Source organism: Salmo trutta, chromosome 28 (assembly GCF_901001165.1).
Source record: "Salmo trutta chromosome 28, fSalTru1.1, whole genome shotgun sequence".
Lineage (NCBI taxonomy): Eukaryota > Metazoa > Chordata > Actinopteri > Salmoniformes > Salmonidae > Salmo > Salmo trutta.
Window position 1 is genome coordinate 1,087 of NC_042984.1, and position 110,994 is coordinate 112,080.

At 43.6% G+C, this 110,994-nt stretch overlaps 1 protein-coding gene across 1 annotated transcript; it reads left to right on the plus strand.

Moving 5' to 3' along the window:
- Window positions 1-9,073: 9,073 nt before the first annotated feature.
- On the plus strand, window positions 9,074-88,340 carry lad1 (ladinin). Its single transcript, XM_029718218.1, has 12 exons — window positions 9,074-9,227; window positions 12,280-12,456; window positions 12,593-12,887; window positions 18,700-18,758; window positions 18,991-19,123; window positions 19,309-19,395; window positions 25,293-25,336; window positions 40,668-40,713; window positions 67,506-67,549; window positions 71,109-71,175; window positions 86,031-86,255; window positions 87,872-88,340. Exons 1-12 carry the CDS (start codon window positions 9,190-9,192, stop codon window positions 87,971-87,973), a joined length of 1,317 nt encoding a protein of 438 aa, XP_029574078.1. The 5' UTR covers window positions 9,074-9,189; the 3' UTR covers window positions 87,974-88,340.
- Window positions 88,341-110,994: the final 22,654 nt, after the last annotated feature.

Genomic DNA, 110,994 nt, shown 5'->3' on the forward strand with positions numbered 1-110,994 from the left:
GCAACCCATAGAAACTCATAGCAACCCATAGCAACCCATAGCAACCCATAGAAACTCATAGCAACTCATAGCAACCCATGGCAACCCATAGAAACTCATAGCAACCCATATAAACCCATAGAAACTCATAGCAACCCATAGAAACTCATAGCAACCCATAGAAACGAATATCAACCCATAGAAACTCATAGCAACCCATAGCAACCCATAGAAACTCATAGCAACCCATATAAACCCATAGAAACTCATAGCAACCCATAGAAACTCATAGCAACCCATAGAAACTCATAGCAACCCATAGAAACTCATAGCAACACACCCATAGAAATTCATAGAAACTCCTAAAAAGTCATAACACCTCTCTTTTTTCTCTCTCTGTATATTTCCTCTATGAAATCGAATTAGCATAATTAAAAACATCCCCATAAAAATGTCAGTTTAAGCTAGAGATCTCTCTCTCTCTGTGTGTATGTGTGTGCATGTCTGTATGTATGTGTGCAAGCAGGTCTTCTATCAAATCTAATCCAAGTAAATAGTCAAATGACAATCAAACAATGACGTCATGCACACAGTTCATATCTGTCTATTGATAGTCAAGTTGTATGCTGTAAGGCAGTTAAATGCCTGTCATGATCTCTGTGTGTTTTACATGACTATAAAGCACTTCTCTAGAGAACACTAAAACATTAGAACACTAACCCATAAATATCCAGCAGTTTAAGCTAGAGATATCTACTTACGAACAGGTCTCACAAGACTCGTCTGAGAGACTGTTTTGTGCCAAAATAAGGGCTTGAAAACATGTACAAAAAAATAATAATTACCTGTGTTTCTGTCTGTCTGTTGCCAGTTCGTCTTGTTTGTTCAAGCCTACCAGCATTTTGTGTCTCAGCTCCTGCTTTTCCAGTTTCTCTTTTTTTTTATCCTCCTGGTTTTTGACCCTTGCCTGTCCTGACCCTGTACCTGCCCACCTGACCACTCTGCCTGAGCCTGCCTGCTGTCCTGTACCTTTGCTCCACCTCTGGATTACTGACCTCTGCCTGACCTGAGCCTGCCTGCCGTCCTCCAACAAATACCAACCCATGGAAACTCATAGAAACTAATATCAACCCATAGCAACCCATAGAAACTCATAGCAACCCATAGAAACTCATAGCAACTCATAGAAACTCATATCAACCCATAGAAACTCATAGCAACCCATAGAAACTCATAGCAACCCATAGAACCTCATAGAACCTCTTAGCTACCACAGACTCAGACTAAATTGCGCAGAATCATACAAACACTTTATGATAAACGGCACATCACGAAAAAACAAAGAGATTTTCTATTTGGACCAGACACTCCACGACCCAGACTGTTTTATCTGCTTTGCAAGATTCATAAAGAGCCAGAAACCTGGACAATTCCCTATGAAGTTCCTCCCGGTAGGCCAATCGTATCAGACTGTAGTAGTGAATCATACAACATAGCTCAATACATTGACCATCATATCAACCCTCTCTCCACCAGACACCCCAGCTACCTCAGAGACACGTATCACTTTCTCGAGAAGATCAAACCCATAGTTGTTCCCTCCCAAACATATATATTCACTATAGATATTGATAGCTTATACACTAACATAAATACAGCAACAGGAGTACAGACGGTTAGAAACCTTTTCCATGCACACCCGGACAGGAATAGACCAGATAATGAAATACTACAATTATTAGAAATCAGCCTCACACACAATGACTTTATATTCAATGATAGGCACTATTTACAGGTGGAGGGAACAGCTATGGGTAAGAAATTTGCCCCGGCATATGCAAACATCTACATGGCTGAGTGGGAGAGAGGGGCATTGGCAAGGTGCCCACATCAACCTACATTCTACTACAGATTTCTAGACGACATTATAGGAGCCTGGCCTCATGATATCCAACTATTCACTGAATTCATTAGCATCCTCAACAGTCATCACCCGTCCATTAAGGTTAAATACATAATAGATCCATGTGAAGTACACTTCTTGGATACTACAGTCTTCTTTAATCACATAAATCAGTCTCAAAAAACAATACGCACTAAAGTTTATTTCAAACCAACAGATACACATGCACTACTCCACAAACACAGTTACCACCCCAAACATACATTCAGAGGCATCGTTAAATCACAAATTATACGGTTTTATAGGATATCCTCCTGCAAACAGGATCTGGAAAAAGCAATCCAAACACTATTTCATGCACTTAGACAGAGAGGTTACTCCAAACGATACCTCAGAACAATAAAAAACAGCACCTTGGGGGCCCTCTCTCCCATTCAGCCTACACACTCACACAACACAAGTCTGTCTATCACTCTTCCTGACCTCAACCCTCATGATAGAGGTTCCGGAGACAGTTCCAAATCCCCCCATTCCCCTGACCTCAACCCTAACCCTAACCCTAACCCTAACCCTAACCCTAACCTTAACCCCACCCCTAACCCCATCACTAACCCTAACCCTAATCCTAACCCTAACCCTAACCCTAACCCTAACCCTAACCCTAACCTTAACCCCACCCCTAACCCCATCACTAACCCTAACCCTAATCCTAACCCTAACCATAACCCTACCCCTAACCTTAACCTTCCTAGAACAACAAACTTGGACATTGACCCCCTCCGGAACCACAATCCTCTTTCCTCCTCTTGTTCCCCTTCCAAGCAGCAGACAATTCTCATCCCCCTAGTTACTACATTCTCACATAGGATCAGACCGTTACATCAGGCGTTCAAACACCATTTTTCCATCACTCAACAGGCACACACCCCCCTCCAGCCGTATAGAATAATCTCAGCATTTAGAAGGAACAAGAGTCTCCAAGACATCCTCATCCAAGCTAAATACAGTACCAAGCCCCCACAACCACCCAAACCCTACACGGCCCACTTCAGACAAAGAAAATTCATTTCAAACTCATACAGCAAGACCTCCACTCCAGTTTTAGACTCCATTTCACTCTACACTCCAAATGTCATATATATAATCACGTGCACATTTTGCAAAAAACACTACATTGGGGAAACTCAGTATACAATAGAAAATAGACTTAAACAACATCTATACAATATCAAACGGGCCCATCTACACACAGAACTAGTCACTCATTTCCAGGAGCACCCCGTCACCTACCTCAATATATCAGGATTACAGTCGTGTTCTGGGTGGACCAGTGGGCGGCGAAAGGCAGTGGAACGTAGGTGGATAAGAGACCTACAAACAATTACACCCAGCGGTCTGAATGAGCGGTTTTAACAGATCAGATAGGATCCATGGAAAGGGACAGCACTTGTTTACAGGGTTCTCAAGGAGCGGGAAGAAGGATGCACCATAAAACAAAAAACACAATAAATAAAGTTTGTGTGGTTTTTCTTATATTCAACAGGTGCATGCTTATTTATAATAGTTTTATTCCTTTTGTTTGTATGTATTTGAATTTGTTTTTACAACTCAGCACTTGACCTGATAGCACTTTTATAGATAAATGGGCTTATAACTGTGCATATGTACTAATAAAGCATCTATCCCCTGATCCCTTGTATATTTTAACATCTTAGCCCCTTCATGGTCCTAGATAACCACTCAGACTATCATTTTTAGAAGCAATATTAACCTACTTACGTTTAGAAAAGGTTTTTAGGAGTCAATCTAGCATATTTTAACAGCTTAGTTCCTTCATGGTCCTAGATGACCATTCAGACTATCATTTTTAGAAACAATATTAACCTACTTACGTTTTGAATAGGTTTTTAGGAGTCAATCTAGTGGATTTTAACAGTAGAATTTATTCAGATTGGAGGGGTACACAGCAATAGGCCTGCGCACCACAAGACAAATCAGTCTCTTTTTAACCCTACTTCAATTCAAAACCTAACCCTAACCCTAACCTAACCCTAACCTAACCTAACCTAACCTAACCCTAACCCTAACCCTTAACCCCTAACCCCTAACCCTAACCCCTAACCCTAACCCTAACCCTAACCCTAACCCTAACCCTAACCCTAACCCTAACCCTAACCCTAACCTAACCCTAACCCTAACCCTAACCCTAACCCTAACCCTCTAACCCTAACCCTAACCTGGAGGAGAGGAGCTGGGTTCTCGCTAAAGAAATCCTGGACACAGCCCTCATCGCCGACTTTCACCACCGGCACCCCAGTCAACCAGGTATCCGCCCAGGTGGAACGCCAGGTGACGTCCCTAAAAGGGGGGGGTACTGTCATGCCCTGATCTGTTTCACCTGTCTTTGTGATTGTCTCCACCGCCCCCCAGGTGTCGCCCATCTTCCCCATTATCACCTGTGTTTTCTGTCTGTCTGTTGCCAGTTCGTCTTGTTTGTTCAAGCCTACCAGCATTTTGTGTCTCAGTTCCTGCTTTTCCAGTTTCTCTTTTTTTTATCCTCCTGGTTTTTGACCCTTGCCTGTCCTGACCCTGTACCCGCCCACCTGACCACTTTGCCTGAGCCTGCCTGCTGTCCTGTACCTTTGCTCCACCTCTGGATTACTGACCTCTGCCTGACCTAAGCCTGCCTGCCGTCCTCCCCAACTAATACCAACCCATGGAAACTCATAGAAACTAATATCAACCCATAGCAACCCATAGCAACCCATAGCAACCCATAGCAACCCATAGAAACTCATAGCAACCCATAGCAACCCATAGAAACTCATAGAAACTCATAGCAACCCATAGAAACTCATAGCAACCCATAGAAACTCATAGCAACCCATAGAAACTCATATCAACCCATAGAAACTCATAACAACCCATAGAAACTCATAACAACCCATAGAAACTCATAGCAACCCATAGAAACTCATAGCAACCCATAGAAACTCATAGCAACCCATAGAAACTCATAGCAACCCATAGAAACTCATAGCAACCCATAGCAACCCATAGCAACCCATAGAAACTCATAGCAACTCATAGCAACCCATGGCAACCCATAGAAACTCATAGCAACCCATATAAACCCATAGAAACTCATAGCAACCCATAGAAACTCATAGCAACCCATAGAAACGAATATCAACCCATAGAAACTCATAGCAACCCATAGCAACCCATAGAAACTCATAGCAACCCATATAAACCCATAGAAACTCATAGCAACCCATAGAAACTCATAGCAACCCATAGAAACTCATAGCAACCCATAGAAACTCATAGCAACACACCCATAGAAATTCATAGAAACTCCTAAAAAGTCATAACACCTCTCTTTTTTCTCTCTCTGTATATTTCCTCTATGAAATCGAATTAGCATAATTAAAAACATCCCCATAAAAATGTCAGTTTAAGCTAGAGATCTCTCTCTCTCTGTGTGTATGTGTGTGCATGTCTGTATGTATGTGTGCAAGCAGGTCTTCTATCAAATCTAATCCAAGTAAATAGTCAAATGACAATCAAACAATGACGTCATGCACACAGTTCATATCTGTCTATTGATAGTCAAGTTGTATGCTGTAAGGCAGTTAAATGCCTGTCATGATCTCTGTGTGTTTTACATGACTATAAAGCACTTCTCTAGAGAACACTAAAACATTAGAACACTAACCCATAAATATCCAGCAGTTTAAGCTAGAGATATCTACTTACGAACAGGTCTCACAAGACTCGTCTGAGAGACTGTTTTGTGCCAAAATAAGGGCTTGAAAACATGTACAAAAAAATAATAATTACCTGTGTTTTCTGTCTGTCTGTTGCCAGTTCGTCTTGTTTGTTCAAGCCTACCAGCATTTTGTGTCTCAGCTCCTGCTTTTCCAGTTTCTCTTTTTTTTTATCCTCCTGGTTTTTGACCCTTGCCTGTCCTGACCCTGTACCTGCCCACCTGACCACTCTGCCTGAGCCTGCCTGCTGTCCTGTACCTTTGCTCCACCTCTGGATTACTGACCTCTGCCTGACCTGAGCCTGCCTGCCGTCCTCCAACAAATACCAACCCATGGAAACTCATAGAAACTAATATCAACCCATAGCAACCCATAGAAACTCATAGCAACCCATAGAAACTCATAGCAACTCATAGAAACTCATATCAACCCATAGAAACTCATAGCAACCCATAGAAACTCATAGCAACCCATAGAACCTCATAGAACCTCTTAGCTACCCATAGAACCTCGTAGCAACCCATAGAAACTAATAGCAACCCATCGTAACCCAGAGCAACCCATAGAACCTCATAGCTACCCATAGAACCTCATAGCAACCCATAGAAACTAATAGCAACCCATAGAAACTAATAGAAACCCATAGAAACTCATAGCAACCCATAGAAACCCATAGAACCTCATAGCAACCCATAGAACCTCATAGCAACCCATAGAAACTCATAGCAACCCATAGAAACTCATAGAAATGCATAGCAACCCATAGAAACCCATAGAAACACATAACAACCCATAGAAACTCATAGCAATCCATAGAAACTCATAGCAACACACCCATAGAAACTCATAGAAACTAATAGAAACCCATAGAAACTCATAACAACCCATAGAAACTCATAGCAACCCATAGAAACTCATAGCAACCCATAGCAACACATAGTTTCTATGGGTTGCTATTAGTTTCTATGGGTTGCTATGAGTTTCTAATAGCAACCCATAGAAACTAATAGAAACCCATACAAACTCATAGCAACCCATAGAAACCCATACAAACTCATAGCAACCCATAGAACCTCATAGCAACCCATAGAAACGAATAGAAAGTAATAGAAACCCATAGAAACCCATAGAAACTCATAGCAACCCATAGAAACTCATAGCAACACACCCATAGAAACTCATAGCAACCCATAGAAACTCATAGCAACCCATAGAAACTCATAGCAACACACCCATAGAAACCCATAGAAACTCATAGAAACTCCTAAAAAGTCATAGCACCTCTCTTTTTCTCTCTCTGTATGTTTCCTCTATGAAATCGAATTAGCATAATTAAAAACATCCCCATAAAAATTTCAGTTTAAGCTAGAGATCTCTCTCTCTCTGTGTGTATGTGTGTGCATGTCTGTATGTATGTGTGCAAGCAGGTCTTCTATCAAATCTAATCCAAGTAAATAGTCAAATGACAATCAAACAATGACGTCATGCACACAGTTCATATCTGTCTATTGATAGTCAAGTTGTATGCTGTAAGGCAGTTAAATGCCTGTCATGATCTCTGTGTGTTTTACATGACTATAAAGCACTTCTCTAGAGAACACTAAAACATTAGAACACTAACCCCTGAGGAAATCCAGGGCTGGCTGGCTGGCTGGCTAACAGCAGTAAGGCCAAACATCTTTATTAAAATCTTTTTTCTATATATTTATTGATACTTCAAGGGGTAAATTATCCTGGGTATGACCTTCTTAAAACAATTCCATATAGCTTAGTAGTACCCCCATCTGAGACAGAGCTTAGTAGGACCCCCCCATCTGAGACAGAGCTTAGTAGGACCCCCATCTTAGACAGAGCTTAGTAGGACCCCCCCATCTGAGACAGAGCTTAGTAGGACCCCCCCATCTTAGACAGAGCTTAGTAGGACCCCCATCTGAGACAGAGCTTAGTAGGACCCCCCATCTGAGACAGAGCTTAGTAGGAAGCCCCATCTGAGACAGAGCTTAGTAGGAAGCCCCATCTGAGACAGAGCTTAGTAGGACCCCCCATCTGAGACAGAGCTTAGTAGGACCCCCCATCTGAGACAGAGCTTAGTAGGACCCCCATCTGAGACAGAGCTTAGTAGGACCCCCCATCTGAGACAGAGCTTAGTAGGACCCCCATCTTAGACAGAGCTTAGTAGGACGCCCCATCTTAGACAGAGCTTAGTAATACCCCCATCTTAGACAGAGCTTAGTAGGACCCCCCCATCTGAGACAGAGCTTAGTAGGACCCCCATCTGAGACAGAGCTTAGTAGGACCCCCCATCTGAGACAGAGCTTAGTAGGAAGCCCCATCTGAGACAGAGCTTAGTAGGACCCCCCATCTGAGACAGAGCTTAGTAGGACCCCCCATCTGAGACAGAGCTTAGTAGGACCCCCCATCTTAGACAGAGCTTAGACTCTTATAAGTTAAAGGACTCTGACTCACTTCATGTTGCTTTCCCACTCTCTCATCTTTTCGGATGCAAATAGCCTTTGGTGTGTGTGTGTGTGTGTGTGTGTGTGTGTGTGTGTGTGTGTGTGTGTGTGTCTTGCTCTCTGTAGGCTTAAGGTGTGTGTTTGTGTCTGTGTGGTCCTTTGTTAGAAAAAGGAGGAAGAGTGCTGACGAGTTACATAATCACACTAAAGACACACACACACACACACACACACACACACACACACACAAGGTTGTAAGTAAGATTGCTATGGGTAAAGTCCAGTACACTTGTCAGTCTTTAAGTGAAGGTGTGGTTTTATACAGATCTGTAGAACACACACACACACACACACACACAAGGTTGTAAGTAAGATTGCTATGGGTAAAGTCCAGTACACTTGTCAGTCTTTAGGTGAAGGTGTGGTCTTATACAGATCTGTAGCACACAAACAAACACACACACACACACACACACACACACACACACACACACACACACACACACACACACACACACAGAGGCCTTTAGAACAAACAGTGACTCAGTCACACTGAAAGACTCTGTACTGTTCAGTATTATTAGATACATCAAAGATGTTCAACAGATATATCCTGACTGTACGTGGTCTTTGCCTTTTTCAGCTCACTAACAATAGTATAGGTAACCCTATCCCTAACAGTAGGACAGGTTTCCATGCAGGGCACAACTGGAGAAGTAGAAAGATTAAGTATATTAGACAAACTGAATGCCCTTATATCTCTGTTGGGTGTTCCTGTCTATATTCACCTGACCTTGTTTATCAAACTACAGCTATTAGAACTGAACTGCATTCATAACTATACATGGACAAGATCCCAAACATTACCACCCTCTCTCCCTCAGTCTCCCTCTCTCTCCCTCTGTCTCGCTCTCTCCCAGGTAGTGAGTTAGGTCATGTGATCTAGCAGGGTAAAGGTGGACTGTAATTCTGTCCCGCTGACTGATTCCACTCTGACAGCCACTCAGCGAGGTGCCTCAGACGCTTTACCTGACTAAACTTCCTCCCAGCCGGCCTCAACTCCACTGGGACCCCAGCTGCCATGTCCATCAGCCGGAAGAACTGGTCGGCTCTGTCCCGGTAAGAGCTGGTTTACGCCTGATGTTCACCAGATGTATATGCGTGTTGTTTTGCCGGTTGTCTAGCCCACATTTTCCGTACTTGAAACATATGTGCTTCACTTTTTAACTAGCTGAAAGATAGCTAGTAGGAGTCAATGTGTGCCCTTCCATTTGTACCATCGCATGGTAAAGAAATGCACAACTTGAAAATATTGAACGCAGGCAGTACGCAGAACGCACCGCAGCCTAGTGCGGCACCTCCAATGTAGCGTTTTGGACTGCTCTATCGACAATGAATGACTTCCACCAGAACGCAAAAAGTTTGATGTGTCTGGTGGACATGAGGCTTTAGTTTGTGGTGTCTTTCTGTCAGGATTGTAACGATAACGGATAGCCTACAGTTCATTTATAGTAGAGCTGCGCTGCGCACTAATAGACACCTGTTTTCACTGTGAACATAAATCAATGATGATTTAGATGGTTAGAACAGAATGTTGTTTAGTTTTTGTAAATAGTGAATGGTCTTCCGAGGTTTGTGACTGCTGTCGTTGATCATGATATTGATAAGGAAAGTGAAAGCTGATCAGATGACGGATCGGATTGAGGTGGATGATGTGGTCCTGTAATGTTGATGTTGTTAACCCCCTAAAGTCAGTTGAAGCTAAAGATATCTGGATGAGATCCGTCTCAATCCACTGCATCCACCTATGTCGTGCTTCTGCATCTGCGATGAAAGGTGACAGATCTAGAGCAGTGTTTGTCAGACCATGAGACATCCTGAAAATTGGTCTTCTGAACGGTTTTGCCTTCAAATTACTATGACCCTCATAGGCTTCTTGGGACTCGTCTGAAGTCAGTACAGCCGATCTCCCAACTTCTGTCTGTAGCGTCCCAACAGTTTGGGCTACATACTAATAACCCTAAACCTCTATGGAAAGGTGAGATTCTCACCAACACAGTGCATGTTGGTTATTTGCTCTAAGACGCCCACAGGCCTCACAAGACTCGTCTGAAGGTCCGTCAGTACCAGTTTGAAAAATGAATGGAAGTACTGTATATATGGTGACTCGACATGTGTAACCGATGTGAAATGGCTAGTTAGTTAGCGGTGGTGCGCGCTAATAGCGTTTCAATCGGTGACGTCACTCGCTCTGAGACTTGAAGTAGGGTTTCCCCTTGCTTTGCAAGGGCCGTGGCTCTTGTGGCGCGATGGGTAACGATGCTTCCGTGGTTGTCAGTTGTTGATGGGTCCCTGGTTCGAGCCCGGGTCGGGGCGAAGAGAGGGACGGAACCTACACATGTAAAAACAATTATATTCTTGGTATGTGTTATATCTCTCAGATATAGGACACACACTTCAGAACAAACTTCCTTGAGATTTTTTTGCTATCTAATGTTCCATGTAGTGAATCTGTTATTCAATGCGTTTTGTATGGGCTAATAGCAATAAGTCCAAATCATCAAATTGTTTTTCTTTGATACTTCAAGGGGTCTTAAAATTGTAAATCAAATAGCAAAATGATTCTTGGTATGACCTTCTTAAAACAATTCCATATAGTTTGGTTAGAATCCCCCCGCTTAGACTCTTATGGGTGAACGTGATTTTGAGCATGGAAGCACAGCACACGTCCACGCCAATGTAACCGATGTGAAATGGCTAGTTAGTTAGCGGTGGTGTAACCGATGTGAAATGGCTAGTTAGTTAGTGGTGGTGTAACCGATGGGAAATGGCTAGTTAGTTAGCGGGTGCGCGCTAATAGCGTTTCAATCAGTGACGTCACTCGCTCTGAGACTTGAAGTAGGGTTTCCCCTTGCGTTGCAAGGGCCGCAGCTTTTGTGGCGCGATGGGTAACGATGCTTCGTGGGTGTCAGTTGTTGATGTGTGCAAGGGTCCCTGGTTCGAGCCCAGGTTGGGGTGAAGAGAGGGACGGAACCTACACTGTTACACCAACACAACTACCAAGAGTCAGAGTCTGAGGTTGAGTCAGGAGATGCCCCGAGTCTGAGGTTGAGTCAGGAGATGCCCCGGGTCTGAGGTTGAGTCAGGAGATGCCCCGAGTCTGAGCTTGAGTCAGGAGATGCCCCGGGTCTGAGGTTGAGTCAGGAGATGCCCCGGGTCTGAGGTTGAGTCAGGAGATGCCCCGAGTCTGAGGTTGAGTCAGGAGATGCCCCGAGTCTGAGGTTGAGTCAGGAGATGCCCGAGTCTGAGTTTGATATGATGTTGACGGGAGTTGGAAGAAATCTCTTATCGTTTGGTCCTATCCCGTTTCTGTCCCTGTTCTGTCTGTGGTCGCTGTCCATTAGAACATTGGGTTAGTTCAGTCTAGTCAGAGACATTAGTGGTCTTCCCTGTGGCTCAGTTGGTAGAGCATGGTGTTTGCAACGCCATCATGGTGTGTGCAACGCCAGGGTTGTGGGTTCAATTCCCACGGGGGTGCAGTGCTAAATGACTGCTAAATGATTTTAGTCATTTAGCAGTGTCTGCTAAATGACTAAAATGTGGGAAAATGTTAAATGAAGCTGGTGTGCCTTTATCGGGTTGATAGGAATTAGAACTGGGTCTTAGACCATCTGAGACAGCATGTCACACAGAGTACCATCTGAGACAGCATGTCACACAGAGTACCATCTGAGACAGCATGTCACACAGAGGACCATCTGAGACAGCATGTCACACAGAGGACCATCTGAGACAGCATGTCACACAGAGGACCATCTGAGACAGCATGTCACACAGAGGACCATCTGAGACAGCATGTCACACAGAGGACCATCTGAGACAGCATGTCACACAGAGGACCATCTGAGACAGCATGTCACACAGAGGACCATCTGAGACAGCATGTCACACAGAGAGCACCCTACAAAGAGATTTGTTATCCCTAACCCTAACCCCTAACCCTGTCATCAGCTGTTCATACTACTGCATCTTCATACAAATGATTTGTGAAGCATGGTGTGGTTATGAAGACTTTATGTCTGCTTTATAAAGCCTTTGAAATCTAATGAGAACCTGAAAAGTCCCTGTTGTAGCCTAGGTCACTAGTGTTAACCTGTGTGGGTCTGTGTAGTCTGGCCCGCCAGTGGACAGTGGAGGATGAAGAGGAAGTGGAAAGGGAGAGGAGGAGGAAGGAGAGGAGCTATAGCAGCACTGACCCCGACAATGACCTTTCACCTGAAAACGACCTTTCTCCCCGACACACCCCCGGAAACCAACCCACCAATGACAACGCTCCAAGCATCACCAGGTCAGAGGTCAAACACCTGTTATCACACACACAGACACACACACACACAGACACACACACACACACACTTCAAAGTGCGTTTTTCTCTGTAGAGATGCTAGGGAGAACAGCAGTTCATTATGTGTGTGTATTACAGTGCGGAGCTGCTCCAGCTGGACTTTGAGGAGATGCTCAGTGTTCGAGACGAGAGGAGGAGGAACAGACACATAGAGACTCTCAGACGACAGAAAGGAGAGGAGGAGGGGAGAGATGGAGGCGAGGAGGGGAGAGAGGGAGGGGAGGAGGGGAGAGTGGAGCTATTGGGGGATGTGGAAGAAGGGGGGAGACAGACACCTCCAATAGACACCACCATCCAACCTTCACCCTCAACCCCACCCTCATCCATATCTTCACCCATACCCTCAACCCCTACCAACCCTTTAGACAGACAGGTGAGAGGGAAGGAGGGCTCTATATTGATGTGTGTGTTTGTGTGTGTGTGTGTGTGTGTGTGTGTGTGTGTGTGTGTGTGTGTGTGTGTGTGTGTGTGTGTGTGTGTGTGTGTGTGTGTGTGTGTGTGAGTGTCAGTAAGGATAGAGTTTGTGTGTGTGTGAGTGTGTGTGCGCACGCTCGTGTGTTTGTGTGTGTCCGTAAGGACAGAGTGTGTGAGTGTGTATGTGTGTGATTGAGTGTGTCAGTAAGGACAGAGTGTGTGTGTTTGTGATGGTAAAGACGGTGGTAGTAGTACTGTATGTAATGTATAACCTAGTGTTAACTCTAACCCCTACCATACAGGATGTGTACCTAGTGTTAACTCTAACCCCTACCATACAGGATGTGTACCTAGTGTTAACTCTAACCCCTACCATACAGGATGTGTACCTAGTGTTAACTCTAACCCCTACCATACAGGATGTGTACCTAGTGTTAACTATAACCCCTACCATACAGGATGTGTACCTAGTGTTAACTATAACCCCTACCATACAGGATGTGTACCTAGTGTTAACCCTAACCCCTACCATACAGGATGTGTACCTAGTGTTAACTCTAACCCCTACCATACAGGGTGTGTACCTAGTGTTAACTCTAACCCCTACCATACAGGATGTGTACCTAGTGTTAACTATAACCCCTACCATACAGGATGTGTACCTAGTGTTAACTCTAACCCTAACCCCTACCATACAGGGTGTGTACCTAGTGTTAACTCTAACCCCTACCATACAGGATGTGTACCTAGTGTTAACTCTAACCCTAACCCCTACCATACAGGATGTGTACCTAGTGTTAACTATAACCCCTACCATACAGGATGTGTACCTAGTGTTAACCCTAACCCCTACCATACAGGGTGTGTACCTAGTGTTAACTCTAACCCTAACCCCTAACCCCTACCATACAGGATGTGTACCTAGTGTTAACTCTAACCCTAACCCCTACCATACAGGATGTGTACCTAGTGTTAACTCTAACCCCTACCATACAGGATGTGTACCTAGTGTTAACTATAACCCCTACCATACAGGATGTGTACCTAGTGTTAACTCGAACCCCTACCATACAGGATGTGTACCTAGTGTTAAGTATAACCCCTACCATACAGGATGTGTACCTAGTGTTAAGTATAACCCCTACCATACAGGATGTGTACCTAGTGTTAACTCTAACCCCTACCATACAGGATGTGTACCTAGTGTTAAGTATAACCCCTACCATACAGGATGTGTACCTAGTGTTAACTCTAACCCTAACCCCTACCATACAGGATGTGTACCTAGTGTTAACTCTAACCCCTACCATACAGGATGTGTACCTAGTGTTAACTCTAACCCCTACCATACAGGATGTGTACCTAGTGTTAACTCTAACCCCTACCATACAGGATGTGTACCTAGTGTTAACTCTAACCCTAACCCCTACCATACAGGATGTGTACCTAGTGTTAACTCTAACCCCTACCATACAGGGTGTGTACCTAGTGTTAACTCTAACCCCTACCATACAGGATGTGTACCTAGTGTTAACTCTAACCCCTACCATACAGGATGTGTACCTAGTGTTAACTCTAACCCCTACCATACAGGATGTGTACCTAGTGTTAACTCTAACCCTAACCCCTACCATACAGGATGTGTACCTAGTGTTAACTCTAACCCCTACCATACAGGGTGTGTACCTAGTGTTAACTCTAACCCCTACCATACAGGATGTGTACCTAGTGTTAACTCTAACCCCTACCATACAGGATGTGTACCTAGTGTTAACTCTAACCCTAACCCCTACCATACAGGGTGTGTACCTAGTGTTAACCCTAACCCCTACCATACAGGATGTGTACCTAGTGTTAACTCTAACCCTAACCCCTACCATACAGGGTGTGTACCTAGTGTTAACTCTAACCCCTACCATACAGGGTGTGTACCTAGTGTTAACCCTAACCCCTACCATACAGGATGTGTACCTAGTGTTAACTCTAACCCTAACCCCTACCATACAGGGTGTGTACCTAGTGTTAACTCTAACCCTAACCCCTACCATACAGGATGTGTACCTAGTGTTAACTCTAACCCCTACCATACAGGGTGTGTACCTAGTGTTAACTCTAACCCTAACCCCTACCATACAGGGTGTGTACCTAGTGTTAACCCTAACCCCTACCATACAGGATGTGTACCTAGTGTTAACTCTAACCCCTACCATACAGGGTGTGTACCTAGTGTTAACTCTTACCCCTACCATTTGTTAATAATCTACTCCATTAACAGACGGGACCTTTCCCCTTACCCCCTGGGGAACACTTTCAGCCTCGCACACGCATACAGACTAACCCATGTCCACACACACACACTCACACAGCATGAGTCCTGAGAGGTTAGACAGTGTAGAACACTGCGAGGTCTCATTGTGCCAGACTAACTGGGTGTGGTTTGATTTGATATGATCCTGTTGGTTGAGAACTCAGAGGCTCTCTTCTTTAACCTCACCCGAACCCTCTGTTCAGCAAAATGAACTTATCCTCAGAGCTTTTACTTTGTTTGTATTGTGTTGCTTGATAATGCCTTCATAACGGCTGTTCTGTAGGAATACAGTTACTGTAAGAGACTAAGTGGATCAGTTAATGTAAGTTACTAACTAAAACAGGCCTGGGCAATTATTTTCCATGGAGGGCCATATTAGATTATATTTTTTCCATCGCGGGCCAGAATCATATTACAGGATTATACATCATGTGTATGACTGTGTTGACAGATATATCTACTGTAAATCACATCCAGATATGCTACTTATTTTACTGTTTTAACATGTAGAGAAATAAACCACATCCATGTTCTCCTTTTGTTGGTCTTTTCATTATGAAGATCTAGGTAAAAATACACTGTGCATTCAGCACCACGGACAGAACTCTTGTTAACTGGTATGCACAAAAACACAAGAAAAAGAGAGCTCAACATTACATTTAAACTACTCAATCAATGTGAGGAGTGAAGTCTCTGATGGGCATTGACTAGAGCAGTAATGTCAGGTATAGTTTCTGACGTCGCTATGCGCAGGATTGCTGAGAGGTGAGAGTCAGTAAGAGATGATCTGTGCCTTGACTTGTTATATTTCATCACTGAAAATGTCTGTTCACATACATAGGTTGACCCAAACAGTACAAACATCTTCTGAGCATGATTCCTAATCTTTGGAAAGTTTTGTTCATCGAGAGATGCATAGAACCTCGTCAGTGACATTGTTTTGAATAGTTCTCTAATCACTGCATCAGATTGAAGATCGATAAGCTCAAATTGCAGGTCAGTGGGAACGTTATCCACATTGAAGGTGAAAGGAGAGGAAACCAACAGCATGTCATTTTCCAACACTTTGAAATCCTCAAAACGACGAGTAGGCCTACTAGCTAGTGGAGGTGCCGGTGGTGATGCTGAACTGCTGGGATTAGCTTCGCTGCTAGCTAAGGCGTCGCCATCAGGAACAGTTTGCCCCTCACTCTTCTCCTCCGTCACTGATAGTGCTCTCGCTCGTTCAAGGTTTGATTCACCGTCTTTCTCTGGATCTTTTACTTGAACAAACTCGATTGACTTTATTTTTTATTTCACCTTTATTTAACCAGGTAGGCCAGTTGAGAACAAGTTCTCATTTACAACTGCGACCTGGCCAACATAAAGCAAAGCAGTGCGACAAAAACAACAGAGTTAGACATAAACAAACGTACAGTCAATACCACAATAGAAAAATCTGTGTACAGTGTGTGCAAATGTAGACGAGTAGGGAGGTAAGGCAATAAATAGGCCCTAGAGGTGAAATAATTACAATTAAGCATTAACACTGGAGTGATAGATGTGCAGATGACGATGTGCAAGTAGAGATACTGGGGTACAAAAGAGCAAGAGAATAAGTAACAATATGGGGATGAGGTAGTTGGGTGGGCTATTTACAGATTGGCTGTGTACAGGTACTGTGATCGGTAAGCTACTCTGACGGTGTCACGTCCTGACCCTTGTAAGATGACATTTTCTATAGTAGAGTAGGTCAGGGCGTGACGGGGGGGGGGGTGTTTTTGGGTGGTTTTCTTGTTATCTGTTTCTGTGGTTTTTCTAGGTTTCTATTTCTATGTTGGGGTTGTTGAGATGATCTCCAATTAGAGGCAGCCGGTTCTCATTGTCTCTAATTGGATATCATATTTAAGTAGGGGGTTTTTCCACTTGTGTTTGTGGGTTGTTCATTTTTGAGTAGTGTGTATTTCTCTCTGCGTCACGATTTGAAGTTTTGTTGTTTCAAGTATTTGGTGTATTGCAACGTTTCACGGAAATAATAAATATGTGGAACTACAACCATTCTGCGCTTTGGTCCGATCCTTTAAACAGCCTTGACAGACAGCTGATGCTTAAAGTTAGAGAGGGAGATATAAGACTCCAGCTTTAGAGATTTTTGCAATTTGTTCCAGTCATTGGCAGCAGAGAAATGTAAGGAAAGGCGGCCAAAGGAAGTGTTGGCTTTGGAGGTGACCAATGATACATACCTGCTGGAGCGCATGCTACAGGTGGGTGTTGCTATGGTGACCAGTGAGCTGAGATAAGGCGGGGCTTTACCTAGCATAGACTTATAGATGACCTGGAGCCAGTGGGTTTGGCGACGAGAGCATGCAAGTCGCAGTGGTGGGTAGTATATGGGGCTTTGGTGACAAAACAGATGGCACTGTGAAAGACTACATCCAGTTTGCTGAGTAGAGTGTTGGAGGCTATTTTGTAATTTTGGATTGGAGATGCTTAATGTGAGTCTGGAAGGAGAGTTTACAGTCTAAACAGATACCTAGGTATTTGTAGTTGTCCACATATTCTAAATCAGAACCGTCCAGAGTAGTGATGCTGGACGGGCGGGCAGCAATCGGTTGAAGAGCATGCACTTAGTTTTACTTGCATTTAAGAGCAATTGGAGGTCTCGGAAGGAGTGTTGTATGGCATTGAAGCTCATTTGGAGGTTTGTTAGCACAGTGTCCAAAGAAGGGCCAGATGTATACAGAATGGTGTCGTCTGCGTAGAAGTTGATCAGAGAATCACCAGCAGCAGGAGCAACATCATTGATATATACAGAAAAAAGAGTTGGCCTGAGAATTGATCCCTGTGGCACCCCCATAGAGACTGCCAGAGGTCCGGACAACAGGCCCTCCGATTTGACTCACTGAACTCTATCAGATAAGTAGTTGGTGAACCAGGCGAGGCAGTCATTTGAGAAGCCAAGGCTATTGAGTCTGCCGATAAGAATGCGGTGATTGACAGAGTCGAAAGCCTAGGCCAGGTCGATGAAGACGGCTGCACAGTACTGTCTTTTATCGATGGTGGTTATGATATCGTTTAGGACCTTGAGCGTGGCTGAGGTGCACCCATGACCAGCTCAGAAACCAGATTGCATAGTGGAGAAGGTACGGTGGGATTCGAAATGGCCGGTGATCTGTTTGTTAGCTTGGCTTTCAGAAAGGCAGGGCAGGATGGATATAGGTCTATAACAGTTTGGGTCTAAAGTGTCTCCCCCTTTGAAGAGGGGGATGACCGCGGCAGTTTTCCAATCTTTGGGGATCTCAGACAACACGAGAGGTTGAATAGGCTAGTATTAGGGGTTGCTATTGTTCCTATGTTAACTGTCTATATGTTGTGTTGTAACAGCATCAGAATGGTTCCCATGGTAACTGTCTACATGGTATGTCTTGTAATAGCAGCAGAATGGTTCCTATGGTAAATGTCTATATGTTGTGTGTTGTAACAGCAGCAGAATGGTTCTCAGGACCCAGGCCCAGACTCCAAACCTCCCTTCAAGTTTGTCAGGTAAGAAAACGGCCCCTAGATAAATTAGTTCTCTAACTTCCTGTTATCTCTTCCTGTGGTTCTATAACATCCTGTTATCTCTTCCTGTGGTTCTATAACATCCTGTTATCACTTCCTGTAGTTCTCAAATTTCCTTCTCTCTCTTCCTGTAGTTCTCAAACTTCCTGTTATCTCTTCCAGTAGTTCTCTAACTTCCTCTAGTTCTCTAACTTCCTGTTATCCCTTCCTTTAGTTCTCTGTCCATCTCCTTTGATAAGAGTCCCTCCCCCAGCGGGCATACAAGTCCCATGAGCCCCCTTTCTCCCACAACGCCGCTGTCCCCCACTAGAGGAGCTCAGAGCCCCACCCACTACGGACACACAGAGGTAATACACACAGTTGGACTTTTGCCACTACTCACAGACATACAGTCTCTGTAACTGTGCAAGAGCACCCTCTAGTGTTAAAACCAATAAGACTTTAGACTGTACTCTAAAAGACAGCTTTATACACTGTGTTGATGGTATAACCTTTCCATTGTCTGTGTGTGTCTGTGTGTGTCTGTGTTTAGGGCAGTGTGGATGGATCCTCAGTTAGTTTGGAGCAGACCGCCAGACCAGCCTTCGCCAGACAGAGCTCTAGGACCGTCTCCTTCAGGGTAACTAACACATGCTCTAAACACCTGTGGCTCGAAAATAGGGTTTTAAACACTGGTATGTTGTTCTATTGGTCAGAATTTGACTTTAAACTGTAGAGTTGGAGTGAATAAAGAACTGTAGAGTTGGAGTGAATTAAGAACTGTAGAGTTGGAGTGAATTAAGAACTGTAGAGTTGGAGTGAATTAAGAACTGTAGAGCTAGTGGGGGTTTAGAACTGTAGAGTTGTTATACGGGGCGGAGCAGGTGAACCCAAGTGCAGACTCAGACGAGGAGGCAGGGATAAGGTGACTAAGGTATTTATTGAACAACGGTGGGAAGATGGGGTGCAGGGGAGGCTCGGGCAGGTAGCAGGGAACCAGGGACTGAGGCTGAGGCAAGGGGAGCGAGGGCAGGGTAAGCAGGTCTGGAGCGGATTCCAAGGAAGCCGTAGAGCGGGGGTCCAGGGCACGGAAGCAGGACTGATGAGACCAGGGACTGGGGACAGGGACCAGAGGCAGAGCGGGCGGAACTGTAGGGGAGGGAAAAGCAGCGTCAGGCTAGCGAAAACAGGCACAACAGGATAACAAGTTCTATGCAGGAACAAACAGCTTGAAACGTAGACTGACTGAGCAGAGATTACGATCTGGCAGCGTGGAAGTGGCAGGGCTGAGTATTTGTAGAGGTCTTGATTATGGAACAGGTTGCAGCTGGTGGGGATCTGCTCTGCCTCAGCACACCCAATCAAAAGCACCCACACAGAGAGGGAGAGAGCACCGGGGGAGTGGCGGCAGGTTAGGGAGACACAGGATGAGAAGTAGGGTGTGGCAGGGGCAGATGTAACACGAGTAGAGTTAGAGAGAGTTTAGAACTGTAGAAGGAGTTTAGAACTGTAGAGGGAGTTTAGAACTGTAGAGGGAGTTTAGAACTGTAGAGGGAGTTTAGAACTGTAGAGGGAGTTTAGAACTGTAGAGGGAGTTTAGAACTGTCGAGGGAGTTTAGAACTGTCGAGGGAGTTTAGAACTGTCGAGGGAGTTTAGAACTGTCGAGGGAGTTTAGAACTGTCGAGGTAGAGGGAGTTTAGAACTGTCGAGGTAGAGGGAGTTTAGAACTGTCGAGGTAGAGGGAGTTTAAAATGAAATAAATAAATGTGCCGAATACAAAAGGTGTAGACCTTACCGTGAAATGTTGACTTACAAGCCCTTAACCAACAATGCAGTTCATAAATAGTCCGGGTAGCCATTTGATTCATTGTTAGGTAGTCTTATGGCTTGGGGGTAGAAGCTGTTAAGGAGCCTTTTGGTCATGGACTAGGCGCTCTGGTACCGCTTGTCATGCGGTAGCAGAGAGAACAGTCTATGACTTGGGTGACTGGAGTCTTTGACAATTTTTTGGTCTTTCCTCTGACACCGCCTAGTATATACAGTTGAAGTCGGAAGTTTACATGCACTTAGGTTGGAGTCATTAAAACTTGTTTTTCCACCACTCCACAAATTTCTTGTTAACAAACTATAGTTTTGGCAAGTCTGTTACGACATCTACTTTGGGCATGACAAGTCATTTTTCCAACAGTTGTTTACAGACAGATTATTTCACTTATAATTCACTGTATCACAATTCCAGTTGGTCAGAAGTTTACATACACTAAGTTGACTGTGCCTTTAAACAGCTTGGAAAATTCCTGAAAATTATGTCATGGCTTTAGAAACTTCTGATAGGCTAATGGACATCATTTGAGTCAATTGGAGGTGTACCTGTGGATGTATTTCAAGGCCTACCTTCAAACTCAGTGCCTCTTTGCTTGACATCATGGGAAAATCAAAAGAAATCAGCCAAGACCTCAGAAAAAGAATTGTAGACCTCCACAAGTCTGGTTCATCCTTGGGAGCAATTTCCAAATGCCTGAAGGTACCACGTTCATCTGTACAAACAATAGAACGTAAGTATAAACCCCAAGGGACCATGCAGCCATCATACCGCTCAGGAAGGAGACTCTTTCTGTCTTCTAGAGATGAACGTACTTTGGTGCGAAAAGTGCAAATCAATCCCAGAACAACAGCAAAGGACCTTGTGAAGATGCTGGAGGAAACAGGTACAAAAGTATCTATATCCACAGTAAAACGAGTCCTATATCGACATAACCTGAAAGGCCGCTCAGCAAGTAAGAAGTCACTGTTCCAAAACCGCCATTAAAAAGCCAGACTACGGTTTGCAACTGCACATGGAGACAAAGATTGTACTTTTTGGAGAAATGTCCTCTGGTCTGATGAAACAAAAATAGAACTGTTTGGCCATAATGACCATATTTATGTTTGGAGGAAAAAGGGGGAGGCTTGCAAGCCGAAGAACACCATCCCAACCGTGAAGCACAGGGCTGGCAGCATCATGTGTTGGGGGTGCTTTGCTGCAGGAGGGACTGGTGCACTTCACAAAACAGATGGGATCATGAGGGAGGAAAATTATGTGGATATATTGAAGCAACATCTCAGGACATCAGTCAGGAAGTTAAAGCTTGGTCACAAATGGGTCTTCCAAATGGACAATGACCCCAATCATACTTCCAAAGTTGTGGCAAAATGGCTTAAGGACAACAAAGTCAATGTATTGGAGTGGCCATCACAAAGCCCTGACCTCACGCCTATAGAAAATGTGTGGGCAGAACTGAAAAAGTGTGTGCAAGCAAGGAGGCCTACAAACCTGACTCAAATCAAATCAAAGTTTATTTGTCACGTGCGCCGAATACAACAGGTGTAGACCTTACAGTGAAATGCTTACTTACAGGCTCAAACCAATAGTGCAAGAAAGGTATTAGGTGAACAATAGGTAAGTAAAGAAATAAAACAACAGTAAAAAAGACAGGCTATATACAGTAGCGAGGCTATAAGGCTACATACAGACACCGGTTAGTCAGGCTGATTGAGGTAGTATGTACATGTAGATATGGTTAAAGTGACTATGCATATATGATGAACAGAGTAGCAGTAGCGTAAGAGAGGGGTTGGCGGGTGGTGGGTGGTACCCAATGCAGATAGCCCGGTTAGCCAATGTGCGGGAGCACTGGTTGGTCGGCCCAATTGGAGGTAGTATGTACATGAATGTATAGTTAAAGTGACTATGCATATATGATAAACAGAGAGTAGCAGCAGCGTAAAAAGAGGGGTTGGGGGCACACAATGCAAATAGTCCGGGTAGCCATTTGATTACCTGTTCAGGAGTCTTATGGCTTGGGGGTAAAAACTGTTGAGAAGCCTTTTTGGCCTAGACTTGGCACTCCGGTACCGCTTGCCATGCGGTAGTAGAGAGAACAGTCTATGACTGGGGTGGCTGGGGTCTTTGCCAATTTTTAGGGCCTTCCTCTGACACCGCCTGGTGTAGAGATCCTGGATGGCAGGCAGCTTAGCCCCAGTGATGTACTGGGCTGTACGCACTACCCTCTGTAGTGCCTTGCGGTCAGAGGCCGAGCAATTGCCGTACCAGGCAGTGATACACCCAGTCAGGATGCTCTCGAATGTTGCAGCTGTAGAACCTTTTGAGGATCTCAGGACCCATGCCAAATCTTTTTAGTTTCCTGAGGGGGAATAGGCTTTGTCGTGCCCTCTTCACGACTGTCTTGGTGTGTTTGGACCATTCTAGTTTGTTGTTGATGTGGACACCAAGGAATTTGAAGCTCTCAACCTGCTCTGCTACAGCCCCGTCGATGAGAATGGGGGCGTGCTCGGTCCTCCTTTTCCTGTAGTCCACAATCATTTCCTTAGTCTTGGTTACGTTGAGGGACAGGTTGTTATTCTGGCACCACCCGGCCAGGTCTCTGACTTCCTCCCCATAGGCTGTCTTGTCATTGTCGTTGATCAGGCCTACCACTGTTGTGTCGACTGCAAACTTAATGATGGTGTTGGAATCGTGCCTGTACAGGAGGGGACTGAGCACGCACCCCTGGGGAGCTCCAGTGTTGAGGATCAACGTGGCAGATGTATTGCTACCTACCCTCACCACCTGGGGGCGGCCTGTCAAGGAGTCCAGGATCCAGTTGCAGAGGGAGGTGTTTAGTCACAGGATCCTTAGCTTAGTGATGAGCTTTGAGGGTACTATGGTGTTGAATGCTGAGCTGTAGTCAATGAATAGCATTCTCACATAAGTGTTCCTTTTGTCCAGGTGGGAAAGGGCAGTGTGGAGTGCAATAGAGATTGCATCATCTGTGGATCTGTTTGGGCGGTATGCAAATAAAAGTGGGTCTAGGGTTTCTGGGATAATGGTGTTGATGTGAGCCATTACCAACCTTTCAAAGCACTTCATGGCTACGGACGTGAGTGCTACGTGGTGGTAAGCAGGTTACCTTCGCTTCCTTGGGCACAGGGACTATGGTGGTCTACTTGAAACATGTAGGTATTACAAAGTCAGTCAGGGAGAGGTTGAAAATGTCAGTGAAGACACTTGCCAGTTGGTGCGCGCATGCCTTGAGGACACATCCTGGTAATCCGTCTGGCCCCGCTGCTTTGTGAATGTTGATATTTTAAAGGTCTTACTCACATCGGCTATGAAGAGTGTGATTACACAGTCATCTGGAATCACTAGTGCTCTCATGCATGCTTCAGTTTTGCTTGCCTCGAAGCGAGCATAAAAGGCATTTTTCTCGTCTGGTTGGCTCGTGTCACTGGGCACCTCGCGGCTGGGTTTCCGTTTGTAGTCCGTAATATTTTTCAAGCCCTGCCTCATCCGACAAGCGTCAGAGCCAGTGCAGTAGGATTCAATCTTAGTCCTGTATTGAGGCTTTGCCTGTTTGATTGTTCGTCTGAGGGCATAGCGGGATTTCTTATAAGCGTCCGGATTAGTGTCATATAACACACTGTTACAAACAGACATAAAACACTGACATATTGACCAGATAAATACTCTAACAGTCTAAAAAGATAGATACACTGCGTTCACGCCTTGTAATGTAGTGGATATGGTTAACACTGCGTTCACGCCTTGTAATGTAGTGGATATGGTTGACACTAGGTACACATCCTGTATGGTAGGGGTTAGAGTTAACACTAGGTACACACCCTGTATGGTAGGGGTTAGAGTTAACACTAGGTACACACCCTGTATGGTAGGGGTTAGAGTTAACACTAGGTACACACCCTGTATGGTAGGGGTTAGAGTTAACACTAGGTACACACCCTGTATGGTAGGGGTTAGAGTTAACACTAGGTACACACCCTGTATGGTAGGGGTTAGAGTTAACACTAGGTACACATCCTGTATGGTAGGGGTTAGAGTTAACACTAGGTACACATCCTGTATGGTAGGGGTTAGAGTTAACACTAGGTACACATCCTGTATGGTAGGGGTTAGAGTTAACACTAGGTACACATCCTGTATGGTAGGGGTTATAGTTAACACTAGGTACACACCCTGTATGGTAGGGGTTATAGTTAACACTAGGTACACATCCTGTATGGTAGGGGTTATAGTTAACACTAGGTACACATCCTGTATGGTAGGGGTTAGAGTTAACACTAGGTACACATCCTGTATGGTAGGGGTTATAGTTAACACTAGGTACACACCCTGTATGGTAGGGGTTAGAGTTAACACTGGATATGGTTAACCTAATCATTGGTAAAGATGGTGTTGTTCTAATGTTTACTCTTATCAGTGTAAGTTATACATGACATACAGTACTACTATCTTTACCATCACAAACACACACTCTCTGTCCTTACTCACATACATACATACATACATACATACATACATACATACATACATACATACATACATACATACATACATACATACATACATACATACATACATACATACACTCTCTGTCCTTACTGACACACACACACTCTGTCCTCACTGACACACACACACACACACACACACACACACACTGTCCTCACTGACACACACATGCTCTCTCTGTCCACAGATGCTGAGGAAGAAAGAGGAGGAAAGCGTGCCTTTACAGAGGAGGTAACAGACACACACACACACACACATTAGATAAGCCCAAGCCCTACCCATGCCCATGACATTCACCATTGCCCGGTTGCTTCTGCCAAATGTAAGGCCATGTTTGAGATATTCTGAAAGACTGAATGACTGGCCATCAAGTGCATGTCGTCACTTCCTGTTGAACGCGGAACGAGAGAGAGCTCGCTTTGTTGTTTTGAAAGTCTCTGTGTGTTCTAAAGAAGTGTTCTATTGAAAAAGTTTGGTTACTAGCTAGCTACCTTTTGAGTTTGGATCCCGCAACGCGATTGGCATCAGTTGCTGGGACCGCTACTATCTGTCCTGCCGACCAAAGCTGGGTTTGAGGAGCTGCTTGGCGTAGTAGCTAGCCTAGCTGCCACTGTTAGCTGTTTATCAAGCTAGAGGGGTTTCCTTGAGGGCTTGAATGCAGCCCGGGCTTGTGGCTGTTCGGATTCCTGCTGTTTGTTGCCGTTTCCATTTTCCCTGTGACCTTCCCTGTCTGGAACTGCAAGGAATAACAGCATAGCCTACGTTGCTACCATGAAAAATACCAATGCCAGTGGGAACAGGAGTTTCTCTCTATCACAGGTGAAGGATTTTTTTTAACAAACAAAAAGAGTTGAACAAGAAGTTGTTACAACAACAAGAAAATAGCTTCAAGTGTTTTGTCCAACTAATAAAATGATGGACGTCCTGACCAGAGAGGTCCAGGACCTGAAGAACAGTTTGCAGTTCTCCCAGGGTCAACTCAATGAGTTTAAACAGGAAAACGGCAAGATGACAGCAATCTGTAAGTCAGTGATATAGGACATCAGTTCTGTATGTGAGTATATGATAGGAATGACGGAGAAATCAGATTATCTCAAGGGACAATCAAGGTGGAACAGCAGAATTGCAGAATCTTCACATGAGACCTGGATGGAGTCTGAGGTCAGAGTGAGGGAACTGATCTCTGAGAAACTGAAGATGGACCACAGGAAGATTGAGGTGGAACACACCCACAGGACTGGAAAACCCATCACTGGCCCAGGTGACAGGCACAGGCCAATAGTGGTCAAGTTCCTGAGGTTCAAGGACAAGGTAGCTGTTCTGGAAAGAGCCAAGAACTTGAGAGGAACATAAATCTTCCTCAACGAGGACTATCCTGAAGCTGTGCACCAGAAGAGGAAAGAACTGATCCCAGCCATGAAAGCTGCCAGAGCGTGTGGGTACATTGCTTACATCCGCTATGACAGGCTCATTGTGTGTCCACCCTCCCAGAAGCCTGGAAGGGATGAGCAAGCCAAGCCTATAGGTTCCTAGCTTCAACCCCCACAGCACACACACACACCAACTGATTAATGGACTGCTGAATGTATATATTTGTTTATCTTGCTTTGTTTGCTCTTTTCCCTATTATGTCTATTTCTGATAAGCTACCCAGGAAAAGGCTGAAAATAGCTCATATTAATACATGTAGCCTTAGAAATAAGGTTCATGAAATCAATAATTAGCTTACATCAGATAACATTCATATATTAGCCATTTCTGAGACTATACAGCAGTAGCAATACAAGGATACAACATCTATAGGATAGACTGGAGTGCTTATAGGTGTTGCTATATTTATATATATATTGTGGTAAACCATGGGGTGTTGGGTTGAGTGTGCAGAGATTAACACAGAGACAGGGTGGTTTTAGTGTGCAAACACAACTTTACTAGGCCATAAAATAAACATAACAAAGAAAATCACTGAGGTTTGGCTCGGTCCTTCTTCTCTCCTCTCGCTTGGTGTCTCTCTCCCCGTTCTCTCCCGTGGTGTGCCACCGTGCTCCTTTTATTTGGCCTCCACGGCTGGTTGGCACTTTCCTCTAATTACCTCCACTTAGAGCTGTCTGTGTCGGGGTGCCCAGCTCCCGTATTCCCAGCAGAGGGAGCCAACGTTGCATCACGTACCTCCCCTCTATTACTATCCCCCGGGGTAGACCTCCTGGGATACCACTACATACATATCACATATATATATATATATATATCCCTGTAATGCTTAGAGAAGGTCTCATGTCAAGTGTTATTGAAGTTCTGTGGTTGCAGGTTCACATGCCTCATCTAAAGCCTACTCATTTGGGGTGTTGCTATAGTCCACCAAGTGCTGACAGTCAGTATTGAAATAATATGTGTCAAATTCTTGATAGTGTATGTGATGTAAACAGAGAGGTCTACTTTCTTGGGGACCTGAATATTGACAGGTTTTTATGATCTGTCCGCTCAACAGGAAGCTTCTCACTGTAACCAGTGCCTGTAATCTGGTTCAGGTTATTAATCAACCTACCAGGGTGTTTAGAAACACTATAGGAACAAGATCATCCACATGTATTGATCACATTTTACTAATACTGTAGAACTTTGTTCTAAATCTGTATCTGTAACCATTGGATGCAGTGATCACAATATAGTGTCTATATCCAGGAAAGCCAATGTTCCAAAAGGTTTAAAATAGTGTATAAAGATCATACAACATATTTTGCTGTGACTCTTATGTGGATGATGTTACAAATATTTGTTGGTCTGATGTGATTAATGAGGAGCATCCAGACGCTGCACTTGATGAATTTATTAAATTGCTTCTTCTAATTATTGCTAAACATCTACTTGTTAAGAAACTGACTGTTAGAACTGCTAAGGCTCCATGGATTGATGAGGAACTGACCGTTAGAACTATTAAGGCTCCATGGATTGATGAGGAACTGACCGTTAGAACTGTTAAGGCTCCATGGATTGATGAGGAACTGACCGTTAGAACTGTTAAGGCTCCATGGATTGATGAGGAACTGACCGTTAGAACTATTAAGGCTCCATGGATTGATGAGGAACTGACCGTTAGAACTGTTAAGGCTCCATGGATTGATGAGGAACTGACTGTTAGAACTGTTAACCTCTAGGGGCTATGTGGGACGCAAGCGTGCCACCCCTGGTACACCCTATCAACAACAGGTGAAATATCAAGAGCGCCAAATTTGAAAACAATTAAATGTCATAATTCAAATTTCTCAAACATACAACTATCTTACACCCTTTGAAAGATAAACATCTCCTTAATCTAACCACGTTGTCCGATTTCAAAAAGGCTTTACGGCGAAAGCATAAAGTTAGATTATGTTAGGAGAGTACATTGACAATAGCTGTGTGTAATGTTTTGTCATTTCAAAGACAGGCGTCACCAAAAGCAGAAAACCAGCTAAAATGATGCACTAACCTTTGACAATCTCCATCAGATGACACTCCTAGGACATTATGTTAGACAATACATGCATTTTTAGTTCTATCAAGTTCATATTTATATCCAAAAACAGCGTTTTACTATGGCGTTGATGTTCAGGAAATCGTTTCCCTCCAATTACCGCCAGTCAAATCAGCACAACAAATTAAATGATTACTATTCGAAAACATTGGTAAAATATTATATTGTCATTCAAAGAATTATAGATTTACATCTCTTGAACGCAACCGGCTTGCCAGATTTAAAAATAACCTTACTGGGAAATCACACTTTGCAATAATCTGAGCACTGCGCCCAGAAAAATACGCTTTGCGATACAGACTAACCGCCATGTTGGAGAGATCTAAAATCGAAAATACTATGTAAATAATCCATTACCTTTGACTCTCTTCATCAGATGTCACTTCCAGGAATCCCAGGTCCATAACGAATGTAGTTTTGTTCGAAAAAGCTCATAATTTATGTCCAAAAAGCTCCGTGTTGTTAGCACATGATCTATGCCCGCCGGACTTCACTTCATGAACGAGGGGAAAAAAAATATTTACGTTCGTTCAAACATGTCAAACGTTGTATAGCATAAATCATTAGTGCCTTTTTTAACCAGAACATGAATAATATTCAAGGCGGACGAATGCATTCTCTTTTAAAACATATTGGAACAAGAGTACCCAACATGAACTCGCGCGCCAGAGTCTAATCGGCCACCACCGTTCCATGGCTCTTGTTCGGTCAGATCTCACAGTATAAGACTCAAAACACTTTGTAAAGACTGGTGACATCTAGTGGAAGCCATAGGAAGTGCTCAAAGATTAATAAGCCCCTGTGTGTTTCAATGGCATAGGCTTAAAGGTAATTCAACACATCAGGTATCCACTTCCTGTCAGAATTTGTCTCAGGGTTTTGACTGCCATATGAGTTCTGTTAAACTTACAGACACCATTCAAACAGTTTTAGAAAATTCAGAGTGTTTTCTATCCAAACCTGAACAATAATATGCATATTCTAGCTTCTGAGTTGGTGTAGGAGGCAGTTAAAAATGGGCACATATTTTTTTCAAAATTCTCAATACTGCCCCCTAGCCCTGCTCCATGGATTGATGAGGAACTGACTGTTAGAACTGTTAAGGCTCCGTGGATTGATGAGGAACTGACTGTTAGAACTGTTAACCTCTTATGGCTAGGGGGCAGTATTTTCACGGCTGGATAAAAAACGTACCCGATTTAATCTGATTATTAGTCCTGCCCAGAAACTAGAATATGCATAGCATATAATTATTAGCTTTGGAGAGAAAACACTCCAAAGTTTCTAAAACTGTTTGAATGGTGTCTGTGAGTATAACAGAACTCCTATGGCAGGCAAAAACCTGAGAAGGTTCTGTTCAGGAAGTACCCTGTCTGACCATTTATTTGCTTTCTTTGACATCTCTTCCAAAAACTAAGGATCTCTGCTGTTACGTGACACTTTCCACGTCTCCAATGGGCTCTCAGAGCCCGGGAAAAACAGGAATGACGTAATTCAAAGCCCTGGCTGAAACAAAGGAGAGCAAAAGCTAAGTGGTCTCTCAGTGGGGAAATGCTTACGCTCGCAACCTGCCCCGCCCCCGGCTTTCGGTTTTTCCCTCAGTTTACAGACATGCAGATTCCCGGTCGGAATATTATCGCTTTTCTACGAGATAAATTGCATAAAAATTGGTTTTAAACAGCGGTTGACATGCTTCGAAGTACGGTAATGGAATATTTAGAATTTTTTTGTCACGTTCTGCGCCATGCTCGTGACCGTGATTTACCATTAGGATAGTGTCTAGAACGCACGAACAAAATGTTGTTGATGGAACATAACGATGGATTATTTGGGACCAAACCTACATTTGTTATTGAAGTAGAAGTCCTGGGAGTGCATTCTGACAAAGAACAGGAACGGTAAGAACATTTTTCTTATAGGAAATGTGATTTTGGTGAAGGCTAAACTGGTTGGGTGTCTAAATAGCTAGCCCTGTGATGCCGGGCTATGTACTTAGAATATTGCAAAATGTGCTTAATCCGAAAAGCTATTTTAAAATCGGACATATCGAGTGCATAGAGGAGTTCTGTATCTATAATTATTAAAATAATTGTTATGCTTTTTGTGAACGTTTATCGTGAGTAATTTTGTAAATTCACCGGAAGTGTTCGATGGGAATGCTAGTTCTGAACGTCACATGCTAATGTAAAAAGCTGGTTTTTGATATAAATATGAACTTGATTGAACAGACATGCATGTATTGTATAACATAATGTCCTAGGTGTGTCATCTGATGAAGATCATCAAAGGTTAGTGCTGCATTTAGCTGTGGTTTTGTTTTTTGTGACATTATATGCTAGCTTGAAAAATGGGTGTCTGATTATTTCTGGCTGGGTACTCTGCTGACATAATCTAATGTTTTGCTTTCGCTGTAAAGCCTTTTTGAAATCGGACAGTGTGGTTAGATTAACGAGAGTCTTGTCTTTAAATAGCTGTAAAATAGTCATATGTTTGAAAAGTGGAAGTTTTCGGATTTTAGAGGAGTTTGTATTTCGCGCCCCGCCCGTCATTGGATATTGGAGCAGACGTTCCGCTAGCGGAACATCTAGATGTATTAAGGCTCCATGGATTAATGAGGAACTGACTGTTAGAACTGATAAGGCTCCATGGATTGATGAGGAACTGACCGTTAGAACTGTTAAGGCTCCATGGATTGATAAGGAACTGACTGTTAGAACTGTTAAGGCAAATTGTTAGAACTGTTAAGGCAGAAAGACAAATTCAACATCCTTCATCGAATCAGATGGTTTATTCATCACAAAACCATTTGATTTTGCCAATTATTTGAATTATTACTTCATTGGCAAGGTGGGCAAATTTAGGCAGGAAATGACAACAGCGAACAGTGAGCCATCGTACTCATGCACAAAAAAATGTATAAGAAGAGCATTGCAAGTTTCAATTTTGTAACGGTAGTGTGGGAGAGATGGAAAAATTATTGTTAACGATCAATGATGACAAACCTCCTGGCATTGACAACTTAGATGGAAAGCTACTGAGGATGGTAGCTGACTCTATAGCCTATCATATGTGTCATATCTTTAATCTGAGTCTAGAGAAAGGTGTTTGTCCTCAGGCCTGGAGAGAAGCCAAAGTCATTCCACTACCCAAAAGTGGTAAAGTGGCCTTTACTGGTTCTAACAGCAGACCTATCGGCTTGCTGCCAGCTCTTAGCAAACTGTTGGAAAAAATGGTGTTTAACCAAATTCAATGTCATTTTTCAGGCTTACAGCATGCTTATAGAGAAGGGCACTCAACATGTACTGCACTGACACAAATGAATGATGATTGGTTGAAAGAAATTAATAAGAAAAAGTTTGTGGGAGCTGTACTGTTAGATTGCAATGCAAACTTTGATATTATTGACCATAACCTGTTGTTGAGAAAATGTACACTACCGTTCGAAGGTTTGGGGTCACTTAGAAATGTCCTTGTTTTTGAAAGAAAAGCAATTTTTTTGTCCATTAAAATAACATAAAATTGATCAGAAATACAGTGTAGACATTGTTGATGACTGTTGTAGCTGGAAATGGCAGATTTTTAATGGAATGTGTACATCGGCGTACAGAGGCCCATTATCAGCAACTATCACTCCTGTGTTCCAATGGGACATTGTGTTAGCTAATCTAAGTTTATCATTTTAAAAGACTAATTGATCATTAGAAAACCCTTTTTCAATTATGTTAGCACAGCTGAAAACAGTTGTGCTAATTAAAGAAGCAATAAAACTGGCAATAAAGCAATAAAAACTTATTTAACCTGTCTGGGCTAGGGGGCAGTATTTTCACGGCCGGATGAAAAACGTACCCAATTTAAACAGGTTACTACTCTGGCCCAGAAACTAGAATATGCATATTATTAGTAGATTTGGATAGAAAACACTCTAAAGTTTCTAAAACTGTTTGAATGTTGTCTGTGAGTATAACAGAACTCATATGGCAGGCAAAAACCTGAGAAAAAGTCAACCAGGAAGTGGAGGATCTGAGAATTGTAGTTCTTCTTTCTAGTCCCTTTCGAAACTACAGTATCTGTGGGGTTACATTGCACTTCCTAAGGCTTCCATTGGCTGTCAAAAGCCTTCAGAAAGTGGTTTTAGCATTCTCCTGTCACTGGGCAGATAATAGGAGCTCAGTTACCGAGTGGACTGCCTGGCAACAAAGGGATTGGATATGCTCGATCCCGCGAGCGCACCGTTCCTTCTTTTTCTCCTTGAATGAATACGCTATTGTCCGGTTGGAATATTATCGCAATTTTACGTTAAAAATACCATAAAGATTGATTTTAAAGAGCGTTTGACATGCTTCTAAGTATGGTAATGGAACATTTTGACTTTTCGTCTCTGGTACCGCGCTCGCGCGTTATGCCTTTGGATAGTGCTCTGAACGCATGAACAAAACAGAGGTATTTGGACATAAATATGGATTATTTCGAACTAAAACAACATTTCTTGTGGAAGTAGCAGTCCTGGGAGTGCATTCTGACTAAGATCAGCAAAGGTAAGAGAATATTTCTAATACTAATTCTGAATTTAGGTGGCTCCGAACCTGGCGGGTGTCTGTATAGCTTGCTGTGATGGCTGAGCTATGTACTCAGAATATTGAAAAATGTGCTTTCTCCGTAAAGCTATTTTAAAATCTGACACAGCGGTTGCATCCAGGAGTACTGTATCTATAATTCTTAAAATAATTGTTATATATTTTGTCAACGTTTATGATGAGTATTTTTGTAAATTGATGTGCACATTCACTGGAAGTTTTGGTGGGAATACATTTTCTGAACATCACGTGCCAATGTAAAATGCTGTTTTTGCATATAAATATGAACTTTATCGAACAAAACATACATGTATTGTGTAACATAATGTCCTAGGAGTGTCATCTGATGAAGACCGTCAAAGGTTAGTGCTTCATTTAGCTGTGTTTTGGGTTTTATTGACACGTTGTCACGGCCCCTCCTCTGCAGTGGGCGGTTCCTCCTCTGCAGTGGGCGGTTCCTCCTGCAGGCAGAGGAGGGTTGTTAGTGATTGGAGCTGGTGTGACTGGAGCCACCTGGGCTCAGGGTATTTAACAAACTGCTCCACTAACCTCTCTCTCGCTTCGCTTGCTCTCTCTCTCCCTGCTCCTCCGGGTATGATCCTGTTTTGTTTGTTCCTTTGTTGGTTTATTTAGTTTCCACTCAGTCATATTTACACACACATATTCACGCATCCATGCACCCTACATACACCCTACATTATGACATTTCCACACCTCATTCCTTTTTCTTTGTTTAGAATTAATAGTTTTGTTTTATAATAAATAACTTTTTGAATTGGCCTTTACCGGTTGTTGATGTCCTCTCATTTTTGCCACAGGCTATGAGCCGGCCTGTGACAACGTCCTTGCTTGGAAAATGGCTGTGATTATTTTTGTCTATGTACTCTCCTAACATAATCTAATGTTTTGCTTTTGCTGTAAAGCCTTTTTGAAATCGGACAATGTGGTTACATCAAGGTGAAGTGTATGTTTGAGAAAGTTGAATTATGACATTTTGTTGTTTTTGAATTTGCCGCCCTGATATTTCACTGGCTGTGTCCCGCAGGTGGTCACACTAGTGTCCCACGTAGCCCATAGAAGTTAAACTAGTTGATTATCTGGAGCATCAGCATTTGTGGGTTTGATTACAGGCTCAAAATGGCCAGAAACAAAGCACTTTCTTCTGAAACTCATCAATCTATTCTTGTTCTGAGAAATGAAGGCTATTCCATGCAAGAAATTGCCAAGAAACTGAAGATCTCGTACAATGCTGTGTACTACTCCCTTCACAGAACAGCGCAAACTGGCTCTAACCAGAATAGAAAGAGAAGTGGGAGGCCCCGGTGCACAACTGAGCAAGAGGGCAGTCTAGTTTGAGAAACAGACACCTCACAAGTCCTCAACTGGCAGCTTCATGAAATAGAACCCGCAAAACACCCGTCTCAACGTCAACAGTGAAGAGGCGACTCCGGGATGCTGGCATTCTAGGCAGAGTTCCTCTGTCCAGTGTCTGTGTTATTTTGCCCATCTTAATATTTTATTTTTATTGGCCAGTCTGAGATACGGCTTTTCTTTGCAGAGCCAGTTTGCGTTGTTCTGTGCTGTCTAGAAGGCCAGCATTCTGGAGTCGCCTCTTCACTGTTGACATTGAGACTGGTATTTTTTCTTTATTGTCCAGTGAAGTGCTGCAAAGAAAGACCTAGTCGACCTAATGGCGCCGAAGGAGATGGCGGCCGTTTTACGATCCTGTAACCAATTGTGCTATTGTGTATGTTTTTTCGCGTTATTTGTAACTTATTTTGTACATAATATTTCTGCCACCATGTCTTATGACCGAAAAGAGCTTCTAAATATCAGGTCAGCGATTACTCACCCCGTACTGGAGGAATACTTTTTCTTTAACGAGTCGTAGAAGGAAGGGAAGGATTTACTTCAGACACCCGACAAGGCCTTCATCCCCATCATTTGCAGCAGAAATAGACGGGGATGAAGGTCCTGGTGCCTTGTAAGGATCCGACGCTGGTAATTTACCTTTACCATCGGTCGTATTAGCCAACGTACAATCAGTCGATAATAAAATAGACAAACTACGATCACGTATATCCTACCAACAGGACATTAAAAACTGTAATATCTGTTTCACCGAGTCGTGGCTGAACGATGACATGAATAACATACAGCTGGCGGGTGTTAAGCTTTTTCGGCAGAATAGATCAGTGGCCTCTGGTAAGACAAGGGGTGGCGGTCTATGTATATTTGTAAACAACAGCTGGAGCACAAAATCTTAGGAAGTCTCAAGGTTTTGCTCGCCTGAGGTGGAGTATCTCATGATAATCTGTAGACAACACTATTTACCAAGAGTTTATCTGTATTTTTCGTAGCTGTCTATATACCACCACAAACCGATGCTAGCACTAAGACTGCACTCAATGAGCTGTATACGGCCATAAGCAAACAGGAAAACGCTCACCCAGAGGCGGTGCTCCAAGTGGCACCCCAATGGTGGAACAAGCTCCCTCACGACGCCATGACAGCGGAGTCAATCACCACCTTCCGGAGACACCTGAAACCCCACCTCTTTAAGGAATACCTGGGATAGGATAAAGTAATCCTTCTACCCCCCCCCCCCCAAAAAAAGAGATGTACTATTGTAAAGTGGTTGTTCCACTGGATATCATAAGGTGAATGCACCAATTGTAAGTCGCTCTGGATAAGAGCGTCTGCTAAATGACGTAAATGTAAATGTAGTGGCCGGGGACTTTAATGTAGGGAAACTCATCCGTTTTACCTCATTTCTACCAGCATGTTAAATGTGCAACCAGAGAGAAAAAAACTCTAGACCACTTTTATTCCACATACAGAGATGCGTACAAATCTGACCATAATTTTTTTCTTCTGATTCCTGCTTACGAACAAAAACTAAAGCCGGAAACACCAGTTCCTCGGTCGACCAGAAAGTGGTCAGATGAAGCAGATGCTAAGCTACAGAACTGTTTTGCTAGCACAGACTAGAATATGTTCCAGGATTCTTCCGATGGCATTGAGGAGTACAACACATTAGTCACTGGCTTCATCAATAAGTGCATCGATGACATCGTCCCCACAGTGACCACATGTACATACCCCAACCAGAAGCCATGGATTACAGGCAACATCTGCACTGAGCTAAAGGGTAGAGCTGCTGCTTTCAACCCGGAAGCTTACAAGAAATCTCGCTATGCCCTTCAACGAACCATCAAAAATACAAAGCATCAATACAGGACTAAGATTGAATCATACTACACCGGTTCCTATGCTCGTCGGATGAGACCGGGCTTGCAAACTATTACAGACTACAAAGGGAAGCACAGCCATGAGCTGCCCAGTGACACGAGCCTACCAGACGAGCTGAATTACTTCTATGCTCGCATCGAGGCAAGTAGCACTGAAGCATGCATGAGAGCATCAGCTGTTCCGGACGACTGTGTGATCACGCTCTCCATAGCCAATGGGAGTAAGACCTTTAAACAGGTCAACATTCACAAGGCTGCAGGCAGTCTTCACTGATATTTTCAACCAGTCCCTGTCTGAGTCTGTAATACCAAGATGGTTCAAGCAGACCACCATAGTCCCTGTGCCCAAAAACACCAAGGTAATCTGCCTAAATGACTACCGACTCGTAGCTCTCACGTCTGTAGCCATGGAATGCTTTGAAAGGCTGGTCATGGTTCACATCAATACCATTATCCCAGAAACGCTAGACCCACTTCTATTTGTATACCGCCCCAACAGATCCACAGATGATGCAATCTCTATTGCACTCAATACTGCCCTTTCCCACCAGGACAAAAGGAACACCTATGTGAGAATGCTATTCATTGACTACAGCTCAGCGTTCAACACCATGCAATCCGGTTTCCGAGCTGGTCATGGGTGCACCTCAACCACGCTCAAGGTCCTAAACGATATCATAACCGCCATCGATAAAAGACAGTACTGTGCAGCCGTCTTCATCGACCTGGCCAAGGCTTTCGACTCTGTCAATCACCGTATTCTTATCGGCAGACTCACAGCCTTGGTTTCTCAAATGACTGCCTCGCCTGGTTCACCAACTACTTCTCAGATAGAGTTCAGTGTGTCAAATCGGAGGGCCTGTTGTCTGGACCTCTGGCAGTGTCTATGGGGGTGCCACAGGGTTCAATTCTCAGGCCAACTCTTTTCTCTGTATGTATCAACGATGTCGCTCTTGCTGCGGGTGATTCTCTGATCCACCTTTACGCAGACGACAGCATTCTGTATACATCTGGCCCTTCTTTGGACACTGTGTTAACTAACCTCCAAACGAGCTTCAATGCCATACAACACTCCTTCCGTGGCCTCCAACTGCTCTTAAACACTAGTAAAACTAAATGCATGCTTTTCAACCGATCACTGCCCGCACCCTCCCGCCCGACTAGCATCACTACTCTGGATGGTTCTGACTTAGAATATGTGGACAACTACAAATACCTAGTTGTCTGGCTAGACTGTAAACTCTCCTTCCAGACTCATAATAAACATCTCCAATCCAAAATTAAATCTAGAATCGGCTTCCTATTTCGCAACAAAGCCTCCTTCACTCATGCTGCCAAACATACCCTCATAAAACTGACTATTCTACCGATCCTCGACTTCGGCGATGTCATTTACAAAATAGCCTCCAACACTCTACTCAGCAAATTGGATGCAGTCTATCACAGTGCCGTCCGTTTTGTCACCAAAGCCCCATATACCACCCTCCACTGCGACCTGTATGCTCTCGTCGGCTGGCCCTCGCTACATATTCGTCGCCAGACCCACTGGCTCCAGGTCATCTATAAGTCTTTGCTATAAGTCTTTCCTTATCTCAGCTCACTGGTCACCATAACAACACCCACCCGTTGCACACGCTCCAGCAGGTATATCTCACTGGTCATCCCCAAAGCCAATACCTCTTTGGCTGCCTTTCCTTCCAGTTCTCTGCTGCCAATGACTGGAACAAATTGAAAAAATAAATAAATAAATAAATAAATAAAAAAATCGCTGAAGTTGGAGATTTATCTCCCTCGCTAACTTTAAGCATCAGGTATCTGAGCAGCTTACCGATCGCTGCACCTGTTCGCTGCACCTGTACACAGCCCATCTGTAAATAGCCCATCCAACTACCTACTTCATCCCCATATTGTTTTTATTTACTTTTTTGCTCTTTTGCACACCAGTATTTCTTCTTGCACATCATCATCTGCACATCTATCACTCCAGTGTTCATTTGCTCAATTGTAATTACTTCGCTACTATGGCCTGTTTATTGCCTTACCTCCTTACTCTATTTTGTTAATGACTGTACGTTTGTTTATCACGTGTAACTCTGTTGTTTGTGTCGCACTGCTTTGCTTTATCTTGACCAGGTCGCAGTTGTAAATGAGAACTTGTTCTCAACTGGCCTACCTGGTTAAATAAAGGGGAAATAAAATGAAAAAGAAAAAGGTCCTTTGCTGTTGTTCTGGGATTGATTTTCACTTTTCGCACCAAAGTACGTTTATCTCTAGGAGACAGAACGCATCTCCTTCCTGAGCGGTATGACGGCTGCGTGGTCCCATGGTGTTTATACTTGCGTACTATTGTTTGTACAGATGAACATGGTATCTTCAGGCATTTGGAAATTGCTCCCAATGATGAACCAGACTTGTGGAGGTCTACAATTGTTTTTCTGAGGTCTTGGCTGATTTCTTTTGATTTTCCCATGATGTCAAGCAAAGAGGCACTGATTTTGAAGGTAGGCCTTGAAATACATCCACAGGTACACCTCCAATTGACTCAAATGATGTCCATTAGCCTATCAGAAGCTTCTAAAGCCATGACATCATTTTCTGGAATTTTCCAAGCTGTTTAAAGGCAGTCAACTTAGTGTATGTAAACTTTTCTCCCACTGGAATTGTGATACGGTGAATTATAAGTGAAATAATCTGTCTGTAAACAATTGTTGGAAAAATGACTTGTGTCATGCATAAAGTAGATATCCTAACCGACTTGCCAAAACTATAGTTTGTTAACAAGAAATTTGTGGAGTGGTTGAAAAACAAGTTTTAATGACTCCAACCTAAGTGCATGTAAACATCCGACTTCAACTGCAGCCTCGCTATTGTTATTTTACTGCTGCTGTTTAATTATTTGTAACTTTTATTTTCAATGTTTACTTAACACTTTTTTTTCTCAAAACTTCTAAAAACTTTGTTGGTTAAGGGCTTTTAAGTAAGCATTTCACTGTAAGGTCTACACCTGTTGTATTCGGCGCATGTGACAAATAACATTTGATTTGATTTAGTTAAACTGCAGCTGGCCCAAAACAGAGCAGCACATCTTACTCTTCATTGTAATCAGTGGCCTGATATAAATACTATGCCTGCCAGTCTCTCTTGGCAAAGAGTTGAGGGAAGACTGACTGCGTCACTTCTTTTTATAAGAAACATCCATGTGTTGAAAATCCCAAATTGTTTGCATAGTCAACTTACACACAGCTCTGACACACATACACACTTAACCCACCAGACATGCCACCAGGGGTCTTTTCACAGTCCCCAAATCCAGAACATATTCAAAAAAGTGTACAGTATTATATAGAGCCATTATTGCATGAAACTCTCTTCCATCTCATATTGCTCAAATGAACAGAACCTGGTTTTAAAAAACAGATTAAGCAACACCACACGGCAAAATGCATCTCCCCTATTTGACCTAGATACTGTAGTTTGTGTGTATTGATATGTAGGCTATGTGTGCCGTTTTTACATTGATGTAGTTCTGTCCTTGAGCTGTTCTTGTCTATTAGTGTTCTATATTATCTCATGTTCCATGTTAGGGATGACCAGATCAGGACTTGATAATATGTGCAGGAGTAATGCTGGAAAAGGTACTTTCTTACGATGCAACTGCAATGATGAGATAAATGTTCTTCATTGTTTTTATGTTTTATTATGTCGCTGTGTTGGATCTTGCCTAGCTATTTTGTCTCAAGAGGACCACAATGGAAATAAGTCCCAGACTTTGTGTGTTATCCTCAATGATTGTACTCATGTGCATGCATGTCTTTTTCAAGTTCTATGTGTGCTTGTTTTTAAAATGGTTGAATTAATAAACCAAACCTGATATTGATGAAAAAACAGGCCCTGCCCTAAGCCGATGTATAATGTCGGGTTCTGGTCGGGTAGCAGAGCTCTAACATACACACCTCTGACTGTGATCCTTGCTACATCATGGCTGTTATGTTTGATGATAAATTATATTTTGTTTTCTCCAACTTTGTCTCTCTCTCTCTCCTCTCAATCGCTCTCTCTCTCTCCTCTCAATCGCTCTCTCCTCTCAATCTCTCTCTCTCTCCTCTCTCTCCTCTCAATCTCTCTCTCTCTCCTCTCTATCCTCTCAATCTCTCTCTCTCTCCTCTCTATCCTCTCAATCTCTCTCTCTCTCCTCTGAATCTCTCTCTGTGTCTCTCTCTCAGTGCCAGCGTCCGGATGGCCTCCAAGACATTTGAACCCAGTAGCTCGGTGAGTTAAAGTTTTGGTTAAAGGTCAAGGGTTTATGATATAAAAAATAAGATTTTTCTATCGCTTTGGTGTATGTGGTGATTTTGTTTTAACTATTCGTACAAAACGCCTACCTGGTAACACCTGAAACGTTTCATATTGTGCATTAATTTTGTTTGAATTAAAAAATATATATATTTAACCTTTTAAGTAGGCCGGGTTTTTTTGGCCTTAAACATATTTCACCACATAACCTTTGATCCAAAATATACATTTACTGTGAAATACCATTAGAACATTGATTTAATCACCAAAACGTAATTATATCTTCTCAATTTAGTTATTTTAACCAGTTAATCCAATTGCAAAAAAATCTAACATTTCAAAATTGTCCTTTGAATGTAGTATGGTACGCTGTTTTCACATTAGGCTATACACTTGCACTGCTCATTAAAATGGACTGAACATACAAAACGTACACTCGGCCATAACAGACTTCATATGGGCAAAAAAAACTCTGAATAAAAAGGAACGTTTTATATGTACCTGTCACGCCCTGACCTGAGAGAGCCGTTTTATATCTCTATTTAGGTTTGGTCAGGGTGTGATTTGGGTGGGCATTCTATGTCTGTGGTTCTATGTTTGGGATTGCTTTGTTTCGGCCAGGTATGGCTCCCAATCAGGAAGAGCTGTACATCGTTGTTGCTGATTGGGAGTCATTCTTTGGCAGCCTGTTTTTCCTTTGGGTTTTGTGGGTAGATGTTTTCTGTTTAGTATTTTGTGACCTGACAGAACTGTTGGCTGTCGTTCATTTTCTTGTTTGTTTTGAAGTGTTTCTTGTTATTAAAACATTAATATGAACACTCACCACGCTGCGCTTTGGTCCCCTTCTCTCATCAACGACAGCCGTTACACTGCCTAAGTATGACTCCCAATCAGCAACAACAATGTACAGCTGTTCCTGATTGGGAGCCATACCCGGCTGAAACAAAGCAATCCCAAACATAGAACCACAGACATAGAATGCCCACCCAAATCACACCCTGACCAAACCTAAATAGAGACATAAAACGGCTCTCTCAGGTCAGGGCGTGACAGTACCTAAATCTGAGAGTGGTTTTAATCTTCCAGATTTGGAATTGTATTAGCTCGCCACCAAAGGCTTTTATTTACTCTTTTGTGCATTTAGCATTATGTTGTAAGAATGGGTAAATATTGAAGCATGCTCATCCCCAGAATCTTTTCACGTGTTTGTTTTCAAAGGATGGAGCTAAGAACTTTAACTTCATGAAATGGATTCTACACTAACCAATATCACTCCCTAAAAACACATCCCTATAGAACAATCCATTGGTCTACATGGAAAATTAAAGGCATAGAAACGGGAAAGGACTTGGTAAAAGGAAATACAATTATTTCAATGACAGAATTAAAAATACATTTTGGACTGGCCAATGTAGACATTTTCAAATATATGCAACTTATATATTTTATATCATAACATTTCATCCAGAAAGCTTTTGGACATCAGAGCAATGTTGAAAGAATCCTATTTGACTCAGAAAAATACACTCATATGATTGGTAAGACATACGAAACCTTGCAGAAAGCCTATCCAACCGACAATCTCTTAGAAAAAAATATGAAGTACTGGAAGCAAGACTTAAAAATAACTGATATAGGCACAAGATGGAGTTTTGGAAAATAATTAATGAAATTACAGTTAACAAAACTGTAAGCTTAATCCAGTATAAACTAATTATACAAGAGACAAAATTCGACAGCACAACAGAAGAGTCATGTCTTAAGTGTAAAAAAGGACTCAATAGTTCATGCCTTCTGGGAGTGCTATAAAGTCCAAAAGTATGACATTTTCTGTCAGAAGTTTTACAATGTACTGTAATTTCCGGACTATTGAGCGCACCTGAATATAAGCAGTACCCACGGAATTTAAAAAATATATATTATTTTGAACATAAATAAGCCGCACATGTCTATAAGCCGCAGGTGCCTACCGGTTCATTGAAACAAATTAACTTTACACAGGCTTTAACGAAACACGGCTTGTAACAAAAATAAATAGGCTTTAACGAAACACGGCTTGTAACAAAAAAATCAAAATTTGCCGTAAACAGTAGCTTACCAAGAAAGTAATTGGTCACTATCTTCCTCCTCCTGTGCACTGAAACCACTGAAGTCATCTCCTTCGGTGTCGGAGTTGAATAAATCAAATCAAATGTATTTATATAGCCCTTCTTACATCAGCTGATATCTCAAAGTGCTGTACAGAAACCCAGCCTAAAACCCCAAACAGCAAGCAATGCAGGTGTAGAAGCATGGTGGCTAGGAAAAACTCCCTAGAAAGGCCAAAACCTAGGAAGAAACCTAGAGAGGAACCAGGCTATGAGGGGTGGCCAGTCCTCTTCTGGCTGTGCCGGGTGGAGATTATAACGGCACATGGCCAAGATGTTCAAATGTTCATAAATGACCAGCATTGTCAAATAATAATAATCATAGTAGTTGTCGAGGGTGCAACAAGTCAGCAACACAAGAGTAAGTGTCAGTTGGCTTTTTCATAGCCGATCTTTGAGAGTATCTCTACCGCTCCTGCTGTCTCTAGAGAGTTGAAAACAGCAGGTCTGGGACAGGTAGCACGTCCGGTGAATAGGTCAGGGTTCCAGCAGGTCTGGGACAACAGGTCTGGGACAGGTAGCACGTCCGGTGAACAGGTCAGGGTTCCATAGCTGCAGGCAGAACAGTTGGAACTGGAGCAGCAGCACGGCCAGGTGAACTGGGGACAGCAAGGAGTCATCAAGCCAGGTAGTCCTGAGGCATGGTCCTAGGGCTCAGGTCCTCCGAGAGAGAGAAAGAAAGAAAGAGAAAGAAAGAAATAATTAGAGAGAACATATTTAAATTCACACAGGACACCGGAAAAGACAAGAGAAATACTCCAGATGTGACAGACTGACCCTAGCCCCCCGACACATAAACTACTGCAGCATAAATGCTGGAGGCTGAGACAGGAGGGGTCAGGGGACACTGTGGCCCCATCCCATGAAACCCCCGGACAGAGCCAAACAGGTAGGATATAACCCCACCCACTTTGCCAAAGCACAGCCTCCACACCACTGGAGGGATATCTCCAACCACCAACATACTATCCCGGACAAGGCCGAGTATAACCCACAAAGTTCTCCGCCACGGCACAGCCCAAGGGGGGGCACCAACCCAGACAGGAAGACCGCGTCAGTGACTCAACCCACTCAAGTGACGCACCCCTCCCAGGGACGGCATGGAAGAACACCAGTAAGCCAGTGACTCAGCCCCCGTAATAGGGGTAGAGGCAGAGAATCCCAGTGGAAAGAGGGGAAACCGGCCAGGCAGAGACAGCAAGGGCGGTTCGTTGCTCCAGCCTTGCCGTTCACCTTCACACCCCTGGGCCAGACTACACTTAATCACAGGACCAACTGAAGAGATGTCTTCAGTAAAGACTTAAAGGTTGAGACTGAGTCTGCGTCTCTCACATGGGTAGGCAGACTATTCCATAAAAATGGAGCTCTATAGGAGAAAGCCCTGCCTCCAGCTGTTTGCTTAGAAATTCTAGGAACAGTTAGGAGGCCCGCGTCTTGTGACCGTAGCGTACGTGTAGGTATGTACGGCAGGACCAAATCGGAAAGATAGGTAGGAGCAAGCCCATGTAATGCTTTGTAGGTTAGCAGTAAAACCTTGAAATCAGCCCTTGCCTTAACAGGAAGCCAGTGTAGGTAGGCTAGCACTGGAGTAATATGATCAAATTTTTTGGTTCTAGTCAGGATTCTAGCAGCCGTATTTAGCACTAACTGAAGTTTATTTAGTGCTTTATCCGGGTAGCCGGAAAGTAGAGCATTGCAGTAGTCCAACCTAGAAGTAACAAAGGCATGGATTAATTTTTCTGCGTCATTTTTGGACAGAAAGTTTCTTATTTTTGCAATGTTACGTAGATGGAAAAAAGCTGTCCTTGAAACAGTCTTGAGATGTTCTTCAAAAGAGAGATCAGGGTCCAGAGTAACGCCGAGGTCCTTCACAGTTTTATTTGAGACGACTGTACAACCATCCAGATTAATTGTCAGATTCAACAGAAGATCTCTTTGTTTCTTGGGACCTAGAACAAGCATCTCTGTTTTGTCCAATTTTAAGAGTAGAACGTTTGCAGCCATCCACTTCCTTATGTCTGAGACACAGGCTTCTAGCGAGGGCAATTTTGGGGCTTCACCATGTTTCATTGAAATGTACAGCTGTGTGTCATCCGCATAGCAGTGAAATGTAACATTATGTTTTCGAATGACATCCCTAAGATGTAAAATATATAGTGAAAACAATAGTGGTCCTAAAACGGAACCTTGAGGAACACCGAAATTTACAGTTGATTTGTCAGAGGACAAACCATTCACAGAGACAAACTGATATCTTTCCGACAGATAAGACCTAAACCAAGCCAGAACTTGTCCATGTAGACCAATTTGGGTTTCCAATCTCTCCAAAAGAATGTGGTGATCGATGGTATCAAAAGCAGCACTAAGATCTAGGAGCACGAGGACAGACGCAGAACCTCGGTCTGACGTCATTAAAAGGTCATTTACCACCTTCACAAGTGCAGTCTCAGTGCTATGATGGGGTCTAAAACCAGACTGAAGCGTTTCGTGGACATTGTTTGTCTTCAGGAAGGCAGTGAGTTGCTGCGCAACAGCTTTTTCTAACATATTTGAGAGGAATGGAAGATTCGATATAGGCCGATAGTTTTTATAATTTCTGGGTCAAGATTTGGCTTTTTCAAGAGAGGCTTTATTACTGCCACTTTTAGTGAGTTTGGTACACATCCGGTGGATAGAGAGCCGTTTATTATGTTCAACATAGGAGGGCAAAGCACAGAAAGCAGTTCTTTCAGTAGTTTAGTTGGAATAGGGTCCAGTATGCAGCTTGAAGGTTTAGAGGCCATGATTATTTTCATCATTGTGTCAAGAGATATAGTACTAAAGCACTTTAGTGTCTCCCTTGATCCTAGGTCCTGGCAGGGTTGTGCAGACTCAGGACAACGGAGCTTTGGAGGAATACGCAGATTTAAAGAGGAGTCCGTAATTTGCTTTCTAATGATCATGATCTTTTCCTCAAAGAAGTTCATGAATTCATCACTGCTGAAGTGAGAGCCATCCTCTCTTGGGGAATGCTGCTTTTTAGTTAACTTTGCGACAGTATCAAAAAGAAATTTCGGATTGTTCTTATTTTCCTCAATTAAGTTGGAAAAATAGGATGATCGAGCAGCAGTGAGGGCTCTTCGATACTGCACGGTACTGTCTTTCCAAGCTAGTCGGAAGACTTCCAGTTTGGTGTGTCGCCATTTACATTTACATTTAAGTCATTTAGCAGACGCTCTTATCCAGAGCGACTTACAAATTGGTGCATTCACCTTATGATATCCAGTGGAACAACCACTTTACAATAGTGCATCTAAATCTTTTGGGGGGGGGGTTAGAAGGATTACTTTATCCTATCCCAGGTATTCCTTAAAGAGGTGGGGTTTCAGGTGTCTCCGGAAGGTGGTGATTGACTCCACTGTCCTGGCGTCGTGAGGGAGCTTGTTCCACCATTGGGGTGCCAGAGCAGCGAACAGTTTTGACTGGGCTGAGCGGGAACTGTGCTTCCTCAGAGGTAGGGAGGCGAGCAGGCCAGAGGTGGATGAACGCAGTGCCCTTGTTTGGGTGTAGGGCCTGATCAGAGCCTGAAGGTACGGAGGTGCCGTTCCCCTCACAGCTCCGTAGGCAAGCACCATGGACTTGTAGCGGATGCGAGCTTCAACTGGAAGCCAGTGGAGAGAGCGGAGGAGCGGGGTGACGTGAGAGAACTTGGGAAGGTTGAACACCAGACGGGCTGCGGCGTTCTGGATGAGTTGTAGGGGTTTAATGGCACAGGCAGGGAGCCCAGCCAACAGCGAGTTGCAGTAATCCAGACGGGAGATGACAAGTGCCTGGACTAGGACCTGCGCCGCTTCCTGTGTGAGGCAGGGTCGTACTCTGCGAATGTTGTAGAGCATGAACCTACAGGATCGGGTCACCGCCTTGATGTTAGTGGAGAACGACAGGGTGTTGTCCAGGGTCACGCCAAGGTTCTTAGCACTCTGGGAGGAGGACACAAGGGAGTTGTCAACCGTGATGGTGAGATCATGGAATTGGCAGTCCTTCCCCGGGAGGAAGAGCAGCTCCGTCTTGCCGAGGTTCAGCTTGAGGTGGTGAGCCGTCATCCACACTGATATGTCTGCCATTTCCGTTCCAATTTTCTGGAAGCTTGCTTCAGAGCTCATGTATTTTCTGTTTACCAGGGAGCTAGTTTCTTATGACAAATGTTTTTAGTTTTTAGGGGTGCAACTGCATCTAGGGTATTGCGAAAGGTTAAATTGAGTTCCTCGGTTAGGTGGTTAACTGATTTTTGTCCTCTGACGTCCTTGGGTAGGCAGAGGGAGTCTGGAAGGGCATCAAGGAATCTTTGGGTTGTCTGAGAATTTATAGCACGACTTTTAATCTTCCTTGGTTGGGGTCTGAGCAGATTATTTGTTGCGATTGAGAACGTAATAAAATGGTGGTCCGATAGTCCAGGATTATGAGGAAAAACATTAAGATCCACAACATTTATTCCACGCGACAAAACTAGGTCCAGAGTATGACTGTGGCAGTGAGTAGGTCCAGAGACATGTTGGACAAAACCCACTGAGTCGATGATGGCTCCGAAAGCCTTTTGGAGTGGGTCTGTGGACTTTTCCATGTGAATGTTAAAGTCACCAAAAATTTGAATATTATCTGCGATGACTACAAGGTCCGATAGGAATTCAGGGAACTCAGTGAGGAACGCTGCATATGGCCCAGGAGGCCTGTAAACAGTAGCTATAAAAAGTGATTGAGTAGGCTGCATAGATTTCATGACTAGAAGCTCAAAAGACGAAAACGTTGTTGTTTTTTGGGGGGTAAATTTAAATTTGCTATCATAAATGTTAGCAACACCTCCGCCTTTGCAGGATGCGCGGGGGATATGGTCACTAGTGTAACCAGGGGGTGAGGCCTCATTTAACACAGTAAATTCATCAGGCTTAAGCCATGTTTCAGTCAGGCCAATTACATCAAGATTATGATCAGTGATTAGTTCATTGACTATAACTGCCTTTGAAGTGAGGCATCTAACATTAAGTAGCCCTATTTTGAGATGTGAGGTATCACAATCTCTTTCAATAATGGCAGGGATGGAGGAGGTCTTTATACTAGTGAGATTGCTAAAGCAAATACCGCCATCTTTAATTTTGCCCAACCTAGATCGAGGCACAGACATGGTCTCAATGGGGATAGCTGAGCTGACTACACTGACTGTGATAGTGGCAGACTCCACTAAGCTGGCAGGCTAGCTAACAGCCTGCTGCCTGGCCTGCACCCTATTTCATTGTGGAGCTAGTGGAGTTAGAGCCCTGTCTATGTTCGTAGATAAGATGAGAGCACCCCTCCAGCTAGGATGGAGTCCGTCACTCCTCAACAGGCCAGGCTTGGTCATGTTTGTGGGTGAGTCCCAGAAAGAGGGCCAATTTTCTACAAATTCTATCTTTTGGGAGGGGCAGAAAACAGTTTTCAACCAGCAATTGAGTTGTGAGACTGCTGTAGAGCTCATCACTCCCCCTAACTGGGAGGGGGCCAGAGACAATTAATCAATGCCGACACATCTTTCTAGCTGATTTACACGCTGAAGCTATGTTGCGCTTGGTGACCTCTGACTGTTTCATCCTAACATCGTTGGTGCCGACGTGGATATTAATATCCCTATACTCTCTACACTCGCCAGTTTTAGCCTTAGCCAGCACCGTCTTTAGATTAGCCTTAACGTCGTAGCCCTGCCCCCTGGTAAACAGTGTATGATCGCTGGATGATTCGTTTTTAGTCTAATACTGCGGGTAATGGAGTCGCCAATGACTAGGGTTTTCAATTTGTCAGAGCTAATGGTGAGAGGCTTCGGCGTCTCAGACCCCACAACGGGAGGAGCAGAGACCAGAGAAGTTTCGGCCTCCGACTCCGACTCGCTTAATGGAGAGTACCGGTTGAAAGTTTCTGTCGGCTGAATAAGCGACACCGGTTGAGCATTCCTACAGCGTTTCCCTCCAGAAGCCATGAGAAAGTTGTCCGGCTGCGGGGACCATGCGAGGGGGTTTATACTAACGTTACTATCTGTACTTACTGGTGCCACAGATGCTGTTTCATCCTTTCCTACACTGAAATTGCCCTTGCCTAATGATTGCGTCTGAAGCTGGGCTTGCAGCACAGCTATCCTCGCCGTAAGGCGATCGTTCTCCTGTATATTATAAGTACAACGACTGCAATTAGAAGGCATCATGTTAATGTTACTTAGCTTCGGCTGTTTGAAGTCCTGACGAACCATGTCCAGATAAAACCTCCGGGGTGAAAAAGTTGAGTGAGGGAAAAACAAAAAATATACGGTAATGAAAAAGTAAAAACCGTGAAGTAGTCAGGTAGCAAAGTAAGATCAGCAACAAAACGCACAGCAGCACGTAAACAAGTCCGCAAGTTGTGACCGGAAACAAATCTGCCTATGGGATTTCTGAATAGCCTCAGAATTGCTTCATCCGATATTGGATCGTTTTCATTGTCGCTCTCGTCACTTTAATCCGGAGGCAAATCCCCGGCTGAGTCCTCTTCAACACGCAGCAGTCCAGCCTTTCGAAACCCGTTGATGATAGTGGATTTTTTGACAATGCTCCACGCTGTCAGGACCCACTGGCAGACTTGACCATAAGTTGCTCTTCGCATGCGGCCCGTTTTAGTGAAGGATTTCTCCCCACTTGTCATCCAAGCCTCCCACTGAACACGGAGCGCCACCTTAAATGCACGATTTACACTGATGTCGAGTGGCTGCAAATACTTTGTTGTGCCCCCAGGAATCACAGCTGGAATTGAGTTTGTCCTCTTGATGGCTTCTTTCACCGAATTTGTTATGTGGGCCCTCATGCTGTCCAAAACGAGCAATGCCTTGTTCCTGTGAAAGAATCCTCCCGGTCGCTTGCCGTAACACTCCGTATGCCATTCATGCATTAGGCTTTCCGTCATCCATCCTTTCTTGTTGACTTTCACAACAATTCCTCTCGGGAATTTTTCTTTTGGCATCATCGTGCGTTTAAAAATCACCATCGGTGGAAGCTTTTCACCCGATGCAGTGCAGCTCAGAACACAGGTGAAGTGCGTTTTTTCATGCCCAGTTGTTTTCAGCATGACGGATGATTCGCCTTTCCTGTTGACAGTCCGAGTGAGAGGCAGGTCAAACGTCAGAGGAACCTCATCCATATTTATGATGTTGTGTGGGCCAATGGAATGCTCCGCTATCTTTGCATCAGTGAATTTACAGAAGTTTGAAACTTTTTCCTCGTAGTCGGGAGGGAGCTGCTGACACAGACTCGTCTGTACCCTGATGGACAGGCCTTTATGTCTCAGAAATCTGAGACACCACGATGGTCCACCTCTAAAATCCTCAAACTTCAATGCGGTGGCGATTGTTTTGGCTTTCAGTCGGATCTGCACAGTTGAAACACCTCGGCCGTCTGCTCTCTGTGTGTTGACCCAGTCTTCGAGCTCATTTTCTAGTTCGGGCCATCTGCTTTTCTTCCCTCTGAAAGCTTTAGTTGTCTTTTTGCACTGAGTCAATTCCTCACGCTGCTGTTTCCAATGTCTTATCATCGACTCATTAAGACCGTGCAGCAGCTCTATTTCCTTTTCCAACAGCCAGATCAATCGCCTTCAACTTGAAACCTGCATCATATGCATTTCTCCGTGTCTTTGCAATGATGAGAGTGACAAAATGACTACCGTAATCAGAATGATGGGAAGTTTGAGAGCGCTCGATTTAATCTAAACAGTAAACAAAAAAGTTGTTTGACCTTAACCCGTTCGGCAATTTCATTGGTGTATTGAAAGCTTCAAGCCGCCAAAAAACTGAGCACATCACAGAATGTGTTTTTTTGGAGAAAAAAAAATTGAAAGCGGGAAAAATCCATATATTAGCCGCGTTATTGTTTAAGCCGCGAGGTTCAAAGCGTGGGAAAAAAGTTGCGGCTTATAGTCCGGAAATTACGGTAAATGTACTTTTAATCCGTGCGGTGAGATACCCAATGAGGAGGACTAGGGCTGTTACAGTGACCGTATTACTGCCAGTCATGATGGCATTCAAATCCCATGTGACTGTTTAGTCACTGTAATTAGTCTTCTCCAAGCTCTGATGCTGCTGATGGTCATTAGTAGCCTACCAAACTTGTTAACTGCCTGGTACTCAGCACTCTATTGTCCCTCTAATCACTCTGACATCAATCCAAACTTCATGGAAAATCTAATCAAACAATTAATGAGAGCCCATGTGCTCATGATGCGCAACATTTCTATATATTTAAAAATATATTTCACCTTTATTTAACCAGGTAGGCAAGTTGAGAACAAGTTCTCATTTGCAACTGCGACCTGGCCAAGATAAAGCAAAGCAGTTCCACACATGAAACAACGCAGAGTTACACATGGAATAAACAAACATACAATCAATAATACAGTAGAAAAAGTCTATACACAGCATGTGCAAATGAGGTAGGATAAGGGAGGTAAGGCAATAAATAGGCCATGGTGGCGAAGTAATTACAATATAGCAATTAAACACTGGAATGTTAGATGTGCAGAAGATGAATGTGCAAATATGCTATGCAATTGCGTGAGAAAACTGAGCGGGGCCAGACGGATTACCGGGACGTGTACTCAGAGCATTGACCAACTGGCAAGTGTCTTCACTGATATTTTCAACCTCTCCCTGACCCGAGTCTGTAATACCAACATGTTTCAAGCAGACCACAATAGTCCATGTGCCCAAGAAAGCGAAGGTAACCTTCTTAAATGATTAGCACTTATGTCGGTAGCCATGAAGTGTTTTGAAAGGCTTGTCATGGCTCGCATCAATACCGTCATCCTGGAAAGCCTAGACCCATCCAATTCGCATACCGCCCCAACAGATCAACAGATGACGCAATCCCAATTGCACTCCACACTGCCCTTTCCCACCTGGACAAAAGGAACACCTATGTGAGAATGCTGTTCATTGACTACAGCTCAGCGTTCAACACCATTGTGCCCTCAAAGCACATCACCAAGCTAAGGACCCTGGAACTAAACACCTCCCTCTGCAACTGGATCCTGCACTTCCTGATGCCCCCAGGTAGTAAGGGTAGAAAAACAATATCTGCCACGCTGATCCTCCCGAGTGGCACAGCGGTCTAAGGCACAGCATCTCCGTGCTAGAGGCGTCTACAGACCCTGGTTCAATTCCAGGCTGTATCACAACCGGACGTGATTGGGAGTCCCATAGGGCGGCGCACAATTGGCCAAGCATCATCCGGGTTAGGGTTTAGCTGGGGTAGGCCATCATTGTAAATAAGAATTTGTTCTTAACTGACTTGCCTAGTTAAATAAAGGTTTACTTTTTTTTTAAATACACTGGGGCCCCTCAGGGGTAATGCTTAGTCCCCTCCTGTATTCCCTGTTTTTTTATATATATTTTATTTATTCCACCTTTATTTAACCAGGTAGGCTAGTTGAGAACAAGTTCTCATTTACAACTGCGACCTGGCCAAGATAAAGCAAAGCAGTTCGACACATACAACAACACAGAGTTACACATGGACTAAATAAACATACAGTCAATAATACAGTAAAAAAAAGTCTATATACAGTGTGGGCAAATGAGGTAAGTTAAGGGAGGTAAGGCAATAAATAGACCATGGTGGCGAAGTAATTACAATATAGCAATTAAACACTGGAATGGTAGATGTGCAGAACAGGAATATGCAAATATACAATGTTGTCCATGTATATATCTTTTTATATATTTTTTCTTCGCATATCTTTTAAATATTTTTCTAAACCTCAACTTCAGAATACTCTCCTGCAACTCGCCTCACTCAATGTGGTGTGGATCTGCTTTTTTCTAAAGTATTTTTCTTTACTTTTGAACCGGAACCCCAACAGAAGCTAGCCAGCTAACTAGCTACTAGCTAGTAGTCAGCTAACCACTGCTAGCGGTCATCAGCTAACCTTTAGCTCGGAAAACTCTCGCCAGTTTGCACAACGCGATTAAAACCAGAGTATAGCGGACTTATTTTCTGTCCATATCCCCGGATTCCTACCGCAAGCTCTGAACTTTTTCACCTGGATTATCGCAGCTAGCTAGCAGCAATCCGAATGGCTACTCCTGGCTACAGTCTCTGTCCCGAAGCAAGCACCAATTAGTCTGGAGCTATCCCATGCTAGGCCCATCTCCCGGTTAGCTGAAGAGGTCCATCAGCCACTCCTGGGCTACAATACCTATTTTGCCAATTGGCCTGGACTCCTTTTACTGCTGGTTCGGAGCCCCACCGATCCTTCATGACTGGACTTCCAATGTAATCTGCCCGAGGGGGTTCTTCAACTGGCTACAATGTCGCGACGTCCCCTGAATGCCCATCTGCTAGCCTGCTAGCCGTGGCCTGCTAGCTGTCTAGAGCATATCGAACTGTTAGCTGAATAGGTCCATCGGCCAATTTCTTGGGCCACTATACCTATTTTGCCAATTGGCTTGGACCCCTTTTACTACACAGAGACCTGCTTATCCACCACGACTGGACTACCGACGTAATCTGCCCGAGGGTTTTTTTTTTTCAACAGGCCCCTCCGTCGCGACGTCCCCTGAATGCCCGCCTGCTAGCCGCAGCCCGCTAGCTGTCTAGAGCATATTGGGCTGTTAGCTGAAGAGATCCATCGGCCAATTTCTTGGGCCATTATACCTATTTTGCCAATTGGACTGGACCCGTTTCTACATGGAACCCTACTAATCCATCACGACTGGTCTACCTGGTCTGCCGACATAACTGCACAAGGAGGCTCCGCACGAGGAGGCTCCGCACGAGGAGGCAAAAACAGGCTTCTTCCGTTGTGACGTCCCTCTAAGGCCCTTCTGCTAGCTTGCTAGCCCCGGCCCGCTAGCTGTCTGAATCGCTGTGTCTCTAGCCAGCCTACTCACTGGACTCGACCCCTATGATCATTCGGCTACGCATGCCTCTCCCTAATGTCAATATGCCTTGTCCATTGCTGTTCTGGTTAGTGATTATTGTCTTATTTCACTGTAGAGCCTCTAGCCCTGCTCAAAATGGCTTAGCTAACCCTTTAGTTCCACTTCCCACACATGCGGTGACATCACCTGGTTTAAATGATGTTTCTAGAGACAATATTGCTCTCATCATCACTCAATGCCTAGGTTTACCTCCACTGTACTCACATCCTACCATACCTTTGTCTGTACATTATACCTTGAATCTATTCTATCACGCCCAGAAATCTGCTCCTTTTACTCTCTGTTTCCGAACATACTAGACGACCAGTTCTTATAGCCTTTAGCCGTACCCTTATCCTACTCCTCCTCTGTTCCTCTGGTGATGTAGAGGTTAATCCAGGCCCTGCAGTGCCTAGCTCCACTCCTATTTCACAGGTGCTCTCATTTGTTGACTTCTGTAACCATAATAGCCTTGGTTTCATGCATGTTAACATTAGAAGCCTCCTCCATAAGTTTGTTTTATTCACTGCTTTAGCACACTCTGCCAATCCGGATGTCCTAGCCGTGTCTGAATCCTGGCTTAGGAAGACCACCAGAAACCCTGAAATTTCCATCCCTAACTATAACATTTTCCGACAAGATAGAACTGCCAAAGGGGGTGGAGTTGCAATCTACTGCAGAGATAGCCTGCAAAGTTCTGTCTTACTATCCAGGTCTGTGCCCAAACAATTCGAGCTTCTACTTTTAAAAATCCACCTTTCCAGAAACAATTTTCTCACCGTTGCTGCTAGCTATAGACCACCCTCTGCCCCCAGCTGTGCCCTGGACACCATATGTGAATTGATTGCCCCCCATCTATCTTCAGAGCTTGTGCTGTTAGGTGACCTAAACTGGGACATGCTTAACACCCCGGCCATCCTACAATCTAAGCTTGATGCCCTCAGTCTCACACAAATTATCAATGAACCTACCAGGTACAACCCCAAATCCGTAAACACGGTGTCGTGTCTTTGGCTGTGCCGGATTAAGTGATATGACATGCTAATTTATAAAATGATTTCTCTGTAATTAATATTACCTGATTAAGCTAATCATGTAAATGTAATTAACTAGAAAGTCGGGGCACCACGGAAGAACGTTTATAGAGCTGTTATCTTCCGATTAAACTCTTAAAATACTTAGTAATATTTTACATCGATAGCAGTCAATATTAACCCATATCTTATTTTCAGTCTCATAATGAAAGTTGTAAATTCTTGGTTATCTTCACGAACCCTGGCTAACAAGTTGAATCAGCAATACAAAATTGGGTTTAATTATTTATTTACTAAATACCTAACTAATCACACAGAATTACAAATACACAGAATACATATGATGTCATACAGAATTCACCCCTGGTGGACGGAACCTGTATGAAAGCTGGTTACACAAAGGAAAGGGGGTTGGGCTTGAATGAAAGAGCGGGAAGATTTAGGAACAGAGAAACGGCAGCTATGCTATCGTAAATACATTATCTTATGCATTCTAAATTACCGCCCATTTGGAAAAGGAAAATGCAATATATATTTACTCTGAGCTGCGCTTCGGTAGATTGGTCGTAGATGCTGGCCGGGTTGGTAAATTGGATATGTGGGGGTATCTTCGTCTGGTTGTTAGACTGCATCCGTCGTCCGTCCTTTCCTAGCCCACGTTAGCAGCGGCTAACTCAACGGCTAGGAAGTATCACTTCTGTAGTGAATAAGCTCAAAGTTCATACCAGTTCATACCATAGCTCACGCCGAGGTTGGCTTAGTTCTGTCCTTGATATGTGTCCTTCTAACGTAGAGGCTTCAGACCTCCCGTACTGGAACTGGTGGTTATCTTTTCGTCAAAGGCTTATATAGTGGAGAGGGGGGAAGGAGGTGTTTCATCGTTTATAACCCCTGTCTCTTCACAGGGTTGGCCACTGATCGAGCAGGGCACTTTCCTTATGAAAACCCAATTCTCTCATTTGGAAGCTAAGATTACATTTAATCTCCTAACAAACAATTTCAATATCAAACATTTCAATTGCATAACAATTCCATGTGACTCTGATAACTAGAGGGTGTATACTTTCTCAGGTACAGTTTATGTCGTCCTGTCATCAATCATAATGTCTCAGATAACAATGAACTGACATACATACTCATTACGTTATCAAGCATATTTCCAACTGGTTTTATTATCAAAATATGGTTCCTTTCCCCATTTGTTTGATGTTCCCAGACTCTCTATATTTAACAGGACTACAGTCCTTCAGTACGGTTAGTAAGAGAGGGGAAGGGAGAAAGGTATTTATGGGGGGGTCATAAACCTTACCCACAGGCCAACGTCATGACAACGGGCACCCTCATAGATATCATCCTAATCAACTTGCCCTCCAAATACACCTCTGCTGTCTTCAACCAAGATCTCAGCGATCACTGCCTCATTGCCTGCATCCGTAATGGGTCTGCAGTCAAAAAAACACCCCTCATCACTGTCAAACGCTCCCTAAAACACTTCAGCGAGCAGGCCTTTCTAATCAACCTGCCCGGGTATCCTGGAAGGATATTGACCTCATCCCGTCAGTAGAGGATGCCTGGTTATTCTTTAAAAGTGCCTTCCTCACCATCTTAAATAAGAATGCCCCATTCAAAAAAAATTGAACCATGAACAGATATACCCTGTGGTTCACTCCAGACCTGACTGCTCTTGACCAGCACAAAAACATCCTGTGGCGTACTGCATTAGCATTGAATAGCCCCCGTGATATGCAACTTTTCAGGGAAATTAGGAACCAATATATACAGGCAGTTAGGAATGCTAAGGCTAGCTTTTTCAAACAAAAATTTGCATGCTGTAGCACAAACTCAAAAAAAGTTCTGGGACACTGTAAAGTCCATGGAGAATAAGAGCACCTCCTCCCAGCTGTCCACTGTACTGAGGCTAGGAAACACTGTCACTACCGATAAATCCACAATAATTGAGAATTTCAATAAGCATTTTTCTACGGCTAGCTATGTTTCAATAAACATTTTTCTACGGCTGGCCATGCTTTCCACCTGGCTACCCCAAACCCCGGTCAACAGCCCTGCACCCCCCACAGCAACTCGCCCAAGCCTCCCCCATTTCTCCTTCACCCAAATCCAGATAGCTGATGTTCTGAAAGAGCTGCAAAATCTGGACCCCTACAAATCAGCCGGGCTAGACAATCTGGACCATCTCTTTCTAAAATTATCTCCCGAAATTTTTGCAACCCCTATTACCTGCCTGTTCAACCTCTCTTTCGTATCATCTGAGATTCCCAAAGATTGGAAAGCTGCCGCGGTCATCCCCCTCTTCAAAGGGGGAGACACTTTAGACCCAAACTGCTACAGACCTATTTCTATCCTAACCTGCCTTTCTAAGGTCTTCGAAAGCCAAGTTAACAAACAGATTACCGACCATTTCGAATCCCACCGTACCTTCTCCGCTATGCAATCTGGTTTCAGAGCTGGTCATGGGTGCACCTCAACCACGCTCAAGGTCCTAAACGAAATCATAACCGCCATCGAAAAGAAACAATACTGTGCAGCCGTATTCATCGACCTGGCCAAGGCTTTTGACTCTGTCAATCACCACATTCTTATCGGCAGACTCAACAGCCTTGGTTTCTCAATTGACTGCCTCGCCTGGTTCACCAACTACTACTCTGATAGAGTTCGGTGTATGAAATCGGAGGGCCTGTTGTCCGGACCTCTGGCAGTCTCTATGGGGGTGCCACAGGGTTCAATTCTCGGGCTGACTCTCTTCTCTGTATACATCAATGATGTCACTCTTGCTGCTGGTGATTCTCTGATCCATCTCTACGCAGACGACACCATTCTGTATACTTCTGGCCCTTCTTTGGACACTGTGTTAACTAACCTCCAAACGAGCTTCAATGCCATACAACTCCTTCCGTGGCCTCCAACTGCTCTTAAATGCAAGTAAAACCGATCGCTGCCCGAACTTGCCCGCTCATCCAGAATCACTACTCTGGACAGTTCTGACTTAGAATATGTGGACAACTACAAATACCTAGGGGTCTGGCTAGACTGTAAACTCTCCTTCCAGACTCACATTAAGCATCTCCAATCCTAAATTAAATCTATAATCGGCTTCCTATTTTGCAACGAAGCATCCTTCACTCATACTTCCAAACATACCCTCATAAAACTGACCATCCTACCGATCCTCGATTTCGGCGATGTCATTTACAAAATAGTCTCCAACACTCTACTCAGCAAACTGGATGCAGTCTATCACAGTGCCATCCGTTTGTCACCAAAGCCCCATATACCACCCACCACTGCGACCTGTACGCTCTCATTGGCTGGCCCTTGCTTCATACTCGTCGCCAAACCCACTAGCTCCAGGTCATCTACAAGTCTTTGCTAGGTAAAGCCCCGCCTTATCTCAGCTCACTGGTCACCATAGCAGCACCCACCCGTAGCACGTGCTCCAGCAGATATATTTCACTGGTCACCCCCACAGCCAATTCCACCTTTGGCCGCCTTTCCTTACATTTACATTACATTTACGTCATTTAGCAGACGCTCTTATCCAGAGCGACTTACAAATTGGTGCATTCACTTTATGATATCCAGTGGAACAACCACTTTACTATAGTACATCTATATCTTTTTTGGGGGGGAGGGTTAGAAGGATTACTTAATCCTATCCCAGGTATTCCTTAAATAGGTGGGGTTTCAGGTGTCTCCGGAAGGTGGTGATTGACTCCGCTGTCCTTGCGTCGTGAGGGAGCTTGTTCCACAGCGAACAGCAGTGAACAGTTTTGACTGGGCTGAGCGGGAACTGTGCTTCCACAGAGGTAGGGAGGCGAGCAGGCCAGAGGTGGATGAACGCAGTGCCCTTCTTTGGGTGTAGGGACTGATCAGAGCCTGAAGGTACGGAGGTGCCGTTCCCCTCACAGCTCCGTAGGCAAGCACCATGGTCTTGTAGCAGATGCGAGCTTCAACTGGAAGCCAGTGGAGTGTGCGGAGGAGCGGGGTGACGTGCGAGAACTTGGAAAAGTTGAACACCAGACGGGCTGCGGCGTTCTGGATGAGTTGTAGGGGTTTAATGGCACAGGCAGGGAGCCCCGCCAACAGCGAGTTGCAGTAATCCAGACGGGAGATGACAAGTGCCTGGATTAGGACCTGCGCCGCTTCCTGTGTGAGGCAGGGTCGTACTCTGTGAATGTTGTAGAGCATGAACTTACAGGATCGGGTCACCGCCTTGATGTTAGCGGAGAACGACAGGGTGTTGTCCAGGGTCACGCCAAGGTTCTTAGCACTCTGGGAGGAGGACACAATGGAGTTGTCAACCGTGATGGCAAGATCATGGAACCAGCAGTCCTTCCCCGGGAGGAAGAGCAGCTCCGTCTTGCCGAGGTTCAGCTTGAGGTGGTGATCCGTCATCCACACTGATATGTCTGCCAGACATGCAGAGATGCAATTCGCCACCTGGTTATCAGAAGGGGGAAAGGAGAAGATTAACTGTGTGTCGTCTGCGTAGCAGTTATAGGAGAGACCATGTGAGGATATGACAAAGCCAAGTGACTTGGTGTATAGCGAGAATAGGAGAGGGCCTAGAACTGAGCCCTGGGGGACACCAGTGGTGAGAGCACATGGTGCGGAGACGGATTCTCGCCACGCCACCTGGTAGGAGCGACCTGTCAGGTAGGACGCAATCCAAGAGTGAGCTGCGCCGGAGATGCCCAACTCGGAGAGGGTGGAGAGGAGGATCTGATGGTTCACAGTATCAAAGGCAGCAGATAGGTCTAGAAGGATGAGAGCAGAGGAGAGAGAGTTAGCTTTAGCAGTGCGGAGAGCCTCCGTGACACAGAGAAGAGCAGTCTCAGTTGAATGACCAGTCTTGAAACCTGACTGATTTGGATCAAGAAGGTAACTCTGAGAGAGATAGCAAGAGAGCTGGCCAAGGACGGCACGCTCAAGAGTTTTGGAGGAAAAGAAAGAAGGGATACTGGTCTGTAGTTGTTGACATCGGAGGGATCGAGTGTAGGTTTTCTGAGAAGGGGTGCAACTCTCGCTCTCTTGAAGACGGAAGGGACGTAGCCAGCGGTCAAGGTTGAGTTGATGAGCGAGGTGAGGTAAGGGAGAAGGTCTCCGGAAATGGTCTGGAGAAGAGAGGAGGGGATAGGGTCAAGCGGGCAGGTTGTTGGGCGGCCAGCCGTCACAAGTCGCAAGATTTCATCTGGAGAGAGAGGGAAGAAAGAGGTCAAAGCATATGGTAGGGCAGTGTGAGCAGGACCAGCGATGTCGTTTGACTTAACAAACGAGGATCGGATGTCGTCAACCTTCTTTTCAAAATGGTTGACAAAGTCATCCGCAGAGAGGGGGGGGAGGAGGATTCAGGAGGGAGGAGAAGGTGGCAAAGAGCTTCCTAGGGTTAGAGGCAGATGCTTGGAATTTAGAGTGGTAGAAAGTGGCTTTAGCAGCAGAAACAGAGGAAGAAAATGTGGAGAGGAGGGAGTGAAAAGATGCCAGGTCCGGAGGGAGGATAGTTTTCCTCCATTTCTGCTCGGCTGCCAGGAGCCCTGTTCTGTGAGCTCGCAATGAGTCGTCAAGCCACGGAGCAGGAGGGGAGGACCGAGCCGGCCGGGAGGATAGGGGACATAGAGAGTCAAAGGATGCAGAAAGAGAGGAGGGTTGAGGAGGCAGAATCAGGAGATTGGTTGGAGAAGGGTTGAGCAGAGGGAAGAGATGATAGGATGGAAGAGGAGAGAGTCGCAGGAGAGAGAGAGCGCGAAGGTTGCGACGGCGCAATACCATCTGAGTAGGAGCAGAGTGAGTAGTGTTGGAGGAGAGCGAGAGGGAAAAGGATACAAGGTAGTGGTCGGAGACTTGGAGGGGAGTTGCAGTGCGATTAGTAGAAGAACAGCATCTAGTAAAGATGAGGTCAAGCGTATTGCCTGCCTTGTGAGTAGGGGGGGACGGTGAGAGGGTGAGGTCAAAAGAGGAGAGGAGTGGAAAGAAGGAGGCAGAGAGAAATGAGTCAAAGGTAGACGTAGGGAGGTTAAAGTCACCCAGAATTGTGAGGGGTGAGCCATCCTCAGGAAAGGAACTTATCAAGGCATCAAGCTCATTGATGAACTCTCCAAGGGAACTTGGAGGGCGATAAATGATAAGGATGTTAAGCTTGAATGGGCTAGTGACTGTGACAGCATGGAATTCAAAGGAGGAGATAGACCGATGGGTCAGGGGAGAAAGAGAGAATGTCCACTTGGGAGAGATGAGGATTCCAGTGCCACCACCCCGCTGACCAGATGCTCTCGGGGTATGCGAGAACACGTGGTCAGACGAGGAGAGAGCAGTAGGAGTAGCAGTGTTTTCTGTGGTAATCCATGTTTCCGTCAGCGCCAAGAAGTCGAGGGACTGGAGGGTAGCATAGGCTGAGATGAACTCTGCCTTGTTGGCCGCAGACCGGCAGTTCCAGAGGCTGCCGGAGACCTGGAATTCCACGTGGGTCGTGCGCGCTGGGAGCACCAGGTTAGAGTGGCAGCGGCCATGCGGTGTGAAGCGTTTGTGTGGCCTGTGCAGAGAGGAGAGAACAGGGATAGACAGACACATAGTTGACAGGCTACAGGAGAGGCTACGCTAATGCAAAGGAGTGTCGTGTCTTTGGCTATGCCGGATTAAGTGATATGACATGCTAACTTATAAAATGATTTCTCTGTAATTAATATTACCTGATTAAGCTAATCATGTAAATGTAATTAACTAGAAAGTCGGGGCACCACGGAAGAACGTTTATAGAGCTGTTATCTTCCGAATAAACTCTTAAAATACTTAGTAATATTTTACATCGATAGCAGTCAATATTAACCCATATCTTATTTTCAGTATCATAATGAAAGTTGTAAATTCTTGGTTATCTTTACGAACCCTGGCTAACAAGTTGAATCAGCAATACAAAATTGGGTTTAATTATTTATTTACTAAATACCTAACTAATCACACAGAATTACAAATACACAGAATACATATGATGTCATACAGAAAACGTCCTGGTGGACAGAACCTGTATCATGGCTGGTTACACAAAGGAAAGGGGGTTGGGCTTGAATGAAAGGGCGGGAAGACTTAGGAACAAAGAAACAGCAGCTATGCTATCGTAAATACATTATCTTATGCATTCTAAATTACCACCCATTTGGAAAAGGAAAATGCAATAAATATTTACTCTGAGCTGCGCTTCGGTAGATTGGTCGTAGATGCTGGCCGGGTTGGCCAACAGATCTTCCTGTAGTGGAAGAATGTCTCTGGTGGTAAATTGGATACGTGGGGGTATCTTCGTCTGGTTGTTAGACTGGATCCGTCGTCCGTCCTTTCCTAGCCCACGTTAGCAGCGGCTAACTCAACGGCTAGGAAGTATCACTTCTGTAGTGAATAAGCTCAAAGTTCATACCAGTTCATATCATAGCTCACGCCGAGGTTGGCTTAGTTCTGTCCTTGATATGTGTGTGTCCTTCTAACGTAGAGGCTGCAGACCTCCCGTACTGGAACTGGTGAATGTCTTTTCATCAAAGGCTTATATAGTGGAGAGTGGGGAAGGAGGTGTTTCATCGTTTATAACCCCTGTCTCTTCACAGGGTTGGCCACTGATCGAGCAGGGCACTTTCCTTATGAAAACCCAATTCTCTCATTTGGAAGCTAAAATTACATTTAATCTCCTAACAAACAATTTCAATATCAAACATTTCAATTGCATAACAATTCCATGTGACTCTGATAACTAGAGGGTGTATACTTTCTCAGGTACAGTTTATGTCATCCTGTCATCAATCATAATGTCTCAGATAACAATGAACCTGACATACATACTCATTACGTTATCAAGCATATTTCCAACTGGTTTTATTATGTAAATATGTTTTTTTTCCCCATTTGTTTGATGTTCCCAGACTCTCTATATTTAACAGGACAGCAGTCCTTCAGTAGGGTCAGTAAGAGAGGGGAAGGGAGAAAGGCATTTATGGGGGGGGGTCATAAACCTTACCCACAGGCCAACGTCATGACAGGAGATTGGAATGAAAATTAACTAAACAACTGGGAAAGCAAGAGAGCAGTGCCTCCCTCACTAACCATTCACTGAAACACTCAAATATAACTTTTCCAACTTCCACTTTAGAAATTATAATTGATGTAAACTACAGTGGTTCAATGTTTCCAGGAATACAGTGAGGGAAAAAAGTATTTGATCCCCTGCTGATTTTGTACGTTTGCCCACTGACAAAGAAATGATCAGTCTATAATTTTAATGGTAGGTTTATTTGAACAGTGAGAGACAGAATAACAACAAAAAATCCAGAAAAACACATGTCAAAAATGTTGTAAATTGATTTGCATTTTAATGAGGGAAATAAGTATTTGACCCCTCTGCAAAATATGACTTAGTACTTGGTGGCAAAACCCTTGTTGGCAATCACAGAGGTCAGACGTTTCTTGTAGTTGGTCACCAGGTTTGCACACATCTCAGGAGGGATTTTGTCCCACTCCTCTTTGCAGATCTTCTCCAAGTCATTAAGGTTTCGAGGCTGACGTTTGGCAACTTGAACCTTCAGCTCCCTCCACAGATTTTCTAAGGGATTAAGGTCTGGAGACTGGCTAGGCCACTCCAGGACCTTAATGTGCTTCTTCTTGAGCCACTCCTTTGTTGCCTTGGCCGTGTGTTTTGGGTCATTGTCATGTTGGAATACCCATCCACGACCCATTTTCAATGCCCTGGCTGAGGGAAGGAGGTTCTCACCCAAGATTTGACGGCACATGACCCCGTCCATCGTCCCTTTGATGCGGTGAAGTTGTCCTGTCCCCTTAGCAGAAAAACACCCCCAAAGCATAATGTTTCCACCTCCATGTTTGACGGTGGGGATGGTGTTCTTGAGGTCAGGCAGAATTCCTCCTCCTCCAAACACGGCGAGTTGAGTTGATGCCAAAGAGCTCCCTTTTGGTCTCATCTGACCACAACACTTTCACCCAGTTGTCCTCTGAATCATTCACCGTTCTCATGATCCCAGTTGTCCTCTGAATTCCTCACCGTTCTCATGATCATTGCAACTCCACGAGATGAGATCTTGCATGGAGCCCCAGGCCGAAGGAGATTGACAGTTCTTTTGTGTTTCTTCCATTTGCGAATAATCGCACCAACTGTTGTCACCTTCTCACCAAGCTGCTTGGCGATGGTCTTGTAACCCATTCCAGCCTTGTGTAGGTCTACAATCTTGTCCCTGACATCCTTGGAGAGCTCTTTGGTGGAGAGTTTGGAATCTGATTGATTGATTGCTTCTGTGGACAGGTGTTTTTTATACAGGTAACAAGCTGAGATTAGGAGCACTCCCTTTAAGAGTGTGCTCCTAATCTCAGCTCGTTACCTGTATAAAAGACACCTGGGAGCCAGAAATCTTTCTGATTGAGAGGGGGTCAAATATTTATTTCCCTCATTAAAATGCAAATCAATTTATAACATTTTTGACATGCGTTTTTCTGGATTTTTTGTTGTTATTCTGTCTCTCACGTTTCAAATAAACCTACCATTAAAATTATAGACTGATCATTTCTTTGTCAGTGGGCAAACAAACAAAATCAGCAGGGGATCAAATACTTTTTTCCCTCACTGTAGGCTCAAACTTATTTTATTCAGCTAGATAACTTGGTACAGTATTCTTCCGTGAAACCCACCCAGTGCACCGTGTCCTATGACGCCGTAGCTAACTAGCATGCTAGCATCCAATAATACACGGTTAGCACCAATACTTGGTTACAACAAACTACCAATGGATCATTCGTGTCCGTGTCTAGTTCCTTTCATAACGCAGAAGTAATTAAACGTTGGCTAGCTAACACAAAGTCAGTCCTGCTAGCTACACAAGGGGACTACACAACTCGAAAGTTCAGAAAGTTAAGCTTACGTTGCAAAAATCTTATTGACTAAAAATGATACACTACTGCTAGCTGGTAGAGTTGGTAGAGTTGGCTAGCTAGCAGTGGCTGCGTTTACCTTTATCTTTTATCTTTGATACAGAGACAACTATGTAGCTATGTAGCTAGCTAACATTACAGCTAGCTAACATTACTCTAATCAAAACGTTCCATTGTAATGTATTTAGTTTCTACAGTACTGCTAGTTGGTAAAGTTTGGCTAGCTAGCAGTGGCTGTGGTGCTCTGGTGTTGACGCCGTTTGGAAAACGGAGCGAATGAACGAACGAATACAGCTGGCTAGCTAACCTTGTTAGTGTCTCAAAGTTAGTTTCTCAAAGCTACACCTACACCTTTAGCTACACCTTTATCCTTGATGCAAAGACAGCTATGTAGCTAGCTAGCTAGCTAACATTACACATTCCTTCCTTCTCTGCTGCCAATGACTGGAACGAACTGCAAAAATCACTGAAGCTGAAGACTCATATCTCCCTCACTAACTTTAAGCACCAGCTATCAGAGCAGATCACTGTACCTGTACATAGCCCATCTGTAAATAGCCCATCCAACTACATCATTAACCCACGACTGCGTGGCCAAGCACGACTCCAACACTCTCATTAAGTTTGCGGACGACACAACAGTGGTACGTTTGATCACCAACAACAATGAGACAGCCTATAGGGAGGAGGTCAGAGACAACAACCTCTCCCTCAATGTGAGCAAGACAAAGGAACTGACCATGGACTACAGGAAAAGGAGGGTCGAACAGGCCCCCATTAACATCAACGGGGCTGTAGTGGAGCAGATCGAAAGTTCAAAGTTCCTTGGTGTCCACATCACCAACAAACTATCATGGAGCAAACATATCAAGACAGTTATCTATAGTCACTTTACCCCTACCTACATGTAACAAATGTAGGTAGGGGTAAAGTAACAAATAAAATATATCAGTCTCAGAAAACTGAAAAGATTTTGTAAGAGTCCCCAGATCCTCAAAAGGTTCTACAGCTGCACCATCAAGAGCATCCTGACCTGTCGCATCACCGCCTGGCATTGCAACTGCTCGGCATCCGACTGTAAGTTGCTACAGAGGGTAGTGCGTACGGCCCAGTACATCATGGGGCCAAGCTTCCTGCCATCCAGGAACTCTATAATCTACCTCTATAGGAAGGCTCCAAAAATTGTCAAAGACTCCCAAGTCATAAACTGTTCTTTCTACAGTACCGAGTGCCAAGTCTAGGTCCAAAAGGCTCCTTAACAGCTTCTACCTCCAAGCCTTAAGACTGCTGAACAAATGGCCACCCGGACAATTTGCATTACCCCCCCCCCCCCCCTTTGTTTTTACACTGCTGCTACTCGCTGTTTATTATCTATGCATAGTCACTTTACCCCTACCTACAAGTACAAATTACCTCGACTAACCTGTACATTGACTCGGTACCATACCCCCTGTATATAGCCTCGATATTGTTCTTTTAGTGTGTTAATTATTTTTACTTTAATTTATTTAGTAAATATTTTCTTAACTCTATTTTCTTAAAACTGCATTGTTGGTTAAGGGCTTGTAAGTAAGCATTTCACTGTAAGCATTTCACTGTTTTATTCGGCGCATGTGACAAATAAAATTGTATTTGTTGCGGCATTCACTTCTCGGTTCATCGCGCATGTAAAAAATGAGGATATGACTTGCCCGCTCCATAGCAAGCTGCTTTATCCACACTGATTGGTGAAGGAATTTAATGTTGAGCTAAATGTAAAAAAAAACATAATATTCAGAGGATTAAAAAGGATCAGAAAGGAACGATATAAACCGGTACTTTATCGGGGATCAATCCGATTCAGAACTTTATTTTGCTGGTCGGAACATTGGAACGGAATGAAATAAATTTTGTTCAGAACTAAATGATTGGAAAATAATTTAGGCTTCAACCTCTGCTTTGAAAATGTCTGCTAAATAGCCCTTTCCTGCAGTCAATGATCAAAGCGCTCTACTTTGCCTCATGGGTGGAATGTTAATATTTTTCATAATTAATAAAGATTTTTAAAAAAATTTAAACTCACAAAAGCCGGTGTTTCTATGTCAAACGGTTTTGTTATATTTCAGTCATCTGTGATGTACATAAAGTGTTATATTGTGATGTAAACTCAAAATGGAATACCTTTTAACTTTATGTACACCATCAAAAAGATCCCAACAACTTAGTTTTGGACACATGTTTACTGTATAGAGGATGCATTTGTTACGTACAGTACATCTCTGATCAATCAGCTTTTTGTTTTACTTACTGTGAAGGAAAATCTGAATAGGCATCATAATAGTACATTACAGTTTAAATCATATTTTATGTTTCTTCTTCACAGACATTTTCATTATGTCGTTTGTTAAGTAATAGTAAAATATATTTTAACAAATGAGAAGAGAATCATACCAAAAGTAATGTGAGCATTGTATTGTGAAAGGGAATTACTTTATATAAACATGTATTGCAATGTGAAACTTATTTCTAGATGAAACACTGATTAAGTTTAGTGAAAAAGTGACTATGAATTTGTGTTGTCCGTAGTCAATTGAAAATGTGCTTGAGTTTTGAAACGATTGCCTTTTTGATGATCTGTTTTGAGTTTTGTGATAATGTATCACATGCTTTATCCCCAAAGCTTTATCCCCAAACTGTACATTCTAGTTATATATCCGGATCTGTGTTTTCCAGGACCAAACTGAGGAGCAGGACAAAGCATCACCTTTCCAAAGGAAGTGAGTCTGGTGAACATTTAACATGTTTTATACTGACACTATAAGAATAATGCCTGTCCATAACCCCTTACACTAAAATGTAACCTTTATCTCTAACCCTAACCCCTAACCCTAACCCTAAATGTAACCTTTATCTCTAACCCTAACCCCTAACCCTAAATGTAACCTTTATCTCTAACCCTAACCCCTAACCCCTAACCCTAACCCTAAATGTAACCTTTATCTCTAACCCTAACCCCTAACCCTAAATGTAACCTTTATCTCTAACCCTAACCCTAAATGTAACCTTTATCTCTAACCCCTAACCCTAAATGTAACCTTTATCTCTAACCCTAACCCCTAACCCCTAACCCTAACCCTAAATGTAACCTTTATCTCTAACCCTAACCCCTAACCCTAACCCTAACCCCTAACCCTAAATGTAACCTTTATCTCTAACCCCTAACCCCTAACCCTAAATGTAACCTTTATCTCTAACCCTAACCCTAACCCCTAACCCTAAATGTAACCTTTATCTCTAACCCCTAACCCTAAATGTAACCTTTATCTCTAACCCTAACCCCTAACCCTAAATGTAACCTTTATCTCTAACCCTAACCCCTAACCCTAACCCCTAACCCTAACCCCTAACCCTAAATGTAACCTTTATCTCTAACCCCTAACCCCTAACCCTAAATGTAACCTTTATCTCTAACCCCTAACCCTAAATGTAACCTTTATCTCTAACCCTAACCCCTAACCCTAAATGTAACCTTTATCTCTAACCCTAACCCTAACCCCTAACCCTAACCCCTAACCCTAACCCCTAACCCTAAATGTAACCTTTATCTCTAACCCTAACCCCTAACCCTAAATGTAACCTTTATCTCTAACCCTAACCCCTAACCCTAACCCCTAACCCTAAATGTAACCTTTATCTCTAACCCTAACCCCTAACCCTAAATGTAACCTTTATCTCTAACCCTAACCCTAAATGTAACCTTTATCTCTAACCCTAACCCCTAACCCTAACCCTAAATGTAACCTTTATCTCTAACCCCTAACCCTAAATGTAACCTTTATCTCTAACCCTAACCCTAAATGTAACCTTTATCTCTAACCCCTAACCCTAAATGTAACCTTTATCTCTAACCCTAACCCCTAACCCCTAACCCTAACCCTAAATGTGACCTTTATCTCTAACCCCTAACCCTAAATGTAACCTTTATCTCTAACCCTAACCCCTAACCCTAAATGTAACCTTTATCTCTAACCCTAACCCCTAACCCCTAACCCTAACCCTAAATGTAACCTTTATCTCTAACCCTAACCCCTAACCCTAACCCTAACCCCTAACCCTAAATGTAACCTTTATCTCTAACCCCTAACCCCTAACCCTAAATGTAACCTTTATCTCTAACCCTAACCCTAACCCCTAACCCTAAATGTAACCTTTATCTCTAACCCCTAACCCTAAATGTAACCTTTATCTCTAACCCTAACCCCTAACCCTAAATGTAACCTTTATCTCTAACCCTAACCCCTAACCCTAACCCCTAACCCTAACCCCTAACCCTAAATGTAACCTTTATCTCTAACCCCTAACCCCTAACCCTAAATGTAACCTTTATCTCTAACCCCTAACCCTAAATGTAACCTTTATCTCTAACCCTAACCCCTAACCCTAAATGTAACCTTTATCTCTAACCCTAACCCTAACCCCTAACCCTAACCCCTAACCCTAACCCCTAACCCTAAATGTAACCTTTATCTCTAACCCTAACCCCTAACCCTAAATGTAACCTTTATCTCTAACCCTAACCCCTAACCCTAACCCCTAACCCTAAATGTAACCTTTATCTCTAACCCTAACCCCTAACCCTAAATGTAACCTTTATCTCTAACCCTAACCCTAAATGTAACCTTTATCTCTAACCCTAACCCCTAACCCTAACCCTAAATGTAACCTTTATCTCTAACCCTAACCCCTAACCCTAAATGTAACCTTTATCTCTAACCCTAACCCTAAATGTAACCTTTATCTCTAACCCCTAACCCTAAATGTAACCTTTATCTCTAACCCTAACCCCTAACCCCTAACCCTAACCCTAAATGTGACCTTTATCTCTAACCCCTAACCCTAAATGTAACCTTTATCTCTAACCCTAACCCCTAACCCTAAATGTAACCTTTATCTCTAACCCTAACCCCTAACCCTAACCCCTAACCCTAAATGTAACCTTTATCTCTAACCCCTAACCCTAAATGTAACCTTTATCTCTAACCCTAACCCCTAACCCTAAATGTAACCTTTATCTCTAACCCTAACCCCTAACCCTAACCCCTAACCCTAACCCCTAACCCTAAATGTAACCTTTATCTCTAACCCCTAACCCTAAATGTAACCTTTATCTCTAACCCCTAACCCTAAATGTAACCTTTATCTCTAACCCTAACCCCTAACCCTAAATGTAACCTTTATCTCTAACCCTAACCCCTAACCCTAACCCCTAACCCTAACCCCTAACCCTAAATGTAACCTTTATCTCTAACCCCTAACCCTAAATGTAACCTTTATCTCTAACCCCTAACCCTAAATGTAACCTTTATCTCTAACCCTAACCCCTAACCCTAACCCCTAACCCTAAATGTAACCTTTATCTCTAACCCTAACCCTAAATGTAACCTTTATCTCTAACCCTAACCCCTAACCCTAAATGTAACCTTTATCTCTAACCCTAACCCCTAACCCTAAATGTAACCTTTATCTCTAACCCTAACCCCTAACCCTAACCCCTAACCCTAAATGTAACCTTTATCTCTAACCCCTAACCCTAAATGTAACCTTTATCTCTAACCCTAACCCCTAACCCTAAATGTAACCTTTATCTCTAACCCTAACCCCTAACCCTAACCCCTAACCCTAACCCCTAACCCTAAATGTAACCTTTATCTCTAACCCCTAACCCCTAACCCTAAATGTAACCTTTATCTCTAACCCCTAACCCTAAATGTAACCTTTATCTCTAACCCCTAACCCTAAATGTAACCTTTATCTCTAACCCCTAACCCTAAATGTAACCTTTATCTCTAACCCCTAACCCTAAATGTAACCTTTATCTCTAACCCCTAACCCTAAATGTAACCTTTATCTCTAACCCTAACCCCTAACCCTAAATGTAACCTTTATCTCTAACCCTAACCCCTAACCCTAACCCCTAACCCTAACCCCTAACCCTAAATGTAACCTTTATCTCTAACCCTAACCCCTAACCCTAACTGTAACCTTTATCTCTAACCCTAACCCCTAACCCTAACTTGTTTTAGTTGGTATTTTATTAGGATCCCCATTAGCTGTTGCAAAAGCAGTAGATATTCTTCCTGGGGTCCACACAAAACATGAAGCATAATACAGAACATCATTAGACAAGAACAGAACAACATACATTTCTACTGACACTATAAGAATATAATAATAATGCCTGTCTGAAACCCATAACCCTAAAATGTAACCCTAATCTCTAACCCATAACCATAACCCTGTCCCCTAACTTCTAACTCTAACCCTGTCCCCATGTAGTTCCAAACAGAGGGTGTCATCCCGTTCCATCCAGGAGAAGATGGAGAGACTGGCCCATGCAGCTCAGGTAGAACATCATATAACATTACATAACATCACACATAACATTACACAACATCACACATAATGTCACATAACATTACACAACATTACACATCACACATAATGTCACATAACATTACACAACATCACACACCATCACACATAACGTCACATAAAATTACACATAACATCACACAACATCACACATAACATCACATTTAACGTCACATATGTGACCGACCGGCTCAATTCGGTCATATGTAGAAAAATTTGAAATTGTGTTTTTTACATTGGATAAAATAAGAGACTCAGAGCTACAAAATGGTATATCATACACTACAGTTGAGGAACAATGGGTAAGTCATTTTCCTTTGAAAGTTGATGAACTTGTAAACTCACTTTATAGAAAATGGCCTTTCAATGTTTTGGTACAACTATTGGAGAGCTCTTCTTTGTCTCCACCCATTCAGCATTGTTCACACCTCTTAAGCTTTAGCCCCACCCATCTCTTTAAGAGCTAATCCGAGCTGACCTTTTTTTTTTTAATTTCTCCTTATTTTAACCAGGTAGGCCAGTTGAGAACAAGTTCTCATTTACAATTGCGACCTGGCCAAGATAAAGCAAAGCAGTTCGACACATACAACAGCACAGAGTAACACATGGAATAAACAAACGTACAGTCAATAATATAGTAGAAAAAATCTATATATAGTGTGTGCAAATGAGGTAAGATTAGGGAGGTAAGGCAATAAATAGGCTGTAGTGGCGAAGTAATTCCAATTTAGCAATTACACACTGGAGTGATTGATGTGCAGAAGATGAATGTGCAAGTAGAGATACTGGGGTGCAAAGGAGCAAGATAAATAAATGAATACAGTATGAGGATGAGGTAGTTGGATGGGTTATTTACAGATGGGCTGTGTACAGGTGCAGTGATCTGTGAGCTGCTCTGACAGCTGGTGCTTAAAGCTAGTGAGGGAGATATGAGTCTCCAGCTTCAGTGATTTTTGCAATACGTTCCAGTCATTGGTATCAGAGAACTGGAAGGAAAGGCGGCCAAAGGAGGAATTGGCTTTGGTGGTGACCAGTGAAATATACCTGCTGGAGCACGTGCTACGGGTGGGTGTTGTTATGGTAACCAGTGAGCTGAAATAAGGCGGGGCTTTACCTAGCAAAGACTTATAGATGACCTGGAGCCAGTGGGTCTGGCGACGAATATGTAGTATGGGCCAGCCAATGAGAGCATACAGGTCGCAGTGGTGGGTGGTATATGGGGCTTTGGTGACAAAACGGATGGCACTGTGATAGACTGCATCCAGTTTGCTGAGTAGAGTGTTGGAGGCTATTTTCTAAATGACATAGCCGAAGTCGAGGATCGGTAGGATAGTCAGTTTTACGAGGGTATGTTTGGCAGCGTGAGTGAAGGAGGCTTTGTTGTGAAATAGGAAGCCGATTCTAGATTTAATTTTGGATTGGAGATGTTTATTATGAGTCTGGAAGGAGAGTTTACAGTCTAGCCAAACACCTAGGTATTTGTAGTTGTCCACATATTCTAAGTCAGAACCGTTCAGAGTAGTGATGCTAGTCGGGCGGAAGGGTGTGGGCAGCGATCGGTTGAAGAGCATGCATTTAGTTTTACTAGCGTTTAAGAGCAGTTGGAGGCCACGGAAGGAGTGTTGTATGGCATTGAAGCTCGTTTGGAGGTTAGTTACCACAGTGTCCAAAGAAGGGCCAGATGTGTACAGAATGGTGTTGTCTGCGTAGAAGGGGGGTGGAAAATTATTGGGGGGTGGAAAGTCATTATGATCATCATCCCTGTTTCTCCTTTTCTTATCTTCATCTGTTTCTACTTTCTTTCACCATTAGTCCTTTAACCTCTTACATCTAGGGGGCAGTAATTTCACGGCTGGATAAAAAACGTACCCGATTTAATCTGATTATTAGTCCTGCCCAGAAACTGGAATATGCATATAATTATTAGCTTTGGAGAGAAAACACTCCAAAGTTTCTGAAACTGTTTGAATGGTGTCTGTGAGTATAACAGAACTCCTATGGCAGGCAAAAACCTGAGATGCTTCTGTTCAGGAAGTACCCTGTCTGAACATTTCTTGCCCTTCTTGATTATCTCTGTCGTTTACAAAGGATCTCTGCTCTTACGTGACACTTCTCACGTCAACAATGGAGTCTCACAGCCCGGGAAAAACAGGAATGACGTAATTCAAAGCCCTGGCTGAAGCACACGAGAGCAAAAGCTAAGTGGTCACTTGATGGACTAAGCCTTAGGCGCGTGACACGCCCCGCCCCCGGCTTTCGGTTTTTTCCTCAGTTTACAGACAGGCAGATTCCCGGTCGGAATATTATCGCTTCTCTACGAGATAAATTGCATAAATATTGGTTTTAAACAGCGGTTGACATGCTTCGAAGTACGGTAATGGAATATTTCGAAATTTTTTGTCATATTTTGCGTCATGCTCGTGGCCGAGATTTAGCGTTGGGATAGTGTCTAGAACGCACGAACAAAACGTCGCTGTTTGGATATAACGATGGATTATTTGGGACCAAACCTACATTTGTTATTGAAGTAGAAGTCCTGGCAGTGTATTCTGATGAAGAACAAGCAAGGTAAGAACATTTTTCTTATAGGAAATGTGATTTTGGTGAAGGCTAAACTTGCAGGGTGTCTAAATAGCTAGCCCTGTAACGCCGGGCTATGTACTTACATTATTGCAAAATGTGCTTCATCCGAAAAGCTATTTTAAAATCGGACATATCGAGTGCATAGAGGAGTTCTGTATCTATAATTCTTAAAATAATTGTTATGCTTTTTGTGAACGTTTATCGTGAGTAATTTAGTAAAATCACCGGAAGTGTTGGGTGGGAATGCTAGTTCTGAACGTCACATGCTAATGTAAAAAGCTGGTTTTTGATATAAATATGAACTTGATTGAACAGACATGCATGTATTGTATAACACAATGTCCTAGGTGTGTCATCTGATGAAGATCATCAAAGGTTAGTGCTGCATTTAGATATGGTTTGGGTTTATGTGACATGATATGCTAGCTTGAAAAATGGCTGTGTGATTATTCCTGGCTGGGTACTCTGCTGACATAATCTAATGTTTTGCTTTCGCTGTAAAGCCTTTTTGAAATCGGACAGTTTGGTTAGATAAAGGAGAGTCTTGTCTTTAAATAGCTGTAACATAGTCATATGTTTGAAAAGTGTAAGTTTTCGGATTTAGAGGAGTTTGAATTTCGCGCCCCGCCCATCATTGGATATTGGAGCAGACGTTCCGCTAGCGGAACGTGTAGATGTAAGAGGTTAATAACTTTCCTGTTGGACTGTCTTTCGGCTTCCCTCCCACTTTCTAAACTTACCCCAATCTATTCGACATTTCTTGCCTTTCCTGGTTTCCTCAAACTTCTCCAACTTATTTCTACATTCTGCTAATACAATTTCACTCACTGTGCCTTTTAATGGAAAAAAATCTGCTACTGCTACCAGAGCGGTACCTGTACCAGAAGGTCACTGCCCCATTCATCTGCCATCTGTCCAATCAACAGATCGGGCAGGCAAGGTTCTCCCTTACTGCTTTTGGCTCCCATTTTGAAACTCCACTATACACACACACTCAGACACAAACACACAAAACAACAGTATTTGGTTAGGAACGTCTACTTTAATTATAATTTAAAGGAGTAATTTCTTCTCCATCAAAGTATGTTTTAATTACTCTAAATTTTGCACCCACACGTCCGGATGAAAGGCGTGCCCGTAGTAAACTGCCTGCTACTCAGGCTCAGAAGGTAGGATATGCATATTATTAGTAGATTTGGATAGAAAACACTCTGAAGTTTCTAAAACTGTTTGAATGATGTCTGTGAGTATAACAGAACTCATATGGCAGGCAAAAACCTGAGAAAAATCCAACCAGGAAGTGTGGAAATCTGAGATTTGTAGTTTTTCAAGTGATTGCCTATACAGTGACTTAGGGTTCATTTTGCACTTCCTAAGGCTTCCACTAGATGTCAACAGTCTTTAGAATGTTGATTCATGCTTCTACTGTGAATGGGGCGAGAATAAGAGCTCCTGGAAGTAGATGAGTGAGAAAATGACATGAGCTCAGTGGCGCGCACTCACATGCGAGTTAGCTGTGTTCTTTTTCTTTTTTGAAGACATTGGAATTGTCCGGTTGGAATATTACTGAAGATTTATGATAAAAACATCCTAAAGATTGATGCTATACATCGTTTGACATATTTCTACGAATGTAAATATAACTTTTTTTGACTTTTTTCGTGACATTTTGTGCGCGCTTCCTGCATTTGGAGTAGTGGACTAAACGTGCGAACAAAAAGGAGGTATTTGGACATAAATGATGGACTTTATCGAACAAAACAAACATTTATTGTGGAACTCGGATGCCTGGGAGTGCATTCTGATGAAGATCATCAAAGGTAAGTGAATATTTATAATGTAATTTTTGTCATTTCTGTTGACTCCAAAATGGCGGGTACCTGTATGGCTTGTTTTGATATCTGAGCGCTGTACTCAGATTATTGCAAAATTTGCTTTCGCTGTAAAGCTTTTTTGAAATCTGACACAGCGTTTTTTTTTTATATAAATATAAACTTTATCGAGCAAAACATACATGTATTGTGTAACATGAAGTCCTATGAGTGCCATCTGATGAAGATCATCAAAGGTTAGTGATTCATTTTAACTGTATTTCTGGTTTTTGTGACGCCTCTCCTTGCTTGGAAAATGGCTGTGTGGTTTTTCTTGTCTCGGCGCTGTCCTAACATCTAATGTTATGCTTTCGCCGTAAAGCCTTTTTGAAATTGGACAATGTGGTTGGATTAACAAGAAGTGTTGGATTAACGAGAATTGTATCTTTAAAATGGGATATAATAGTTGTGTGTTTGAAAAATTTGAATTATGAGATTTTTGTTGTTTTGAATTTGCCGCCCTGCTATTTCACTGGCTGTTGAATAGTGTGTCCCGCTAGCGTCCCATATACCCCAGAGAGGTTAAACAGCTTGGAAAATTCCAGAAATTGATGTCATGGCTTTAGAAGCTTTTGATAGGCTAATTGACATAATTTGAGTCAATTGGAGGTGTACCTGTGGATGTATTTCAAGGCCTACCTTCAAACTCAGTGCCTCTTTGCTTGACATCATGGGAAAATCAAAAGAAATCAGCCAAGACCTCAGAAGAAAATAATTGTAGACCTCCACAAATCTGGTTCATCCTTGGGAGTAATTTACAAACGCCTGAAGGTACCACGTTCGTCTGTACAAGTACACAAGTATAAACACTAATGGGACCACGCAGCCGCCATACCGTTCAGGAAGGAGACATGTTCTGTCTGCTAGAGATGAACTTACTTTGGTGCGAAAAGTGCAAATCAATCCCAGAACAACAACAAAGGACCTTGTGAAGATGCTGGAGGAAACAGGTACAAAAGTATCTATATCCACAGTAAAACGAGTCCTATATTGACATAACCTGAAAGGCCGCTCAGCAAGGAAGAAGCCACTGCTCCAAAACCACCATTAAAAAAAGCCAGACTACGGTTTGCAACTGCACATGGGGACAAAGATCGTACTTTTTGGAGAAAAGTCCTCTGGTCTGATGAAACAAAAATAGAACTGTTTGGCCATAATGACCATCGTTATGTTTGGATGAAAACAGGGGAGGCTTGCAAGCCGAAGAACACCATTGCAACCGTGACACACGGGGGTGGCAGCGTCATGTTGTGGGAGTGCTTTGCTGCAGGAGGGACTGGTGCACTTCACAAAATAGATAGGATCATGAGGGAGGAATATTATGTGGCTATATTGAAGCAACATCTCAAGACATCAGTCAGGAAGTTAAAGCTTGGTCACAAATGGGTCTTCCAAATGGACAATGACCCCAAGCATACTTCCAAAGTTGTGGCAAAATGGCTTCAGGACAACAAAGTCAAGGTATTGGAGTGGCCATCACAAAGCCCTGACCTCAATTCTATAGAAATTTTGCGGGCAGAACTGAAAAAGCGTGTGTGTGAAAGGAGGCCTACAAACCTGACTCAGTTACACCAGCTCTGTCAGGAGGAATGGGCCAAAATTCACCCAACTTATCGTGGGAAGCTTGTGGAAGGCTACTCGAAATGTTTGACCCAAGTTAAACAATTTAAAGGCAATGCTACCAAATACTAATTAAGTGAATGTAAACTTCTGACCGACTGGGAATGTGATGAAAGAAATAAAAGCTGAATTAAATAATTCTCTCTACTATTATTCTGACATTTCACATTCTTAAAATAAAGTGGTGATCCTAACTGACCTAAAACAGGAATTTTTTACAAGGATTAAATGTCAGGAATTATGAAAGACTGAGTTTAAATGTATTTGGCGAAGGTGTATGTAAACTTCCGACTTCAACTGTATAACTAAGTCACACAAGACAACAAGTCTGTATCTGGGAAAAATAACACTACAACAATGGACAATTCTTTAAGTAAAAACAGCATAGTAAGTCTAATTTAGTAATTTTCCACAACAATACCTAGGCTAATTCCGTGGCGTACTGCTTGGCCCCCACCTTTCAGTCTGCTGACTCTGCTACTGACTACCCAGGTCTGGTACAGGTGCCCGCACCTATTGCCACTTTCCCCGAGCGTCACTCACCTCCAGCCACATTTACACACACACACGGCAGTCTCTGATCTAAATTGTCTCTTTAGCCTGTGGAATTGTGTGGACTTTTACTCTGGAATTTCGATTTGTATTACTTGCCCTTTATTGTTATTTTATTGTAGCTCATAGCTAAGGTTTATTTGAGAATAGTGTGCAACCTGATAGGCCTATTATTTTAGATCGGAGTCTTAAAAAAACTTTTTATGGTTATTTCTCATGTTGATTGATCGGCTACAAACAAACATGTTGCTGTTGCTATTGTCTACCCTTGACTCTTACACTGACTATGATGCATTTAGGGCCCGATGCCTCTAACTTTGATTGTTTTTCCAATGTTGCGTCCTGGGAGAAACCATACCCTTGCCCAACTATTGCACAGGAGAACTCTGCGCATTTTTCCCATGAAAGAAACCGCACGCTTGTGTTTACATGTCTGAGTTTTTCTTTCAGTCTCTGGACTATAGGCACCTTTTTGAAATATGTTGTGTTAAAGATGCTGCTTCCTTTGGACTATGGTTCTAGTACTGTCTGTGAATCCAAATGCTGTCAAATCCATTCTAGACTTGCCATTATTTTGCTGATATTTTTACCACATCTGAATTGAAAAAAGTCAATGGTCAGAAGTTTCTGCACATAAATGTAAGAAGTCTTCTTCTGAAACTTGATTTTGTGAAGTTTGGGATAAAAACTGCTGTCCCAGATTTTATTTATGCTTTTCTTTCTAGCTTAAAAAAAATCTGTTACTGACAAAGACATTTATCATTGATGGTTACAATGTTTTTTTGGACAGATCACAAATCTAAGTGTGGTGGTGTTGCTATATACATAAAAGACAAGTTCTCTGCGACCATTCTGACGTATTTTACCAAACCCAACCTATTCCGACTTCTGTTACCAAACCCAACCCATTCTGTCTTCTGTTACCTTATGTATGTAAGGGATGGTAAAATTCCTGATTTACCTCCATGTATCATCAAGAAGAGAAACTGGAAGCAGTTTGATATTCTGTTTCTTTTTACATTAGGTTTTTAACATTGTCTGGAAAACAGTTGAATTCATCCCTGATGTTGAATTAGTATTTTCTTACTTCCACAAAGCTTTCCAGGATGTATACACCAACCATTACAATTTCAACCAATACAGAACAAAGGGAAGACACAACCCTTGGTTCTGAGATGAACTAGTTGAAATCATCATTACTAAAGCAAGAAGGTATGATTCAACTGATGACTGGATGGCTTTTAAACGCCTTCTGAATCAGGTGTGGCTATGACCTGAATGCAGACTACTCTCTCTACTGCCTTCTGAATCAGGTGTGGCTATGACCTGAATGCAGACCACTCTCTCTACTGCCTTTTGAATCAGGTGTGGCTATGACCTGAAATCAGACCACTCTCTCTACTGCCTTTTGAATCAGGTGTGGCTATGACCTGAAATCAGACCACTCTCTCTACTGCCTTTTGAATCAGGTGTGGCTATGACCTGAAATCAGACCACTCTCTCTACTGCCTTTTGAATCAGGTGTGGCTATGACCTGAAATCAGACCACTCTCTCTACTGCCTTTTGAATCAGGTGTGGCTATGACCTGAAATCAGACCACTCTCTCTACTGCCTTTTGAATCAGGTGTGGCTATGACCTGAAATCAGACCACTCTCTCTACTGCCTTCTGAATCAGGTGTGGCTATGACCTGAATGCAGACCACTACCTCTAATCTACTGCTGATAATATGAATAACCCTTCCACATGTTGCCAAGTAGTGAAAGATTTAGAGTGCAAAAAAATATGCAGTTTCCTAAACAACTGCTGGAGGTAACTGAGAAAACGGTTATCCTGAGCTCTTTTAGTCAGCATTTTATTGATGCAGGCAGATTATTTAATTGGGTTGAAGGTCAAAATCCCCCCCCCCCCCCCCCGTGAAATTACGTGATACCTCCGTCCACTTCAGGATGTGTAGAGCCTTGGAAGCAATTGATATAAAAAAAAATCCCCTGGCCTTGATAATCTAGACCCCCACCTACTACAATTAGCTGCAGACATCATTGGTCCCACTTTAACATGTATTTTTAACCTCACCCTAAAATATAATGAAATCCCCAAGTTGTGGAAATCAGCATTTGTCCTTTCTCTTTTGACAGGAGTTGATCCAACGCTGCTGAATAACTATCGGCTCAAATCTAAATTCTGTTTGGCAAAAGCGTTGGAGTCCCTTTTCAATAAGCAGTTTAAAGCCCACCTCCAGGAAAACAACAATATTTTACGTGGTATCCAATCACGTTTCAGGTCAAGCCACAGCACTGTTACAGCAACATTGAAGGTTCTGGATGATATTCACTGTGCTCTGGATAAGAAGTTGTGTTTATAGATTTGTCAAAGGTGTTTGACACTGTAGACCCTACTGTATTGGTGCAGAGACTGTAGACCATACTGTATTGGGGCAGAGACTGTAGACCATACTGTATTGGGGCAGAGACTGTAGACCATACTGTATTGGGGCAGAGACTGTAGACCCTACTGTATTGGGGCAGAGACTGTAGACCCTACTGTATTGGTGCAGATACTGTAGACCCTACTGTATTGGTGCAGAGACTGTAGACCATACTGTATTGGGGCAGAGACTGTAGACCATACTGTATTGGGGCAGAGACTGTAGACCATACTGTATTGGGGCAGAGACTGTAGAACATACTGTATTGGGGCAGAGACTGTAGACCCTACTGTATTGGGGCAGAGACTGTAGACCATACTGTATTGGGGCAGAGACTGTAGACCATACTGTATTGGGGCAGAGACTGTAGACCATACTGTATTGGGGCAGAGACTGTAGACCATACTGTATTGGGGCAGAGACTGTAGACCATACTGTATTGGGGCAGAGACTGTAGACCATACTGTATTGGGGCAGAGACTGTAGACCATACTGTATTGGGGCAGAGACTGTAGACCCTACTGTATTGGGGCAGAGACTGTAGACGATACTGTATTGGGGCAGAGACTGTAGACCATACTGTATTGGGGCAGAGACTGTAGACCCTACTGTATTGGGGCAGAGACTGTAGACCATACTGTATTGGGGCAGAGACTGTAGACCCTACTGTATTGGGGCAGAGACTGTAGACGATACTGTATTGGGGCAGAGACTGTAGACCATACTGTATTGGGGCAGAGACTGTAGACCCTACTGTATTGGGGCAGAGACTGTAGACCATACTGTATTGGGACAGAGACTGTAGACCCTACTGTATTGGGGCAGAGACTGTAGACCATACTGTATTGGGGCAGAGACTGTAGACCCTACTGTATTGGGGCAGAGACTGTAGACCAGACTGTATTGGTGCAGAGACTGTAGACCATACTGTATTGGGGCAGAGACTGTAGACCATACTGTATTGGGGCAGAGACTGTAGACCCTACTGTATTGGGGCAGAGACTGTAGACACTACTGTATTGGGGCAGAGACTGTAGACCATACTGTATTGGGGCAGAGACTGTAGACCATACTGTATTGGGGCAGAGACTGTAGACCCTACTGTATTGGGGCAGAGACTGTAGACCCTACTGTATTGGGGCAGAGACTGTAGACCATACTGTATTGGGGCAGAGACTGTAGACCATACTGTATTGGGACAGAGACTGTAGACCCTACTGTATTGGGGCAGAGACTGTAGACCATACTGTATTGGGGCAGAGACTGTAGACCCTACTGTATTGGGGCAGAGACTGTAGACCCTACTGTATTGGGGCAGAGACTTTAGACCCTACTGTATTGGGGCAGAGACTGTAGACCCTACTGTATTGGGGCAGAGACTGTAGACCATACTGTATTGGGGCAGAGACTGTAGACCCTACTGTATTGGGGCAGAGACTGTAGACCATACTGTATTGGGGCAGAGACTGTAGACCATACTGTATTGGTGCAGAGACTGTAGACCATACTGTATTGGGGCAGAGACTGTAGACCCTACTGTATTGGGGCAGAGACTGTAGACCCTACTGTATTGGGGCAGAGACTGTAGACCATACTGTATTGGGGCAGAGACTGTAGACCATACTGTATTGGTGCAGAGACTGTAGACCATACTGTATTGGGGCAGAGACTGTAGACCCTACTGTATTGGGGCAGAGACTGTAGACCCTACTGTATTGGGGCAGAGACTGTAGACCCTACTGTATTGGGGCAGAGACTGTAGACCATACTGTATTGGGGCAGAGACTGTAGACCCTACTGTATTGGGGCAGAGACTGTAGACCATACTGTATTGGGGCAGAGACTGTAGACCATACTGTATTGGGGCAGAGACTGTAGACCATACTGTATTGGGGCAGAGACTGTAGACCCTACTGTATTGGGGCAGAGACTGTAGACCCTACTGTATTGGGGCAGAGACTGTAGACCATACTGTATTGGTGCAGAGACTGTAGACCATACTGTATTGGGGCAGAGACTGTAGACCATACTGTATTGGGGCAGAGACTGTAGACCATACTGTATTGGGGCAGAGACTGTAGACCCTACTGTATTGGGGCAGAGACTGTAGACCCTACTGTATTGGGGCAGAGACTGTAGACCCTACTGTATTGGGGCAGAGACTGTAGACCCTACTGTATTGGGGCAGAGACTGTAGACCATACTGTATTGGGGCAGAGACTGTAGACCCTACTGTATTGGGGCAGAGACTGTAGACCCTACTGTATTGGGGCAGAGACTGTAGACGATACTGTATTGGGGCAGAGACTGTAGACCATACTGTATTGGGGCAGAGACTGTAGACCCTACTGTATTGGGGCAGAGACTGTAGACCATACTGTATTGGGGCAGAGACTGTAGACCCTACTGTATTGGGGCAGAGACTGTAGACCATACTGTATTGGGGCAGAGACTGTAGACCCTACTGTATTTGGGCAGAGACTGTAGACCCTACTGTATTGGGGCAGAGACTGTAGACCATACTGTATTGGGGCAGAGACTGTAGACCCTACTGTATTGGGGCAGAGACTGTAGACCATACTGTATTGGGGCAGAGACTGTAGACCCTACTGTATTGGGGCAGAGACTGTAGACCATACTGTATTGGTGCAGAGACTGTAGACCATACTGTATTGGGGCAGAGACTGTAGACCATACTGTATTGGGGCAGTGACTGTAGACCCTACTGTATTGGGGCAGAGACTGTAGACCATACTGTATTGGGGCAGAGACTGTAGACCATACTGTATTGGGGCAGAGACTGTAGACCCTACTGTATTGGGGCAGAGACTGTAGACCCTACTGTATTGGGGCAGAGACTGTAGACCATACTGTATTGGGGGCAGAGACTGTAGACCATACTGTATTGGGGCAGAGACTGTAGACCATACTGTATTGGGGCAGAGACTGTAGACCCTACTGTATTGGGGCAGAGACTGTAGACCATACTGTATTGGGGCAGAGACTGTAGACCCTACTGTACTGGGGCAGAGACTGTAGACCCTACTGTATTGGGGCAGAGACTGTAGACCCTACTGTATTGGGGCAGAGACTGTAGACCCTACTGTATTGGGGCAGAGACTGTAGACCATACTGTATTGGGGCAGAGACTGTAGACCATACTGTATTGGGGCAGAGACTGTAGACCATACTGTATTGGGGCAGAGACTGTAGACCCTACTGTATTGGGGCAGAGACTGTAGACCCTACTGTATTGGGGCAGAGACTGTAGACCATACTGTATTGGGGCAGAGACTGTAGACCCTACTGTATTGGGGCAGAGACTGTAGACTCTACTGTATTGGGGCAGAGACTGTAGACCCTACTGTATTGGGGCAGAGACTGTAGACTCTACTGTATTGGGGCAGAGACTGTAGACCCTACTGTATTGGGGCAGAGACTGTAGACCATACTGTATTGGGGCAGAGACTGTAGACCATACTGTATTGGGGCAGAGACTGTAGACCATACTGTATTGGGGCAGTATCCTAACTAATTTGCACACACTGTATATAGACTATTTCTATTGTATTATTGACTGTATGTTTATTCCATGTGTAACTCTGTTGTTGTTTGTGTCGCACTGCTTTGCTTTATCTTGGCCAGGTCGCAGTTGTAAATGTGAACTTGTTCTCAACTTGCCTACCTGGTTAATTAAAGGTGAAATAAAATAAAATAAATATAATATTAAAACAATGCACACTATGGAGGGTTTTACGCACATCCAAACTTGTCCCCATAGCTGGACATAGAGAGGGTTTATCCTTGTCCAAAACAGGACCTGCATGGCTATAATAATGTGGGCCACATCCAAACTTGTCCCCATAGCTGGACATAGAGAGGGTTTATCCTTGTCCAAAACAGGACCTGCATGGCTATAATAATGTGGGCCACATCCAAACTTGTCCCCATAGCTGGACATAGAGAGGGTTTATCCTTGTCCAAAACAGGACCTGCATGGCTATAATAATGTGGGCCACATCCAAACTTGTCCCCATAGCTGGACATAGAGAGGGTTTATCCTTGTCCAAAACAGGACCTGCATGGCTATAATAATGTGGGCCACATCCAAACTTGTCCCCATAGCTGGACATAGAGAGGGTTTATCCTTGTCCAAAACAGGACCTGCATGGCTATAATAATGTGGGCCACATCCAAACTTGTCCCCATAGCTGGACATAGAGAGGGTTTATCCTTGTCCAAAACAGGACCTGCACGGCTATAATAATGTGGGCCACATCCAAACTTGTCCCCATAGCTGGACATAGAGAGGGTTTATCCTTGTCCAAAACAGGACCTGCATGGCTATAATAATGTGGGCCTGCCTACAATGCATAGATAAAAGGAATATCAACTCACTGTTTTATACTTGAATGGTGATTAATATTTATTTCTAAGCGGTCTCAGGGGACAAACCCTTTATCAACAGTCTTGACTACTTCCCAATTGCTTTGGGCCTTCATTGAGAAGACGTGAGTCTATGCTTGGTTTTTAATCAAAATGGTAAAAAAATTGATATTTTTTTTAATGTTTCTAAATACGAAGTATATATGCACCAAAAGCACATTAGGCTAGTCTTGTTCCATGTTCATATTGGCAGTGTGCATCACAGCTGGATAGGCTGTTTTAATTTATTTTCTAATTGTTTTAATTTAACCTTTATTTAACTAGGCAAGTCAGTTAAGAACAAATTCTCATTTACAATGACCACCTACCCCGGCAAAACCGGGACGACGCTGGGCCAATTGTGCGCCCTGTGGGACTCCCAATCACGGCCGGATGTGATTCAGCCTGGATTAGTTTCCGCTGTCAAAATGTGGGACATAACCAACTGTTGCCACTAGAACCAGCTTTTGGTTGGTCTTAAATATCCCAATCAGCGCTGGCTGAAATTAGCACTTTGGATCATGTTTTTAAGGACACGTCTCAAATATTTCCACCATGCCCATCTGAGCACAAGTCAAGCTGATATAAGACAGGTATATTGCTGAAAATAGAGCCCTATGTCTGATATTTGTCTCAAATGTTGTTACTCCTGATGCTGTCTTGGTTGGACCAGGTCTCTCTTGAAAAATAGATTTTATCTCAATAACACTAACCTGGATAAATAAAGAATAAAAATGTAAATTAAAATAATAACTGTCTCTAACCCTAACCCTCTGTCTCTAACCCTAACCCTCTCTATCTCTAACCCTAACCCTCTCTGTCTTACCCTAACCCTCTGTCTCTAACCCTAACCCTCTGTCTCTAACCCTAACCCTCTCTATCTCTAACCCTAACCCTCTCTGTCTTACCCTAACCCTCTGTCTCTAACCCTAACCCTCTGTCTCTAACCCTAACCCTCTGTCTCTAACCCTAACCCTCTGTCTCTAACCCTAACCCTCTCTGTCTCTAACCCTAACCCTCTGTCTCTAACCCTAACCCTCTGTCTCTAACCCTAACCCTCTCTGTCTCTAACCCTAACCCTCTCTGTCTCTAACCCTAACCCTCTCTGTCTCTAACCCTAACCCTCTCTGTCTCTAACCCTAACCCTCTCTGTCTCTAACCCTAACCCTCTCTGTCTCTAACCCTAACCCTCTGTCTCTAACCCTAACCCTCTCTGTCTTACCCTAACCCTCTCTCTTACCCTAACACTCTCTGTCTTACCCTAAACCTCTCTGTCTTACCCTAACTCTCTGTCTTACCCTAACCCTCTCTGTCTTAACCTAACCCTCCCTGTCTCTAATCCTGTAGAAGTCTGAGTCTCTGCGTTCTCCAGACATTGCCCATAGGACCCTGTTCCTGCTGGATGAGGTTTCGAAGAAGAGATGCCTGTTTGAAAAGGATCAGGCAGCAGCTCCGTGCAGCCCTGGGGTCCTCAGACAGGAACCTCGCAGATTCACGTCTGGAATCTCCGACCGCATCAACCGCTGGGTCAGCAAGACCAACAGACCTGGCGGCTCTGCCCACAAACCCATGGTGAGTATATAGCCCCTCCCACAACTAACTCCACCCACAATCCAAATAGCCCCTCCCACTTATTCACTAGTGTTACTTACAACCCAACTGGCTCCACCCACAACACTAATGGCCCCTCCCATAACACCACTAGCTCCTCCTACAACCCCACAGTGTGGCAGAACACTCAGACAACCATCGTACCACGTTCCAGGAAGTAGGTCAATTCAGTCAATTCAGGAAGTTAATTAAAGTTGTCATAGAATATAATCTGCATTCATGGATGTGATGGATGATGGCACTAAGCCAACAGTGGTTTAATGATAAAGGTTATTACCAGGTCTAACCGCTAGATCACAGCTTCATCAGTGCAGCACTAGGGAGCCCTGTCTCTGCTCTGACTGTGGAGTGGGTACAGACAGACACACACACGCAGACAGACACACACACTGACTGACTGACTGACTGACTGACACAATTAAGCGTGTAAACTGGTGTCTGCACTTGGCCCAACACAGCTCCATCCACTATGGTGTCTGCACTTGGCCCAACACAGCTCCATCCACTATGGTGTCTGCACTTGGCCCAACACAGCCTCATCCACTATGGTGTCTTCATTTGGCCCAACACAGCTCCATCCACTATGGTGTCTGCACTTGGCCCAACACAGCTCCATCCACTATGGTGTCTGCACTTGGCCCAACACAGCTCCATCCACTATGGTGTCTGCACTTGGCCCAACACAGCTCCATCCACTATGATGAATGTGTGCTGATCGTTCTCTCTCTCTCTGTCTCTCTCTCTCTCTCTCTCTCTCTGTCTCTCTCTCTCTCTTTCTCTCTGTCTCTCTTTCTCTCTGTCTCTCTCTGTCTCTCTCTCTCTCTGTCTCTCTCTCTCTCTCTCTCTCTCTCTCTGTCTCTCTCTCTCTCTCTCTCTCTCTCTCTCTCTCTCTCTCTCTCTCTCTGTCTCTCTCTCTCTCTCTCTCTCTCTCTCTGTCTCTCTGTCTCTCTCTCTGTCTCCTCTCTCTCTCTCTCTCTCTCTCTGTCTCTCTCTGTCTCTGTCTCTCTCTCTCTCTCTCTCTGTCTCTCTCTCTCTGTCTCTGTGTCTCTCTCTCTGTCTCTGTCTCTGTCTCTGTCTCTGTCTCTGTCTCTGTCTCTCTGTCTCTCTCTCTCTCTCTCTGTCTCTCTGTCTCTCTGTCTCTCTCTGTCTCTCTGTCTCTCTGTCTCTCTCTCTCTCTCTCTCTCTGTCTCTCTCTCTTTCTCTGTCTCTCTCTGTCTCTCTCTCTCTGTCTCTCTCTCTCTGTCTCTCTCTGTCTCTCTCTGTCTCTGTCTCTGTCTCTCTCTCTGTCTCTCTCTCTCTTTCTCTGTCTCTCTCTCTCTTTCTCTGTCTCTGTCTCTCTCTGTCTCTCTCTGTCTCTCTCTGTCTCTCTCTCTCTCTCTCTCTGTATCTCTCTCTCTGTCTCTCTCTGTCTCTCTCTGTCTCTCTCTCTCTCTCTCTGTATCTCTCTCTCTGTCTCTCTCTGTCTCTCTCTGTCTCTCTCTCTCTGTCTCTCTCTGTCTCTCTCTCTCTCTCTCTCTCTGTCTCTCTCTGTCTCTCTCTGTCTCTCTCTGTCTCTCTCTGTCTCTCTCTCTCTCTAGGATCTGCATCATGTTGATATCCCCAATAAGCGGAGTGCGTTTGAGAGTGCAGGGGAGGACAGCTCTCCTAACCCAAACCCCCACACCAAGGTCGATAAGTGAAGAAGGATTCAATGTAAACCGTAATTTTACAGTTCAAAGTGCATAAAGACTGAGGTAGGGAGAAAGAAAGATGTGGGGAGGAAGAGAGGAAAGGGAGGTGATTATTTCAACACTTTTAAAGGTGACTGACCCCAACCTGAGTCAGGGAATTTTGGGATTGTAATTGTAATAGGGTGAATCTTTCTGTACTGCCATAAAATGACTCTACTAGCTATGCCAATGCTCTCTTAACCTTAATCTGTCTCAAACCTAACCCTAATCCTACCATATTAAATCCCATAACCCCTGACCCCTAACCCCTAAACATAACTCCTAAGAATGTGTCTAACCTTTAACCCTAAATAAAACATTTTATATCAACACTTTATCTTCCTGGTCTTTATATTTATTTATTTGACCTTTATTTAACTAGGCAAGTCAGTAAAGAAAACATTTGTATTTACAATGATGGCCTACCAAAAAGGCTAAAGGCCTCCTGCGTGGGCGGGGGATTAAAATACATTTAATAAAAATATAGGACAAAACACACATCACAACAAGAGAGACAACACTACATAAAGAGAGACCTAAGACAACGTAGCATGGCAGCAACACATGACAACACAGCATGGTAGCAACACATGATAACACAGCATGGTAGCAACACAACATGACAACAACATGGTAGCAGCACAAAACAGGGTCCAAACATTATTGTGCACAGACAACAGCACAAAGGGCAAGAAGGTAGAGACAACAATGCATCACGCAAAGCATCCACAACTGTCAGTAAGAGTGTCCATGATTGAGTCTTTGAATGAAGAGATGGAGATTAAACTGTCCAGTTTGAGTGTTTGTTGCAGCTCGTTCCAGTCGCTAGCTGCAGCAAACTGAAAAGAGGAGTGACTCAGGGATGTGTGTGCTTTGGGGACCTATAACAGAATGTGACTGACAGAACGGGTGTTGTATGTGGAGGATGAGGGCTGCAGTAGATCTCTCAGATAGCGGGGAGTGAGGCCTAAGAGGGTTTTATAAATAAGCATCAACCAGTGGGTCTTGCGACGTGTATACAGAGATGACCAGTTTACAGAAGAGTATAGAGTGCAGTGATGTGTCCTATAAGGAGCATTGGTGGTAAATCTGATGGCCGAATGGTAAAGAACATCTATAAATTATGTCTCCGTAATCTAGCATGGGTAGGATGGTCATCTGAATCAGGGTTAGTTTGGCAGCTGGGGTGAAAGAGGAGCGATTACGATAGAGGAAACCAAGTCTATAGTTAACTTTAGCCTGCAGCTTTGATATGTGATGAGAGAAGGACAGTGTACCGTCTAGCCATACTCCCAAGTACTTGTATGAGGTGACTACATCAAGCTCTAAACCCTCAGATGTAGTAATCACACCTGTGGGGAGAGGGGCATTCTTCTTACCAAACCATATGACCTTTGTTTCGGAGGTGTTCAGAACAAGGTTAAGGGCAGAGAAAGCTTGTTGGACACTAAGAAAGCTTTGTTGTAGAGTGCTTAACACAAAATCCGGAGAGGGGCCAGCTGAGTATAAAACTATCATCCACATATAAATGGATGAGAGAGCTTCCTACTGCCTAAGCTATGTTGATGTAAATTGAGAAGAGTGTGGGGCATAGGATCGAGCCTTGGGGTACTCCCTTGGTGACAGGCAGTGGCTGAGACAGCAGATGTTCTGACTTTATTCATTGCACTCTTTGAGAGAGGTAGTTAGCAAACCAGGCCAAAGACCCTTCAGAGACACCAATACTCCTTAGCCGTCCCAAAATAATGGAATAGTCTACCGTATCAAAAGCTTTGGCCAAGTCCAATAAAAATAGCAGAACAACATTGCTTAGAATCAAGGGCGATGGTGACATCATTGAGGACCTTTTAAGGTTGCAGTGTGACACATCCATAACCTGAGCGGAAACCTGATTGCATACCAGAGAGAATACTATAGACATCAAGAAAGCCAGTCAGTTGATTATTGACAAGTTTTTCCAAAACATTTGATAAACAGGGCAAAATAGAAATTGGCCTTTAACAGTTAGGATCAGCTTGATCTCCCCCTTTAAATAAAGGAGGAACCGTGGCAGCCTTCCAAGCAATCGGAACCTCCCCAGAGAGGAGAGACAGGTTAAAAAGGTCAGAGATAGGCTTGGCGATGACAGGGGCAGTAACCTTAAAGAAGAAAGGGTCTAACCCATCTGACCCAGATGTTTTTTGGGGGTCAAGTTTAAGGAGCTCCTTTAGCACCTCGGACTCAGTGACCTGCAGGGAGAAACTTTGTAGCGGGGCAGGGGAAAAGAGGGAGGAGTTTTCGGGCTAGTAGCATTAGAAGAGGTGGGAGATGAGGAAATGTTGGACGGTCAAGGAGGCATGGCTGAGTCAAATAGGAATCCTGACTTAATGAAGTGGTGATTAAAGACCTCAGCCATGTGCTTCTTGTCAGTAACAACCACATCATCAACATTAAGGGTCTACTTTACTGTCAGAACGTGCGTGCAACTGGTCAACTAGAGTCAGGTGCCGGAGAGCAGAGATGAGTGAACAGGCACACTTTAATTGGCAGAAGCAAAAGTCCGACACAACACTCCAGCCAAAGGCAAAAGTGAAATAGCGCACTGGTCACAATAAATACAGAACAACAATACAATACCACGGGTTGAAACAATACCCGGAAAAACCCAGCCTGACGTGTCACACAATACATGTAACGAACAATTACACACACAGCCATGGGGGGAACAGAGGATAATATACACGTAGATGATGAGGGAATGTAAACCAGGTGTGCGGGAAAACAAGACAAATCAAATGGAAAATGAAAGGTGGAGCGGCGATGGCTAGAAGACCGGTGACGTTGACCACCGAGCTGCGCCCGAACAAGGAGAGGAACCGACTTCGGCGGAAGTCATGACATTTACTGAACAAAACCGATACGTATAATTAAACCCAACAGAGACCAAATCTAAACCACTAACTAAACCCAACAGGAACCAAATCTAAACCACTAACTAAACCCAACAGAAACCAAACTGAAACTCCTAAATAAATACAACAGAGTGCAAACCTAAACCCCTAAACTGAAAACAATAGAGATGGTATACATTACATATGTAATTCTATGACTAGAGATAACTACAGAGATGATTTACATTACATATCCCATTAGATCCCCATTAGTTGTTGCGAAAGCAGCTACACTTCCTGGGGTCCACACAAAACATGAAACATGACATAATACAGAACTTTAATAGACAAGAACAGCTCAAAGACAGAACTACAAACATATAGAAACGGCACACATAGCCTACTTCAATACACACAAACTATCTGGGTCCAATAGGGGAGAGGAGTTGTGCCGTGAGGTGTTGCTTTATCTGTTTTTTAAAACCAGGCTTGCTTTTCATTTGAGCAATATGAGATGGAACGGAGTTCCATGCAATAATGGCTCTATATAATACTGTATGCTTTCTTGAATATGTTCTGGATTTGGGGACTGTGAAAAGACAAACCATGTGCATGCACACCATCTAGTGGTTTATCAATTGTATTGCAAGCAAATATTTAAAAAACCATTTGTATTTTGCATAGAAGTTTGGGCTGTAGGCAGCGTTTACTTTTAAATTGTTCAATAGACAATCAATATTGGAAAATGCCCGTGTTTAGAACTTGCTATAGGCGGCATGCATTTTCTTTTTTAAAGTCACTGAAAAATTTAAAACATTCTGCCCACACCTCTAGAGACATGCGATCAAATTTGCCATTGTGCTTTCTTTTATAAACTGAAATATAGTATGTCTCTGATTTATCAATGAAAACATGCATATATGTTGCATGCAAAAGTTCAAAAAATCCCCCCCAAAATTTGCACCGCAAATTCGAGAATCTCCATGCAAGCCAGAATTGAGTTAGAAAGGTATGCATGGTTGATAAGAGAACCCTAAAACCTAGCCAACACCTGGAAACTAGCTGGTTCTACCCAATACCTGGAACCTAACTGGTTCTACCCAACACCTGGAAGCTAGCAGGTTCTACCCAACATCACAAACCTAGCTGGTTCTACCCAACACCTGGAAACTAGCTGGTTCTATCCAACATCTTGAACCTAGCTGGTTCTACTGAAGGATTGGAACCTATCTGGTTCTACTGAAGGATTGAAACATAGCTGGTTCTACTCAAAGACTGGAACCTAGCAGGTTGTACTGAAGGACTGGAAACCAGCTGGTTCCAATGAAGGACTGGAAGCTATCTGTTTTTACCCAACACCTGGATACTTGCTGGATACTAGCTGGTTCTACCCAACATCTCAAACCTAGACGGTTCTACCTAACACCTGGAACTAGCTGGTTCTAACCAACACCTAGAACATAGCTGGCTCTAGCCAACACCCGGAACCTAGCTGGTTCTACAAAACACCTACAACCTAGCTGGTTCCACCCAACATATTTTTTAAAATTTTATTTTACCTTTATTTAACTAGGCAGGTCAGTTAAGAACAAATTCTTATTTCAATGACAGCCTACTGAAGGACTGGAACCTAGCTGGTTCTACTGAAGGACTGGAACCTATCTGATTCTACCCAACATCTGGAACCTAGGAGGTTCTACCCAAGACTTGGAAACTAGCCGGTTCTACCCAACACCTAAAACCTAGCCGGATCTACCCAACAGCTGGAACCTAGCCGAGTCTATACAACACCAATAAAATAGTTGTTTCTAACACCAGGAACCTAGTTGGTTCTATCCAACATCTGAATCCTAGCTGGTTCTCCTGGAGGACTGGAAACTAGCTGGTTCTCCTAAAGGACTGGAACCTTGCTGGTTCTCCTGAAGGACTGGAACCTTGCTGGTTCTCCTGAAGGACTGGAACCAAGCTGGTTCTCCTGAAGGACTGGAACCTAGCTGGTTCTACTGAAAGCCGGGAACTTAGCCGGTTCTACCCAACATCTGGAACCTAGATGGTTCTACCCAAGACTTGGAAACTAGCTGGTTCTACCCAACACCTAAATCCTAGCCAGATCTATCCAACACCTTGAACTGAGCCGACTCTACACAACGCCAAGAAAATAGTTGTTTCTACCTAACACCTGGAACCTAGTTGGTTCTATCCAACATCTGAAACCTAGCTGGTTCTCCTGAAGCACTGTAACCTAGCTGGTTCTACTGAAGGACTGGAACCTAGCTGGTTCTTTTGAAGGACTGGAACATAGCTGGTTCAGCCGAAGGACTGGAACCAAGATGGTTATACAGTAGGACTGGAACCAAGATGGTTCTACTGGAGGACTGGAACCTAGCTGGTTCTCCTTGAGGACTGGAACCTAGCTGTTTTTCCTTGAGGACATGAACCTTGCTTGTTCTAATTAGGGACTGGAACATAGCTTGTTTTGGAGGACATGAACCAAATCTGGTTATAATTCTTGGCTGGAACCTAACTGGTTCTCTTAGATGATTGGAACGTACCATGTTCTCCAAGATGACTGGAACCTATCTGCTTCTCCTGGAGGATTGTAACCTAGCTGGTTCTCCTGAAGAACTGGAACTTAGCTGGTTCTACTGGAAGACTGTAAGTTAGCTGGTTCTAATTAAGGACTGGAAGCTAGCTGGTTCATCTGGCGGACTGGACCCTAGCTGGTTATTTTGGATGACTGGAACCTAGCTGGTTCTCCTGAAGAGCTAGAACCTAGCAGGTTCTACTGGAGGACTGGAACGTAGTTGGTTCTCCTCGAGGTCTGGAACTTAGGTGGTTCCTCTGAAGGACTGGAGCCTAGCTGGTTCTACTGAAGGACCTGTACCTAGCTGGTTCACTTGGAGGACTGAAACCTAGCTGGTTCTACTGGAGGACTGGAAACTTGCTGGTTCTACTGAGTGAATGGAACCTAGCTGGCTCTATTGACGGTGTGGAACCTAGCTGGTTCTACTGGAGGACAGAAATCAATTGGTTCTACTGAAGAACTTGAACCTAGGTGGTTCAAATTAAGAACTGGAAACTAGCTGGTTCTAATTAAGGACTGGAACCTAGCTGGTTCTACTGGAGGATTGCAACCTTGCTGGTTCTCCTTGAGGACTGGAACCAAGCTGTTTCTCCTTGCTTTTTCTAATTAGGGACTGGAACCTAGCTTGTTCTGGAGGTCATGAACCAAGCTGGTTATAATCTATGGCTGGAACATAACTGGTTCTCTTGGATGATTGGAACGTACCATGTTCTCCAAGATGACTGGAACCTATCTGCTTCTCCTGGAGGATTGTAACCTAGCTGGTTCTCCTGAAGAACTGGAACTTAGCTGGTTCTACTGGAAGACTGTAAGTTAGCTGGTTCTAATTAAGGACTGGATGCTAGCTGGTTCATCTGGCGGACTGGACCCTAGCTGGTTATTTTGGATGACTGGAACCTAGCTGGTTCTCCTGAAGAGCTAGAACCTAGCAGGTTCTACTGGAGGACTGGAACGTAGTTGGTTCTCCTCGAGGTCTGGAACTTAGGTGGTTCCTCTGAAGGACTGGAGCCTAGCTGGTTCTACTGAAGGACCTGTACCTAGCTGGTTCACTTGGAGGACTGAAACATAGCTGGTTCTCCTTGAGGACTGGAACCAAGCTGTTTCTCCTTGCTTTTTCTAATTAGGGACTGGAACCTAGCTTGTTCTGGAGGTCATGAACCAAGCTGGTTATAATCTATGGCTGGAACCTAGCTTGTTCTCTTGGAGGACTGGAACCTAGCTGGTTCTTTTGGATGACTGGAACCAAGCTGGTTGTCGTGAGGAACTGGAACCTAGATGGTTCTACTGGAGGACTGGAACCTAGCTGGTTCTAATTAAGGACTGGAAGCTAGCTTGTTCTCTTCGAGAAATGGAACCTAACTGGTTATAGTGAATGACTGGAACCAAGCTGGTTCACTTGGATGACTGAAACCTATTTGGTTCAACTGAAGGACTGGATCCTAGTTGGTTATTTTGGAAGACTGGAACCTAGCTGTTTCTCCTGAAGAACTAGAACCTAGCTGGTTCTACTGGAGGACTGGAACCTAGCTGGTTCAACTGAAGGACTGGAACCTAGCTGGTTCAACTGAAGGACTGGAACCTAGCTGGTTCAACTGGAGGACTGGACCCTAGCTGGTTATTTGGGATGAATGGAACCTAGCTGGTTCTCCTGAAGAACTAGAACCCAGCTGGTTCTACTGGAGGACTGGAACCTAGCTGGTTCAACTGAAGGGACTGGAACCTAGCTGGTTCAACTGGAGGACTGGAACCTATATGGTTCTAATTAGGGACTGGAAGCTAGCTGGTTCTCCTGGAGAACTGGAATCTAACTGGTTATCGTGAATGACTGGAACCTAGCTGGTTCTCTTGGAGGACTGGGACCTAGCTGGTTCACTTTGATGACTGGAACCTAGCTGGTTCTACTGGAGGACTGGAACCTAGCAGGTTCTAATTAAGGACTGGAAGCTACCTTGTTCTCCTCAAGAAATGGAACCTAACTCGTTATAGTGAATGACTGCAACCAAGCTGGTTCTTTTGGATAACTGAACCTAGCTGGTTATCCTGGAGGACTAGAACCCTGCTGGTTATCCCAGAGGACTGGAACTCTGCTGCTTCTACTGGAGGACTGGAACCTAGCTGGTTCTACTGAAGGACTGGAATCTTGCTGTTCTAATTAAGGACTAGAACCTATATGATTCTCCGGGAGGAATGGAACCCAGCTGGTTCTACTGGATGACTGGATTCTAGCTGGTTCTAATAAAGGACTGAAAGCTAGCTGGTTCTCCTGAAGGACCCAGCGCAAATTCTAGAATCTCCACGCAAGCCAGAATTTAGTTCGAAAGCTATTCATGGTTGATAAGAGGCCAATGAAACCAACACCTGGAATCTAGCTGGATCTACCCAACACCTGAACCTACCTAGTTCTCCTGGAGGACTGGAACATAGCTGGTTCTACTGAAGGACTGGAAAGTAGCTGGTTCTACTGAAGAACTTGAACCTAGGTGGTTTTCCTGGAGGAATGGAACCTAGCTGGTTCTCCTGGAGGACTGAAAGTTAGCTGGTTCTACTGAAGGGCTGGAACCTAGCTGGTTCTCCTGGAGGATTGGAACGTAGCTGGTTCTATTGGATGAATGGCACCTAGCTGGATCTCTTGGATACCTGGAACCTAGCTGGTTCTACTATAGTACTGGAACGTAGTTGGTTCTCCTGGAGGTCTGGAACCTAGGTGGTTCTACTGAAGGACTGGAAACTAGCTGGTTCTACTGAATGACTTGAACCTAGCTGGTTCAAATTAAGGACTGGAACCTAGCTGGTTCTAATTAAGGACTGGAAGCTAGCTGGTTCTCCTTGAGGACTGGAACCTAGCTGGTTCTCCTTGAGGACTGGAACCTAGTTGGTTCTCCTTAAGGACTGGAACCTAGCTGTTTCACCTTGAGGACAGGAACCTATCAGATTCTCCTGCATGACTGGAACCTAGCTGGTTCTACTGGAGGACTGGAACATAGCTGGTTCTACTGAAGGACTGGAAAGTAGCTGGTTCTACTGAAGGACTTGAACCTAGGTGGTTTTCCTGGAGGAATGGAACCTAGCTGGTTCTACTGAAGGACTTGAACCTAGCTGGTTCTACTGGAAGACTGGAACCTTGCTTGTTCTACTTAGGGACTGGAACCTAGCTTGTTCTGGAGGACATGAACCAAGCTGGTTATAATCTATGGCTGGAACCTAGCTGGTTCTCTTGGATGACTGGAACATACCTGGTTCTCCAAGACTACTGGAACCTAGTTGGTTCTCCTGGAGGACTGGAACCTAGCTGGTTCTCCTGAAGAATTGGAACTTACTTGGTTCTACTAGAGGACTGGAAGTTAGCTGGTTCTAATTATGGACTGGAAGCTAGCTGGTTATACTGGATGACTGGAACCTAGCTGGTTATACTGGATGACTGGACTTAGCTGGGTCTCTTGGACGAGTGGTAACTAGCTGGTTCCCTTGGACAACTGGAACCTAGCTGGTTCTAGAGTACTGGAACCTAGCTGGTTCTAGAGTACTGGAACCTGGTTTCCTGTAGTCCATGGCTTCTGGTTGGAGTATGTACGTACAGTGACTGTGGGGACGACGTCATCAATGCACTTATTGATGAAGTCGGTGAATGATGTGGTGTACTCCTCAATGCCATCGGAAGAATCCTGGAACATATTCCAGTCTGTGCTAGCAAAACATTCCTGTAGTTTAGCATCTGCTTCATCTGATCACTTTCTTATAGACCGAGGCACTGGTGCTTCCTGCTTTCATTTTTGCTTGTAAGCAGGAATCAGGAGGATAGAGTTGTGGTCAGATTTGCCAAATGGAGGGTGAGAGAGAGCTTTGTATGCGTCTCTGTGTGTGGAGTAAAGGTGGTCTAGAATTTTTTTCCCATCTGGTTGCACATTTAACATGCTGATAGATATTCGGTAAAACTGATTACGTTTCCTGCATTAAAGTCACCAGCCACCAGGAGCGCCGCCTCTGGGTGAGCATTTTCCTGTTTGTTTATGGCGGAATACAGCTCATTGAGTGTGGTTTTAGTGCCTACTTCACTCTATGGTGGTATGTAGACAGCTACGAAAAATACAGATGAAAACTCTTTAGGTAGATAGTGTAGTCTACAGCTTATCATGAGATACTCTACCTCAGGCGAGCAAAACTTTGAACCTTCCTTAGATATCGTGCACCAGCTGTTGTTTACATAAATGCATAGGCCCCCGCCCCGTGTCTTACCAGAGGCTGCTGTTCTATCTTGCCGATAGTGTATAACCTACCATCTGTAAGTTCTTACTGTCGTCGTTCAGCCACGACTTGATGAAACATAAGATATTACAGTTTTTATTGTCCCGTTGGTAGGATATAGATGCTTTCAGTTCGTCCCATTTATTTTCCAGCAATTGAACGTTAGCTAGCAGAAAGGAAGGCAAGGGCAGATTAGACACATGTCGCCTGATCCTCGCAAGGCACCCGGATCTTTTGCTTCAATCTCCGTTTCCTTCTCCAGCGAATCACGGGGATCGGGGCCAGGTCGGGTGTCTGCAGTATGTCCCTCGCGTCCGACTCATTGAAGAAGAACTCCTCGTTCAATTTGAGGTGAGTAATCCCAGTTCTGATGTCCAGAAGCTCTTTTCGTTCATAAGAGTTGGTAGCAGCAACATTATGTACAAAACAAGTTACGAACAATGGGAAAAAACTAACAAAATAGCATGATTGGTTGAGAGCTGATAAGATGGCAGCCTTACCCTTCGGCGCCATCATAATAAATCAACACATGCATTCAAAACTTGCATTCAACACATCCACTCAACATTCCACTCAACACAAAGATTGTTTCCCCATCTCACTTCTGGCCTGCAGCGACAGAAAACGACAGCAGCGACTGTGAACGAAGACTGTATTAGGTGACTGATCTGGTCGGTAAGGAACAGAGATACAAAGGGAGTTGTCCCATCAATGCTTTGTACACAAAAGTGTACCAGTGCTTTAGCCTCCTGGTGGAGAGAGAGGTCCATTACATCAAAGCATAGAAATCACAGTGATGGGTCAGTGATCTAGTTAAAGCACCATGATACACTGTGTCCAGAGTTTTCAAGGTACTTGCTGAGGCCTGCATATAGACAATATCACCATCATCCAGCACTGCTTTGAACAAGATCCTTTCTGACTAACATTGAAACCCAATTTCAACTTCAGTTTCTTGGTCAAATTATCAATGTGCTGTTTAAAATTCAGCTTTTTATCTAATCAAATTCCCAAGATACTTATAGGAGGTGAGCCTATCAATTTGCTGGCCTTTATAGTTAAAATCTGCAAGTGACTCCATCTGTTTACTTTGAGGGAAGAGAAACCCATACATTTTGTTTTCCTTGCATTAAGCACAAGTTTCAATTCGAAAATATGCCTTTGAATAACATCAAAAGCCAACTGTAAGGACTTCCGGCGACGAAGTGGTGAGGAGCAGCAACTAACTAAAGAGGCTGTGTAGCTCCAACTATATTCTAACTAATTATTCAATGCCTAGATACACATTTTAAATAATTGTCCAAAATATTGGTTACATGGAAAACTGACTTAGAAATGCACAAAAGCAGACACTTTTGACGAAAAACACAAAAATGGTGTAGAAGAACAGTCTGATGACCCAGTTCTAAATGAGATTGGCAAAATGAACAAAAATCTCAAAAAGAAAATTGCGAAAGTGGGCGAAGATGTGGCAGAAATAAAACATACAGTGGGTGCACTGAAAACAAACGTGGACACTCTTGACAACCAAGTTACAAATGCAGAAGACAGGATAGCAACCTTGGAGGACAAGAACACCCACCTAAACAACTGCTGAAAAAATGAAGAATGTGATCGAAAAACTCAAAGAACAACTTCAGTACCAGGAAAATTAGTTGGTGAAATACACTTCATATCAGAGGGGTTCCTGAAATCCACATAAATATGGAAGATTGTGTGAAAGACATTTTATGCAACCTATTTGATAACACACCAGAGGATGTTAACAACATGACAATCGAAAGAACACATCGGTCACCGACGACACTGCGCCCAGGAACAGCCCCACATAACCCCTGGCCTATCCTGGTGAAATCCTTACGATGACACTGCGTCCAGGACCAGCCTCATGCAACCCCCGGCCTATCCTGGTGAAATCCTTACGATGACACTGCACCCAGGACCAGCCCCACACAACCCCCGGCCTATCCTGGTGAAATCCTTACGATGACACTGCATCCAGGACCAGCCTCATGCAACCCCCAGCCTATCCTGGTGAAATCCTTACGATGACACTGCACCCAGGACCAGCCCCACACAACCCCCGGCCTATCCTGGTGAAATCCTTACGATGACACTGCGTCCAGGACCAGCCCCACACAACCCCCGGCCTATCCTGGTGAAATCCTTACGATGACACTGCGTCCAGGACCAGCCCCACACAACCCCCGGCCTATCCTGGTGAAATCCTTACGATGACACTGCGTCCAGGACCAGCCTCATGCAACACCCGGCCTGGTTAAATTCTCACCGACAGGGAGAAGGTCTGGCTCAGAGCAAAAGAGCTTAGGACACTTCACTGAAAAGGGACAAAGGTGGAGTTTTTCCCTGACATTTCCAAGGAGGTTCAGGACAAGAAAAATGCGTTCATGGAGTTGAGGCATATGTGCATGAAACGGGGACTGAAATACTCGTTGCAATATCCTGCCGTGTTCTGGGTTACTGTGAGAGGATCACTACGTTGTTTCACAGACCCAAAGGAGGCAAAGAAGTGTCATGGACATCAATGAGGCCGAACAAATTGAGTAGCGTGGGAAGATCCGCATGGTGTCTGTGGTCCATCACGGATGGACTAATATTTTTCTCTAGGGTGATATAACTCCCCACGTTGTGAGTAACAGTCTCATTGAGTGTTTCTGCTACGAATGCTGCCTATAATTTATCTTTTGGGTTTACAGATGACATCATTATTGTACTAGATTAAGCAGGATTATAGTCCAAACATATCATTCTGTATTATGGTTATAGTGGGGATAAACATATATTATTTGAAGTTTTTACTCTAATAACAGCAAAAGTGGGTCAACACGCCTGTTGTGGCCAAGCGTGACGGGTACAACCCAAAGTGTTAGTCAGCTTATTTTATCATTATTATGACTTATACCGGTCTCCCTTTTGTGTTTGACCTCAGTTTACATTCCTGTCTTTTGGAATTAGACAGTTCATGTATCAGTCTACACGAGAAAGGTAATCTCTTCCCTTTGCGAGAATAATGATCAGCCTGTCTTTATGTTCAATGTTTTGGTTGATCTATGCCATCTCTATGACATGTAATTTCAAAATATATATGGTCATGCCTATATTTGGTATGGGTAAAACGTTCTTATTCTAGTTGGTTGCATCAGTGTTCGGAATACCTTGGGACACTTCACACGGATGAAGCCCTGGTTTAGGGGGAGGGAGATTTTTACTTTGTATTTAATTTTTTTGTAACTTGTTGGGTAGGGATATGTTTATGACATATTTGTTCTATGGGAAGTGGGGGGGTACTACCAGTTGTTCAATTTCATTGATTCGCTAAGTAGTGGCTATCAGAAACACATGGATTTAAAATATTCTAACACTCGTCATGTTTTGGTAATAATATATTTACAACCTTTCAGATATAATGACCAATGTGATTGACGTTACGTCGGTGAATGTGTACAGATTAGGTTCATATTTAAAAAGACGTAAGGTATTGAATTATCTTAAACAAAAACACTCAGACATGACTATGCTCCAAGAGACCCACCTGTCACATGGAGCGGAACAGGTGATCCAAGAGCAGACTCAGATGAGGAGGTAACCATGGTATTTATTGAAACAGGGGGGGGAAGATTGAGTGCAGGTGTCACGTCCTGACCATAGTAAGTTGTTATTTTCTATGGTAGAGTAGGTCACGGCGTGACAGGGGGGTGTTTGTCCGTTTTTGTATTTCTATGTTTAGTTTCTAGTTTTGTATTTCTAGGTTGGGTTTTGTTTGGCATGACCTCCAATTAGAGGCAGCCGGTTGTCGTTGTCTCTAATTGGAGGCCATATTTAAGTTGATGTTTGTCCCACTTGTGTTTTGTGGGTGATTATATTTTGTGAGTGTGTTTGTTCCTCCTGCGTCACGGGTTGTTGTTTTGTTCCTTCAGTTTAATTTTGTATCGCATTAAGTTTCACAATCTAATAAATTTGTGGAACGAAACCGACGCTGCATTTTGGTCCGATCATTCGAACAGCTGTGACAGCAGGCCAGGGGAAGCTTGGACGGGTTGCCGGAAACCAGGTGCGGAGGCTGAGGCTGGAGCGAGAGGTGTTGGGTCAGGGTAAGCCGGTCCGGAGGGGAATCCAAGGGAGCGTAGAGTGGGGAATCCAGGACAGAGTAGGCGAGAGGTCGGACTGGAGACAGGGACCAGAGTCAGAGCGGGCAGAACTGTAGCGAAGAGGAAAACAGCATCAGGCAAGAGAAAACAGTTGCAACAGGAACAAATGGCTAGAAACAGGGAATGACTGAGCAGAGATTGCGATCTGGCAGTGTGGAAGTGGCAGGACTGAGTATTTGTAGAGGTCTTGATTATGGAACAGGTTGCAGCTGGTGGGGATCTGCTCTGACTCCAGCACACCTGTCTCCGCCCACACAATCATACACACACACACACACAGAGAGAGAGGGAGCGAGGGAGAGGGAGAGGGAGAGGGCACTGGGGGAGTGGATGCTTTTTTAGATACAGTTGAAGTCGGAAGTTTACATATACCTTCAACAAATACATTTAAACGCAGTTTTTCACAATTCCTGACATTTCATCCTAGTAAAAATTCCTGTCTTAGGTCAGTTAGGATCACCACTTCATTTTAAGAATGTGAAATGTCAGAATAATAATAGAGAGCCTTATTTAATTGAGCTTTTATTTCTTTCAACACATTCCCAGTGGGTCAGAAGTTTACATACACTCAATTAGTATTTGGTAGCATTGCATTTAAATTGTTTAACTTGAGTCAAACGTTTTGGGTAGCCTTCCACAAGCTTCTCACAATAAGTTGGGTGAATTTTGGCCCATTCCTCCTGACAGAGCTGGTGTAACTGAGTCAGGTTTGTAGGCCTCCTTGCTAGCACACGCTTTTTCAGTTCTGCCTGCACATTTTCTATAGGATTGAGGTCAGGGCTTAGTGATGGCCACTCCAATACCTTGATTTTGTTGTCCTTAAGCTATTTTGCCACAACAACTTTGGAAGTATGCTTGGGGTCATTGTCCATTTAGAAGACCCATTTGCAACCAAGCTTTAACCTCCTGATTGATGTCTTGAGATGTTGCTTCAATATATCCACATAATTTTCCTGCCTCATGATGCCATCTGTTTTGTGAAGTGCACCAGTTCCTCCTGCAGCAAAGCACCCCACAACATGATGCTGCCACCCACGTGCTTCACGGTTGGGATGGTGTTCTTCGGCTTGCAAGCCTCCCCCTTTTTCCTCCAAACCTAACGATGGTCATTATGGCGAAACAGTCCTATTTTTGTTTCATCCGACCAGAGGACATTTCTCCAACAAGTACGATATTTGTCCCCATGTGCAGTTGCAAACCGTAGTCTGGATTTTTTATGATGGTTTTGGAGCAATGGCTTCTTCCTTGCTGAGCGGCCTTTCAGGTTATGTCGATATAGGACTCTTTTTACTGTGGATATAGATACTTTATACGTTTCCTCCAGCATCTTCACAAGGTCCTTTGCTGTTGTTCTGGAATTGATTTTCACTTTTCGCACCAAAGTACGTTAATCTCTCGCAGACAGAACGCATCTCCTTCCTGAGCGGTATGATGGCTGCGTGGTTCCATGGTGTTTATACGTGCGTACTATTGTTTGTACAGATGAACGTGGTACCTTCAGGCGTTTGGAAATTGCTCCCAAGGATGAACCAGACTTGTGGAGGTCTTGGCTGATTTCTTTTGATTTTCCTATTATGTCAAGCAAAGAGGCACTGAGTTTGGTAGGCCTTGAAAGGTAGGCCTTGAAATACATCCACAGGTACACCTCCAATTGACTCAAAAGATGTCAATTAGCCTATCAGAAGCTTCTAAAGCCATGACATCATTTTGTGGAATTTTCCAAGCTGTTTAAAGGCACAGTCAATTTAGGGTATATAAACGTCTGACCCACTGGAAGTGAGATTAAGTGAAATAATCTGTCTGTAAACAATTGTTGGAAAAATTACGTGTCATGCACAAAGTAGATATCCTAATCCACTTGCCAAAACTATAGTTTGTTAACAAGAAATGTGTGGAGTGGTTGAAAAACGAGTTTTAATGACTCCAACCTAAGTGTATGTAAACTTCCGACTTCAACTGTAAATCCAAAACAGCTCGTGATTACACATTCTTTTCAAATAGGCACACTGTTAATTCACGCATCGACTACTTTCTGATCTCACATTCTCTCATAGATAAAGTGGGTACTTGCAGCGTGAGCACGATAGCTATGACAGGTCTCACACCCATTGATCTGAATGTAGGAGAAGAAAGAGAAAAATGTAAATGTTGGCGAATGAACACCAGCCTCTTACAGGACAAGATGTTTTGTGAATTCCTTAAAACACACATTATGATACTCTTGAAAAAACAACAATAGCGCGAAACATGTCTGGGAGGCTTTTAAAGCTTACATACGCGGAGTAATGATACATCGATCAGCTACTACTAAGAAATTAGATAAACAGAAAATTGATAAACTTGAACAGAGCTCAAAATGCTGGAGAGGGAATATTGGTCCAACCCTAACAACATTTTTCTCGGAAATCTGACGAAAACCAAATATGAGCTGAATACTTTATTCAGTAAAAAAGCTGAATATTCCCTGTACAGGCTGAAGCAGAGATGGTACGAATCAGGTGAAAAGGTAGGAAAACTGCAGGTCAATTGAAATCTAAAGAAACAAATCGGTAGGTGGAATCAGAAATAAGACAGGCAAGCTGATTACCAACCATAAAGAATAGAACAATATATTTTGAGTCTTCTATCAGGAACTTTATACTTCAGACGGTCCTTTAGATATGCAGAAAGCAGAGGCATTCTTTCAGAATCTGAACATTCCTAAACTAACAGAGGCATTCTTTCAGAATCTGAACCTTCCTAAACTAACAGAGGCATTCTTTCAGAATCTGAACCTTCCTAAACTAACAGAGGCATTCTTTCAGAATCTGAACCTTCCTAAACTAACAGAGGCATTCTTTCAGAATCTGAACCTTCCTAAACTAACCGAGGAAGACAGGAATTGGCTTGACCGCCCTATTACTTTAGAGGAATTGACAGAAACTATAAGACAAGCACCCAGTGTTAAAACTCCAGGGTTGGATGGGATACCCAGTGATTTCTATAAAAAAATTGCAGAGCAGCTTAGCTCTGAGATATTGAAATCATTTAACACATCGATCGACACAGGTGAGCTCCCACCTTCTATGAGTGATGCAGTAATCACCCTATTCCTCAGAAAGGGAAAGGATCCCCATGAGTAATGCTTACAAAACGTCTGGCCATGAGGGTGAATCATATCATTAAGAAAATCATTCAATCCAGATCAGGTGGGATTTGGCAGAACTTCATCTGATAATCTTAGACGCCTGCATGTCATCTGGAAGGCTAAAGACTTGGATACTTCAGTGGCAGCCTTATCCGTAGACGCAGAGAAAGCCTTTGATAGGGTGGGCTGGGACTATCTGCATTATACTATAAATACATTTGGACAGGGCATTCAGAATATTATTACATTTATGTACAACGACCCCAAATCCGTAGTAGTCACTAATGGACCACGATCATCTCGATTTTCAGTAGGACGAGGCATGAAACAAGGTCTCTCGCCCCTCCTATACATTATAGCACTAGAACCATTAGCCGAAGCCATTAGGCTACATCAGTCAATCTAAGGAGTTAATCCCCCAAGGTAGGGAGAATCTGCTTTCTGCAGATAACATATACTAGTCATATCAGACCCCCAACTCTCCTTACCACCTTTACTGGACCTTGTAAATACATTCTCAGAGATGTATTTTATTTATTATTTTCACCTTTATTTAATCAGGTAGGCTAGTTGAGAACAAGTTCTAATTTACAACTGCGACATGGCCAAGATAAAGCAAAGCAGTGCGACAGAAACAACAACAGAGTTACACATGGAATAAACAAGCGTACAGTCAATAACACAATAGGAAAAAAAAGAAAGTTTATATACAGTGTGTGCAAATGGCGTGAGGAGGTAGGCAATAAATAGGCCATAATAGCAAAGTCATTACAATTTAGCAGATTAACACTGGAGTGATAGATGAGCAGATGATGATGATCAGATGATGGTGTGTAAGTAGAGATACTGGTGTGCTAAAAGAGCAGAAAAGTAAATAAAAACAATATGGGGATGAGGTAGGTAGATTGGGTGGGCTATTTACAGATGGACTATGTACAGCTGCAGCGATCGGTATCAGATATCGGGCTGTAAAGTTAACTGGACCAAATCTGAAGTAATGCCCCTGTCAAAACATTGTCTGAGAAATGACCTCAGCTGGAGGTTTCAATGGGTCCCTAATAACTTGAAGTATCTGGGGATCAATTTAAATCCTGGTCTAGAGAACATGATTTCTGAAAACCTTGACCCACTATTGAACAAAATTCAACTCCAGTTTAAGAGCTGGGATAAGCTACAAATTTCATTATGGGGGAGGATACAGGTTATAAAGATGGTCATAGCCCCTAAACTAGCCAGATTCATAAGAGAGAGAGAGAGAGAGATCTGCACCTTTCTTGACAAGCTCTGCTTTGTTATGGAACAACCCTACATTGAAAATAGGGGGACACATGGTTTCTGGAAAGGTTGGTATAGATATGGGTTAAAGAACATTGTTTGTCTGTATCAAGAAAACACTTTTACCTCATTTGAAGAACTAAGGTCCAAGTATAATTTACAGAAACCAGAATTTTGGAGGTATCTCCAGTTTAGAGATTGTATGTTAAGGTAGGACAAAACAACAACAAATTCTCAGTACATTCTGATATAAGTGTCAAGATAGAAATCCTATGCAAATTACCACATATCGCAGGGCTTATACAGTTGAAGTCGGAAGTTTACATACAGTCGTGGCCAAAAGTTTTGAGAATGACACAAATATTAATTTTCACAAAGTTAGCTGCTTCAGTGTCTTTAGATATTTTTGTCAGATGTTACTATGGAATACTGAAGTATAATTACAAGCATTTTGTGACGCCCTGATTTTTTCTGAACCGTTTCAGTGCTTCTCCTTCCAATAGGGCGCTTTCCCTTTAATTCCCAATTAATTAGTGCTTCTCCTTCCAATAGGGCACTTTCCCTTTAATTCTTAATTAAATAGTGCTTCTCCTTCCAATAGGGCGCTTCCCCTTTAATTCCCAATTAATTAGTGCTTCTCCTTCCAATAGGGCACTTTCCCTTTAATTCCCAATTAAATAGTGCTTCTCCTTCCAATAGGGCGCTTTCCCTTTAATTGAAGTTCTTGATGATCCGATAAATGGTTGATTTAGGTGCCATCTTACTGGCAGCAATATCCTTGCCTGTGAAGCCCTTTTTGTGCAAAACGATGATGGCACGTGTTTCTTTGCAGGTAACCATGGTTGACAGAGGAAGAACAATGATTCCAAGCACCACCCTCCTTTTGAAGCTTCCAGTCTGTTATTCGAACTCAATCAGCATGACAGAGTGATCTCCAGCCTTGTCCTCATCAACACTCACACCTGTGTTAACGAGAGAATCACTAACATGATGTCAGCTGGTCCTTTTGTGGCAGGGCTGAAATGCAGTGGAAATGTTTTTTAGGGATTCAGTTAATTTGCATGGCAAAGAGGGACTTTGCAATTAATTGCAATTCATCTGATCACTCTTTATAACATTCTGGAGTATATGCAAATTGCAATCATACAAACTGAGGCAGCAGACTGTGAAAATTAATATTTGTCTCATTCTCAAAACTTTTGGCCACGACTGTACACTCAGGTTGGAATCATTATCTCGTTTTTCAACCACTCCACAAATTTCTTGTTAGCAAACTATAGTTTTGGCAAGCCGGTTAGGACATCTACTTTGTGCATGACACAAGTAATTTTTCCAATTGTATACAGACAGATTATTTACATTTACATTACATTTAAGTCATTTAGCAGACGCTCTTATCCAGAGCGACTTACAGTGAATTATAAGTGAAATAATTTGTATCACAATTCCAGTGGGTCAGAAGTTTACATACACTAAGTTGACTGTGCCTTTAAACAGCTTGGAAAGTTCCCAAAAAATTATGTCATGGTTTTAGCAGCTTCTGATAGGCTAATTGGCATCATTTGAGTCATTTGAGTAAAAAAAAATCTCGTGATGGCGTAGACCCGTGTACATATCTTTTTTTTTCTTCACATATATTTTTCTTAACCCCAACTTCAACATACCGTAAATTCCAGACTATAAGCCGCAAGTTTTTTCCCACGCTTTGAACCTCGCGGCTTAAACAATGACGCAGCTAATATATGGATTTTTCCCGCTTTCAATTTTTTTTTCTCCAAAAAACACATTCTGTGACGTGCTCAGTTTTTTTGGCGGCATGAAGCTTTCATTAGACCAATGAAATTGCCGAACGGGTTAAGGTCAAACAGTGACGAGAGCGACAATGAAAACGATCCAATATCGGATGAAGCAATTCTGAGGCTATTCAACTCCGACACCGAAGGAGATGACTTCAGTGGTTTCAGTGCACAGGAGGAAGAAGATCGTGACCAATGACTTTCTTGGTAGGCTACTGTTTACTGCAAATGTTTTATTTTTTGTTACAAGCCGTGTTTCGTTAAAGCCTGTGTAAAGTTAATTTGTTTCAATGTACCGGTAGGCACCTGCGGCTTATAGACATGTGCGGCTTATTTATGTTCAAAATAATATTTTTTTTTAAATTCAGTGGGTGCGGCTTATAATCAGGTGCGCTCAATAGTCCGGAAATTACGGTACTCTCCTGCAACCCACCTCACCCAATGTGGTATGGATCTGCTTTTTCTTTACCTCAGAACCGGAACCCCCAACAGAAGCTAGCCAGCTAACAAACTACTAGATAGTAGCCAGCTAGCCACTGCTAGCGGAATCAGCTAACCTTTAGCCAGGACAACTCCTGCCAGTCTGTACAGCGTGTTTCAACCCAGAGCTTATCGGACTCCTTTTTCTCCATATCACCGGATTCCTAACGAAAGCTCTGAACCTCTTCACCTGGATCACCGCAGCTAGCTGCTATCCGATTGGCTTCTCCTGGCTAACGTCCCTGTCCCGACGCAAGAACCAATTACCCGCCGATCCATCACGACTGGACTACCAACGTAATCCACCCGAGGGGGATTTTTAACTGGCTCCTTCGTCGCGACGTCCCCTGAATGCCCATCTGCTAGCCTGCTAGCCGCGGCCCACTAGCTATCCAAAGCATACCAGACTGTTAGCTGCAGTGGTCCATCAGTCAATTTCTTGGGCTACTATTCCCATTTTGCCAATTGGCCTGGACCCTTTTACTACACGGACAAATGCTGATCCATCAGCAGGTGGTCTGCCGACGTAACCACATGAGCGGGCTACAACAACAGACTTCTTCCGTCGCGACGTCCCTCTAAGGCCCTTCTCCTATTGAGATAAAACTGAGTTATTATAAAGAAAGTCTTTGAACTGTGAGTCCACCAGGTTTTCCAAAACTTTTGCCAGTGCAGACAGTTTAGATACGGGAGAATAGTTATCCAACTGGGACGGATCTCCAGCCTTATGTAAAGGCGTGACACAGGCTGCTATCCAGACTTTTGGAACAGTATTACTCGCCAAGGAAAGATTTAATATATGAGTGAGAGGGGCAGCAATGATCTCTGCACCATTTTTTTTTTTTTTTAAACAAGGGTTTTATTCATCCGGGCCATCCGCTTTCTTAATTTTCAATAGATTTAAGTGCATTTACAACTTCTGAAAGCTCAATCTTGGTAAAATGAAATGGATGAACCATAGGCCAGCATGCGGCAGTTTCATTCACAGCCTCATTCGAAATGTTAGGAGTTCACTATCAAATAAATGCAAATCTCTAGCAAAATGCTCATTAAACATGTCAAGCAGTTTATGCTTGTCAGTCACATCCATTGAATTTGAGGTCAATTTCAGCAAAAGACCAGAGGAGTTTGTTAGCATTCATAGATTTAATGGTTTTCCATAATTTCGTCGGGTTATTGTGGTTAGCCTCTAATAGAAGCTAGATTTACATTTCAGTATTAACAAGGTGCAATTATTTCTCAGTGCCCTGAATAACTGCCATTCAGCCTGGGAATTACCCTTTCTGGCTTTGGCCCATTGTGTATTTCGTTTATGGATCCAATCAGATAATTCCCCTGTAAACCAGGGATTGTCTCTACCTCTTACCTGGTACTTTTTGAGAGGGGCGTCATAGATAGCGAAGAGGCATTCTCCTATTTTCTACTATCTGGAATAAGAGCACTCCTATCCCAGTTGCATGCATAAAGTTCATGCAGGAATGCCTGCTCACAGAACTGCCTAAAATTGTTTGACTATTGTTGGATTTGACATTTTGAACATTGAGATATTAAAGACATGATAGATCAGACACATAGTACACTGCTCCAAAAAATAAAGGGAACACTTAAACAACACATCCTAAATCTGAATGAAATAAATAATCTTATTAAATACTTTTTTCTTTACATAGTTGAATGTGCTGACAACAAAATCACACAAAGATAATCAATGGAAATCCAATTTATCAACCCATGGAGGTCTGGATTTGGAGTCACACTCAAAATGAAAGTGGAAAACCACACTACAGGCTCATCCAACTTTGATGTAATGTCCTTAAAACAAGTCAAAATGAGGCTCAGTAGTGTGTGTGGCCTCCACGTGCCTGTATGACCTCCCTACAACGCCTGGGGATGCTCCTGATGAGGTGGCGGATGGTCTCCTGAGGGATCTCCTCCCAGACCTGGACTAAAGCATCCGCCAACTCCTGGAAAGTCTGTGGTGCAACGTGGCGTTGGTGGATGGAGCGAGACATGATGTCCCAGATGTGCTCAATTGGATTCAGGTCTGGGGAACGTGCGGGCCAGTCCATAGCATCAATGCCTTCCTCTTGCAGGAACTGCTGACACACTCCAGCCACATGAGGTCTAGCATTGTCTTGCATTAGAAGGAACCCAGGGCCAACCGCACTAGCATATGGTCTCACAAGGGGTCTGAGGATCTCATCTTGGTACCTAATGGCAGTCAGGCTACCTCTGGCGAGCACATGGAGGGCTGTGCGGCCCCCCAAAGAAATGCCACCCCACACCATGACTGACGCACCGCCAAACCGGTCATGCTGGAGGATGTTGCAGGCAGCAGAACATTCTCCACGGCGTCTCCAGACTATCACATCTGTCACGTGCTCAGTGTGAACCTGCTTTCATCTGTGAAGAGCACAGGGCGCCAGTGGCGAATTTGCCAATCTTGGT

Coding starts and splice junctions, on each gene's coding strand:
- lad1 (XM_029718218.1), top strand. CDS start 9,190: ATGTCCATCAGCCGGAAGAACTGGTCGGCTCTGTCCCG. Junction 19,396..25,292: donor CTAGGACCGTCTCCTTCAGG/GTAACTAACACA, acceptor CTCTGTCCACAG/ATGCTGAGGAAGAAAGAGGA. Junction 86,256..87,871: donor GCTCTGCCCACAAACCCATG/GTGAGTATATAG, acceptor CTCTCTCTCTAG/GATCTGCATCATGTTGATAT.